At 41.5% G+C, this 109,454-nt stretch overlaps 2 protein-coding genes and 1 long non-coding RNA gene across 52 annotated transcripts; 1 reads left to right on the top strand and 2 right to left on the bottom strand.

Moving 5' to 3' along the window:
• Window positions 1–10,874: 10,874 nt before the first annotated feature.
• On the bottom strand, window positions 10,875–36,493 carry GET4 (guided entry of tail-anchored proteins factor 4). Its single transcript, XM_005289152.5, has 9 exons — window positions 36,159–36,493; window positions 24,192–24,270; window positions 23,502–23,583; window positions 22,341–22,490; window positions 20,039–20,177; window positions 17,766–17,906; window positions 17,608–17,683; window positions 15,102–15,174; window positions 10,875–12,242 (listed from the first exon to the last, which is right to left on the bottom strand). The coding sequence occupies exons 1-9, from the start codon at window positions 36,314–36,316 to the stop codon at window positions 12,154–12,156; spliced, it is 987 nt and encodes a 328-aa protein (XP_005289209.1). The 5' UTR covers window positions 36,317–36,493; the 3' UTR covers window positions 10,875–12,153.
• Window positions 36,494–43,656: 7,163 nt separating this feature from the next.
• SUN1 (Sad1 and UNC84 domain containing 1) lies at window positions 43,657–109,097 on the bottom strand. Of its 50 annotated transcripts, none has more exons than XM_065560000.1 (23): window positions 109,078–109,097; window positions 91,773–91,869; window positions 84,479–84,673; window positions 81,803–81,993; window positions 75,274–75,303; window positions 74,989–75,183; window positions 72,828–72,950; window positions 71,070–71,153; window positions 70,615–70,725; window positions 68,959–69,057; window positions 68,130–68,223; window positions 66,797–66,855; window positions 65,366–65,511; window positions 64,988–65,224; window positions 63,004–63,090; window positions 60,940–61,001; window positions 59,026–59,164; window positions 56,583–56,837; window positions 51,461–51,545; window positions 50,692–50,807; window positions 47,145–47,312; window positions 46,348–46,440; window positions 43,657–45,553 (listed from the first exon to the last, which is right to left on the bottom strand). In XM_065560000.1, the coding sequence occupies exons 2-23, from the start codon at window positions 91,847–91,849 to the stop codon at window positions 45,440–45,442; spliced, it is 2,760 nt and encodes a 919-aa protein (XP_065416072.1). In that variant the 5' UTR covers window positions 91,850–91,869; window positions 109,078–109,097; the 3' UTR covers window positions 43,657–45,439. The 50 variants fall into 50 exon arrangements, with proteins under 50 accessions (XP_065416072.1, XP_023958148.2, XP_065416073.1 ...); XM_024102380.3 differs by lacking the exon at window positions 109,078–109,097 and adding an exon at window positions 106,535–106,593; XM_065560001.1 differs by lacking the exon at window positions 109,078–109,097 and adding an exon at window positions 106,535–106,592 and having other exon boundaries at window positions 60,940–60,983.
• Window positions 96,807–98,822, top strand: LOC135974070 (uncharacterized). Its single transcript, XR_010591198.1, has 2 exons — window positions 96,807–97,157; window positions 97,827–98,822. It is a non-coding gene; the product is annotated as an uncharacterized LOC135974070 (long non-coding RNA).
• Window positions 109,098–109,454: the final 357 nt, after the last annotated feature.

Raw genomic sequence — 109,454 nt, 5'->3', positions numbered from 1 at the left:
TAGTTAAACTACAATGCAGCTGGAGCAACAAAGGCTCAGGTGCGGCTAACTGAGGGGGCTGGCCCATGGCAGAGTTTGCCAACCCACTCTGCTGACCTGCTGCATTCACGTGACCCAGGATCTATTCTGGGTTTGAAGCGGCTCCTCCAATGTGGGTCACGCTCAGTCAGTCCTGCCCCGCCCTCCCCCATTTCCTCTAGAGGCCCCAACTACGCCCAGCATCCAACTGTACCGGTACACGCACATCCTGTCCTGAGGTGGTTTCAGTCTAAAGCGGCAGGACAGATTTTTGGGGCGGGGGGAGGGGGATTTCAGGGGATTGGTGGCCTGTCTGCTGCCCTGTCTGGCACCTTTCCAAGCTCACAGTTAGCAGGTAGGCTCCAGCACAGCTGCAGAGCAGTGGCACGACACTCATGTCCTGAAGGGCAATGAGGCCTATTTGGCCACGTGCTACTGATGCTCGAGGGAGCTGCTCCAACCAAACCAACGCTCAGCCAGCGCCGGTCCCTTACCTGAGCCCAGCTTAGCGCCAGCAGCCTGGCTGGCTGCAAAAGGCAGAGGAGCAGCCCTGCCAAAGTGCCCGTCAGTATTGATAAATACGATAGACGCAGCCCACACATGTGAGCCGTCAGCAAGGCAGATGTGCAGCGCTGCTGTGCATGGGTTATGGGCCATTACAGTTCCGACAGCCTCGCCTGGCTGAGCCAGCACTACCGTTCAGCTCAACCTCAAGCCAGCACTTTGCCCCTTCTGGTAAGTGGGGTTGCCAACCTTCTGATTGCAGCCTTGCCCGGGCCCCCACCTTCCCCGAGGGCCTGTCCCTGCCCCGCCGCTTCTCTGAGGCGCTGTTCCCCACACACGCCATCCCCCATCGCTTGCTGTCCCTCACGCACTCAGTTTCACTGGGCTGGGGCAGGGGTTTGGGGTGCGGGCTCTGGAGTGGGGCTGTGGATGAGGGGTTCAGAGTACAGGATGGGGCATGGGCACTGGGCTGGGGGTGTAGGCTCTGGTGTGGGGCTAAGGGGCTTGGGGTGCAGGAGGAGGCTCTGGGCTGGGGCTGAGAAGTTCGGCGTGTGGGAGGGGGCACAGGGCTGGAGATTGGGGGTGTGGGCTCCGGGAGGGAGTTTGCATACAGAAGGGGATGCCGAGGTGGGGCTAAGCGGTTCGGAGTGCAAAAGGGGGCTCGGGGCTGGGGCAGGGGGTTGGGGCATGGCAGGGGGTGAGGGGTGCGGGCTTTGGGCAGCACTTATCTCAGGCAGTTCCCGGAAGCGGCTGGTATGTCCCTCTAGCTCAGGGGTCCCAGGGAGCTCTGTGCGCTGCCCCAGTCTGCAGGTGCCGCCTCCACAGCTCCCATTGGCCATGGTTCCCAACCAATGGGAGCTGTGGAGCCAGCACTCAGGGTAGGAGCAGCATGCAGAGCCGCCCTGGCTGCCCCCACACCTAGGAGCCAGAGGGCCATCGGCCACTTCCGAGAGCCACGCAGAGCCAGTCGCTGCGGCCACCCGGACTTTTAACAGCCTGATCAGCTGTGCTGACTGGAGCCACCAGGGTCCCTTTTCAGCTGGGCGTTCCGGTCGAAAACCTCCAAGTGCTGCAAGATTACGTGATTCCCATGGTGGCCCGAATAATAAGCAAAGCTGGGTGACAAGCAGTGAGACTGCAGCAGAGGCTGCCAGCAGCCTCTTGGCATTTCCCAACACAGCACGTTTCACAAGCCCCTCGCTGCAGAGACACATTTCCTCATTTCTTGGGGGGTGGGGGGGGGGGCGGAGAGAGCAACAAATGTTGGAAATAGCACGTGTGTCTCATTCAGAAGATGCCTGTCCTCCTGCCTTTGCTGGAAGGCAGATCAGCTTCAATCCCAGACAGGCTCCTCTGCAGTTGAACTGATGGAATATGGCTAATCCTCAAGTGTTTACAGGTACTCGCTCCTTCCGGGTTAATGTGCTGTGCTCTGCCCAGGTTTGGCAGCATCCCTACCTCTCTGCTAGCCTACTTCCCATTTGTTATTCTTCGTATTACGATTCAGGGCGTCGTTATTGGCGTAATGAGCTATGCACCTGTGGCCAAAGTGTAACGAAAAGAGCTAGACTCTTTGGCTAGCTGTCAGCGGCCGGTATAGCGTCCCTAGGACAGCTTACTATATGTAGCTGTTGATCCCCTGTGTCTATTCTTTCCCAGTTGAATGGCAGATTGCTACGTCACTTGATGGCTTGTCTGCTCTCTCTCTCCTTTAGCCCAGGGTCAGGCATGGTTTGTCATCGTATTTGGATGAGAAATCTTTTACGAGCCCTGATCATTTGAGACACTCTCTTTTCTCCTACTTCCTGGTGTGCGACTGGGCTCTCACCCACTCCTCTGGCACTTCAGCAGCATGGTCGCTCTTCACTGCAGTCGGACGATGCTTTGTACCACCCCATGACAGGAGCACGTGCAGGCCCCAGTGCAGATCAGGGCACCACTCTGCTAGCTGCTATACACACACAGACTGAGAGGCAGCCACTGACCCCAAAACGCTAACTAGACAAAGGGCAGAGCCGGGAACGGAGGTCCGAAGAGATGAAGGGATGCACCCATGATCCCCCAGCAGGTCAATGACAGAGACTGAAATAGAACCATGTCTCTTGCCCTGTGGCAATAGCCACTAGAGAACACTGTCTCCACTGAAACTGCCCAGGTCCATCAATATTACTGGGTTTAATCTCTCTCGCTACATATCAATTATTAAACCCAAGTGCCCATAGCACATTATTATTAATACATTAATGTCTAAGGTGTCCAGCACCACATCATCTAGGCATACTTTGTGCAGTGCCAGAATAAACACAGATTGCATTCTCCCCCCGGCCCTCAAATATTACGGCACCAATCTAGCTAACCTAGCAGTCCCATGCAGGTGGATGCAGCAGGCTAAAATCCAGGAGCGTCTAAAGCCCACTTAAGTGAAAGCCCCTACAAAGAGAGGAGCTTTAAACTGTGCGCTAACAGACACATAGCTAGGGGCACCAGCTCCTGAGGACACTTGCCCCTCTAGGAGATGGTGTGCCAGCCAAGCGTGGGTACCATGATGTGCACTGGGGCAGAGAGGGGCTCAGATACTTGGGCCTTAGGGACACCTGGGCCCTAGGGACAAGGGTCCAGATCCTCTAAGTATTTAGGTGCCTAATTCCCATTGAGGATCGGGACCAGCACCTGAAATTCCTCGCAGCAGTGAATAGGCAGCCACTGCAAATTACGTAGAAGAGATTAGATACTCTCTCTGTTTTGACCTACTTAAAAAGCACAGTTCGCCAGTACCAGATACTTCAAAGGACAGGTTAGGAAACCCCGCAGCAGGCAGTTATAGGATAATCGACTGGGGGGAGGGGCAGTTTCTCCCTAAGCCCTGGTGCATTGTGTTTGAGAAAATGTATTAATGTGGAGCATCTTGTTCTTATGTCCCTTGGTGTGAACACAGAAAGTGGTCCTTACCCTTTTTAAAAGTGTGAATGCCAAGCCTTCAGTATCAGCACCATCTACTGGCGAAATTCACTGGGAATAGCAACAGCAGCCCTTGGTTCTCATGCAGTTCTCTCACCGTCTTCAAAGCCGGGCTTAAATCTGGTTGGCTGTAGGCGTCTCTCCCACACGCAGTTAAAAAAATCCCCAACTGCTAAATGTCAGTAAGAAGTGGGAGTATAATTGTGAATTTTAATCAGGATCAGCCCCCTGCTAGAGGTGCTGGATTGCTATTCAGGCCGAGTACAAAGCGCACAAGATTCCCTGAGACTCTGACATTCCAGAATGTGCCCTACCAAACACCCATGGGTGGGGAATAACATGACAGCTTTGCAGAGCAGACTGTACAGTGTACATGTGACACTTTGCTACAGAAGAGCTCAACCATATTTGTAGATCGTGCACTGCACCACCACTCCAGGGACGTAGACAGCGTAACCAGCTTCCTGAGTATTCCCTAGCATAGGGTGGAGAACACTCGGTAGGGTGTAGAACAAGTGCAATACTTGGCAGCCTTCTTCCCCCCTCCACCCCCCAAGAAGCTGGTATAGGGGGTGGGGCTAGCTAGCCCCAGCTGTGAGAACAACACATAGGAGACAGGGCCAATTCTGGAGCATTCTTAAGGCTGCTCTGAATTACACTCACCCAGCCTGTCCCAGGATCAGGATTATGCAACAGTGACCTAAAGCCACCTTTATCCACCTACATCCTATGCTGAGAACAGCTCGGCCCAGTGACTTCATTCTGAGCACTAGAGACAACCACAGCAAATCTATATTAATGAGGCGTTAGGGTTTCGTGGCTAAAAATGAAAAGGAGTCAGGCACTGCACCAGTTAAAGCCCCAGGAACGAAACCGACTCTGTCACATTTCACAGCTGCCTGTTAGGTCTTTACAACATGGACAGTAAAATATATTAAACTCACATTGCAATAAAAAAGCCCACCTGAATAGATCGTTTGTAGAGCGAAGTAATGATGCTGAGGGAACATCACTACAGGAACTTTTGTATTTCCTGACTTGTGCAATTTTAACAGCTTCAACCATCATGCCACAGAAACACGGTGTTTTGTCCCAATTACCTAGATTTTTTTAAACAGTATGTATATAAAGAGAAATAGCCTTTGCTGACATGTTAGCACCTCCAAGGTTACGGGTAGGCTTCTGAAGATCACATGTGGTTTTGAGGTGAACTTCTCATTTGTGCCGCTGCTATTGTTTGGCTGGAGATTGTTTTGGGGAAAATTTTTACCAGATGTCAAACAACACGTTAAAATCTTAGTGTAGACAAGGCAAGTTGTAATTTTAACCAGCTAAAGTTACCTCAATCTACTAACGTGCTAAAATTACAACTTGCCTTCACTAGGATTTTAACTTAAGAATACACATTTTTTCCTAGTGTAGACGTGGCCTAAGAGTTTACACCTTCTGATAGCTGAATCGTTGCGAGAGTGAACGACGGTATCTTTTAATGAAAGCATACAATTTGCCAAATATTGCAGAATGCATCAAAAAGCCTTTACACGAATTACACATCTGTGATTTTTTTGGGGGCATGGGAGGGGGTAGGAGATAAAGGCTTCTTAATTGAAAATGAAGACTTGATTATTTCCAAAACAGATGAACTGAAGTGTTTTTAAACTGGGTTTTTTTCTTGCCACACTCAGCTTTGTAGATGATGCTTGTGGGGAGATTTTAATCAAGTAATGGACCTGCAGCTTCACAGCATTAGAGTGCCAATGTCATTCAAACCTCACTAGGAGACCGCATCACTGCTATTTTTGGTGCCTTGGACGATTTAGATATGTTGTAGCAAGAGTATCCTGTAAGAAAAGGTTATTTCTCCCCTATGCCTGGCATAACATGAATTATCCTGATCATAATTTGAATCAGTCTCTCCATCATTTTAATCAGATTTAGACAACAGGAAATGCTATTGTGATTTCAGTTCACGGTCCAAGTACCATGCAAGTCCACTAAATAGTGACTAACCCATTAGACTGAAAGCTAATTTACCTTTTTAACGAAAAGCAAACTGTAGGTCTACATTCCCCCAATCCGCGCTCTGCATTATCCTTAACGTGTCATTTCATTTACATGCTTTAGCTGCAGAGGGTTGGGGTTTTTTTTTTTAAATAGACACTGTTAGCTGTTGCTGTAAATATGGACACAGACAAAATACACAGTGAATAGCAAACAGCACAATGATGATTTTCCACACTCCCACCTCAAACTGAAACATTAGGAAACATGAGCGAAGAGAGCTGGTTTGCAAATTAAAATAAATTGAGGTCAACAATTTACACTGATTAAAACCTGTGATGATAAAATATTCCCAAACATGAGAAGGCTAAGGATACAAGGGTGTTTTAATAGATTCCAGCTAACAACCCCACCCAAAATATTACACTTGCTTTACAAAAATTCTACATCTTTACAAAGAAAAAGTAAAATCTGGAGAGACAGAATGAAAGGACCCAGTCAGATCCCTTTTACCATAAAATCCTTCATTACCCACTATAGTGCCTGACTCACACTGGACTCACTCCCGGGATTTTTTCATCCTTAATCATGTTCTTTTGTTTGTTAATTTCCCTGTATTTTTTAAATACCAAATCTTTAAGCTGGGTTGGCACATCAGCAGATAGGGAGCCTTCGCTGACATGTTATCAAAGCGGGCCTCCCCTCCCACCCACTAACAAGCCCACAGGAGGTACATGAGGCGCATGTTTAGGTTGGACATTGCAGGGAGGGAGGGCATAGATGGTGGGGCTTGGGATTTATTCTGGCAATTATAGTGGTATAATTATGGTAAATTTCTCAGCATAGGCAAGCCCTAAAACTCTGCTATTCTTTAGGCTTCTCCCACTGCACCTCTCTTTCTACATTTCCCAGTAGCCTGAACTCCATAATTGTGCTCCATGTCCCAGCAACCTCTGGCCCGCTCCAGACAAGCAATTTTCCCACTCTCCCCCCATTCCGAGATTCAGAAGCATGACTCCCTGGCCCTGTAAGGCCCCCTGCATCCCACCCCAAATCCATGTCTCTCACTGTCCCCTACCCCTACTCAGAACTGCTGCCCTTGGGAACGCCACCATTCATAGGCCTCCACCCCACATTGCTGGCTTGGTCCTGCAGCTCAGCCTGGAGTCAGGAGGCGCCTACGTATGTCTGTAAAGGGATTAAAGTAATTTTCAATGCTGCTCTGCACACACATGAAAGCAGCTCTGGCTTAGACCCTCAGGTAAGGGAAAAAACAAGCAGGATCATAAGGAGAGGGATAGCTCAGTGGTTTGAGCATTGGCCTGCTAAACCCAGGGTTGTGAGTTCAATTCTTGAGAGGGCCTCTTAGAGATCTGGGACAAAATCAGTACTTGGTCCTCCTAGTGAAGGCATGGGGCTGGACTTGATGACCTAACAGGTCCCTTCCAGCTCTATGAGATAGGTATGTCTCCATAAAAGTGACCCTGTCACTTTAAGGTACACACCCTTCTTTGTACAACATCTCCTGGCCCACGCAATAGGAGTCAGAACCCAGCTTTCTTCAGTCTGATCCAAAAGAGAAAACCACCAGACAAAGGGTAGCTGGCCGCAGCTAGGCAAAATGAAACACTACGTCCCTTGCAATCATGTTATGTGGGCAACCTGTGTAAGGCATGTGGACAATATTCCAGCTCCTCAGGTGCTCCTGACACTCTTTTCTCCTTGGGCTAGATGAGTTGCCTCTTCCTCCTTTTATAGAATCCCTACTCTAATGAGGCTCTAGTTCACTCGTTTCCTGCCTTTCTCAGCATTTCCTCATCAACTCTTTATGGGTATGTCTACACTTCAAGCTGGAAGTGTAACTTTCAGCTCAAGAGACATACCCATGAAAGCGCTGATCCAGCTAGCATGCCAGAGTATAGACACACCTGCACATGTGATGGTTGTGTCCAGGAATTAACCAGTATTGGAAGGAAATTATTAGAGAGATTCATCTTCTGACAAAGTGACAACTTCCTAGAGATCCCCTTACCGTCTTACTTAATGCTCCAGTAATGGAGCTACATTTTAAACAGGACAAATTGATGATTTTTTTTTTTTTATGGTTAGCCACAAGACTTATACTGCACATTCTGGAAAAATGTGACTTCTCTGGAAGTGTGATGTAGTAAAATATGGACTGTCCTTGTAATGGAAAAGCGTTCACACCAAGTATGTTCACAAGAGAAGTACCAAAAAGAGAAGTATTTAGAAATTTGGTCACCCTTTTTAGCACAAGAGGCTGGCTCCCTAGTCAGCAAGCCCAGAATGTTTATCCAGGTTCTTGGAATATTAACCTGATCCTGAAGGAGTCCTATACAATAAAATATTAACATACTATATTGTAACTGTGCCTTAATAAAAAGTTTTTTAAAAATAGTGACCACGTGAGGGGGTAGATGCTCAGGGTATGCACCTGGTGGCTTGGATGGGATTGTTCTCAGGGTGGCTAGCCCTTCCCACTGCCACAACTACACTACAATCAGACCAGATAGCAAGGGTGACCAGATAGCAAGTGTGAAAAATCGGGATGGGGTGGGGGTAATAGGTGCACCTATATAAGAAAAAGCCCCAAATATTGGGACTGTCCCTATAAAATTGGGACATCTGGTCACCCTAATCAGAGCTAGCGTGGATACGTCTCCTTGAGCTGGACTTTACACCTGCAGCTCAAAGTGTAGATATACCCTGTGTTCTGTAACTTCCCATTGCAAACCCACCCTCCCCACCCCCACCCCCAACTCCTCCCATATCTCCCTCCCTCCCCCCATACTAAGTATATTTCTCCACAGGAAGGCCAGAAAATACAGTTGAAGCTATTTGGAGACATGGCAAGACAAATCATTAGGAACATTTTCAAGACATCAAGAACAGAGATATTAGTAGTCACCATAACTCCACTCTTCTCCCCCTCCCCCCCCAAAAAAAACCTTCTTAGAAGTCTACCTTGGGAAGAAATCAGCCATGTGAATTACACCGGGGGGGGGGGGGAAGAGGAGAGAGAGAGACTTTCTTTTGGGGGAAGCTAGGTATAGTGGGTGGGGTTCTTTGGAAGTGGGTTTTTACTGTAAAGCTAGTTTTAACCTTTATATGGAGCGGGTGCTGCTGCTCTATAATACCCTTGCCATGTAGACAAAAACTGAAGCTTTGGGAGCATCTCGTGTACAATTGTGCATTGCTCCTGAACGGTGATTGTAGCTGATGTCCACCAGTTTATTTCAAATTCTGTCATTACCGAAATTGTTCATTCCAACAACCCAAGTAGTTAGATGCATCTATTCCGCCTGATGAAACAGCACTGGGAATGAGAACGCTAGATGTGGGTAAAGCACTACAAAGCAACAGCCAGAGAAAGGATCTCTGGGTTTCTTGTACCTGTTCTGCTCTGCTGGCCTGGAATGGGCAAAGCAGGAGGCAGAAAAATGAGCTTTGCGATTCAGAAGAGCAAACAGGAAAAGACCCTGCTCTATGACATCATCTCAGAGGCATTGGCCAGAAAGGGGCAAAGTACGCGGTCTTGGTTGGGGAGCAATGGGAGATGGCGGCTGCCCCGCAGAGCGCCTAAACCCCATACAAATGGAGCCTTGCATGAAATACCAAGTGGTAGTTGATTTCTCTCAGAAGTGTTAGATTTTTTTTTGCTCCTCATGTTGCGCCATGTTCCCCCTTTCCCTGCAAACCACTCTTCCTCCAACCCCCTCTTCCCAGAGAGCTACAGAGTCCAAAAAGACTTCCCTCCTAAGCCCTGCATGACTGGTATTCCTGTCACAATGCAAAATGATTTCATAACCACTTAACATTAGTGCAGCTCTGCTGCACAAGGAGTGTTGCTATATAATTTAGTCATTTATAGTACACGGGGGCCATAAAAATGATTCATTAAAGCACCAATCAATCCTACAAAGTGATGCACACAGGCCCATTAACCTCAGTTGGGCACTGCAGAAGCCCACCTCAACGAATCTCTTTGCAGGCTCAGAGCCTTTCAAACTTGTTTCTCAGGAATCTGGGGATCCTGGTTATACTATATTTGAAAGAGCTCCTACAGTTATTCCCTCTGCACGTGGCAGTCAATTCACTTAAACTAGGCACTTGCTTTAAATATCATTGATCTGCATGTAACAACATCCCAGCATTAAGAATCCCACCACCGTTTGGGTGGGATTTTCACAAGTGCCCAAGTGACTTAGGAGGAAGTCCGATTGTCCCGCGTTCCATGCACTGGGAAGTTATTCCGCCTTACTACTACTAGGGTCACTGCTGAGCTTGTGTGTTGGAGTGCAGATCCACCCCCTCTATTTTTGGTAAAGTTACCCAAGGTGTACTATCTAGAACTCTGGATTGTTCAGGATATGTTGAGGAGCTCCATCTCCAAGGCCTGGTCCACACTAACCCCCCACTTCGAACTAAAATACGCAACTTCAGCTACGTGAATAACTGAAGTCGAAGTACCTTAGTTCGAACTTACCGCGGGTCCAGACGCGGCAGGCAGGCTCCCCCGTCGACTCCGCGTACTCCTCTCGTGGAGCGGGAGTACCGGCGTCAACGGCGAGCACTTCTGGGATCGATCCAGGATCGATTTATCGCGTCTAGACAAGATGCGATAAATCGATCCCAGAAGATCGATTGCTTACCGCCGGACCCGGAGGTAAGTATAGACCTACCCCAAGAGGTGATGCACTCTCTGCAAAAGAGGGGTATAGAGTGGGCTTCAGAGATAGTCTGCAAAAGGAGGCTACACAACACATGTCCCTAGATCCGGCCACAGAGCCAACTATCTCGGACGGTCGTGGGCTGCATTTCTGAGCCAGCAAAAACTGGCACCTGAGAATATGGTTTGAAGCATTTTTCCCAGGTCACCCAGAATGCTTCTGTAAGGGAGACCTGTGTTATCATATAACTGTGGATCTTCTCCTGATCCATGTTGTTCAGAGAAATACATTTAAGCTTCCAGCAAACAGAAAGGATTAAACAAACAGAAGGGAAATTGCCATCTAAGACCACCAAACAGGCAGGGTTGCTTCCCATTGCACCAACTCTAATCAAGGTAGGAGGGGGAAAACAGTTAGAGAAGCAGAGCTCGACTGCTGGAAAGCATGTATATACAAACTTCCTATTGACTGCCTGACAGAGTTTGAGGAACTCTTGTCAGTCTGTACTTGTAGCAACCATATCCCAGAACTAGTTTTAACTAAGAGCTATTGACTTCTGGAGGTATGAAGCAAGTCAAAACTGCAGAAGTTATCCAAAGCCTAAGACGAGAACTGCATAATCAATGGTTATGTCAGGGGAAAATGCCTTAAAAATATGAGACTTCCAACTGTGAAACTGTCAAAAAGCAACAGTGCTGCAGATCCCAGTATAAAGTATTTATTTAATACTCAACAATTAACACAAAGTCCTCCTTTAAATTCTTATTTTTTTTTACAGTAAATAAAAATGTATTATTCCCCCCCATGCATGATCACCGTGTATTAATCTAAGCCTTTTATTTTAGATGTGAAAAAATAAAGTGTTTCCCCGATTTCATCTTTTAATCATACAGCTATCACGTGGTGCACTGCATTGAAAGGAGACAAGAATTATTATGCCGAATGCACAGTTTGTGGTTATTATTTTTTACATAAAGTGTTAAATGAATCAACCACCCAATAAAAATAAATATTGTATCTTAAAGAACTGATAGTTTTGCAGTATTCCTTTTCTGTAAATAGACCTGTGTTTCAAAGATTTCCATGTGCTGCATATAGCAAAAAAAATGTAGTGGTTTTGTTTGGTTACTAAAACAAAACCTTAAATTGTCACCTTTACACACTATTACAGACCTAAACCTAAAAGACTCCATTCTAAATGAAAAAAGCTATGTGTTGGAGGAGGTTTTTTAGCTGCTGAATATCTATGTATAAAACAAGGCTAAGAAATTCTGGTCTAATTAGCAGCCAATCATCTACATTCAAATGATCCATTCTTATCGGAGGAGAGGTGAGCAACTACTTATAAAGGAACATCTGTATAAGAGTGGTGTAATTTGGAGACTGATTTTAGATACACAGAATTGTTCTGGATTGTGCAAATTATACTAATTGCTGTGACAGGAATGAATTTCAGGGATGTGTGTGTGGTATTGAAGTTTCCTGAATGTGCACTTTTAATTACACCCTCTTTGGGTTGTCTTGAAATACTTTTGGCACTGGGTTTATAGATAAGCTATACAACTATTTACCCTGCCTTTCAAGACATTCCTTTGTGACAGCAAAGGTCAAGCATTTTTCATAATACACTAAAACAAAACTGATTTAAAAATTAAAGCAACAAACAAATGTTTATGCTTTATTTTGTATTATTGTGAAAAAGGGAATACTGCATTTGAAACTGTAGAAGACTATATATCTTAATCAAAGCCACCAGCCAGCACATTGGAAGTCTGATAACAATCATTCCAATCAGTTCTATTGGCTATTTCTTTTTACATAAATAATATAGACCAAACATCATAAAACATTTCAGCAACCTTCTTTAACAGAAAAGAGGAGCCCTTTTAGTTGTTGAGAAACAATTGCAGGACTCAAATTCTGAAACTGTCTTTTGAGTTATCAAATTGCCAAATTCATGCAGCTCCTAATGAAAAAAAATTCAATCAAGTTCAATAGGACTGCTATCTTCTTGACCATCTTCTGCATCATCATCTTCCCCAGCTCCCATCAGACTGTTTAAAAGATTTCCTATAATTAAATACAGGATAGTTAAATTTTAATTTTGGAAAACTGGTGGAGTAAACTATTTTATTTTGAAGTTCATTACTGTAATGGAGTGGATAATTAAAAATATAAATATAGAAGTTAAAAGGTATTCCTCAAAGCAGTTTCACAGTAGGGTACATTGCAGGCCCCCTCTGTGTTTCTTATGTCGCTTTAAGTTATTCAGATACTTACTGATATATGGAAAATTTTACTTCAGAATTAATAATTCTTTAAAAACAAGGCCAATTTTTAAAAACAGCACGTGAAAAACATTTTATCATCAATAAAAAGTGATTACAGAAGACCACAGTAATCATCTCAAAAACTGCATGCCAAAGCGAGCTAGAGCACTTTAAAATCGGAGCTAGAACGGACTAGAAAACTAGAGAGCTATAGTTGAATCAAACGTTGTTCTATAAAAAGACTGAGCACCTGAGTCTCCATTTACAAACAAAACAAATCAATATATTTTAAATAAAAAACCATATAAGCAGTGAAGTTATTTACATTAATTTTGAAAGCTACTTTTTCCAACTGAAACATTGACTAAATATTACTCCTGGGGGGATTCTGTGCCAAAAAATTCTGCGCCAAAATTTAAAAATTCTGCAAATTTTATTTGTCAAAATAATGCAATATAATCACACCAGTTTCATTTGTTTTGGTAAGTGATTTAAACTACAATATAGAAAAAAGTCACAATAACTGTTCAGCATTTCCTAAACACATGAAAGTTAAGTTAGAAATACTTGGTAACTAATACCCTGCATTCCAGTTACAATCCTGGATTTTCATTTAAATTGCATTACAGAACACCACACAGGGGGGAAAAATAAGTAGAATGTCATTTTAAATTGCTCAGACTTTCACACATGAAAGTCATACAGTTTTGTTCATCATTGTTCTGGACCTAGCTGCGTACTTTGGAAAGGGGTTTGGTTCTGATTGTCCTGACATTTTATTGACTGCTTGGTAAATGTTTTATTTGCCCTCAAAAGTCGTTTGTTTTTTTTAATGGGTAAGTAAAAAATCTAACCCCATTATGCCACTTTGGCACAGGAAAAAAGTGAGAAAGCGTGTAGATCTTTCTAGCTGATTCCCTTACTGTCTTTACATCAGTCTGGCAATGTAGGGGCCTTAAAACTTTTACAGGTTTTTAAGTTCCTGGGGGAATTGACTGAGAATGGGAACAGTTAACGAACAACAGAATAATTAACAACGTTACTATGCAGACAGGTTGCTACATTTCTGCTTCAGAGAATAAGATCAACAGAAACATTAACAATTTTTTTTACAAATTATTTTCTTTAACATAAAAACAAACAATTTTCAGTAACATGATACTAATATTTAATTAAGTGTTTTTTCAGTTCTCAAGAAGTTACATTTTACTAGGCAGGCAGGGTGCTACACTTCTGCCTCTCCTTCCTCCTGCATAACAAAAAGACCTACGCTCCTCCACCCCCCCTCAAGCGGCAGTATCAAGAGGGACAGTCTCTTTTGCTTGTTGCCCAGCCCCAGTAGGCACACACATCAAGCCCCTCTCCCCCTGCAGTAGTATGCATCTCTGAAGCTGCTCCAGGCACGCTGGAACAGAAGCGCTGCCTTGGCTGCAGAGGAAGAGATGCGTGTCCCCCCCACAGATTTCTTTTCCATTTTTCTGCATGAGGGGCATAGAAATATGAGGGCCATATGAATTCTGCACCCGCCCCCCCTGCGGGCACAGAACTCTGTCAGGAGTAAAATATGGAGAATTCTAACTTCAGTGGGATTTGAGGACAATCAGCACTTTAGTGACCAGCCCCTAAAAAGACATCTGAGAAATTAAAAGTTTTTAGATATATCAGCTTGATTATTGACATGCTTTTTAGGTTCCAACTTTTACTGAAGTTGACTCCATTAACCCTGGAAAAGTTGCTGAAAGCATTGAATGGCAGGACAGATGTACATTGTAACATCTGCCTTAAATACAGGAATGAGTCTTGGGAAACAAAATTGTGGTTTATAACATAGCATTCGCATGTCCTCCATCTCACTCTCAGATTCAAACTTCTGAAAGCCTGTTTACATACTGGCTCAATTACAATAGTGATATTTTTACTAAACTTTGGGTACCAGATAAAGGAATTAAACAGGTATTTATTATAAGCCAAAAAAGTTTCTGAGGAAGAACTTATTTCTTTATGGGAAAATATTGTAGTCAATGATTTTTTAAATATAATGTGACTCAATTTGTTCCGTTGTGATTTAAAAAACACAAAACAAAACGTGAATAGTACTTAGTAACTGATGTTTTGATTTCTTCTTCCAATAAGACTTTTGTAGAAAAAACAGTATTAATATTGATTCCTCCTGCAGAAATAAACATTTACTACACAAACACTACTTACTTTGAAAAATATTAGACTTCTAAGGACCCAGTTCCGCAAATACTTCCAGACGTACTCAACTTTAAGAAATGAATATTCCCATTGAAATTAACGGGAATACTCTTATGCTTCCAGTGAAGCCAATGCATAAATTTCAGCAGGAGGGTTTACTTTGCAATTTACTATTTAATCTCAGATTTAATATTTATAGGGATATTATACCATTTCTTCCCTTTTTTAGCCGAAGTGAGGATTTTACAAAATTCATATCCATTCCAAGGGTAATTGATTCATTTTATATTGGTGACTAATTTTATCTGTGTTTACTTGTATCATAAAGACACTATACATAAATTACAATTAATTTAATAAATTAGGCCAAATATAATGGGTGAGTAATAGTCCATAAACTGGTACTATTTCCAAAAAGATTAGAGGTTGTAGCCATAGACATTTCATTGTTATAAATTACCTAGTAATCCTCCGTAGGATGACGTCTGCTTGGGTGGAACTCCAAAGAAGAGCTGTCCTATTCTATCTAGGTACTGAAATAACACACAAAACAGATGTTAATTGTTTATACATGTCGAAGTATCTAAGACAAGAAAAACAGATGTTAATTGTTTATACATGTCAAAGTATCTAAGACAAGAAAAGTCAAACCCTATAATTTTCTAGCACAGGGGTGGGCAAACTTTTTGGCACATCTGGGTATGGAAATTGTATGGCGGGCCATGAATGCTCACGAAATTGGGGGTTGGGATGTAGGAGGGGTTGAGGGCTCCGGCTGGGGGGTGCGGGCTCTGTGGTGGGTCCAGAAATGAGAAGTTCAATGTGCGGGAGGGGGCTCCGGGCCTGGGAAGACAGTTCGGGTGGGGGCTCTGGCTAGAGGTGCAGGCTTGGGGGTAGGGCTGAGGATTAGGGGTGGGGGTGCAGGAGGGTGCTCCGAGCTGGGATCAAGGGGTTTGAAGGACAGGAGGGGGATATGTGCTGGGGTTTGGGGCGTGGGAGGAGGGCAGGGGTCCAGGCTCCGGGTGGTGCTTACCTCAAGCAGCTCCCAGAAACAGCAGCATGCCCCCCCCTCTGGCTCCTATGCGGAGGCGCAGCCAGGCAGCTCTGCACACTGCCCCGTCCGCAGATGCCGCCCCTGCAGTTCCCATTGGCTGTGGTTCCTGGCAAACAGGAGCTGCAGGGGCGGCACTTGGAGCAAGGGCAGTGTACCAAGCACCTTGGCTGCCCCTACGTATAGGAGCCAGAGGGGGGTCATGCCACTGCTTCTGGGAGCTGCGTGGAGCCATGGTACGCAAGGAGGGGGGCAAGCCCCTGACCCCGCTCCCCAACTGAAGCGTCGGAGCAGGGCAAGCCCCGGACCCTGCTCCCTAGCAGGAGCTCGAGGGCTGGATTAAAATGTCTGAAGCAGAGCCGTAACAAGGGCGACACGAGCGAGGCACTTGCCTCAGGCACACAAAGCTGGGGGGGGGGGAGGGGCGCCCTAGGAGCACATGCAGTGACAGTGGTGCGGGTGAGTGTGCTGCTGGGGGGGGCTGAAAAGGGGGGCTCCTTTTTTTTTTTTATTAATGGAGATATCCCATCTCCCAGAACTGGAAGGGACCTTGAAAGGTCATCGAGTCCAGCCCCCTGCCTTCACTAGCAGGACCAAGTGGTCCCCTCAAGGACTGAACTCACAACCTTGGGTTTAGCAGGCCAATGCTCAAACCACTGAGCTATCGCTCCCCTCCTCCCCCAGAGCTTGCTACTGCCAGCAGGGAAAGGGCTGGGGGGAGTCCTCCTCTCTGGCCCCTGTCCCGGAGCACCCTGCCTGCACCCCAAACTCATCCCCAGGCCTGCCCCACCCCAGAGCCCACACCCCCAGTCAGAGCTTTCACCCCCCCACTGCACCCTCAACCCTCTGCCCCAGCACTGAGCCCCTCCCACACCCCAAACCTCCCATTCCCAGCCCCAGACAGAGCCCTCACCCCTACTCTCGCCCTGAGCCCCTCCCACACTCCAAACCCCTCATCTGCAGCCACAACCCACAGCCCTCACCCCTGCACCCCATCCCTCTGCACCCCTCCCATCCCCAAACTCCCTCCCAGAGCCTGCACCCCAATCCCCTGCCCCAGCCTAGGGCCTGCACCCCAGACCTCCTCCCTCACCCAAACTCCCTCCCAGAGCCTTGGGCGGATGGGGGATGGAGTTTGGGCGGGGCGTGTTCTGGGCACCACCAAAATTTCTACAGACCTGCCACCCCTGATCCTGCCCTGCAAACCTGAACTCCCAGCATTCTCAGGACACTGCTGATCCCTAGTGGCCACTGCTGATATCCAGCACCTCCCTCCTCTCTTAACCTGTGAGTCCCTCTCTGGACTGGAACTGGACTGGAACCGAAGACCATCTTGAAAGCAACATTGCCAGCCCAAGCAGTCAAAAATCATGAGTTGACCCCCCAAAATCACAGGCTCTACCACCGCCCCTTCATTCATTCTTCAGCGGCAGGCCCTTCCCTCCGAGAGGGACTGAGGGACCCGCCGCCGAATTGCCGCTGAAGAGCCAGCCCTGGGGGAGGGCGCAATTTTATATTCTTGCCCCGGGTGCAAAAATACCTAGTTACGGCTCTGGTCTGAAGGGCCGGATGCGGCCCCCAGGCCTTAGTTTGCCCACCCCTGTTCTAGCAACACAACTTCTCTCTCCAATTTGCAGAGAAACAAATGTTTTTGAAAAAAATAATTAAGACAATGTGCTTTATATTAAAGAATTACCATAATTTGCCTTTTGAGAATGCATTGTCTAAACCTCAGATTGTTCCACTGACAAACACTTTGCACAGTATCAATCCCATTTGATAAAAACGTGACAAAGAGAGTCATCTGTTGCATTTTATTAGGCTACACAATATAGCCCGTGTGTATATTATGTTGAAAAGGCATTATTTAATCAATTCTACTGGGCTGTGTTACAACTAACTACTGATAACTCACCTCATTATACATAGGATCTCTTTTCAGTGAAGGTTGATACTGTTCACACAATACTGTAAATACTGTTAGTTTTCCTCTAGAAAGGAAACAAAGCACAAAATGTAATCTTAGCACAAAATGAAAAAGTTAATTAAAAACAAAGTAAGAAGAAGTCATACCCATCAACAGCCAGTAACAGAAACCAGATGAAATTTAGCAATGGTTGTACAAATGGAGGCCCCTTTTCTATTGAAGGATGTTTCTGTGTATATGTTGTAAAAACCACGGATGCACTGGTCTTATTTTTTAAGCAGAGAAATCTGAAAGAGGAAGCAGTAAAATAGATGTTAAAAAGGGTATTTGGGAGCTCCCAAGAATTTCTTTTAAACCAAGAAAAAAAAAAGTCTAATGTTCACGCTGATCTACAATAACTTTAACTTAAAAAGCCACATCAGGCTCAATAGATCAGTTAATAACAGAAGCTCTATTAACTGAAAATGAAGAGCTCTAGCAACTGCTTAAAACCAGCCAAGGAGAAAATTGTTAAACGACTTTAAAGAACACCAGAAGCATTTGCAAATTAATAAGAGTCATACTGTTAGCTTAGATAGTAATAGTCAATGAGAAAGTTAATCTAAAGGAAGGCACGATTCTATCCAACTTTATACAGGCTCTATCAGAAGCACGTGAAAAATTGTAATGCTGCTACTTTTTAATGCATAATTCAGGTTAACTGGAGCTGTCCTTACTGTGGCCAAAAGTTGATCCCGTGGAAATAAATTTTCATTTCAGCGCATACCTCATTTTTCCTGATATCCAAAATAATCACCCCCTTCTTTTGGTGTGCATCTGTTAATCTTGAATGACAAAACAAACTTCTCTTCTACTCTTGGTACTGATTCAGTGCTAGTACATCAAACGAATTCTGTCCATATTGAGTCTAAATGTCTGCAAGTCCTATCTTAAGTAAATACAGGCAGATTCTCAAACAGAATTTGTCACTAGGTAATGAACTTATTGATGACCAAGATCATCTGATTCTTGAATAATGGTAAGTTATTTCTAGTTATAGTTTTTGCAAGACCCACACACTTACTGGGAACTTTGTGCTCAGGTGGTAAATGCTAGTAAGTATTGAGAGGGCTGTAATGAGAGACTTCATTTTCAGTTCTGTATTAGCCTCTGTACCTGAACCATTAGACTTTGTGGGTTTTTATTATTATTATTATTATTATTGTTCACTGCTGAAGTTACAACATCAATTTTGCATAGGATTAGAGCTTGTGATAAATCCACATATGTTGTAAGATTTATGCTAGCTATACATCTAGGTCAGTAAAAGATTTAGTTGCGTAAATTCTGCTTGGCAGAATATCACTTTATAAATGCTTTTGAACACATGTAATTACCCTGCCTGTACTGGAAACCCATAAAGGAACTGCTCCAGTTTACAGGTTGGAGAATGTTACAGTAAAAGCAGAAAGACTAGGTTTGAGAAGTGTTTCAGCATGACAAAAGCAACTACTGTTCCAACCTGTCCAACCCGCCATATAAGAGGCTTATTATAATAAAAAAAAATTAGAGGCGACAGATGAAAGGGAAGCCATTTTTGCTGGCAGTTAGGCAGGCAGCCTGGGAACTGCTCATCTTCAGCGCGTGTTAGTTAAAACGGAGTTAAAATGAACACCGTACAGGCTAGTAAATCAAAATATTTGACTATCAGTTTGCAAACCTGCATGATTATATATATTCCATCCCCCTATAAAACAAATACTTTAATGATCTTAGGAAGCTGGCAGTAACTCCACTCATTGAAGTACCCTATACTGCCATTGAATGTGCTTGATGAAACAAAAGTAGTAGTTCTTAGATGGCCAGCTCCCAGGCAGGGATCACATCAGGCTTTTGTGTTTGCAGACAGCCCAATACAATGATCTGGGCCTCTTGGCACCACCATCACATGAATAATAATGACAAGGACATATTTCAACATCAGACTTTCAGGGGGTATTATGAAGAGAAGAAAGGGATCTTACAAATGATTACAAATTCATTTTTAACATAAGGGCACTAATATAACCTCTTAAAAGGAGAACTTTTACTTTAATGATGAGGATGCTACTCTCAGATTCAGATGGATTAGTTTAGTTCTCCCAGTAGTTAGTGTGCTTTCACACCTTCACGGTCAAATTTTTTTTCCACACACACAAATATACAAATTGTGGGAGTGGGTCACATACAATCTTTGAATCAATATACAAAGTTTTTCCATCTCACTAACTACACAAAAGACTAAAAAACTTTATTCACTTTTACAATTTCTTTTGCAAAAAAGATATTTAACTCATAGTTATCCTACTTAGCTTGAGGCCAGAACACCAGAATGTAAATAGTTTAATCCAACACTTTGCACAGCAAACACTTTTATAACAAATAAATGTTGAACACCTACTGTAAGACTGCCTGAGCTACAAACATGTCCACCTCACTGCGATATCCCCTGGATGATGAATATTCTACTAGCATATTAGCACATCCTTCGCCATCTGTGGAGTGCAAGAAGTGATACCGAGATTCACAATAGTTTTGCTCTACAGAAGAAAGACAAAAAGAAAACAGCTGTTAAGAAATCAGTTTGTTATGCTTAATTCAAGAACATTTGGTAGGTTTGTTCCTTTTCCAAACAGAAGTGTCATGGGGCTGTTATGTAAACATGGGTATATACAACAAATACAAGGAAATGGCCATTTGTCGTTTCAAATAAATTGTAAGTACATTTTGAATTAGTAATATTTAAAAACTGTTTGTATTCAGACATTGCTTCCCCTGTCTAAATCGGTCTTACTCCTCAAATAGTCAAGATTGTAATTTGGTGTATCAGCATATTAAATATATTATTACCAGTAGTGAGATGACGGGGCAAGAAGTTTCACCTTAAACTCCAATGCCATTACCTTGAATCGTGTGGAGAAGAGGTTTCACCTAATTTTAGTCTGACCCACTCCCACTATCAAACTTAAGTTATTTCTTACTGTAGCAAAAGTTAATAGGAAATAAAAAGATTTTACCAGAACTTCATTTCAGGCAAAGCTGCATTCTAGCCAATGGCCAGGGCACATCAAAGTCATGATATTAATTATATTTTGAACCTGAAAGTCCCATTTTAATAATCCAGCCTTCTTCAAAAATAGACACGAGAACGAATGGATATAAACTGGCCGTGGGGAAGTTTAGGCTTGAAATTAGACGAAGGTTTCTGACCGTCAGAGGGGTGAAATATTGGAACAGCCTTCCAAGGGAAACGATGGGGGCGAAGGACTTGTCTGGTTTTAAGATTAAGCTAGATAAGTTTATGGAGGGAATGGTTTAATGGAAAAACATGATTTTAGTCAAAGGAATACCGTGCCATGGCAGGTAAATAGTATAATGGCTAACAAGGGTCAGGCTGGAGACTCTTGCCTACATGCTCAGGGTTTTACTGATCGCCATATTTGGGGTCGGGAAGGAATTTTCCTCCAGGGTAGATTGGCAGAGGCCCTGGAGGTTTTTCGCCTTCCTCCGCAGCATGGGGCAGGTATCACTAGCAGGAGGATTCTCTGCCAATTGAAGTCTCTAAACCACAGGATTTGGGGACTTCAACAGCAGAGTCAAGGGAAAGGGTAGGGACGGCTTTGTGGCCTGCATCATGCAGGGGGTCAGACCAGATGATCATAATGGTCCCTTCTGACCTTAAAGTCTATGAGTCTATGAAATTAAAGTCTCAAAAGATAGGACCTAAGAGAACACCTGTGGATGGATAGCAAGTCATCTGCTCTAGTCTGAGCACACTCCATTTTAAGTACATGCTGTTTCCTTTGCCCATCATGTCCAAACTCCTGTTGAAGCTTCATTGAGAAACCAACACTAATGCTTCAGAAATATTCTCACTCAGCAGCTGACAACAGCAGTACCCATCAAATGCCAACCAATAACTCACACAATTACATCACTGAGAAACAGCACATCAAACAAAGGCAGTCTGAACTTTCGACCAAGGGGTAAAGTTTACTATTTTTGACTAACATCCAGACTTCAGAGCTGCAGAAGAGCAGGTCTGATTTTGTTTGGTTAGAAAGTTCACTTAGTATATTGGTATTGGTAGAGACCCAGGGGACATCAGAGAAAGTGACTTTTTGTTCAATTATTCTCAAACTAACGTTCATATGTACTGTATATAACACACCTTAAATTCATGCATCATCTATGAGTAAAGTAAGAGTTTTATGCACCTCTCTCTTATCACATTTTACATTTGATTTCACGCATAATGAAACCACAATAAATTCAAGAAAAGGGCTCTGAAATTGGTTATGTTAAGTAAGTCTGATGGTCAGAGCTCAATTTCATGTAGACACCAAGTCAAAAACCTAAAGACCACTGGGAAGTGTTGCCATGTGCTGAAACTGTCTGTGGCTAGTTTATCCAGGATTTAAAAAAAAAAAAGAAAAAAAGAAAAGCAGACACTGAAATAACTTATAATCGATGGTGTCTTAAACTCTATTGTGACTAGCCTGGGTTTACTAGAGCACTACGTGGAAGCCTCAGGTTTATCAAGCAAAATTTTAACTTGCACAATATGAAAAGAACAAACCCAATCTATACACATTTATATTTCATTTTTTCACCCTTAAGAAAATTTAGTTATTGATATAATTATCTTAAAAGATTGTAGAAATCTCAGTGTTACAAAAATGAGCAAAATCAATTGTTCCTACCTTTCCACAACGTGATGGCTAATAACTGATGTAGTTTCGGATGACCGAGTTTCCCTGATCCACCACTGGACCATTTCAGTGCTCTGGACACAAAAGCTACTCTTTCAGGAGAATTTGGATCCATCAAACTAAACACTTTAGCCAAGTTTTCTAGAAGCAATACAAATATGCAATTAACATTACCAGAAGCATAGCAAAGTTTCTCCCGTTATCAATAAACCTTTGTAAAAACATCTTGAAAGATTAGTTGTTCTTCTTAAATGAGTGACTGAACAATGTACTTCCATGTGTAAAAGTCAATCTTAGCTCTGTAAATCAGTAACTTCCAATTGACCTCTCCGCTGCAGTGCCAGAAACCATACCCTGCCTAGTAACTGGCACTAGGTAGGAACAGCTTCCCATGTCCCATGGCTTAGATGTTCCTTTGCTGTCAGGGAGTTCCAGTGAGGAGACAAGGCTTCAGTTAGGAAGGTGCACTCCAGTCATAAGAAGTGTCAGGGATGGGAGCCTGTAATTAGGAGCAGGGCTGTCGGAGGACCGTGGAGTGAAATGCCAGACTGGACCTATGGAAACCAAGTGCATTCCCTATCCCATTCTCCAGTTGGTCAGCAGGCCCCTAGAACAGCAGTTGATGTGGAAGGGACTCTTCATGTGATTTCCAGCTGGGCAGCTCAGAAGAAGAGCTTTATGAACTGCACGCTTACCGAATCAGACAGTCCGACAAGCAAAGATTCTTTGACAAAATGGCCGAACCACGGGCAATGCACACACCACCACACTGACTGGATAGGAAGCCACTGTCCATCAAAGCGGCGGAGAGGTCAATTACTGTGCAGACAATACTTGTCGCTCCTGTGCTGGGGAGAGGACAATGCCAAAAATCATGCTCCACCTACAAAACATAGTGATGTTTGCTCAAAGTATGTCCGTATGCTTAGAGCCACATCAATTACTGAGAATCCATTATTTTTCCAGCAATTTTGTCTGTGTGTCACGTCTGGAACTAAATTAACCCCTTAGCAAAACAGGAGCCCACAACTCATGGCACAATGAAAGGGATTGAACGTTTAGGAGAACATTACATTTCTGATAACACAAATTTCTCTGACGTGCAAATACACTTGAAACTCTGTCAAACTAAATACAATGAGATAATCTCACCTAGTAATTCATCTGTTACTTTTGCGTCCGATTTCTCTAAGGACTCTAAAACCAGCATGGACAGATCAGCAGCACTGTTTTGCTACAAAATGTGCACAAAAACAAGAAATGTATTGTTAGTGCTGAAGCTATCATTAGTTGCTAGAAAAAGATCAAGAAAATGCTTAAAGTGTTTTGTGAAAAGCAGACAATTTTTCAGATGGAACAGGGACAATTAACCCTGTTCCACCCCACAAAAAGTAGTAGTAATTTAATAAAGTAAACCAAAAATCTGCATGAAAATACAGCACAACTGGCTTAGGCTGCAAATGCAGTGTGGACACACATGAATGTCAAAGTCTTTACAAGTGATGCAATTCATCTCTACACAGAAAAGACACAGGACTCATGCACTGGGAAAAGACTACATAGCAACTTCCCACAATAAAGACTTGTCTACATGGGGACATTCAGGAAAGTTAAGACGAATTAACCAAATCCTTGAAGAAGGATTAAATGAACTAAGTAACATCACACAAGGGTTTAATGTGCTTTAACCTGTGTATTGCTTCATGATCTTAGTTGATTTGTCTTTTCTGATTGTCCGAGTGTAGACAAGCCCTAGACTACTTATTAGCCCAAAACTTCAAACACTAATGAGTCACCATTTAACCCTCAAACAATTTGGAAAAAAATAAAAGGATTTCTTACTTGGCTGTGACTAAAGAACAACAGTGCCCCTGAATACATCAGTTCTCTTGCTTCTACGTGTTTGCCTTGGGACATATACCTGCAAATAAAAACAAAGCAAAGCAAAAAATTCTTGAGACAAAGTATCATTAAGTGACAGGTTTGCATATACTCAAAAATCACTTGAATTTGAAAGTAATTTAATACTACTTGAAGCACAAGGTGACAGATTTATTTTCAAAAATGTATGTTTGTATTGAAAATCAATGTATAGACAAGTGAAAGCTACAATGAAGCTGGTTGTATAGAAAGCATATAGTATATGACTGGACCTTATTATGAATATTAAAAAAATAATTTCCCTTTCTTGGTTCTCATTCAAAAGTTAGTCCCAAAAGGAGAACTGATCAAAAGTTAAGCATATGAAAACAAGGAATTATACTAGAACTTTGGAACATCACGTTACCACTTTTGCCCTAACAACATTTTTAAATATAAAACTTAATATTCTTACTCTCTTGGAACAGTGGGACAGCATCCAAAAGTCTGGTATGATGCACAAGACACAAGTGAATAATAAATGCAAGTCTCCAGCCTGTCCTATTGCATCAGTTAATATATGGAAGTTTAAAGTGCTTTCAGTATAAATGCTATACAGCACTGTAACATACGGTTAAGCCATTTAGGTTGCATATCACAAACATCATATCATATCATATCATATCATAAGAACGGCCCTACTGGGTCAGACCAAAAGTCCATCTAGTCCAGTACAGGGAAACCCCGCTATAACGCGCCCCACGATAATGCGAATTCGGATATAGCGCGATCATAATGTGGCTCCCGCCGCCCCAAGTGCGCAAAAATAAATAAATAAATAAATAAATAAATAAATAAATAAAATCCACAACACACCGGCCGGAGCGCTGCCAAAGCACAAAAAAAAAAGAAAGGAACGTGCCTTCCCCACTGCCTCTTCCCCCTGCTTCTCCTTTTGGCAGGAAGAGCCATTCTCCTCCCCAGCTGTCCTCACTCTTCATCTGCCCCTTGCACATCTCCCCTGCTCTCTGCCCAAGAGAAATTGACCGGCTTGAAACTGACCGGCTTTAAATGGTAAACTTTTCATAACCCCACTATACCGCAACCCCGCATTTATCGCGATCGAATTTTTTGGACCCCAATCATCGCGTTATAGCAGGGTTTCACTGTATCTTGTCTTCCGACAGTGGCCAGTGCTAGGTGCCCCAGAGGGAATGAACAGAACAGGTAATCATCAAGTGATCCATCCCCTGTCGCTCATTCCCAGCTTCTGAGACATCTCCACTCAACTCTTTCCCAGTCTCTTCTCACTGTCGTCTAGTCTCCTGATTACCACTTTTGGCTGCTACACAAGAGGACATGGGAAGTGCAATCATCCTTTGTAGAGCCAAATTAGCTAAGCTTTGATAGTATCTACAAAGCTGACAGCAATCAGAAAGAGTTACCACACAATACACCTCTACCCCGATATAATGCGACCCGATATACACAAATTCGGATATAACGCAGTAAAGCAGCGCTCCGGGGGGCAGGGCTGTGCACTCCGGTGGATCAAAGCAAGTTTGATATAACGCAGTTTCACCTACAATGCGATAAGATTTTTTGGCTCCCGAGGACAGCGTTATATCGAGGTAGAGGTGTATTTCAAAGAATCTGAGCAGTCACTTTCACCCATTTACAAAGACAGCAAATACAGTCTTAGGCCTTGTTGACACTTGCAAGTTGGAGCGCATTAAATCAGCCCTGGGCGCCCTGACTCCTGAGGTGTCCACGCTGGCAAGGCACTTAGAGCACCTGGACCCCGCAGCTGGAGTGCTCCTGGTAATCCACCTCCACAAGCATAGAGCTTTCTGCCCCCGGGCTGACACGCTACGGTGTCAGTGTGGATGATGTGTTGCATTACTGCATTGTGATTAGCTTCCGGAAATGTCCCATAATCCCTTGAAGTGGCCACTCTGGTCATTGTTGAACTTGGCTGAAGGCATACAGATATCCCCTTTCAAAGCTCTGTTTCTGACAGCCCGCAGGCTTATCTGCTCCAGGACACAAAGCAAACCAGTACTGTGGAATGCTCCTGCTGGGGTGGTGTGGGGAGGAGGGGGGGGGGGGAAAGGGAGGAGAGAGAGAGAGAGACGGGGGCTGATGTCGGGTTTCCCCCATCCCCCGACCGCTGTCTGAACTTACAAGATAGCATGCTGACACACTGCCCCCCAAAACACACGCTCTCTCCCCACACATACACACAACACACTCCCTACCCCCTCATTTGAAAAGCAGCTGCCAATCTAGTAGGATGCCCATGGAACAATGGGATTGAGAACCCTGCATCATGTGATGCTGTGCCTGCCCCATTAGGCATTGCAAACCCTTTCCAAAGCACACTGCAGCCACTTGCACACTGGGATAGCTACCACAATGCACTGCTCTCTATGGCCTTGCAAGAGCTGCTAATGTGGACATGCTCTACAATCACAAGGAGCACAGTGTGAACACACAGCAGCACTTTCCCTGCTGCTGTCTTCAAGGGCTGGTTTAACTCCCGGTGCTCTACATCCGCAAGAGCAGACATAGCCTTAGAAACTTCACACTTCAAAACCCAATTGCTCAACAATTCAGCTTCTAGCTTCTTCATTTAAAAATGAATGTTAAAAACCTCAAAGTGAGGAAAAAAACAACCATCCTTCATTCCAAAATTGCCATTATAAGGCCATGTGATTATTACCACACTGCTGTCATTACAATCTCCTGGACATAACATCCACCACTCTCTATAGCTAAAGGTTTTGTATTGTCTCAATTCTAAATTAAAAATGCAGTATCTGATACAGGTGGTAAAAGGATCTTAGAGAAATGAGAAATTATTTTTGTCGTCTTCTAATTCCCAAGTCTGTTTTGCCTCATGCTAGATTAGAATACTTGTCAACTGTGCAATCACCATTGAAGACACTAAGGATATTAGCCATTGTTTTAAGTAGTCTTGGGTGCTCAAAAGAACATTTGAGACAAGATTATCTTTTCTACGGGTACGTCTGCAGCGCCGGCAGTTACAGCGCCGCTCAGAGAGCGCTGAAGGGAAACCGCTGTTGTGTGTTCACACCATCAGCTGCCTACGCAATAGCACGTTCATGCTTGCAGCGGTATTCTTGGCTGCTATCCCACAGAGTCTCTCTTCCTCTTCTGCTGCTAAGAGTTGTGGGAAGGCGGAGGGGGTCACAGGACATCCTGGGTCCTGTCCCAATGCCCCGTAATGCATTGCTTCGCATCCCAGCAATCCTTGTGCTTAGTCTGCATTTGGTGCCATCTTTCAACGATTTGCGTACTGCGCGCTCTGCCTCTTTGGTCTGCAGGAATGGATCCCATACTGTTGACCAATATGCTGCTCGCTCTCACTAACATGTCACGAGTGGCAGTGGAGTTATTCCTTAAACTACAAAGGCAAGAGGAGTTTGACATTGATCTTGCCACGCATAGCAGCTACGACATGAGATTGCTTGTGGCATTCACAGAGGTACTGACCACAGTGGAATGCCGCCTTTGGGCTCGGGAAACAAGCACTGAGTGATGGGATCACAATGTCATGCACGTCTGGGAGGACAAGCAGCAGCTGCAGAACTTTTGGATGAAGAAAGCCATATTCATGGGATTGTGTGATGAGCTCGCCCCAGCCCCACGCTGTAAGGACACGAGAATGAGAGCTGCCCTGTCGCTGGAGAAGCACGTGGCGATTGCACTCTGAAAGCTAGCTACTCAAGACTGCTACCGATCGGTTGCTAACCAGTTCAGAGTGGGAAAGTCGACCGTTGGACACGTGTTGATGGAAGCGTGCAGGGCCATTAATCGCATCCTGCTCCAAAAGACCGTGACTCTGGTAAACGTGTATGGCATTGTGGATGGCTTTGCACAATTGGGCTTCCCTGACTGCGGAGGGGTGATAGATGGCATGCATATTCCAATTCTGGCACAAGACCACCTAGCCACTGAGTGCATTAATCAGAAAGGGTATTTCTCTATGGTTCTCCAGGCGCTTGTGGATCACTGTGGGCTTTTCACAGACATTAACGCAGGCTGGTCTGGAAAGGTGCATGACGCACGCATCTTTCAGAACGCTGGCCTGTTCAGGAAGCTGCAAGCAGGAACTTTCTTCCCAGACCAGATCACTGTAGGGGAAGTCAAAATGCCCATTGTGATCCTGGGAGACCCTGCCTACCCCTTAATGCCGTGGCTTATGAAGCCATACACGGGGAACCTTGACAGCAGCAAGGAGCAGTTCAACAACAGGGTGAGCAAATACAGAATGACTGTTGAGTGTGCTTTTGGCTGTTTAAAAGCCTGCTGACACTGCCTAGATGGGAGGATGGACCTGGCCCATGACAATATTCCTATGCTTATAGCAGTGTGCTGTATGCTCCATAATATTTGTGAAGGGAAGGGTGAAAGCTTCACTCAGGGCTCAGCACCTGAAGGCTGAATTTGAACAGTCAGAGACTAGGTCTATTAGAGGGGCGCAACACAGGGCCATAAGGATCAGGGATGCCTTAAGGCAGCAATTTGAAGCTGAAATCCACTAATATTTGTTGCTATGCTCGGGAGTGCAATGCTTGTAATGCTAGGAGGCGACTGGTGCACATAATGCAAGGAGGGGCCTTAACATAATTGTATGTTGCTTTGCAGGGCTCTGTTGGCTTTCAATTAATGGAATAAAGATTGCTTTCAAACCAAAACAATTCTTTTATTAAAAAACAACAACTGGAGGAGTGAGAAACAAAGAAAACACATCAGCACTGTGGGGGATAGGGGAAGGGAGGGTCCCAGGACAGTTAAAGATTTGTGTATGTCCAGGTATCATATGCAACCTTGTCCTTTGGAGTGCAGTGGGTACCATACTTCGGCAGGGCTAACCTGCAGAGGGACAGGTGTTGAGTGCAGTGGGTACTGGGAGTCCGCAGGGCTCGACTGTGACGGGGCAGGAGTGGAATGCAGTGGAATGACTGGAGCCAGCAGGTGATAATCGTGTGTTGGCAGTGTCTGGGGGGGGGGGCGGGCGCATGGGAAAGAGTTTTGTGACAGCGGCTGCAAGGGAGGGCAGCAGAGCTGCTCGGTTTGCAGTGGTAGTAGCACCTGGAGCGTGTCTGCTTGGTGTTCCACGATGTTTAAGAGCCGCTCCGTGGCTTCATTCTGGCATGCTGCGTTCTCCTTTCAGTCCCTCTTCTCGCTGTCCTGTCTCTCCTTTAATTCTTGGTTTTTGGCCGCGGAGTGCATCATGGCATCCCGCAGAAAGTCCTCTTTAGTTCTTTGTGCCCTCTTCCTAATTCTGCACAGCTGTTCAGCTGGCATAAAGAGGGAGGCTGGGCTCCCAAGGTCATATCTGTGAAGCCAAAATGCAACATTTTACAGAAGCAGTATTGTTTGCAACACAGAGACCACTGATTCAGTGATTTAAAAAACTCAGCCACTATTCACATACCTGTCACTAACTGGCTGACCCCAGGCAAGCACACATGAGTCACGAGCCCCCCAAAATGGTGAGTAACAGCAGAGGAAAAATCAGTGTTCCAGGATCATACTGTACACTGGGCATGTGGCTCTTGGGGAGAGCCAGCACTGTAGGGGGGGCCTTATAATCATTACTGTCCCCACATTTTCCACAGGCTGTGTTCATTATGAAAGATATCTCGCTGCTGACGGTGAGCAGGGAATCAAGGGAGGGTCTTCTCTAAGACTGCGGCTTCCACCCTGGCCCTTATGTGGCTCGCCTGTGTACAGCAATGCCCCCCCAGTGAGGGCAGAGTAGCGCAGGAAGGTGACCCTTAATGGGGCAAGAAACAAAGCAGCTCTGCCAAAGAATCTGTGGCAGCGGATTGCCCAGTATCTCCATGAGAGTTTCCTGGAGATCTCTGAGGCAGATTCCCGTGAAGTGAGGGAGTCAGTCAACACCGTGTTCTGCCGCTCAGATTAGGCATGTGGTGGTATGCGCATCATGCGGATACAAGCCTGCTTTCTGCAACCCTCCTGCCCCTAACAACTCGTTTCAGCCATTCCCAAAAATCAAATCCACTTACCAGGGGCTTCCTCTCCTGTTTGCGGTTCGCCAAGCTCCGACAGCTGTGACTGGCTAGACTCCTCCGGGGTAGAGAAGAGCTCCTGGCTGCATGCATCTCTAACCTCCGAGTAGTCCTCTGCCTCTGGGTCCTCCCCCCCCCCCCCCCACATCCTTGTCCAAGATTTCCTCCTCCTGGCTTGGTCCACTCTCGACTGGCACACGAGCCACCAAAGTATCCACAGTGGCCTTCGCAGGGGAAGTTGGGTCGCATCCGAGTATTGCGTCCAGCTCTTTGTAGAACCGGCAGCTCGTGGGCGCAGCACCGGAGCAGCGGTTTGCCTCCCGCTCCTTGCGGTAGGCATTCCGCAGCTCTTTCACTTTGACCCTGCACTGCAGTGTGTCCTGGTCATGGTCCCTTTTTGTCATGCATTGTGAAATCTGTCCATAGGTATCATAATGCCTACGGCTGGCGCACAGCTGGGACTGGACAGCCTCCTCTCCCCAAATGCTGATGAGGTCCAGCAGCTCGGCATTGCTCCAAGTGGGGGATTGCCTGGTGCGTGGAGCAGGCATGGTCACCGGGAAAGATGTGCTGAGACCACTGCATGCGTCACCGAGCAAACAGGAAGGGGACTTTCAAAATTCCAAAGGAATTTAAGGGGTGGGGCTCACGGTTAGTCACCTGAGGGCAGGGCAGTGGAGTTGAAACCGATGACCAGAGGCGAAAACACGCATTGTGGGACACCTCCCGGAGGCCAATCACAACGCTGTAATCGACCAGGGTGTCTACACTGGCACCGCGGCAACGTAGCCCCAGTGCAAAAAGCTGTACGCCTCTCGTTGGGGAGGTTTTTTACAGCGCTGCAACTCCACAGTTTCTGTGCACTAAGGGCTTGGCTACACTTGCAAATTACAGTGCAATAAAGGAGCCCCAGGCACCCTAGCTCACTCCCCGTCCACACTGGCAAGGCACATAGAGCGCTCTGACGTCGCGGCTACAGCGCTGCTGGTACTCCACCTCGGCGAGAGGAATAACATTTGCTGCGCCTTGGCTACAACACCCGGGCGTCAGTGTGAATGAGGTGTTGCGTTACTGCGCTCTGATCGGCCTGTGGAAACGTCCCATAATCCCCTTAAGTCAAGTGGCCACTCTTGTCGTTGTTTTGAACTCCTGTAGGAATGCGGAAATGCCCTTTCAAAGCTCCGTTTCTGACAGCCGGCATGCAAGCCGTTACTGTGGAATGCTGTGTGTGAGAGAGAGAGAGAGAGAGAGAGGCAGGGGGAAAGAGGTCTGCTGCTGTCTGAACTTACAAGACAGCATACTGACATGCTCTCAGCCCCCCAAAAACCCACTCTCTCCCCCCCCCCATACACTCTGTCACATTCCACCCCACTCCTCCCATTTTAAAAGCACATTGCAGTCACTTGCATGCTGGGATAGCTGCCCATAATGCACCACTCCCAATGCCGCTGCAAGTGCCGCAAATGTGGCCACGCCAGCGTGCTTGAAGCTGTCAGTGTGGACAGATTGCAGCGCTTTCCCTACTGCGCTCTACGAAGGCTGGTTTAACTCAAAGCGCTCTACATCTGCAAGTGTAGCCATGCCCTAAGAGGCTTGGCAGTGTGTAACCTTCCAGAGTTACACTGCCGAAAGCTGCTTTACAGTGCAGAAACTTGCCCAATGTAGACAAGGCCAAAGTTGACCTTCCTGGATTCCCACTGATCTTTCAGCCAGACAGATAAATAAAAGATCAGAAATCGTACCTTTTTGAGCTAAGGTTTTTTTTTGCTCTCTCAGCTAAATTTCTGAGGCTGACACTGCTTAAATGTCAATACAATATATTAAAATTCTGGAAGTATGCTCCAGTGATTTCACTTTTATTTGATCATACTACGCGTTCCAAATTATTCTGGTCCTTGGCTTATTTGTGCGTTTTTGTTTATTTGTTGTTGTTTTTTTAAACTAAAAGATCACCTTTAATCTGACTGCCGCTGTACAGACTTTTTATGGACTCTACCGTATAGCAGGGATTGGTTTACCGAATGGATGAATAGGTTCATATGTGATGATTTTGCAATCCTGGCTATTTATATTTTGAATAATGGCTGTTTGTTACAAGAGGTTTAAGAAATAGCAATCTCTTTTTTTCCTTCTGATTTATTTATATAAAAGTAACAATGTTCCCTCTGGCCAGACAGGACAAAAATACCTGTTTCCAATAAGAGTATCTCTGTTCCTCCTCCTACAAGCAAACTGCCTTCTAACACTACCTTCCTGCTAAGTGAACTCTAGAGACCCATTAATATTGATAGTTCAACAATACAAGGTTCTTTCTCAGTTCCTTGCTCCTATTCCACTGCCCCCAAAGCATTGCTTTTCAAGGTCACCGCCTGGGGAGTAAAAGACCAAAAATCAGGAAAACACCTATGACTAGGTGTGGAAAATATAATCGCTTAAGTTTGTAGCAATTTTATTTATTTAAAGCAGCATCTTACAAGTCTATTTTAACTGCCATTAAAGCATACAACTATAAATGGAAGCTATTAGGAATCCTGTGTCTGCCAAAAGCTCAGTTAAATTCCTTCTTTTGAAGATAGGACACTAACAAAATAATGCCATTTTAAAATGAAAATTGTTTAAAAAAATAGTTGTGTTGACAGAACTAATATACTGCATTACGTTTATCAAGATATAAGCGGTGTGTATTTGCACAGTAATGTAGTGGAATTCTATGTGCAGGTTTATTCAGATATGAAATGAGCACATTACAAAAGCTAAGACAAATTTAGCCTTCAAATCTTTCAAAAACAGAATTGCTCACTTCATGATATTGTATAGTCACTCTCCAGATCATGACTGAAGTTATTAAGAAAGCAACATGGAAAATGAAGTAGCACGGTATCTGGCGTGTCAATTAATTAATTAAATTGATAATACTTCTTGTTCCTTATCTTTTTTAAGCTTCCCCATTGTTATAGATTGCAGTGGAGTGGGAGCAGGGAAATGTAGCAATGGATCGAAACATTTCTGTAAATGAGACCTTGATGGCTTACTCAGATTAAACCAAGTGTCCTTGAGCACTAATAAAATGTAAGCCAATTTGACTACCACCTTGAAGTTAAACCTGGAAGTCTGACTTGAAATTTCCGAAGTCAGAAATCTAGATGTGCTTGATGGTTCAGCACCTACAATAATAATGAGACCCAAGTACGTACATTCATAGGAACATAGGAATTGTCATACTGGATTAGACCTGAGCTCCATCTATCCTGTCTCCAGCAGTGGCAAGTATCAGATGCTTCAGAGGAAGATGTAAAAACCCTGAAGCAGGGAGAAATGGATAATTTGTCTACCCTCATTAGGTCTCATCCTAATCTCTATTAGGGAATGGTTTGAACCATAAAGTTTAGTATCTCTTCCAAAATGTATTAGCACTAACTATAACAACTCTAGATATTCTTGTTATTCCTAAGTGGTATCCCTTTCTGAATATTGATAAATTCTTGGCCTCAATGACTTCCTATGGCAAGGTCCACAGTTTAATTATGACTTGTTATGAGGAAGTATTTCCTTTTTATTATTTTTTAATTTACCACTTTATTTCACTGAATGCCTCCTTGTTCTTGCGTTATGCCTGATCTACCCATTTTAAATTAATTCAGTGGGTTCAAGCCAGGATGCAAGTTACTGCATTTTAAACTACTATGAAAGAAAAGAGTGCTTGTTACAAGTTGTGTAAGAAAGAAAAACATTGTCACAATCTAAACTTTTCTGCAACAAAATTAAAGAGAGATTTCTGCTGACAAACTGTTTCAAAAGAAGTATTTGGAGATGTATTGTTACCCTTAAACATCTGAGTACTATTTAGTCTCGGTCACTCGGACAAATATTAAATGCAAAAGAGTGTTTAATAATAAAGTCTTACACAGTAGATGACAATTCAAGATTACAGCAGACATGTACTCAAAGTAGTAATACCACAGTACAAATACTGTACCATGAAGCAGACCTGTTACATTGCTCATTAATAGGCAAGGCACAAATTGTGGAGTTGTGCAGTAATATCTGCCTTTTTTTTAAATTCCCATGTTGACTAAACATGGTGAGAAATCAATGTATTTTAAAGAGTCTTCAAATCAAGTTCTGCTTGATAATCCGTCAATGACACTAGAATCAGGACATCCAAAAACCAGAATTACATCTGATCTGCAATTAAAAGCCGACCTGCCAAGCAACCCATTTGGAGAGACACCCTCACTGGAGATTCATTTAAGACACATTTTAAATTATCTTAGTGTTAAAATGGGGGATTTCATTGTGTATTTTAATTAAACAATTGATCAAAGTTTGTTTTGTTTTTTTAAATTCAAATTGTAATTTTATGACAGGTTTGAAGAAATTTGCACACTGTACTTTTACACACGAATGACACTTATAATTAAAAGGAAAACATTTTGGAGTAATAAGAGTTTACAGGTGCTAAGGATATACCTATGTTACCACCAGATGCTAACTTTTACCCAGCATGAGGTTTACTGCAGAACTACTAATTCAGTCACACCAATAATATTAACACCCTGTACTACTATTCTATCTTCCATCTGGGGATCTCAAAGTCCTTTAGCAAATGTTAATTAAGTCCTTTGGCAGCTTGTTTTAATATAGTTAACCTTTACATAACTCTGAACAGAAACTGCTCCTCATGAACTCACATTCTTTAATCCTTCTTAAAATGTAACCTCATCCTTTTGTTTAAGTTTAAGCATCCCTAAAAAGGAATGAAAGCAGCTGAGAAGGTGGAAGGGGGATAATGTAACTAACCCATTTATGCATCTCAATAGAAAAGGTGCAAAACTACCTTGATCATTACCTTTCTTTCCATTGGTTAGAGAAAGGAGACCTCTACCAACAGGACTGGCCTTAGGATGCCAAGATGCTGGAGCAAATTGGCATAACGGGGGGAGGGGGGTAAGAAGAAATGAGTAAGGAATCTTTTTCTCCAATCCTGCTTGCTCCAAGGCAAGTCTATAAGCAGTGCCAAACAGCCAGAAAAGGAAAAGAGAATGAAAAACCAAGCTGCATCTGCTTTTGGGCCTAATTGTTGTTGAGATCACATGGGGCTCTCTAGACGAGTGTGATGACAGCCTAGCAAAGCAGTAGAGTACAAAAAGGAGAGAAGTTGAATAATGAGACCATTTATACAAGGGAGGCAAGGGGCCCACGATTAACAGGTCTGTGTGTGGACCTTCCACAAGAGGTCAAGCACCCATCAGCTGAGTGGTGGTGAAGAGCTAAGCCATGACCTGCCTCACCTCCCAGGCCAATCACTTCAGGGTGGAGAATGGCCCATGATCATTAACTACAAGACCCCACCATCAATGGGTGGCCCCAACCCTGAGTAGGTTAGAGATCGGGGGCCAGTCTCCAGATTTGCTGGCCAGGGAGTCTCGGGGCACTATAACGCCAGCTTCCACCCTATGAACATCTAGGTAGCTTGGGGCGCCCCCCAAGCCAGACTCCAGCCCCCACTTCACTCCCCTCTCCCCCCAAGCCAGACTCCAACCTCCTTTCACTCCCCCCTCCCCCGCCAGCCAAGAGCCCCTCTCCCCCCAAGCCAGACTCCAGCCCCCCCTTCCCTCCTCCCCGACCTCCCAAGGGGGAAGGACGAACTGGGGCGGTGGGTAGAGGGAAATATTCTAACCCCTCCCGCACCCACCTTCCCCTCAATTCCGCCTCCCCTATGCACTTCACGGTGAGCACCTCCCCCCTCTAGCCCAATCAGCTGGCGAGTAGGAGAGACGGGCAGGCCGTGCGTCCAACAGCCTGGGCGGGGCGGGGCGCGCGGGCAGCAGGTTAGTGTGCGGTCGGAAGGCTCTGGAACGGGCAGGGTTGCCGGGCCGGGCTGTACCTGAAGAAGAGGGTCCGATACATCTGGTGCGCCTCGTAGTATTCGCCCTTCTCCACGCTGGCGCGGAGCTTCCCCTCCACCCGCTGCACCCCACCCCGGTTCCGCCCGCCGCCCTTCGCGGCCTCCTGCTCCGCCGCTGCCATCATCGCCGCCGCCATTGATGCGGGGGGAGGGGGCGGAGAGAGAGACACGGGCCCGGCCCCGCAGCTGCCTGCTGCTCGCTACCCGGGCCGGCTTCCGTCAGCCCCGCCCACCAAGCAAGACGGCAGCCTGGGCGGGCCAGTGCCCGCAGCGCCGCTTCGCGGTGGCGACGCTACACCACGTGACTCAGCGATGGGCGGGGGAAGGAGGGAGGCTATGGGGGCGGGGCGGTAATCGTAGTGAAGGGGGTGGATAGAGAGCGTGGGCTGAAGGGTGGGTGGAGCGAGGAGGAGGGAGGGGAGGGGCAGATGGTTTTGGTGAGGTCCAGGCTGAGGTATCCCCGCTGGAGGGAGGATTGGGATCCTCTGACAGGATTGCTAGCTAAGGCTGCTGCAAAAGAGCCTATCCCAGCCCACTTCTGCTTGTTTGGGTGCCCTTTTCCTTCGCTATTAATTTAACCTGCTTTTTTTACCTTAGAAATATGAGGAACGTCAAGCCTGGTTTTGCTGGGGGGGGGGATCTGCAGAGGGTCTGAGCAGAGGTGTATTGTGAACTCACCTTATCTCAAGACATGCTGAATCTTTTACAAAACCAAACTTTCTCCAATATGTGTATTAGGCGTGAGTTAAATAGGGCCTCAGTGTGGAGAGAGTTTTGTTAATAAAATTATACATAATTCAGGGCACACGGGTGGTAAAAAAAATATTTCATACTATGGTCACCTTTTTGAAACAGGACTAGATCAAAGCCAACTCACAATACATGGCATCAGGGCCCATATACATGGCAAAATTCACAGGTTCTGTGACATTGGTGACCAAGCTGACATACTGGATTCTTAGGCCGCAGCAAAAACCAAGTGTCTGTCTAAAACTTCCTGTCCTTAGTTGCTCAGTTGTCGCTCTTTTGTGAGGTTAATTTTATTAGCCCTTCAGTCACCTGAGACTTCCAGGGTAAAGGAGATCTGAATTTCTAGTTCTCTCGTCAGTTTCCTGCTCATGCCCTTCCCTTTTAAAAAATAATAAAATGTTCATTCTTTATACCTCATTAGGAGCAAAAAACAATTTCTTCTTTGCAAGTTTACTTTAAATATTGCTGAAAAAACAATTAACACTTGGCAGTTACATGAGATTTCCAGTGTCAAGAACTGATTCTGGAGTCTAATGAACAGGCATCAATAGAGGAAAAACTAGCAGAGTATTGCAGTGTGCTAGGAACATCCCTTCTAGATTTGTGACTACAGCTTTGGAAAACTCACAGAAAAATCTGCCCCCACATCCCAGGTTTTATACTGAGCCCAGTTGTTTGGACAATGTTATGTGAATACTCAAGTACAGACTACCACACGATCAATAAAGCTCAATTATGTATTTCTCTACTGAGTCTTAAAAAGTTCCAGGCAGGAAAAACATGGGATGGATGACATTGCAAATACAAAGCTTCTTGATGCACATGACTTGTATTTTAATCTTTACAACTACTGATCTGAGTAGCTTAACATGGAATTGTGTTGTTTCTCTCAAAGGTTTCAACAAGTTTTATTCCACTAGAGGGCAACTGTTTTACACACTCAAATTTTGTGCAAGGAAAAAAAAATGAAACCTTGAGGACTTCTGTTCAAATGCAGTCCAATGGAGTTGCAACCAAATACCATTTTGTTGTCACAGAAAGGACAAGTTTAAATATATGTTTTTATCTGACTTAATCTGCAGCTTCCTTACTCAACATTACTGTTTAGTTGTGTCATTTTGGTGTGTTGCAACAGCATAGTACTTTAAGTAATGTCTGATTGAATTTTTTGGGGCAGGGATACATAAGAATGGCCATACTGGGTCAGACCAAAGGTCCATCTAACCCAATATCCAGTCTTCTGACAGTGGCCAATGCCAAGCACCCCAGAGGGAATGAACAGAACAGGTAATCATCAAGTGATCCATCCCTGTCGCCCATTCCCAGCTTCTAGCAAACAGAGGCTAGGGACACCATCCCCAGAGCCGCCGAGAGTGGGTTCGGGCCCCCCCAGCAAGTTCGGACCGGCTAAACAGAGCCGACGGGAGGAGGGGAAGCTGGGCCCCGGGGCCCCTTCCGGACCGCCGGGCCCCGGTAATTTGTGCTGGCTTCCCCCCCCCACCTCGTCAGCCCTGACCATCCTGGCTAATAGCCATTGATGGACCTATCCTCCATGAATTTATCTAGTTCTTTTTTGAACCCTGTTATAGTCTTGGCCTTCACATCCTCTGGCACGGAGTTCCACAGGCTGACAGTGCATTGTGTGAAAAAATACTTCCTTTTGTTTTCAACCTGCTGCCTATTAATTTCATTTGGTGGCCCCTAGTTCTTGTGTTATGAGAAGGAGTAAATAACACTTCCTTATTTATTTTCTCCACACAAGTCATGATTTTAAAGACCTCTATCATATCCCCCCTTAGTCATCTCTTTTCCAACTGAAAAGTCCCAATCTTATGAATCTCTCCTCATACAACAGCCATTCCATACCCCTAATAATTTTTGTTGCCGTTTTCTGAACCTTTTCCAATTCCAATATATCTTTTTTGAGATGGAGCAACCACATCTGCATGCAGTATTCAAGATGTGGGCGTACCATGGATTTATATAGAGGCAATATGATATTTTGTCTTACTCTCTATCCCTTTCTTAATGATTCCCAACATTCTGTTTGCTCTTTTTCTGCCGCTGCACATTGAGTGGATGTTTTCAGAGAACTAGCCACAATGACTCCAAGATCTCTTTGAGTGGTCACAGCTAATTTAGACCTCATTTTATATGTATAGTTGGGATTATGTTTTCCAGTGTGCAATACTTTGCATTTATCAACATTGAATTTCATCTGCCATTTTGTTGTCCAGTCACCCAGTTTTGAGAGATCCTTTTGTAGCTCTTCGCAGTCTGCCTGGGACTTACCTATCTTCTATAGTTTTGTATCATCTGCAAATTTTGCCACCTCATTGTTTACCCCTTTTTCCAGATCATTTATGAAGATGTTAAATAGGACTGGGCCCAGTGCAGACCCCTGGATGACACCACTGTTTACCTCTCTCCATTCTGAAAACTGACCATTTATTCCTACTCTTTGTTTCCTATCTTTTAACCAGTTACCAATCCATGAGAGAACCTTCCCTCTTATTCCACGACTATTACTTTGCTTAAAGGCCTTTGGTGAGGGACCTTGTCAAAGGCTTTCTGAAAATCTAAACACACTATATCCACTGGCTGTCCCTTGTCCATATGTTTGTTGACCCCCTCAAAGAATTCTAGTAGATTGGTGAGGCATGATTTCCCTTTACAAAAATCATGTTGACTGTTCCCTAACAAATTATCTCTGTGTCTGACAATTTTGTTTCAACCAGGTTGCCTGGTACTGAAATCAGGCTTACCAGCCTGTAATTGCTGGGGTCACCTCTGGAGCCCTTTTTAAAAATTGGCATTACATTAGCTATCCTCCAGTCATTTGGTTCAGAAGCTGATTTAAATGAGAGGTTACAGACGACAGTAGTCCTGCAATCTCACATTTGAGTTCCTTCAGAACTCTTGGGTGAATATTGTCTGGTCCTGGTGACTTATTACTGTTTAATTTATCAATTTGTTCCAAAACCTCCTCTAATGACACCTCAATCTGGGATAGTTCCTCAGATTTGTCACCTAAAAAGAATGGCTCAGGTTTGGGAATCTCCCTCACATCCTCAACTGTGAAGACCGATGCAAAGAATTAATTTAGTTTCTCCACAATGGCCTTATCATCCTTGAGTGCTCCTTTAGCATCTTGATTGTCCACTGGTTGTTTAGCAGGCTTCCTGCTTCTGATGTACTTACAATTTTTTTTGCTATTACTTTTTGAGTCTTTAGCTAGCTGTTCTTCAAATTCCTTTTTGGCCTTCCTAATTATATTTTTACACTTCATTTGCCAGAGTTTATGCTCTTTTCTATTTTACTCATTTAGGGATTTATCTTCCACTTTTTAAAGGATGGCCTTTTGCCTCTCACTGCTTCTTTTACTTTGTTGTTTAGCCACGGTGGCTCTTTTTTGGTTCTGTGTTTTTTAATTTGGGGTATACCTTTAAGTTGAGCCTCGATTATGGTGTCTTTAAAAAGTTTCTATGCAGCTTGCAGGGATTTTACTTTTGGTGCTGTACCTCTTAATTTCTGTTTAACTAACCTCTTCATTTTTGTGTAGTTCCCCTTTCTGAAATTAAATGCGACAATGTTGGGCTATTGTGTTTTCCCCACCACAGGGATGTTAAATTTAATTATATTATGGTCACTATTACCAAGCGATCCAGCTATATTCACCTCTTGGACCTGATCCTGTGCTCCACTTACGACTAAATCAAGAATTGCCTCTCCTCTTGTGGGTTCCAGGACTAGCTGCTCCAAGAAGCAGTCATTTAAGGTGTCAAGAAACTTTATCTCTGCATCCCTTCCTGAGGTGATATGTACCCAGTCAATATGGGGATAGGTGAAATCCTCCATTATTACTGAGTTTTTTATTTTAATAGCCTCTCTAATCTCCCTGAGCATTTCACAGTCACTATCATCATCCTGGTCAGGCGGTCTGTAATATAGCCCTACTGCTATATTCTTATTATTCAAGCATGGAATTACTATCCATAGAGATTCTATGGTACAGTTTGGTTCATTTAAGATTTTTACTTCATTTGATTTTACGCTTTATTTCACATATAGTGCCACTCCCCCACCAGCACAACCTGTTCTGTCCTTCAGAAATATTTTGTTACCCTGGTATTACTGTGTCCCATTGATTATCCTCATTCCATCAAGTTTCTGTTACGCCTATTATATCAATATCCTAATTTAATACAAGACACTCTAGTTCACCCATCTTATTATTTTGACTTCTAGCACTGGTATATAAGCACTTAAAAACTTGTCACTTTTTAGCTGTCTGCCATTACATGATGTAATTGAATGGGACTTTTTTTCTTTTGACTCTTTCTCATCAGATCCTACCTGTATTTTATCATCTTCCATCCTCTCCTCCTTATTAGGACATAGAGAATTTCCATTTATAGATCCTCCCCTAAGGGACGTGCTCCTCCGCACCCGTTGGCTTTCCCCCAGCCCTTAGTTTAAAAACGTCTCTATGCACCTTTTAATTTTAAGCGCCAGCAATCTGGTTGCCTTTTGGTTTAGGTGGAGCCCACCCTTCCTGTATAGGCTCCTCCTTCCCCCCAAATTTCCCCAATTCCTAATAAATCTAAACCGTTCCTCCCTACACCATCATCTCATCCACGCATTGAGACCGTGCAGTTCTACTTGTCTAACTAGCCGTGTGTGGGGAACTGGAAGCATTTCAGAGAATGCTACCCTAGAGGTCCTGGACTTCAATCTCTTACCTAGCAGCCTAAATTTGGCCTCCGGGACCTCTCTCCTATCCTTCCCTATGTCGTTGGTACCTTCATGTACCATGACCACCGGCTCCTCCCCAGCACTACACATAAGCCTATCTAGAGGTCTCGAGAGATGCGCAACCTTTGCACCAGGCAGGCAAGTCACCATGCGGTTCTCCCAGTCATCACATCGCATACCCTGTTTCTAATGATCGAATTGCCCATTACTAATACCGGTCTCTTCCTAATAACTGATACCCCAAAGAGGTATCCTCGGTATGAGAGGATACCACACCATCATCTGGAAGGAGGATCCCAACTATTGGATCATTTCCCTCTGCTCCTGTTGGATGCTCTCCTTCCCTGAGGCTTTCATCCTCAACAGTACAGAAGCTGTCAGACCAGGGGTAGGACCATTCTACTGTGTCCCAGCAAGTCTCATCTATGTACCACTGTCTCTTTTAGCTCCTCCAGCTTAGCCACCCTGGTCTCCAAAGCCCGTACACAGTCTCTGAGGGCCAGGAGCTCCTTGCACCGAATGCACACATGCGCCACCTGCCCATTGGGACACCACTCGTTGGGGCAGTCAGCTTGATGTTTTGGGTCAGCACTAAGTGCAACTTTTTACACTTCACAAATAACATTTGCACATCAGATGCTTGTTTTTATTTGCAATAGCGTGCTGCTAAAGACTCATGAGTTTACTTTGATACCCATCAGTCCACAACAGAAAGTGAATCTGGATGTTCCACCTGTAGTTGCAGAATACTTTAGAGTGCATTTGTCAGGACGATTTGCATTAACATCAGACAATGTAGAGATGTTACTTTATTCTCAAGGTTCATAACAACAGGAGTCTTCACTTAAATATATGAACAAAACCCATTAAATTTTGTAATTGGCTACCCATTAAAAGCATGGTGCCTTTCCACATATTTAAGTGCCCATAAGTAGTTATGAGGTTGGATGTGGCATATTTTGTGTTTTGCTCTTACGAATGAGTGAGGAATTATTTGGTTGTACAACACCTAGAGGGTGTTAGTTAAAATGCAAAGGATTCTGCACACTAAGGCTGGAATTGTGAATACACAAAAGGCCCTATCTACATTGCACTGTTTTAATACTGTAATTTGATAGTGTGTAGATGCAAGGCATTGCACAGGCACAATAGCCACTGGACTTGTTTTACAAGCATTGTTTGCAATACCTCAGACAATATCTTTATAGTAGCTAGGCCCGTCTGAACCAGGTAAGCCTAGAATCGCTTCTTCTAAGAGTGGGCAGAAAGCCACTAGTATTGCAGTTGCTGAGCTAGTCCTCAATTCCCACAATGTGGTGTCTCATGCTTGGGAGTTACTCTAAAGCTTTTGCTCTCAGGATCAGTTCTGGGTACTAGAACTAGTTTTGAAACAATTTTTGGTACATCCAGAGTACACCTTACAGCTCATGGAGGTGGAGTTATGTCAGTGTAATAAGGCACTTACATCAGCAGGAGGAAGGCTGTAGTGTAGACACTGACATAATTAGGTCGATATAAGTTGCCTTATGTCGACCTGTGTAGTGTAGACCAGGCATAAGGGACAGGAATTTATGTATCAACAAAGTCTGCCTCTCTTCTGCATGCATAAATCCCTTTTGACAGAAGACAATGAGAGTAAAAGGCAGAGCTTTCTGGAGAGCAGGGAGAGAGTGAAAAATAGAAGATTGCTCTCTAGCATTATCCCTCCTGCAGTTCCTGAAGGAATTTCCCACATATTAAATGTTTTTATTTATATATAGTACTGCTCTGCCCTGTGTCCATTTACCATCCTCCTTTCTCACCACAGCTATGGATGGGATATATCCTCACAATAAAGTTGGACTGAACTTCACCTCAGTTTTATGCTGAAATGTATTTGCTCATTAAAGATGTAGAAACATGGATTTATTCTAAAAGCGGTTACCCCACATTAGTTATTTTAGCCCGAATAGTCAAACAGATTCAGCATAAATACAGAAAAGAAACTTTATTACTTGTTTCAAATATTACATGCACTTTCAAAAATTAAAATTCTTTATTTAAACATCTCAATAGCATCTTATCCGTTTGGAGGCAGCAAAGAATACCAAGACAAATATTTTGAAAAGCATTTACAAAAATACATTGCACAAAGTCCTATCTTGCGTCTTTAAAAATAAGTTAGTGTTATTCAAAATATTCCCACCCCAGCTCCTAATTTCAATTTATACAGGATAATTCTGATTTATATATTTAACTTATATGAAACACCTGTACATGTTTTATCTAGCTCTTCTGCATAGGCCATTGGTTCTGTTTCTAGCTGAACTTAAACACTCTTTCTATGGAGATTTTTTTAAAACATTTGAGGACTATTGTGCAACATACAGAAATCTAATTCAGAAAACCAGTCAGCACCATCATTCATCTTTCTGAAAAATATAACATAGCACACCTGTAATTAAGTTGACCCAATAAAATGCATTACAACAGTAAGATAAATTTCTCCACATGAATGTCTTTCAGGAATCTTGTTTATAAAGGGTTTCCAGTAACAGTCAGAAATAAAATTACAAAATGAGCCTCTAAGTAGGGAGAGCTGTGCAAGCAGTCTGTTAGCAAAATGCAGTTTGTTAATACAATGCAAGTTCCAAGTAAATCCAGTAAGATAATGCTGTTAAGAGTCATTGCTCTAACCTTCTTCAATGGGTAATGAATCCTCCACTTTAAGGGTATATACATTGAAACATTGTCTAAAGAATGGTATCTAAATATAGTGGCATTGAGTGTGAATCTCTTTTGCAAGTTACTTCACTGCAGAATTGCTTTTTTAAATTAAAAGTTGAGTCTATGATGTGGAACCTATTTTCACTTAGCGCTTCCACAGTGCAGCACTTAAAGTGAGCCAGCCCAATTAATCCTGTGCTGAAGAGAGATTTCTGCACACCAAGATTTTGCCTCTGCAATTTGAGCTCTGAATTGGTCTTATCTGCAGACCATTAGCCAGACTCTCACCTTGGTATATGAGATAAGCCTACTAGATTGCTCAGTAAATGTTAGTACACTGAGTGAGTAGTCTAACAAGCTAAGTCAAAAGGAAACTAAACAGGAAGAAAACTTAAAATAATTGTAGTGGTTTAAAATCAACCCTGACTTTTACATTAATGCATGGTTCCATGAAAGAGGAAAGGTTTTTATGCCTCCGATGTTTAAAATATTTTCGGTTCCATTCACTTTCCTTGACAGTAACATGTATCATATTCTGCATCTACTCAGGAAGTCCTTTTGGGCCTAGCAACAAGTTCAAAAGTCATGGTCAACTAAAGCATACATTAGCCACTATTAGTGTTTAAAAGTGTTCATACGTTTTCACATAGGGAGCCAGGGTAATAGAAGTGTGCAGATGGGGCCTGTATTAAAAACGGATTTCTAGCTGCAGAAAGCATAGCTTATTTAAAAACTGTACATTCAAATGTAATAAAATAAGTATCACCTGTTTGCCAACTTGGCTTTTGAACCAGAGTAGTTTGCATGCAATATTTGTCTCAGAATGGACACATTAAAATATAAAGCTGACTGGCAATTGCAAACTGAGCATCAGAGCAGGTATGAGTTTGTATACAATTCTGCTGACAGTCTTCTGCATTTTACTGAAGAGGAGTATTGATCCTGCAGTACATGTCACATATCCTCATCCTTTAAAGATTCCAGTGTTCTAGGTTTTCCAATATATACAAACAGAAAATATACAACAAAAAAAGCTGTAGTGTAGTAGTTTATTCAGTAAGTTTTCCATGCACTCTGAACCGATACAGACAGGTGTACTCTGTATGGCCCCAATTAGAAAAAATTCTTAGCTCCACTATCTGGAATGCATTTTCATTTTTCTCCTAAAAAAACATGGAAAAAAAAGAATCAGACTTCACTCACCACTTTATTTTTCTCTGTAGACAACTGATGTTGATCACCTAAAGTTGTTTAAGAGTAGCAGCCAAATCACTACACTACATACATCATTAATTGCTTAAGTAGTTAAGTTATATACGCAAAAGGTAATCACAATTTATGGATAGTCTCTTGGAATCTACACAAGCTGTCAAATTTTCATTGTCTTTGCTTGACTTCCCATGCTCTGCTGGAGAGCTAGATGAAGTAAATCAATTCTTAATGCTTTTATTTAAAAGCTTGAAAGCAGGAATAAGAGTTTTATAGCAAAATAACCTTTAAAATAAGCCATAGTAACTTTCCAGGTCACAGAGAATTTCAGATGAACAGTGCTATAGTTTTACTGAGTGAAAGTACTGATCTAATCCCCTGTGGGGTGGGACCAGTTTAACTGTGGTCCAACTGACTTAATATGGATATTGCAAATTTCTGGTGCTGAAAGAGACATTCTTCATTATGCATGTTTTATGGAAGGCAAAAATAAAAATGTCAAAATGACTCTTCATTTGCAATGGCACAAGTCAGGAATAATTCCATTAAATTATTGCAGTTATCAGTGCAAGAGTTAAATCAGAATCACATTTCAGAATGCTAGCATTTTGCATACTAGCACACGGGTAGTGAAAGGCATCAGCAAATGTATCAAAGCAGTGTTAAAATTAGATTACTGCTATTACTGCAAGAGGCAAGTCAAGTGGCTTTGGCAACAGCTACATATTTTCTGTTAATGTGGGCTTACCGTCACTTGAAACATCTGTAGTGACTCTCCTCCTTGATCATAGACATACTGTCCTAGAAGGGTACCTTCTTCCTGATATTCATCTTCTAGACCCTATCATCAAGAGTTAAGCCTTGATTATTTTTTTTTCCAAATTTCAGATAATCAGAATGACAAAACTAAGTTTGGTTGCAGTTATAGGGTGTCATATTCTTAACAGGGGTGGGCAGTACAACCACTAGTTATCATTGTGTAGAAAATAAAGGTTGTCCAGGAATAACAAGAATGAAAGAAAGGTGAGACCAGGAAAGGGTGGGATTGAAGAAGACTGGGATGGGTATCAATGCTCATTATTTTACATATTTCATGTCAACTGGAAATAAAAACAAAGTTTCCAGAGGTCAAAATGGACCATGACTGTGCCATACAGCTGTAGACTACTGTTATGTGACAGTGCCTGAAAGGATTACCATCTATTCCTTTTATGAAGGCATAAAGTGCTTGGACTTAAAGATCCCTTTAGATAATCATCACACAAGTTTAGATTACTTTGCTTTAATGCACTTCTCTGTAAACTAGATGAGTAAAACACCAGAAGCATTAGAATTTTTAAAAACAAAACTTAGCTTTTATACATTATTTCTCATTCATAGATCTCAAAACTCTACAAAGGAGGTAAATTTAAGAGCAATAAATGTAAATATTAAAATAGAGGGCTGTTTTACACTAAACGATTTAAAATTGTGAACAGTTCTACTCAAATTATTCAAACAGAGCAAAAACATTTAGTACTTTAACTTTTCCAGAGAAAGACTTACATATACTGAGAAATCCTTAGGAGCACTTGTGATATTTCCTGTCGGTGAAAGACTTTTTGGTATATGTTCTAATGTAAAGGATGCTGGGTAGATCATCATAGAAAGTCTAACTACAAGGTATCCCTGTGATCCTTTGAATGCCCAGCAGTTTCCTGGATACATGTCAGGCTAAAGAGAGGGCAGGGGAGAAAATAAATATTCAACATATTGGTAAAACATTCTAATGAATTTTGAGTTATTAAAGTTTAGTTTGATTAGGTTATACCATAACATAAGAACGGCCGTACTGGGTCAGACCAAAGGTCCATCTAGCCCAGTATCCTGTCTACCGACAGTGGCCAATGCCAGCTGCCCCAGAGGGAGTGGACCTAACAGGCAATGATCAAGTGATCTCTCTCCTGCCATCCATCTCCATCCTCTGACAAACAGAGGCTAGGGACACCATTCCTTACCCATCCTGGCTAATAGCCATTAATGGACTTAACCACCATGAATTTATCCAGTTCTCTTTTAAATGCGGTTATAGTCCTAGCCTTCACAACCTCCTCAGGCAAGGAGTTCCACTGATTATACTTTGTACCCTGTTACATGAAAAACAATTATGTCTATTTCAGACAGTTTGGGTAAATTACCAGATCAAAAAACATTGTTTGCAAGAAGGAGGATATTTCTCCTCTGCAATATCAGCATTAATGTCAAAGTATCAATTCTCATTTTTCTACAATAGTTGAATGGACATTTTCTTGATTCAAAAATTTGAGAGACCATGCACTATAGGTATGATTTAAATTATTCACTGTACAGAAAGATAGAAAACATAACTACCAGATACGTATTTTCAGTAATGAAAGAATGTTTTATTCTCAAATGTTTTGCAGTGGCTAGTATTTGGTGTTCTGGTGCAAGAGGCTGACAATACAAGTTACTCCTCACCTTTATGGGGGGGCGGGGTGGAGAACCCCTAATATTATGTATTCAAAGTAGTCTGAAACAAGTTAGACGTTAGACATAAAGAACAGCACTGAATATGTGAATAAACCAACTTTGACAGTTAAATTATACCCCCAGATAGCATTATTGTCATACAATATGCCTGTAAGCATGCAAAAGTTAAGAGGAAGCCAAGAGCAATTTTTGTTGCTAGAATCATAGAAATGTAGGGCTGGAAGGGACCTCAAGAAGTCATCAAGTCCAGCCTGCTATACTGAGGCAGGAACAAGCAAATCTAGAGCATCCTTGACAGGAGGTTGTCCAACCTGTTCTTAAAAAAAATGAATTATGGGGATTCCACAATTTTCCAGGGAAGCCTCTTCTAGAGCTTAACTACCCTTCTAGTTCCTAATATCAAACCTAAATTTTTCATGCTGCAGATTAAGTCAATTATATCTTGTCCTACCATCACTGGACATAGAGAACAATTGACCATAGTCCTCTTTATATCAGCCCTTAACAGATTTGAAGACTCATTGGGTCCCCCATCAGTCTTCGTTTCTCAAAGCTAAACATGTCCAGGTTTTTTAACCTTTCCTCACAGGTCTGGTTTTCTAAACCTTTGATAATTTTTGTTGCTTTCCTCTGGACTCTTCAATTTGTCCACATCTTTCCTAAAGTGTGGCATCCAGAATAGGACACAGTACTCCAGCTGAGGCCTCACCAGTGCTAAGTAGAGCAAGACAATTACCTCCTGTGTCTTAAATATAACACTCCTGTTAATACACCCCAGGATGATATTGGCTTTTTTGGCAACTTCATCACATTGTAGGTTTATATTCAATTTGTGGTCTACTATAACCCCCAGATCCTTTTCAGCAATACCACCTAGCCAATTATTCCCCATTTTGTAGCTGTGCATGTGATTTTTCCTTCTTAAGTGAAGGTCTTTGCACTTATCTTTATTGAATTTCATCTTAATGAATTCAGATCAATTCTCCAATTTGTCAAGGTTCTTCTGAATTCTAGTTCTAGCCTCCAAAACACTTGCAACCCTCCCAAGCTTGGTGTCATCTGCAAAGTTTACAAGCATATTCTCCATCCCATTAGCCAAGTCATTAAAATGAAAACATTGAATAGTACTGGATTCAGGACTGACCCCTGTGGAACTCTTCAAGATACGCCCTCCCAATTTGACAGTGAACCATTGAGGATAACTCTGTCTTACAACCAGTTGTGCACCTTGCTTATGGTAAATTAATCTAAACCACATTTCCCTAGTTTGATTATCAGAATGTCCTGTGGGACAGCATCAAAAGCCTTACTAAAAATCAAGATACATCATGTCTAGTGCTTTCCCCCGCCCCACATCCACTAGGCCAGAAAACCTGTAGAAGAAAGAAATTAGGTTGGTTTGGTGTGATTGGTTCTTGACAAATCCATGCTAACTATTCCTTATAATCCTATTATCCTCTAGGTGCTTATAAATTGATTGTTTAGTAATTTGTTCCAGTATCTTTCTAGTTTTGAAGTTAGGCTGACTGATCTATAATTCCTAGGGTTCTCTTTGTTATCTTTTTTAAAGTCAGGTGCTATGTTTGCCCTTCTCCAGACTTCTGGGACCTCACCCGTCCTCTATGAGTTCTCCAAGATAACGAACAACAGTTTAAAGACTACCTAAGGAACTAGCTAAAGCAATCTAGCATGAATTTTTGAGTTGAGGTGCTTACTTGAATACATCTAACTTAAATATTCTTTAACCTGTTCTTTCCCTATTTTGGTCTGCATTCCTTTCCCCTTGTTAATACTGTGGTAAGTATCTGGTCACCTTTGACTTTTTTGTGAAGACAAACAAAATAGGTATTAAACACCTCAACCTTCTTGATGTTATCAGTTATTAGCTCTTTCCTCACTAAGTAGAGGATCTACACTTTTAGTCTTTCTACTGCTCCTAATGTATTTAAAAAACACCTCTTCTTATTGCCTTATGTCCCTTATTAGGTGTAACTAAATTTTGTGCCTTACCCTTTCTGACTTTGTCCCCACTATTCTTTTGTACTCCTCCCTAGCAGTTGGGGTTCTACATAAAAGTTAGAGCCAATATTGTCACAAGTGATTAGTGATCTTTGGTGCTGAAATTGATTCTTCCTAAAGAGGCGTAAATTTCATAGGATGTGTGCCCAGAAAATTTCTGAAAACCAGGCCTCCCTTCAGATGTTTTAAGCTAGACAACCAAAAAACGGAGGTGTCCAAAACCACTAAAGACAGGCGTTGGCCTGTGCTTATTTCTCTCATTTATAGGGTGAATTCTCCTGGGGCTGGTCCTCTGGACAAGGCCTATGCACCACTTTAGTCATATTTAAATCTTCCAAATAGGGCTTAAGTATGATTTAAATGGTGACTAGGCCTTGTGTAGGCTCTCTGCACTGGGCTCTATTCTCAGAAAAAATGAAGTTCCAGGTGCATCTTCCATGTCAAGAAAAATTCTGGTATCCAATGTTTCTTGACAGTGTAGCTTTAAAACACAACTTTCATAGCACAATGGGGTCCTGGTCCATGACTTGGTGCTACAGAAATACAAACAACAGGATTTTAGATATATTCTACTTTTAATTACCTGGATTACCACTCTGGGAGACTGAGAGAAATACCACAAAGGAATTCCAAAGAGACTAATTAGAGCTGTTTTGGTCTCGTAGGTCTCAGAACAGCGAGTACTCAGAATGCTGCCACCTCCAAAAGAAAAGTCAGGTTAAAACACAAATAATGAACTGTTTCATTTTTCATCAAGTAACTAGTCTTGCTTTCAGTAAAATATTTTTCCAAATTGAACATGCCAATGATTTTTTTCAAACAAGTATTCAAATCCTGTCAAATTCTAGTAACTTTCCTTTAAGCACTGTTATTTTAATGCAAGCGTACCCCTCTTTTCAAATAGTAGCATATTTCTCAGAAAATAAGTACTATTTTCAGTTTGAAATGAAAATGTATTTTTGAAAAAGAAGTTTAAAAAACTGAACAGGTATGTACTCTCTCAGTAAGTTCATGTTCATAATATGTATACCATACAAAATAGCTATTGTCACTCAATTATCCCTCAGTATTTTCTTTTAAAGTTTCTTCAAACTTGTGCCATACTGTCTTACTTCAAGTATATCAGTATGTTTCCACAGTGCAACCAGGAGTTCAGAGTTAAGTTTGTATGGATTTTTATGGTGTAAACTATTAACATATAAACATTCAACTCAACAAAATACAATATATAGTATTCCTATTGTTTGTCAAGCATTGGACACAATTCTTGTTTTACTGTAAAAATTGACAACTCAGATTACATTGCTGCAAATAGTAGACTGATCTATTTACAGCTTTTCTGCTATATTTACCTCCAGATTCTAAAGCAAAGTCCACCATACCCGTCTTGTCTTGAGAATAAAGTTTCAATGCATTATTTACAATAATGCGTGCTTGCTACAGATATAAGGGAAGAGAGACAGTATGGAAAAAGAAAACATGTTTGGTATTAGATATACATGCATTCAACAGTCTTTATTAACTAAGATAGCATAAACATTTTAAATAAAATTGTACTATATCACAATCTTTGGAATCAATATCTTTAAGATACATTAGCCAATTTTTGATGAGTGGTAATCAGACTACAATTATGACACTAGGTTACTCTGAATGGCGTTTCTGTAAGTCTCACTCTTCTCTCCATTAGGTTATATATATATTTTTCTTTATACTTTGGATATTCCTCAGCTTCCAAGATAGCATAGTTTGGCAGACTTTACAGATCATAAAGGGTAATGGAATTTACTTTGTTTCTTTATTGCATCCAATGTGGCTACTTGTTTTAGGACAGGAATAATAGGGTTTCTAAGTAACAAGACTAGAAAGTCTATTGTAACTACCTAATTAACAATCCACCAGAGGAAACTGCTGACTGAAGCATAAGACCACGTCTACACTACAAATTCTGGTTGATACAAATTACATCAGCATACAGCTGCCAATATTAGTACACTGCTCGTGCATACCTGGCTGCTTGTATCTGCGCTGCATGTACTCAGGAGTGCTTGCGTCAAAGCAGAGTGCAGTACACCACAGGTAGGCATCCCAGTGTGCCACAAACACTGCCACATGGCTAAAATCTTTTGGGGAAATTTTCGCAATGTGTTGTGGAGTAGAAATGAATGATGCAGGGACCTCTGGGAGCGAGAGGTCAAGTTCCTGCATGCAACTTTCTCCACCCCATAATGCCATCCATATCCCGTAATCTTCATGCTTTTTTTTTTTTTTTTTTTTTTAAGAATTCCACAAACCCACACAGCCCTTTTCCGCATCTGCCATCTGTGACAAAAGCATAGAGCTCATGCAGCTCTTCACTGTCCTTATGCATGTTGCAAAGACAGGATGCAAGATCTTCTGGTATCTGCAGACTCTGAGAAAGAACTGCAATACTTGGGGACATGACGATTTCTTCATAGTGAAAACCAATTCAAGGCTGTTTGTGGTGTTCACGGAGAAGCTGCAGAAAGTGGAGCGCCCCTTCTGGGCCTGAGAAACTAGCATTGACTGGTGAGATAGCATTGCAATGCAGGTTTAGGACGAGATGCAGTAGCTGCAGAACTTTCAAATGTAAAAGGTCACATACGCAGATCTGTGCGCCAACCCTGTCCCAGCCCTCCAGCGCAGGGACACCAGAATAAGAGCTGCACTGACAGTTTGCCATTCACTTCTAATCACACTTGGAAGCTTTCAATGCTTGATTACTACTGGTCAGTGGGAAATCATTTTGGAGTTAGAAAATCCACATTGGGGGCCGTTAATAGTGTCCAGCTATGCAGGACTGACTCTCAGCAATGTACAAGACACAGTGGATGGATTTGAAGCAGTAGGGTTCCCAAAACTGCAGTGGGGCAATAGTTGGCATGCATATCCCTATTTTGGGACCAGCCCACCTTGCCACATAGAGTACATCCATAGGAAAGGCTTACAAAGGATGCATCCGAAGAAGTGAGGTTTTTAACCCACGAAAGCTTATGCCCAAATAAATCTGTTAGTCTTTAAGGTGCCACCAGACTCCTTGTTGTTTTTGTAGATACAGACTAACACGGCTAGCCCCTGATACAGGACGGTTCAGAAAGCTGAAAACAGCCACCTTGACAGCACAGAGGAAAGATTTAACTACCAGCTCAGTACTTAGAGAAGGACAGTTGAATGTGCTTTGGTAGACTGAAGGAACATTGGTGTGTTTACTTCCAATTCTAAATTTCAGCAAAAAAAATCCCGATGGTTATAGTTGCTTGCTGTGCCTCAGAGATATTATACGAGGCACAAGGGAAAAGTTGCTGCCAGGGTGGAGGTGGAGTGGCTGTCTGCTGAGTTTGAACAGCAAGACTTAATATGAAACTATGCAGCTGTAAAAAGCTTTGAAAGAGCACTTTAATGGTCAGCCACATTAATGCATTGTGTTGAACTGTGCTGAGCCCCCAAACCAGTAGGGCCAGGGGTACATTTATAAATATTACACTGTCTTTTAGTGAACCTATGAATTACATGCCGCTTGCTGTATATTTACACATACGACTAAGTGTTTTGTTGAACCTATGAGTTCTGCGATGCCATAAACTTACAAGTACTGAGTGCTTGAGTACCACTATGCATTCTGTAGTGGGAGTGGTGAACTGAATTTATTTTTAAAAATATATAGAGAGAAATTTATTGAGTGACAGTGCAAAATAACCAATGTGCATATAACCAAGGACCAATACAATAGAAACTTCTTACATATATTAACGAAACAGAATTTTAAAATTAGAAAGGCAGCAAACATTTCTGTCCATTTCAGTGCACAGGTGTAGTCTATTCTGGCTACACATAAAGCAACTATGGCTCTCACAGGACAGTGTATGTGAAGCTGTAGTTTTCCTTACTATCCACCAGCATGGAGCGGTAGGGATAGGGCCCAGGATGCCAGGTGGAATGTTGGGGCACATGGGAAGCTGCCACCATGGAGTTCTCCAGGGACTGCAAAGGGTGAGGAGTTGGTGATTACTGGACTTGTAGGTCAACCAGAGTCTGCAGTATTTGTTTGCGCTGCCTGAGAAGCTCGCTCCTTTTCCTGCTGGGATTCCTGGGTCTTTCTCCATTTTCTCCTGTCCTCTCTGTCCCTCTCCATGCCGTCTGCTACGTTGGCCACACAGGCCTTTTGTTTGCAGTCTCTGATTCATCACTGGCTTGCAGGATCTCAATGGCCCTCTTCTTTCTTCTCCTCAGGGTTCCAGTGGTGTGGAGGAGACCACAATGGCAGCAGCTACAGATGAAACACAGATATGTATCATTGGATTTACAGTTGTAACAGAAAGGGAAAGATACAAGTTTCAAAATCCCCTGCCTTCATTCCCATACATTTTTTTTTAAGAGATGCTTATGGACACTTTAGCTTTGGAGTACCTCCGCACAGCACAGCTCTCCAGTCTCAGCCATGGTGCGTATGGCTCAGCAGGGGCAAAGAAGGGATGTGGGGGAGGCAGGCACTACGATTTTTGGTTGCAAGGAACAAAATTTCAATCCCTTTCTCCATGAATACGAATATAGGACAACAGTGCTAAAGATTGGCACTATTTTCAACAGGCGGTGGTGATTTTAGATTATCTCACTTCTGAGAGTAACAAAGGCAGAGAGAGCACAGCTGCTGCTGGCATCCCAAAGCCACCTGGGTTCATATGCCACTAGCCTGTTTACTGCAACTGTGCCAGCAGAACTCCTTACGGAGGTGTGTGGGTAAGTGTCCCGCCATGCAGGAATAAAATTAAAAAAAAAAAAAAAAAAAAAAGTCAGCCACCCCTAGAAACCTTTGGGGGATAACTGCAGAGTATATCCATGTAAGTGTCATCGAGATCTCTCAGGAGGATACAAGGGACACCTCTATGTACACAAACTGCTCGCTCTCTCCTCCCACCCGCACCTAACCAAACAGGGGAATGAAATGCAGATACCAACTCTACCTCTGTTTGTTGTACTGCTACCTCTTCTCATAAGAGTCAAAACAATGAAAATAATAGATGCCTATGCCTTGTTTACTTGGGGATGGGCTGGTCTCCATCTTTAAGTTTAAACACCGTAAGGGGAAATGCATGCACACACTTACTCAAGGTTCCTTTCCCTTCACCAGGTTCATCCATGCTTGGCTGATGGGACTGGCCAGACTGAAGTGGAGTCTCGAACAGGTCCTGGCTCATGGCATAGCTGGACCCCCATCCTGCCATGTCTCCCGACTTCTCCTCATTGTTCAGACTGGGTCTCTGTCTCAGGCTCCTCCGAGGTATCTATGGTGGTCTGCGAGGTGCTGGTGGGAACTCTGCCAAGCATGGCATGCAGCTTGTTGTAAAAGTAGGCCTGTGGCTCAGCACCAGATCAAATGTTGGCCTTCCTGGTCTTGTTGTATGCCTGCTGCAGTTCTTTCACTTCCATGTGGCACTGCTGCTGATCTCTGTCATACGCCATTGCCTGCATCCCCCATGCAATTTTTTCACATTTCTGTGGCTGGTCCATAGCTGCGTTTGAACAGCCTCTTCTCCCCACAGGCCCAGGAGATCGAATACCTCTTGTCTACTCCTGACATGAGCATGTCTAGTGCGCGGAGCTGACACAGTTGTTAGGGCAGTTACACACAACAAGGGAGAACTGCTAGATGTGCTTGCCAAGCTGGGCAATCAGGAAAAGGCATTTCAAAAATAAAGTGGGGTATTGTAAGTGGGAAGGTAGATTCCAGTCTCTGTAACCCCTGGGCACTGGAGTTCACTGTGGGTCCAAGGCAGTCACTATTAGGCATTGTGGGACAGCTACTGGAGTACTGTCAGGATTGACATATCACGCAGCGTCTACACTCACACTGCATCTATCTCAGTAGGTCAACTGTGGCTCAATGCCATTCATGGAGGTGGATTTATGGCGTCACTTTAACAGGGCATTTATGTCATCTGGAGACAAATTTGAGTATAGACATGTGCAAATTGGTTGATGCAAAGTGACTTGCATCACCCTAATTTTGTAGTGTAGACCAGGCCTAAGTTGTATCACTACAAAAAAAAAAATATATATATATATATATATATATATATATATAGATGGATGGATGGATGGATGTTATTTTGGGGCAACACATGCACCCAAATAGTGCTGTCCACAATCAATAAATAAGAGGTTATATCTTAACTCCTTCTGAAACAGTGGAAAACCAAAGTGAAATCTTTGACAGCTCTTTAGGTATTATATGAAGCACAATTTCAATGCATTTTAGATGATTTTTCTTAACTGCCATTAAATTTCTAATCTCCCTCAAACTTCCTATTTGAAACAATTTTCATTACCTTGTTATATTTAGACATGACAAACTATGTACTGCAATAAAATCCTTTAAAAACAACTTTTACCCTACTTAACAATAGCTATAAAGTTCTGAGCCAAATTTTTCAACATTTATTTTAGAATACTTACCGCTTCTGTGATGCCAGAAATCACTGCATTATTTACTGCACTTGTTACTACTTCAGAGGTTAGCTTTTGGTTTGTAACAGACATGTGGAGAGTAATATTCTTGAGGATTTGAAGCTCTAGATCTCGTAACAAAACCTGCAGATCGCTCTTGCTCACAAATTTAGATGTTAGCCATTGGAGTAGTGATTCAGAAAAGTCTTCTTGTTGGTCACCAAAAAACATAAGTTTGACAGATTCTTTGACCTGGGCATCTACCTAGTAAAATCCATCAATAGGTAACAGTTACTATTTGGATACTCTTTCAAAAATAATTTAATCCTCAAATCATTTGAAGTAATAAAATGAACAGTTGTGTAACCGGTATGCTTAAAATCCTTAAATTTTTCAGAGCTGCAAATAAATGTAACTTTCATGTATCTTCATCTTTGTAAAGCACTTCAGTAAAAACTCCTCCATTGGCATAGCATGCCTTCGGGGAGTATGTGGGAGAGGAATCTTGTAACACAGGACATGAACTCTGGAACAACTGGTGGGGTGGGGACAGAAGAACCTAAAAGAGTCTAATACACACCCTGACTTACCAAACTACTGCCAAAAAGTTATTAGTTATGTTAAACTTTTCTGGTTCTATCAATTTCAGTTTCTTATGTGTGCCTCACCATTATTCAGTACTGGAAGCACATATGACATGGTGGTCTCAGTTAAGATTAAGTTGACAAAAGAATACTTCAAAACATCACTACATTTGTCACCTTATTTTAATCCCAACAAGTAGATTGAGTTACTGAGGACCTCAAGAAACTATTCAGAGGCTGTGTAAATACGTAGCCAGATATGAAAGGTGTTCCTTTTCACAAAAGAAGTCAGCAGACAAATTAAGCTACACACAGCATGGCCTATCAAAATTACCTAAAATGACAAACAACAAAAAGAATATACTAAACCCCTTTTCTACATGCAGAACCATAAATGAGATCAAACAGGTATGAGAGAATACTGCCACCTAATCAGTCCTCTCTACTCCACAAATATTATCATCTTCCTGTACTCCCACTGAAAACACCACCACCACTACCCCCACACCCCTCTGGAATTACAGTGTAAAATACAAATGTAAAAAGGTCCTTAATCTGAACAAATAGATTAATAGTTTAGTAAATGGTCTGAAGACTGAAGTAAAAATATCGAGAACAAAAAAACCCTGTAACACTGAATTAGACAAACTAAATATGGAAGTCTGTGAATAAAGAATTCCCATCTTCCCTTTTAAAATCATAAGTAGAGACAGTCAGGCTAAGTTACCACAAGCAACTATTTCAAGAACTGTGCATTAAACCATGAGACAAGTTATGTATTGTAGGTTGTATTTTGTTGCTAAAGCTGTTTGATCATCTTGAGAGAAAAAACTCTACACATCTATATGAAATCCAGATTGCTCAACAACTCAAAAAGCTAAGGAGATCCAAATTGGTCACTTGATCTGGCAGTGAAATAAATGTCTTACAAATTGCTAGCAAACTATGTGCAATTTACATCTTCAGGGCTCAGACACACTTTATAATCTTTTATGCTGGCCACTAGGATTCCTTAAAGGAGGCACCATGAAGGCCAACGAAAAAAAAGTGCTAAGTGCATGCAGCCAAGCTGAAAATGTTTTTTCTCAAATGCAGGGTTTGACTTCAACAATAGTATATATGAAAATTGATGAATATTTCACAGGTATGGATTCACAGCTGCATTAACTACATATTCTTCAATTTCATCTCTCATAGGTAGCCAGATGAGTTTTTAACACTTCCAATTTATATCAATTATTTTGAGCTGAACTACACTGTCAATGGACTAGGAGCCTAGATTCTGATGTGGGAGGTCATGTGCTTGAGAGCGACTAAATGAGTAAGTATTTAATGGCCTTTTAATAACTATGGAATAGACATCACAAACCCACATTACCCCCCCTTATGTCAGTTCTCTCATGCTGTTCCAATTTACAATTACAGATTTAATGCTGCAAATGAAGAAAGAGGTGCTATATTTGTACATTACTTAAACCAATTCAGTTGAACTACAGCTTTACAACCATATTTTATTGCATTTCTATATTTGTACAAATTAGCTGGACACAGATAAACATATGCCAATTACTACACTAGAGTATATACTATGAACAAAACCAGTGTAATGGATTTACTCTCTGTGCTGTTAGTTCCATTTAAGACTTATACATAACAAAAGATAAACCTAAGTGTCTAGTAAGATTAGTATTTGCTTCTTCAACAATCAGCATTACTGTTAAAATTAGCATACTGTTGTCTTTTGAAAGTATTTGTTTCAGTGTAATCAAACAAATGTGAGTGGAGTGTATTTCCTGTGGAGACTCCACTGAAAATTGCATAAGTGGACAAAGGCAAGAGTTTTATAGTGAGGCAACTGTAGAACTTACCTTTTCATGACTTGTATCTCCTTTCTCACAGCAGGTCTTCAAGCCTTGCGGAGTTAACAGTTCTGACTTCATGTGAGCCAATTCTAGTTCTAATTGTTTAACCTTGGATAAAAGGTGCTGGTTTTGCTCATCACTTCCACTGGTAAACCCGAAAAGTCATAATTTAAGAGCAAGAGGTCAGAACAAATCAAAATTAAATCAAATATTTGATAGAATAAGACATTTGTCTAATACAGAGAGTGAACAACTTCACGGTAAAACCAAAAATAGACTTCGTGACCCTACTAATGCATGATCTTTCAAATTAATATTATTTATTTAAAGATAGTCATATTAAATATCTGTTTTAAATTAATATATTCTAAAGTGTCGATCCAATCTAGAATTAAGTATCTATGGGATTTTACTTAGTTGGTAATGCAATATTAGGACATAGGTAGGTTTGTGGGATTCTGTAAGGTTTCTATAGAACCAGAGTTGATGTCTTTTTACATGAATTTGCCATACTAGTTTAATGGAGCATACAGTATTTTAAACTAGTTAATGGAGATCAAACTCAGGGTTTAAATTATAGCATGGCTAAGTGAGGCCTCCAAGAATTATTTCAAAACAATACAAATGTGACAAAACTAGGTCAATGGGGGGAGAGATAGCTCAGTGGTTTGAGCATTGGTCTGCTAAACCCAGGGTTGAGAGTTCAATCCTTGAGGGCGCCATTTAGGGATCTGGGGCAAAATCAATACTTGGTCCTGCTAGTGAAGGCAGGGGGCTAGACTCGATAATAAGGGAAACTAGATCAACTTTATCATTCTAAAACTATTTTATTAGTTGAATTCTTATTTAAAATGATGTGTACTCAGTTCTAGCATACCATTTCTTTTCAAAATAGTTGTGTCTTGGAGAAAAATGCTGCTCTGTCCTAGTAGCATGTGATCCAAAAATAGAAATTAAGATGATTGACAAACAATGTAGATGAAATTGAGAAGGTACACAAATTGAATTTCCATGAGTCCCTTGGAATCAGAACTGGTCTCTTAACACATTTTATTTAAGTATACTGTTTACCACTTAGTAAGTGGTCTCTGAGAAAATTCCAAAAATCCTCACTCTTGGGAGCTGTCAGGAATTTTTTGTTAAGATGTTTGTCGAAAAATGCCAGTTACACAAAACCGAAGCTTTTTGTGGAAACGTGTTAATTTTGACAAAATTTTTGTCAGGAAAAACTTCTCAGATCTAGGATGGAAATTCTAGCCAAAAAACAAGAGACACCCACCCCACATTAATCAGTACCCCAGTGGTTTTGGCACTCATCTAGGATGTTGGATCCTCAGCTTCAAGTTCTTATTCTTCCTGATTCAGAACAGGAACTTGTATATGGGTTTCCCACATCACAGGTTAGTGTCCAAACCACCGCTTTACAGTCAGTCTCTCTTTGCCTCAATATTATTCATACAGAGTGGAAAAGCGCCAACAGAGGAGATTTTGGTCAGGGTCTCTTTTTTCTAAAGGCCTAGGTTTCATCCCAATGCAGAATGAAGCTGAATGCCAAAACCTCGGACTTTTTCTGCCAAATACAATTCTTTTTTTCTGGCGACCCACTTAGAGTGGTAGTGAATTTATGCTCGTACTGTTCTAGAGAAATAAGGTGCTTAAATAATGGTCAGATATTGGGGGTAGGATATGGGACTGTTCAGAGATGGTCTTCTTGCACTGATGTCTAGAATCTCCACCAACCTATTATAAAAAGGTAACACATGCTGACAAACACTTCAACAAAACTTTAAAAACCACTCAACTGACATACAACAGGCATTAGGAAAGGATAGTTACCATTGTAGTTCAGTGAACGATTCCTACCACCAATTAGTATCAGGATTCAAAATGCAACATATTAGACATAGACAGTAGTCATACCTCACTGTTCTTGTTTGGGTTAGTTCAAGTTCCTTCTGGATGTCCTGATAGACATGAAAAATCTGTTTTAAGAAGTGCATTCTTTAACTTCAAGATTGCAAATAAGGATAATTGCCACATGAAGAGGACATGCTTGGGCAGCACCCATATAAGATTACGTTCCTAAATAATTTAGTTTAATGTTTCTGTACATGCATTTGTATAAACCATACTATGCCAAATTACCCACTCTATTGATCAGAATCTGATGAAGAGTGATATGTAGCTTTAAATAAAAATAATAATAATAAAAAAACCCAACATCCCACCAAAAACAGACAGCTAGTAGAGATCAACAGGACTATTGAAAATGCAGTAGCCCAGTTCATTGGCACAATCTGCCATGCAAGAGGTCAGAGATAGGTTCCTGGGTTTGGATCTCTAGTTGACAGGGGCCTAAATGTTTTCTTCCTTGTATGAGGGAATGGGAGTACAAGTCACCAGGTACTACTCTGCAGAGATCCCACATAGCTTATCTAAGATGTTGGGCTCTCCTTTGTTACAGGACAGTTACCACAAAGTGTGGCTTTGGAAGGGGAAGGGTGTAAATGAGGTGAAAGATCTCCAGAGCTATCTGCTCCCATCCCTGTACAGCATTCCAAGGGAGATCTACATTTAGGGAAACCAGTACTGATCCTAGGTATGAAACGTTCAGGAACATGCAAGAGAGATCTCAGAACTCTGGTTCATACAGCACAGAAAACAAAGCACCAGACACTGGGACCTCAAACAGGTTTTTGCACTAGTCCAGGCTGTGCCAATACAAAGAGACCTGTACTTATAAGTAAGGCTAAGATTAGGTGTCAGAAGTCATGGAATCTGTGACATTGTCCACTTCAGCCTTGGAGCGGCAGGGCTGGAGCTCCCAGGCTCCATGGGAGGAGGGAGCTGGAGAGACCCTGGAGCCACAGCAGCAGTGGGTGCTGGACCCTCCTCCGTCCCCATTTTGTCACAGTTGTTTTTAGTAAAAGTCAGGGACAGGTCATGGGCTTCCATGAATTTTTGTTTATTGCCCGTAACCAGTTTGTGACTTTTACAAAAAATAACTGACAAAAATCTTAGCTTTACCTATAAGGAAATTTGTTGTATTGAGCCAGAGACTTGTTTTTCATGTGAAAAATAAAAGTCTTCACAAAATGTAAACAAAATTCAATAACATTAGCTTTTATTTAAGCATTTGTCTGCAGTTGTGGAAGTTAAATGTATTATGCTAATGAAAGAATTAGGCTAGGTCTTCACAGCACAGTTAGCTTGGGTTATAACTCAAGTGTTACCCCTAACAACTCCTGTCCACATACAAAAATCTTTAATTTGAGTTAAATAGTGCTTTAAGCAAGCTAGCTGGCCTGTTGGGAGTGGGTTGACGTTTGAGCGATGCTGATGCTCAAGCCAGTAACACAGTGGGAATGCAACCATCTTAAATTACAACAACTCCTCAGCAGTTAATCCAATCACTCTGCTAATCCAGTCATTCTGTGCTGATAATCAAATCACCCGGTGTAATTCCAGAGGGTTTTTCCTGGAGAGAGGTTGCCCTCACTGGAGTGTACTCAAGCTAACTACTGCAGCGAAGACAAGCTCCTTAGAGTGGTGCTGACCATTCAAGTTTCATTTTCCAGGGCAAGTGAAAGGCAGTAGGACTAAACAGTTTTTCTTGTAAACCTGCTTCATTAACGTGAATACCAGTTTTAAAAATCTGAATTCAGTTATTTAAGAGGGTTTTTTTTTTAAAATGTTTTTACGTTGACAGTCGCTTCAGATGTGCAAATACGAAACATCTTCAGCTTCCTGCACCTGCAGACAGAAACTTGTCTTGTCTTCAGCCTCTCCAAAACAAGAAGAGGCAATTTTAAAGAACGTTTGGGAAGTGCAAACAAACTAGATAACTGTAGTGGAGCAAGATAGATGTTGGGAAAAGTTTACTAAGCAACATTTCTATAGTTGACTGAAGTTTACTCCATTTATTTTGTAAAGAGGCTACGCTTTGGACTCACTATATGTAGGAAGGAAAGAGCCTTTCAGTACCTCAGATTTTGCAGAAAGTTTTCCAATGAGGCCTTCCAGTGTCAAAATGCGCAATTCATGTTCTTGGTGTAAAGCCAGAAGATCAGTCTTAAAAACAGGAAAAAATGTTTTACTTATTGAGAACAAAATAGTCAAATTGCTCTTAATATTTTCAGTAAAATCATTACTTTCATGTTGTGATCATGCCAGATACTTTGTGCATAAAAAACAAAGATTAAATATTTTTGAAAAATGCTTAAATCATTTAAGTCCAATTGATTTTCGATGTCAAGCCATGCTACATTAGACTAGTTCTGTGAGATCAAGAACACAAGAAGGGGGCAGGCAGTACTGCTGACAAAACTACACGACATTACTGCTTGCCAGTTGGTGGGGCAATATCAGCAGAAATCTTGAGTTACATATGCTAGCATCAAAGCTAGAGCCTAATACCAAATTGGGCAGCCAATTAATTAAAGGGAATATGGGCTAGTAAAAGCACTTTTTGTGGAAAAACACAGTTTGTCAGATTAAGATTTGAACTCTTATATAGAATATTACTTAGTAGCCTATCCAACTTGTTTCCTGTAATGTTTCTGGTTTTGTACTGAAAGATATCTGTGACATGAAACGTTAGATGAGATTTTTCTAAAGATTTAGGACAGTGATTCTCAACCAGCTGGCCACTTGCAGCCCAATCAGCACACAGCTGCGACCCACGTGACAGCCTCACAGCCATACAGGTTTTTTGAGAGAATGTGGCCCACATAATACAGAGAGCATATGCGGTTCACAATGGTAAATGGGTTGAGAACCACCAATTTAGGAGCTCAAATCCCACTGAAAGTCAATTAAATTAATGCTCCTAAATGACTTGGGCATTATAGGAAATTCAATCCATCACCTTCTAATGTTAGCAGCGGGTCAGAGTGGAAGACTGAGTTGAAGGAAAGAAGTTTATTAGTAGTAGGCTATTATAAATACTGTGTATAAACCTTTTGATGCTAGGGACATTTATATTCAGAATGAAAAGTACAAAACGTGTTTACAAATACAGCCTACTCTAAGCATTTGACTTTTCATAAGTGACAAACTCTTTCATACAATTGTGGCCTTCTTTCTTATTTCCGGTGCCATAATTTTACACTTATGTTAGGATTATTATTTTTGTTACAAAAGTTAGGCAGTGCAAGTTAAACAGAGCTCTGTCTCTTCCCCCTTCCTCACATCCTAAAGACATCCAGCGTCTGTTTTAGTGCCTCTTGCCTAAAGACCAAGATTCAGGAGTGGCTGAAATCCTTAGCTCTGGTACATGGCAGGTCATCATGTTGGACTACCATCCACAGCCTTTTGTTGGTTAAAAAAGAAAAGCTGGGAGTTAGTTTCAAACGCTTCAAGGACTGGGAGGCGAGTACTCCCTGTTTTAGGAATGATTTATTCAAGCATCAACTCAAATAAGTGCATTGATTACAAGTGGGTATACATTAGACTGGAGAAGGGGATAGCTGAAAAAGCAAATACACCTCTACCTCGATATAACGCTGTCCTCGGGAGCCAAAAAAATCTTACTGCATTATAGGTGAAACCGCGTTATAGCGAACTTGCTTTGATCCACCAGAGTGCGCAGCCCCGCTCCGCCCAAAGCACTGCTTTACTGCATTATATCCGAATTTGTGTTATATCGGGTCGCGTTATATCGGGGTAGAGGTGTATTCTGATTTACAACCCAACACAAGAAGCATGTTAACTTTTAATTAAAGTTGCTAGACTATTGCACTGATGTATGCCTTAAAAAACAAAGAAAGGAAATAAGCAGTTAAGTAATTTCACACTCCAGCTACACTCAAATTTCCATTCTCAGCTTCAACTACTTCTATTAATTCTAACATAGGCTCTTAAATACAAAGTAAAAAAATCTTACACATCATTTTGATGATAAATGCACACTAGGGTTAGTACACTAATCAATGTATGAAACCATCAGAAACACTCATTTTATCTTTACCGTTGAATGTGCCATTTCCTCAGATTGCATTTCCTTAAAATGTTGGCCCATTACATTTTTTATTAGCATCAACATCTCACTTTTGTCATTCATCTGGGCAACCTGATCCTGAAGCTTCTCAAGCTGTAGCATAACTTTGCCATATTCTTCATCATTGTGATGACATCTGTCAGACATGAAGGCCATTTGCTTTTCCAGTTCACTCATACGACTAGAATCAAATAACTGTATGGTACCCTAAAATGTGAAGATTTATATATAAAAGAATTAAAGTAACAAATTTAAGTAATTTACTCCCCCATTATTCTTGAATTACAGTTCAGCTATTGGAAATATCCAGTAGCCAAGAGTTAAGAAGATGCCTTTTAAGTATTTTACCTCTGGAGGCTGGACATAGCGAGAAGAATCAGGATGTGGTTTAAGAATCTGCACAGGTTCGTCTATTCTTTGTGTTTGACGTATGCTTGTCCAATTGAATGCAGGCAGTAATGAAAGGAAGCCTTCAAAGCCCCAGTACCATATACCTTAGGCAAGAAGATCAAAGAAAAATGAAAGCAAAAATTGTTTTTAATATGAGGTTCAATCTCGGATTTTATGATAATTTGGATTAATACTTTAAAGCAGTTACTTCAGGACAGTGGCTGTGTTGTGTGTTTGGAAAGTGCACTTCACATTGTGGGCATTACCAAAGTCTAAACAAAACTAGATTTAAAAAAACCAAACAAGCTATGTTTAAGAGTGTTAAGGTTGCAAACTAAGCACTCAAAGGTTAGGAAATGCCAGAGTTAAGGTTGCTTGTGCAACCTGAATTCAGACTTCTTATATTTATGCATTATGATACAATCCTCACATGATCACATACCTTCCCATGGCTCAGTAAGTGCACAAGATGCATTGCACTCACTGAATGGCACACTTCAATATTTCTTTTTTATCCTCATTGTTCTATGTGTGGCCCTATATCTTACTTGTTGCACACCATCCAAATCCTGTACTGAATACAGAATTACTAATTTCCTTATGAGTTTTTCTATGGGGTTTTCATGGTAGTATCTTCGTGCTTTACAAACATTAATGCACTTATCTTCACAATACCCATGAGGTTAGGCAGTATTATCCCATCACTAAAGCAATCCCTCTGGCAAAATACAAGTCCCTGCTCCAAAGAATTGAGACACTAGAGCTTCTCAACAAAAGAGCTGCAAGATTTTTAACATGGTGAGGAGCAATTTTCCTTAGCCTCATTCTCAGAAATGACTGAACCATTTTAGGTGACACTTCATAAAAAAATTCACCCATGGGTAGACATCTGGCATGGAATATTCAGCCCAAAATGTTTAAGTTAGAGAGAGTTACAACAACCAAAAAGTGTTTTATAATGGAAAACGTTGGGCCACTGTAACTGTCGACTATAAGCACTGCCAATAATAATGCAATTAGACTTATTTAACAAATCATCAACAGGTAATCTATGTGAAGTGTCTTAATGGGCTCATTCCAGTTCCTGGTTGTCAACTGGTTGTCCTGTAGTCCCCTTCAGAGGTGGTCTACGTATTGAAGGGGTACAGAAACTGACCTGCCTTCTCACAACGAGGGATATTCTTTCCATGTCAGAAGGGGAGCACACTAGCAGGGCAGTGTTGGGGAATACCTGAATTGCTGCTCTCAGCATACAGAACTTCAATCTCCTGTGCTGTTAGCTGGACATCTTTCATAAACATCAAGTTCACCTCAAAATGCTAGTTTGATACATTTGTAATATCTATTCACCAGCTTCCACTAGCAACAATAGACAAACACTTTACATACCTAGCAAAAACAGCAGTGGGATGAGAAACAGTAACAACTTGTAAAGCTTTGGAAGGCATCTAGAAACAGAGAAGTAAATTTAACTTTATTAGACATAGAATGGGTCTATCATTTTTAACTGTGTTCTATAATTGGTCGAGGCATTAGCATGAAATAAACCTAAACATGAGATTCAATTTTAAACATTTAGAGTTCAATTCTGTGGATTGTATCACAAGAAATGCTGATATTTTATGAAATCAGCAATAGTATCTTGCCCAAATAGTAACTTTTTTCCCCAAAAATATGCTGGAAAAAAGAAAAACAAACAACTTATATTTAACCGAGTGATACTTCGTTTAGTAGTTTTGTTTTGTACCTAAATATTGAACCTGACATGACCATATCTATATAGCATCTTAGAATGAGAGAGTCAGGCTTACAAAGCTGTACCCATTAACACACACATTTCGGTACGTGGGTTTCTATTTTCTTCATTGTAAATACATATTTATGTCCACAGGTGTTAGCGGAATGGAAGTTACTCATCCACAGGAAAAAGCAGACTCCAACTCATGAAGTATAATAGACAGCATACGAATATAAATAATGGTACCTCATGACAGAGGTTAGTTCAGTTTACATTACAGTGAAGTGTCTTCACATTGTTTAGAATTCAACAGCATATGGAAACACTGCCCTGTTCACATCTTGGATTGATCTAGCTTAAGTTTTGGCTACATAGAAATACCATGCTTTTTCCTGTAGTACACATTACACACACACACACACACACACACACTATGCATCTGAAAAGTACCGAAGTATACTTCTTTAACAAATTCATTATGCTTATTCCTTAATCTGTGGCCAATAGACCTGTGTAACCGGTCTAACAATTTTTACTATTTGCTATGTAGCAGTTTAATCACTTCACCCAGTACCTCATATTTAAAATGAAAATATATGCTCTGTACAGAAAGATGTGCAGCAACTTTGATTTAGAAAGGTATATTACATATACTGACATACATGTGTGTTCCCCCATTAGAATATTAATGAATATTGTCAGATCAGCTTTTTGCCGAAGTGTGTATGATTCTAAAGCTATAAATAGATTCTTTCCTCAGCAATTCTCTTTCTAAATAGTAAAGCTTTTCCTCTCCCTCCCTTGTTCACATACACACACACACACACACAGGCTGTTTGCTTTCTCCTTTTGTCACAGACATTATACCTTGTATTCTTCAACTAGGATAATTTCAACCATTTTAATCACAACTGTTACAGCACAAATCTAACAAGTCTGTAATTTAGGGAAGAAAATTCTGTTTAAAAAAATAAATCCACAAACCTTGTAAGAAGAAACACATTGAACAAAGAAATCAGAGTAATAAGTTGATACCATCCAGTTCCAAGCCACCAGAATACCCCAGAAGCTGCCTTCCCTATAAGAGAAAGGACGTATTTGATGAACTAAAAATGTAATTGTTACAGAATATACTAAGAGAGACCAAGCAGAAGTACATGCAAATATGGCAGAATATGTTTTGAGCAACAAACAGATTGTTGGGGTGGATGGATATAGGTGAAAGGAAACACATGCAACTTGTTTTCATCTAAATTTATATCCCAACTATGTATTGCAATGCAATATCAACTACTCAGCACAAAAAACAGCCATGCAAGAAGATGAAATTTGTTTAGGAAAGCAATAACTAACTTTCATGAGGTTAAAACACAACACCCCTTCAGCTATGTTTAATCGTGCTTTGCACTTGGACAACCCCTTTCAACTAAAGGCCTCTATGAGCTTCAAAAAGGCATTATATTCATTTTGATTATAGGGATACCATGGCACTACAAGATTAAGCAAGTTTCCTAAAGCCATGGGGAATCAATGGGAGAATCAAACAGAGCCCAGTTTTTCCCATTCCCCCGTTGTCTGCTCTAATCATTAGACATGTTGCCTTTCATATGAAGCAGCCTTGTTAATCTCCCATTGAATTTGTGAACACAGATATATCCTGTCACTAAATAGTTTAGCCTTTACAAACAGTAAAGTACCATCCAAAGCACAGTTGAGTCAGCATCAGCGAGGCAATCACATAGTGTAGACGCCTAGTTTGCCAGCAGAGGCAGATAACATGCAAAAGCAAAAAAACAGAGTTCAAGATAGTAACCTGGAGAAACAATGGCCAGCCAAAGTAGTGATAACATCTTCTGAGACATAAACCATCCCGTTGCTCCCACTGTTCGCAACACTTGTAGCACAAAGTAACCTGGTGTATAACAAATTAACTATGTATGTGTAATGTATATACAGACAACCTGATCCATTGTTTGCAATAAAAGCAGTAGAGCAGAAATTCTTTAGCTTCTGAAGTTATGAGAATTACATACAATGTAATTTTAGTGCATATCCTCCAGTAGTTTTTAAACCATTGTACACAAAATTAGTATTACTGCTAATAAGACAAAATATGGACATAAGTGGCGCTAACACCATTAAAAGGAAAAATACAATATGCTAGTACACAGACGGTTCAACTTCCAGATTTTATCATCTGGGTAATTAAAATACCATCTTTTCAGAATATAAAGAGCCTATGTTTTGTGGCACAATATTCTGTCAGAAAAATGTCCTAATTAATACTCTTCAACCATTCACTGTTTAGTATAAACACAAGTGCATACTTTAGTCAGGCAACCCTTTCAAAGTTTCTTGGTTTTGTCTTCAAGTATGCACTGCAAGTTTCTGGTATCTGGGTTGGCAAGATAAACGTGGGCATAGAAAAAGGAACATTTAAAACGTCAAGAATCAATTCTTCAAAAAAATATTAACCATAATATCTCACGAACATGAGGCAATATTGAGAAGCATAAGAATAAGACAAGAATATGCCTTATTGAAAGTAAAATTACGAGTAATGAGATAAATGATTGTTCATTTTTATAATTAAATCCAGCTGTGTTTTATGGTATGACAGCGTCAGTTGGTTTTTCAAAGGCCTGACCCAAAGCCCACTGAAGTCAATGGAAAGATGAATGGCCTTTGCATCCGACACTAAGTGTAGATTTGTTGTTGCTGTTCTATTTCTATAGATACGTTTAGGGGAATTCTAAACTTTAGATTAGCAGAGATGTGATGCCCAGTCTCTGAGAGGCACCAAATGTTACAGCCCAGTATTTTATAAAACCAGTTAGCTGACTGAAGAAATGTCTCTCACTATTCTTCTTTGCTGCATGAAAATAGATTGACAGCAAATAGCTCTAAAGAATCTTGATGCCTGTGCCTATTCAAGCATTAGTAGACCCATTTCATAGGATAAATAGTATACTAACTACATGAGAGTCCTGCAATAACTGGCTACCACAAAATAAAACCAGGATACAAAAATAATAAAATACCCTGTATAGGAGTATCTTAATGTCCCTTTTCTCTTTAAATCCTGTTTTCCATCCTTCCAGAAGTATACACTTACCTAAGGTATAGCTTAAAAAAAAACCCTAAAAACTTTTGCTTTGTATTTAATACTTTAAAATACACATCAAATGGTAATAAATTACTGTAACTTCCTTTCATAGCGATTGTGCCATATGTAAACAATTACATCTGCCAAGCTCCTTCCTAATCTAGTGAGTCTAATATTGTAGCAAGTAACACATGGAGTAGAAGAGATGCCATGTAACTATTCTTCCAGAACATTTTTAGTTAATTCAGCCTAATCTACTTTGAAAATTACAGTTAAATTAAAAACACAAAGCAGTATGAGTGATTAACATTTGTGAGGTTGTGATGTAAAATAAAAGCAAATGAAAAAAAGGTGCAAGTCAACCTGCATAAGAAAAGGTGTGCCAAATGGTCCTTGCTACCCTTTTAGACCTTGATGATTGCATGTGGACTGTTGTGTATGTTTCAAGATGTTTCTTCCCCTTACAGTCATCACCTGTTGGTTATGGTAACAATCAATTAATGGTGACAAGTTAACCAATAAAGCTACTAACAAGACAGACATGTTCCAGTTATGTCACAGTATCATTTTCCAAAACCAAGAACTAAGGTAGGTAAGAAAGATTAACAAGACAAAATCCCACAGATATTTGCTCCTATAGAAAATGTTGCAGCAATACACTTGTGTATTAATATTTAGTGTCTAAAAAACACAAAACTACTGTTCAGGTATACAACTTCTATAGAGTTATTTCATATAATCTAGATGTCACTGTGATATCCAGGACTCCAACCCAAAGCTAAAAGACAAAAAACACACAACAACCCAACCATACTTACACAATGATTCCCCATTTATACCAAGATGGCCATCCTCTTTGAGAAAGTCTTTTACATTCATACTTCCACAGTAATTCGAGTGAGCTGCAATACATGCAGAAAGAGGGTATAGAATTTAACTCTCTGGAGTCCAAAACTTCAGATAGCTAGCTTAACAAGCAAACTGATCTGATTTATTTAGTTATAAAGCCAAGCCACCTACTGGAGACCTTAAAAAGGTATTTGATGTGTAAGGTGACTTGCAAAGAGCATGCATGTGTGCATTTTTTGCAACTTTATGATGCCTAGAGGAGGACTCCCTACCTTGTGGGTCAAACCTTTTTCCTTCTTGTTTTTTACCTTACAAATATTAATTAAGTCTAGTCTATTCTTTCCTGGTTTTGCTGCGGTCTTCTTAGAAGTCGATTGGGTACTTGCCCCCTAACTGAAGGCTGCATCCAAAACAGTGCAATTGTTAAACACCTATTTAACTCACATACTACCCCCCCACCCACCCACACAATTAATTAATTATTTGGGGAAGCAGTTTTTAATTGAATGCTTAATATTGAGTTCTACTTGCTTGGTGCCTGGGAAGTCAAACTTACCAGTTCTCCGTTTGTCTGTAGCACCTTCCAGGAAAGCTTGATTAGATAAGATCTGAATTTCTAATGCAAAATCTCAAATTCAGATCTAGTAATCTACAGTTTTTCATGGAACACCCTACTGGCAATGGAGAATTAGTTCAAGCCTCACCAGGTAGCCACTGAAACATGGATTACGCGAGGATGTGACAGGAGGAGCAGCTATTTTTAATCAGTGTTCAAAACTGCTTAACACCTATTTAGTTCAAATACTCTACTCAAAAAAACAACATTGTTGAACACCCCCATCCTTTCAGTTGCAGACCAAGTGCTACCCACTTCCCTGGTTTTAGTGGAGGATCCAGGAGAGACCAAACATTCCCAATATCAGAAAGGCAGAAAAAGCATTACTGAAGGAGTGGGAGGAAGATGAGGAATCCCTTTCAGCTGAGCATGAAGGGTACAGTTATTTTCTGTCAACTTTACCATAACAGTTAGAAGATTTACTCTGAGGGTATAACTACACAGCAACTCGACACCCACGTTTGGCCCGTGCCAGCCAACTTGGGCTTGTGGGACTATTTCATTGCTGTGTAGACTTCTGGGCTTGGGCTGGAGCCTCGTCTCTCCCACCACACAGGGAGCCGGAGCCCGAGCCGGCTGGCATGGGCCTGATACCAGTGTCTAGTTGTTATGTAGACATACCCCGAGGGACAGGCAATAAGCACCACATGACCGAAGTTAACCCACACAGACAGACAGCCTGCAGATAAAGTGTTAATGAGGAGACTTAACCTTGCAGAACTAAAACAAACAGATTTAGGAACATGAAGCTGAAGTCTAGAGGAAGCAAGAAAACTGCATTTTGAAAACACTGAAAAAAATTACGGTTTGGCAGCATCAACCCCCTTCCCACCTCCCCCTGCCCATGCAATTTCCTGGGAAGAAAAAAAAAAAGACCAAAACAGAAAAACCACAGTTACCATATATACCTGTATATGAACACTTCCAAAGGAAAAAAAAGGTGCATGGACAGCAAGTGAGCATAAGAGAAACCAGCCAAATTACTATGGAAGACACCATGGTGCAGAAGGTGAAATGGAAGAAAAGCCACACAAGAAAAAAAGCACAGGGCTTTTTATTGAGGTAGTGGCTTTGGAGGAGACAAAGGAAGGGAAGACCACTAAAAAGGTACCTTTAAATTCACAACCCAGGTTCAGCAATACCATTTGAAATAGTTGCACTAACAGTGATGCAAAAGATGTTGCAGTATATTTGATCAATCGTAGAATCTTATTCATGTAGAAAGGGGTGTTTCCTATTAAAAAAGTGTGAATACAAAATTATTTCCCTACACAATTTAATTCTCCATTAATAAACTACTTGCATTTCCACCTGTTGATACCAAGCTAAAAATGGCTAAAATTTTAAGTTGCTTATCCAGAGATACACTTCCACAAATTTTCTAACAACTATGAGTGGTGCTGGCTTGACAGACCTTACTGCTGAACTTCCCCATTTATCTATGGCTAAGTATACCTAAAGCAACAACAGTGAAAGTTCCCGGAATGCTGGCATGCCTAAACCATGGTCTGGAGTGACTATTTTCCCAGAGCAAAGCTCAAGCTACAAGCCTTTCCTGGTTAAATGGGATTGAAAACTTGAAGACAGCTAGTCACTTTTGCCAACACTTAAATTGTAATTAATTTCTTATCTTCAGAACTCAGGTTTTCTCCATGCCGAACCCATGAACAGTTAGTTAGCATCTCAAAATCCCAACCTGGAACAAAAAGGGGCTTAAGTTGAATTCTTGTTGAAATAGGGGGCAGGGAGGAAGAGAGCGTTTTCTCCTCCTCCCCCTTCATACTTCCAAGTGGAAGGAAGCCAAATACAAAGCTTTTCTAGTACTCAAGGCAGTTACTACTAGACTTTTTCCTCTGTATCTTCTCCTCCACTTTGGAAGACACACACACACAAAAAATAATTAGCACAATCATCCCTGTACTCCTGCTTTCTTAAAAGCTTTGGTATTTTGTAGCCAAATGCTGGTTGGCTATCTTTGTTTCAACTGCTGAAGTATCCTCACAAATAGGGACTCTCGCAAGATTCTCCCAAGAGTTTTGTGTAGAAGAGACATGGTATTAAAAAAGAAAGATTTCTAGACTCCACTGTCCCATTTAAATACTGAAAGTTTATTAAACTTATTAAGATCAGGGTCCTATTGTAGAAACATATAGCAGGAGGCACTTACAATCTAAATAATTTCCCTTGCAACCTCCTAAATTTCCCTAAGAGAGTCAAGAAACTGACTTCTTACCATTCAGGATATGCTACAACAAGGGTCACACCTTGGCCCGGAAGGGATAGCAACTGAAACAACCCACAATTCTGAAAATGAGGGCAACAAAAGAGCATGCCTTCCTCCTAAACTGATCTTCGAGGAGACTACCAACAACCAAAGAATACAGATGAGGCGTTGGGATGGTAAAGGATGTCAAACTTTCTGCCTTCCAAAGGAAGGCTCTTAACAAGAGCAATATCCAAAGGGAGTAGATTAGCCTGGAAAAGCAGAACTCCATGTAGGTAGCCAACAGCCAAACTTAAGAAAAAGTTCCAGAAATTGTACACTGAGAAGGAAGACTGCTGAAGCCACAGCCTTTCCATTTTGGGTCCTCCCTCACAAAAAATTACAGTCCTGTTAGATCTAAGGACTGAGAAGAGGGCCTAACTTATAGAACACAATAAAAATTAGAGTCTATAGAAGGAAAGAAAACAATAAAAGGGATTTAAAAAAAATAGATCTTTCTATAGAGCAGATGATATTAACAAACAAACAAAACTTGCTGATTATGTTTGGTTGTTTAACTCTTTTGATCTCCTATTACTGGTGAGTTATAATGGAAAAAAGAGTTTTAAAGCGGAATTTGAGTAACAAAATGGTAACCTGACCCTCATTGTTATAATGAAGTGTAAAGGAAAATTATCTACTGCTAAGAACCAATACTGTCTACAACACCATGTTAGGAGCCTAATCAATTTGGAAGTATGAACTATTTTCTGCCAGATTCCGTATCATTTTATTTTGATGTGGCACATTTATATTCCTGTAACTGTGTGGAAAATTCATATGGTCAGCTTTTGGTGCACAGCAGACATCAACTCCATAAAGTGTAGCTTGATACAAACAAAAATTCATCATAGGATGTATGCTAATTGGTATTTAGAATTCAATTAGTCTTGTTAAATTCAACAGGGAAAAAAAAATCTTTATACCCTCCAAATACATGTAGCTTTATACATCAAATAAACAAGACATTTACAATACCACAAAAATCAAAAGGAAGAAAATCACTTACTAGACTTATATTTTTGGCTTCTATCCCTAGAGTAAATTCTTGAAGATGGCATGTGAGAAGCAGAGTACGCTGTGAGGACCTCTTTCCGTTCAGAAAGCATACTGCAGTCACTGCAAGTATACCCATTGATCATGGTAGTCTGTGTTTCAGCTGTTGCTATATCACCATTTCCCTGAATCACTGTTGTGTCCCCACCTGATGTATCAAAAAAGAACAATTAATCCATTCATTTAAACCTATTCATGGGGTGGGTGGGGGGGAAGAGAGTTGAAGGACTGCAGTTACCTTTAATATCGCATTCATCATCATCAAGCCCTAAAAAACAGAAGATTTTCCTACTGAGTACAATTACATGGAAGTCTCCAGATTGCAAACTAATATAGCTAAATTGTACTCAAAACAAAAATTTCTGGTTATTTCTAGAACCCACAAAGGAAAAGCATTTTAAGATTAGAATATTACATTTATTCATTAACTGTTGTGGGGGACTTCAATACATACAGACATTTTTGAGGTGACAATTTACAGTTACATTATCTACAAAGAGGAAGGTTGTGGCCAGAAGAAAATTGAAGCACCAATATACGTCATTTCTCAGCTCCCATGTGATTATTGAGAAGGCTAGATAATTAGAAACAGATGCTGTTTCTGTTGCTTAGTAACCATTTTTTACTACAACCACAGTTCAATACATAAACTGGAAGACCTAGCTAAACCAGCCATTCTCAAATTTAGAACATAATATTAGACTAAAGTTACAGTACAATTTCTTCCAATTCAAATCAGAAACAAGCAGCCTGTAACTGGACAGCATCGTAAAGTCCAGCCCTGTTTTTTCTCAGAAAGATGAAGAGTGGAAAGAAGGAAGGTTTTTGTTTTTTTTTTTTTTGAGAGGGGGTGGGGGGAGGGAGAGAAATAATCTGGCTGGAAAACTAGTCTCTTGTTTTTTCTTTTTGGGAAAATTTAAAGTGTCAGTAACTTGAAACCTCTAGAGTAACTGAAGTCTAGTTTATTTACACACAAATTTGTACAGTAAGCTACATTTCCACAGATTAAACTGAAATAAGATGTTGGCATTGTGAAATTGATTAACAATGTCAATTATTGTATATTTGGGATATAGACTGATAGCACCTTGTATTTAGTAGAGTCCTAATTTTTTTTTTTTTATTATTTAAAAAGGTCTTTACAAGGATATCTGCATTTCAGCTACCCTCACCCTCCAAGAAAGGAGGAAGTAAAGGACATGTCTTTACTAGCAACATGAAAGCTCTGCCGCAGCACCAGTGCTGGGAGAGAGCGCTCACAGCACTATAAAATAACCCACCTGCACAAGGGGAATAGCTACCGGCGCTGGGAGCACGGCTACCAACGTCGGTTCCCTGTCTACACTGGCACTTTCCAGCACTGAAACTTGCAGCGCTTCGAGGGGTGGGGGGTTTCCACACCCCATAGCAAGAAAGTTGCAGCGCTGTAGAGTGACGCTGTATACAAGCCCAAAGACTGAATTTCCTTTAGAGCATCAAAGCCATTCCTAAATCAGAGGAACTGCTGCAGAAGATAGGAGCTCCCTTTTCTCATCCCTCCCCAGAGCTACTGCATACAGCTTCTATGGTACATCCCATCCATGTAACAAACAAAACACATAGACCCAGTAATCCAGTGGTTCCCAAACTGGGGTTTGTGAATCCCTGGGGTTTGCAGAACGTTACAGGAGGTTCGCAAGAAAAAAAAAATCATTAATGGCAGCCAGAGGACCCCGGCATTGGAGGCAGCAGGTGGGACCCGGTTGCAGGGCAGACAACTGGGGCCCCAGGGAGAGCAGGGCCATGCAGTTGGGACTTGCAGCCCGAGCCCTGTCCCTCATCAACGGGGCAGCCGGCAGCCTGAACCCCAGCGCTCCAGCGGGGCCGGCAGCCCCGAGCCCCAGGGAGAGCGGGGCTGGGCAGTTGGGGCCGTCAGCCCGAGCCCTGCCCCCATCAGTGGGGAAGCCGGCAGCCCCGAGCCCCAGGGAGAGCAGGGCCATGCAGTTGGGGCCGACAGCCCGAGCCCTGCCCCCGGCAGCCCCGAGCCCCAATGAGAGCGGGGCCGGGCAGTTGGGGCCAGCAGCCCGAGGCCTACCCCCCATCTGCGGGGGAGCCAGCAGCCCCGAGCCCCAGGGAGAGCGGGGCCGGGCAGCCCGAGCCCTGCCCCCCCGTCAGCGGGGGAGCCGGCAGCCCCGACCCCAAGGAGAGCGGGGCCAGGCAGTTGGGGCTGGCAGCCCGAGCCCTGCCCCTGTCAGCAGGGGAGCCCGCAACCAGAACACCAGCGCTCCAGCGGGGCTGGCAGCCCCAAGCTTCAGGGAGAGTGGGGACGGGCAGTTGGGGCTAGCAGCCCGAGCCCCAGAGGTCAGCGGGACCTGCAGCACAAACCCAGTGGAGCTCAGTTGACCGGAGCGGTCAATGGGGTCCAGCAGCAGGAGCCCCAGGGAATGTGGATCTGGCAGCCCAGGCCCTGGCACGGGGCCAGTAGCCTGAGTCCTGTGGTGGGCAGGGTGGCAGCTGAGAGCCCGAGACCTGCAGGTGGCAGCTCGGACTCCTGTCCTTGTCAGACAGGGGAAGTTAGCATGGAGGGCAGAGTGAGCAGGAGCAGTGCTGTACGTGGGGGGTGGTCCAAGCTAATTTGTCCCTCGCAGGACACCCTCCTAGAAAGAAACCTCGTGGTGGAAGAAAAGGTGTTTGGGAGCCAAACCAGCCGGAAGCACGTTGTAGCCAGTGTAGCAGTGTTAAGGTTCCTCCGTAATTGTCTCTCTCTCTGGAGTGCTGTTTTGCTTCAGTGAGACTTGAGTGAATATTCTCATTTTCTAGTTTGTTGGTTGTTAGCAGTCTCTCTGTGTTGTTTTTATTACAACTTTTGTACACAAGTTCAATGGATACATGGCTGAAAAAGGAAAGTGTAAAGACGCAAGAATCAGCTAGTGTTTCCCCAAGTTCACACTGTGGAAAATCTACGTCTAATGATCATGATGGTCCTGGAAAGTCACTTACAAAGAAAAGAAAATATTATGATTATATAAAATATGGCTTTACATGCATTGGTGATCAAGAATGTCCAAAACCACTGTGTGAGATTTGTGTTGATGTTCTAGCAAACAGCAGCCTCAAACCTTCTCTACTTCGGCGCCATTTAGAAATTAAGCATCCTGCAGAACTCGACAAGCCTGTTGTTTTTTTCAAGCGAAAATTAGCTGAGAGGAAAGGTGACCTTACCATTTTTATATCCAAAGCAAGTACTGATAATGAAAATGCACTTGAAGCATCATATCGCGTGAGCTACCGAGTAGCAAAAGCATCAGAAGCCCATACCATAGCAGAGAGCTTGATTGGTCCACGTATAAAAGACATAGTTCATTGCATGCTCGGAGAAAAGGCTGCAAAAAAGGATCGACATGGTACCTTTGTTCAATAATACGTTGTCACGAAGAATTAATGACATGTCAAATAACGTAGAGACCATAATTGTACAGAGAGTGAAAAATAGTCCATATTATGCTATACAGTTGGATGAATCAACTGATGTAGCTAATCTAACTATTTTGCTACTGTTTGTACGTTATGTGAATGAAGGTCTGGTTGAAGAAGACTTGTTGTTTTGCCGACCACTGGAAGAACGTACAACTGGAGAAGATATCTTCAATCTGACTAATGCATATTTTCAAGAAAAGGAAATAGATTGGTCTTGTTGCCTAGGCATTTGCACTGATGGGGCCACATCAATGACAGGGAAGTATACTGGATTTGTATCTCGAACAAAGAAGGTTGCATCAAAAGTCTCTTGGACTCATTGCAGCATCCATAGACAAGCCCTCACAACAAAATGCATGCCTGAAGGAAATGCTTGACAATGCAGTGAAAATGGTGAATTTCATAAAATCACGGCCAACAAATTCCAGAATATTTCATGTACTTTGTGAAGAAATAGGTAGTATACACGATTGTCTGTTGACCCATACTGAAGTTAGATGGCTCTCACGGGGCAAAATCCCGGTGTGCTTGTTTGAGCTTAGAACAGAAATCCTAGTTTTTTTTTCAAACAGCCACCCTTTCCACCTTGCCAGCTGTATGGAAAATAATGTCAGGCTCCAGAGCCTAGCTTATTTAGCAGATATTTTCTCAAGAATTAATTACCTAAATTTATCTCTTCAAGGTCTCAGTATAACAGTTTTCAATGCGCAAGACCAAGTTGAATCCATGATAAAGAAGTTGCAGTTCTGGGAAAGTTGTTTGGAAAACAATCAAACTGAGTGTTTCAGTAATCTTCATGACTTCCTGGCAGAACATAAACTTCAGTTGGATCAGTGCACTAAAAGCAATATAACTGCACACCTAAAAGGACTTTGCACAACTTTCAGGGATTACTTTCCAGCTATATCAGGCGATGATGACTGGATTTGCAACCCTTTTGATGATACCACTTTCTCAACACAGATATTGAACACTGAGGAAAAAGCGAAATTGATTGAGATCTCCTGTGATTACGAACTGAAAAGGAGTTTCAGAAATCTGTCATTGATCAACTTTTGGCTGAGTTTAAGAAACAAGTACCCCCTTCTGGCAGAAAAAGCTGCTGCAGTTTTGTTACCATTTTCAACATACTTATGCGAGAAAGCGTTTTCCTCGTATGCACATCTGAAAACGAAATACAGAAACAGACTTGATACTTTATCTTTCTCCAAAGGTTCTGGACTTCAAAGAGCTATGCAGAGCAAAGCAAGCACATCCATCACACTGAGGAAATTTAAATTTAAAACCCTGGAAATATTCATTTTTAGGAGGGGGTTCACAAGATTTCACAATTTAGAGAAAGGGGTTCGCAGGCTGTTAAAGTTTGGGAACCACTGCAGTAATCTAACCTGGATCTCTACTGAAACACAAAGTATCACCTGGAGCACCAGCCTAGCAATAACCAGATCAACCAGGTTCTTGTCCACAGTAAGTCATTTTGAGGAAAAAGCTCTCCCTAGAAGGGCCCAAAGAGGTATTACACCAATACTACTAATAGAGCCCCTTTCTTATAGGCAGAGCAGGACCAACATCTTCAACAACAATGCTGCTCTTTTTCTGCCAAGTCTGGCACCCCTTATTCCAGACTAAATGGGATTTTTGCATGAGCAAGGAGTAGAGGATCAGACCTTTGTTCAGAAAGGATTACCATCTGAGCAGTCGGAGACTGAAGCCTTATTTATACTTAAACATTTTGCCAACATAGCTATGTCAGAAGTGTGGTATAATGGCAAGAGTTCTTTTGCTGGTATAAGCTGCACCTCCACTAGAAAGGGTTGCTGGAATAGCAAATCTTTTTTTAGCGTAGTCAAGGCCTTAGTAATATGGATTTTTCTCTCTCTGTTCAAGAGTCACTAAATTGCTCCAAACTAATCTTTCATGACCAATAAATGCACATTCTAGATAACCAGTCTAAACTTTCTGGTGGAAGCAACATAAGTGAATGCTTTATCTATACTCCTTTTCCAGTTACTACCTTTCCACTCATCACTCCAATCTACTCTTGATGTTAAAGTGACAAAGCTGCATCTTAGTTAGAAAGTAGAAATCATTCTACAGTTCTTGCAATCAGGCAGGCCTCCCTTTTTAGGCAGCTCGATGTATACAGATTTACACCAGTCTTTTCTCGTCTCTCTCTACCTTCAATTTCTCATACAACTGATAACTTTTAAGAAGTGATTAATTGCAGGTTCACTAGCCTCAGAGTACTATAAATGAATAGCCATGTGACTTCATGATGCACACAACTACTCTGTAGTTTGTTTGATCACAATTTATATAAAACCTCTTTTTAAAATCTGCATTTAGTGTACTGTTGCCAGGAAAACATGTTAGCGTCCCAAATGCAACTGTGTCTAGCTTGAAACAAAAACCTATTAATTACACAAGCATAAAAGAAGTGTCTGTCAAAAGGTGGTGTAGTGTGAATCACATAATCCAAATATTGGACTAGCCACACAGGTGCCTAGTCTCCATAATCTTTATTTCTGCTATCCACTGAAAATTTCATTGTATTTAAAAATCTACAACTTCACTAACCTATGAACACACATACAATAACTTCCTGCTTTTCTGTTGTGACTGAACATGTTTCACACATGCTTATTTGCAAAAAGAAGAACAGGAGTACTTGTGGCACCTTAGAGACTAACAAATTTATTAGAGCATAAGCTTTCGTGGACTACAGCCCACTTCTTGCACCCGAAGAAGTGGGCTGTAATCCACGAAAGCTTATGCTCTAATAAATTTGTTAGTCTCTAAGGTGCCACAAGTACTCCTGTTCTTCTTTTTGCGGATACAGACTAACACGGCTGCTACTCTGAAACATGCTTATTTGTTCATGATAAAAGTCACATGTTGTAACTTACTTATCTTTTTAACTAAACTTGTTATCTAGGATTTTTCTTTATGATGCTTTCAGTATGAGACTCCAGCTGAGCTTCAGAAATGACAATAGTAGAAGAACATTAAATCCACAGAGAACATCTTTCTAGTGAGCATCTTTGCTATGTTGAGGCAGTACATTTTGGGGTTGGCATATCAGTCTCACTGTGCAGCAAGAATATGTTAAACATTTTATTCAAAGGTAATGTGTCCTCTGCCAAAACTGTAGTTAGAATTTAGACAAACATGGCAATAAGTATGTTGCTATCAGTGTTCTTTAGGCAAGGAAGCTTCTACCAAAAAAAAAAAAAAAAATTGAACCTCAAAATAGCTTTCACATCACAGGCTGGCACAAATATTCAAATGTGTAGTAGCAATGTAATACTTACCCCAAAAATGGTCAACTTCTGTTTGCTCCTGAATCAAAGATTCATCCAATACAGTAGATACTACAGATGTATCACTGGCATGGCTATTGAAACTACTTTGGCTAAAAATAGAAGAGCTGGATACATTTTTTCTTGGAGTATTTTTCATAGTGACAGACTGCTTGCTCATACATTTGCGCTGCTTTGCTGTTCTAAAGAAAAAAAGGCAAACATGAAGAGAAACCATAATATTAAACACAAAAGAACATACTCAAAAGGTAGTTATCGATGGTTTGTGTCAAACTGGGAGGGTGTATCAGTGGGATCCAGCAAGGGTCAGTCCTGAGACTGGTGCTGCTCAATGTTTTCATTAATGACTTGGATAATGGAATGGAAAGTATGCTTATAAAATTTCAGATGACACTGAGTTGGGAGGGGTTGCAAGCACTTTGAAGGACAGAATTAGAATTCAAAATGACCTTGACAACTTGGAGAATTGGTCTGAATTCAACAAGATGACATTCAGTAAACACAAGTGCAAAGTACTACACTTGGGAATGAAAAAAATCACATGCACAACTACAAAAACGGGGAACAACTTGGCTAGGCGATAGGACTGTTGAAAAGGATATGGGAGTTATAGTGTACCACACAATTCAATGAGTCAACAATGTGATACAGTTGTGAAAAAGTCTAATATTCTGGGGTGTCTTAAACAGGGGTGTCTTATGTAAGAGACGGGAAGCAATTGTCCTAATCTACTCAGTACTGGCGAGGCCTCAGCTGGAGTACTGTGTCCAGTTGCAGGCACCACACTTTAGTAAAGATGTGGAAAAATTGGAGAGAGTGCAGAGAAGAGCAATCAAAATAAAAAAAGGTTTTTTACAAAAGTGATCTATGGGGAAAGGTTAAAAAAACAAAAGGGGGCACGTTTAGTCTTCTTGAGAGAAGACGACCGAGGACGGACCTGATGAGTCTTCAAATATGTTAAGGGCTATTGGAAAGAGCCCAGTGATCAATTGTTGTCCACATCCAGTGGAGGTAGGACAAGAAGTAATGGGCTTAATCTGCAGCAAGGTCGATTCAGGTTAGATATTAGGAAAAACTTTCTAACTAGAAGGGTAATTAAGCTCTTCAATAGGTTTCCAAGGGAGGTTGTGGAATCCCCCTTGCGAGATTTTTAAGAATGGTTTGGACCAGGGATCCCTTGGCCCACGCTGCTTCCTGCAGCTCCCATTGGCCTGGTGTGGCAAACTGCGGCCAGTGGGAGCTGCGATCGGCCGAACCTGCGGACGCGGCAGGTAAACAAACCGGTTTACCCTAGCAGGCTGCGTGCCAAAGGTTGCCGATCCCTGGTTTGGACAAACACCTGTCAGGGATGGTATAGGTTTAGTTGGTCCTGCCTCAGTGCAGGGGACTGGACTTGACCTTTCAAGGTCCCTTCTAGACATAAATGTCTATGATTCTATAAGTAAGCTCTAAGCTCCACATTTAGTGCGTAAGAGTTTAATTTTTGTATGATTAATTTTAGTCTGATTTAAGTATTCCATATAGTTGGGGATACAAACTGCACCGAAAAGGCTTTTTAGGTCAACCAGTTTCACTGGTAACCAAAGCTACATACAAGATGAACATATGGTTTGTCTCTCCTTGCTCTCAGCATATATGCAACTGCAAACATTTCAGGCATTTTACTCTAGACTACATATTGAATATTAATTGTATACTTAAATTTTTGTATAGCAGAGTTTGGCATGTCTAGGGGGTTAGACTATATGACCCTTGCGCTCCCTTCTAACCCTATGATTCATATACCAAATGTTATATGTTAGAATATCAGATGAGTAACTATGAACAGTGTACAGTTTCATTTAAGGGCTGTAGAGAGTTCTTATGAAGAACAGCCAGCTTTGTATGTTTTGTCATCTGAATTGTCATGATTTAGGTCGCAATCCTGGAAAGACTGATTTACCTGTTACTTGCAGTGTGTAAAGTTGTCTCATTGACTTCAATGGGACGAACCTTAACCAGGTGAGTGAGCAGTCCCATTGATGTTACAGGGACAACTTACAATGCAGACAGTTGAACAAGTTTGAGAGAGTTAGGATCATAAATTTGCTTATATTACAGTCACTCTCATTTAATATGTATTTAATTTCACAGTCAAAATTGTGTCCTAAAATGTTTAACAGAACAAAAAATGTTTGTTTCACTGGCAAAAAAATTAAAAGGCAAGTATTCTGAAGACTAGATTTAAAAAAAAAAAAAAAAAAACTAAGGCCACTGGCACTATTGAATTGGTGCACAGCACATTGGCCACAGAGTTCTCATCTCAGCCATATGCAACAAAGCTGAAATTTAGTCCTCATTCTACTGCTGAAAATTATGTTTAATACCAAGGAGGAGAGGAAACCATCTTTTTCCTTTCAGCTGTTTTTTCTAAGATTCAGACAAAATTCCCTTTGCACAAGACTAAGAAACATGCAATCTAAGCTCTTTAGTTATAGTTTATTTCAATTTTTACTACAGTAAGAAATCGAAGAGTCCCTTTTGCATTGCCACATTCCACCATTAAGTCTGAGTTCTGGATCAGCCACGAATTATCTGTCTGAAACATGATTAAATGGGCAAACCTATAATCTGCCAATAGGTAACTTTCATTAAATTATTTTTTATATATAAATAAAGTCTGCTTACCTGGATGATTGATCTGACAAAGACATGTTTCCAATATAGGAATTGCTATGAACGTTGTCATTTTGGGCATCATCTGTTGCATTATATCCTGCAGTGACCAAGCGTAAACTGCGTCTTGACATTCTTGGAGAATCAAACACTGGATCCAATTTGTGTTCAGTCTCAAAATCCAGAGCAGTTGAAGAATAACTTGAACTAAAATAAAAATAAAGCTGTACACTAACAGTTTTTAAGATACATTTCAATGTATCAGAATTTCCCCCCCTAAAGAAAGTCTATGTTTTTTATAGATTCAACTTATCCCCACTATGGTCCTGATTCTGCCCAGAGAACCACACAAGCAGTTCCCAGCATCCACACAGAACCCTACTGACTTCAGCAAAGGTCAGTGTGGGTGTAGGGGTCTACGTAAGCAGTTCTCACTGCAGGATCAGGGCCTAGGAAACACTGTTAAACATCCAACAAAAGTTACTAGCAAAGTAATTGCATGCTTCTGTACGTACGATTTAGATAAGCAGATTCACATATATCAACAAGCAAATAAAAACAGCACGTTACAGAGAACCCCTTTGTAATGGTATCAAAATAATTATTCATAGGATGTGATAGTAAGTCCAAAATTTTCTAAATAGTTACTGGGGAAGTATTCTCTGAACTAAAGCTGAAGCAAGTATTCTATTCCAAGTGGGCTGATTTGTGTCATGCTTTATGTTCAAGCCAAAAGGTGATTTTTCTACCCTGACTGTTAAAATTCATCATGAAATTTGAGTTAAGACACAGTGGAAAAATATTTACACATTTCAATTCTAAGCCAAGGTTCCAAACATTTTGGCCCAGCTCAAATAATTGCTGATATCTAAACAGTTGTATGCTAGGAAAGTTTATAATTCTAAACTATTCTTAAGAAATGAGGACTTAGGCTGAACATTTGTATAGGCACATATATCCAGAGTTGCACCAGTTGCACCAAATTGTTTTTTAAACCAATTTAGTTAACAGGTGCAAGAGGTGTGGACAGTTCTTAGTTGGTTTAAAGTGGTGCAAGTTTCAAGGCAGAGAGGCTCTGAATTGTTTTCTCAAAACTATACTCTTAGCATTGAAGCAGACTGAAATAATTCACAAACAGAATTCTATATTTGATGATTCTCTTACACAAACAGCACAAACAGAGATAACTATAACTAGGAGAAGCATGCTCTAGGCAGTTTTGAGTCTCGAGACTAGCTGGGAAAAAAGTGAGTAACAGTATACCCTACTCTAAACCAGGAGACAGATTTGGTGCAAAGCACTAAGATTTGTATTTATACAAGAAGGAAATTTTCGTTATTCAGACTCTTGAACAGAATAGATAGCTAGAAAATGTTTTGGAATAAGAAACCAGGCTCTAATGCCACTAGATGTTGGAGAAACTGTGATTGTATGCATGTAATACAGATGTCCTGCAGTTAAAATTTTCTGGGTATCTGTTCATTCCAAGACCAAACTGTTACAGGGGAACATCCCACTGAAATCTAATCTCTGCTGGGCCACTGGCCAGATACAAAGTTGATTCCAGAAAAAGAGAACAGTGGCAAATTACGTCAGGCCTGGTGTATACTTAAAACTTCAGTCTACCAAACTACATCAGTCGGGTGTGAAAAATTCACACCCCTGAGAGATGTGGTTAAGTCAACCTAAGCCGTGATGTAGACACCAGCATGTCAACGGCCTCTCCCCTTCTGTTGCTGTCTCTACACTACAGTGCATAGTCTATTTCTGAGCAGTTCAATGAGATATACCAGAAATGGTCAGTTTCTCTGCAACTGCTCAGAACACTTCAGGTAGCAACAAGCATGAGACTACTTACACCTATTGTTCTACCTATACTCTTGTAACCAAATGGTTTGCTCAGTTTATTAACAGTGTCTTATCCAGATGCCACTGCACATAATACAATAAATACAAATTTAAATTGCCAACTCAAAAAAAAAAAAAAGTTAAACACAAGTTACAAGATACAAGATTAACTCTTTCCTAATGTCAGTAAATACCTTTAAAATCACCCTAATATGTACAAAAATAAGAAAAAAATTAGGAGTACATTATTTCATTTACGTCAGAAGTAGCCCCTCTTTCATATACATTTTTCTTATTTTTATGGCTGACCAGGCAAATGCCTTTCAAGAGACAATACAACCTTCATCTACTGCAGTCACTTTTCTGTACAAACAAATCAAGAGTAGAATCTGTAATGATTCTGGACATCTGAATCCAGGTGTAAAACAGAAGCCCGAGCTCATCTCAAGAGAACACATCACACAGTTTGTTTGCACACACTTATATTGCACCAGATACTTAGATCAGACACCCAACATCAAATTTCCCCTCTGAATTTCATTATAGCAGGGCAGAGGATGCTTGTGAGAGATAAGATTTGGGCCCCAGTGTTTGGTTTACATTCTTCCTTGTCAAAATTTGTGATACTTATAGGACTTTCAAGAGTAGTTAAAGTTAGTTGAGCATAAGCTACACAAAGACATCTAAAGAGGGAAGAAAAATTACCTAGGAAACAAACTATTTCCTGTTACTCATTCCTTCATCATGGAAGATTAGAAAGATCTCAATAGTTTATTATTAATTTGAGGACTTCCCTGAACAAATGTTTCTTGCGATTTGATTTGCTATTTGCACTTGCCACTATGCATCTGTTTTTACTCATCTTCAGCCAGTGATACTACAGATACCTAATTCACATGAAGAACACAAAAGTACACAGAACAAATGACAGCTGTAACTAGCTTTAGTTTGTTTTCATTACCAAACGCTTGTACTTATTTCAGATCTTAATATCATGGGATTGTTTTGTACTGATTCAATTTTAAGGTCTGAATTCACACTAAGTAAATAATTTAAAACTTCATGGAGTCATTAAAAAAAACACACTTGCACTTTGGCTCTACTCTAGTATTAAGAGAGCTACTACACTTCTTAAACAAACCAAAGTCATCTTGGACTTCAGTGACACAATCGACAATACCTCGAAGTCTAGTCTCCCATTTCCAGATACAACTTCCATATTTTGGATGAGGGTTTGTTTTTCTTGTTAGGGAGACCACTGAAAGCTTTCCTTACATATGACAGAACAGTTTATTGTGTTCAAGTTATTTTTCACAGAATGTATATCATTGCCTGAAAAATTTGCTAGATATCGACTGCCTAAAGAAATAAATCTACTAGGAAGAAGCAACTATGAATGCTGGATTATACTTGGGTGTGATGGAATTCAAAGAAGACATTGCAGCCTCTTGCCCCTATGTATGCTTTCTCAGTTGCTCATAGATTTCCCCACTATTATACAGGTAGTCTTACTTTTTCTTCTGTTACCTTTGCACTTCCCCCACTCCGCCCACCCTTTATGATCGTTTTTAATCTATTTTAAAAGATCCCAGGAATGCCAGTGTCATTCTGAAGGCTATTATGTCTGTACAGTCAGTGTGAAGAGATGGAAGCTGCAGCAAGCAGGGTCCAAAGCTCTTTCTGTTCAGGATATCACCAGGCTGAATCATTACTGGGTGGGTTTTGAGGTCTGTTACCTTTCAATTTTTAAGTTCTCAGCCATTTTCAGCCTTCCCCCCCGCCCATTATGAATTACACCCTGTGACAACATGGGCTTTCATCTATTAGTGGTGGCATAAAATTACTAAGCTCAATGGAGTTAACTACCAAGTTACACGGATTTAAGCAGAATCAGAAATTGGTCTACTGAATTTACCATAAATTTAGCTTTGTGTACAGGGCAGTGCAAGTGAGTCATTTTTCAAGTGTTCTTTGGGATAGTTTCTTATTTTATAGAAGTTGCAATAAAGTAGGTAAAGCAGCTCCAGTCCACAAACAATAAATTGGAGAACAACTCCAGTGGATACAAGTGAGCTAAGGACTAACCATATACTTCTGAGTTTCCAAGCAAGGAGATTACCAGCATATCACTGCTCACCTATGTCTTTCTTCTGGTTAGGACATGCATCAGCATGGATAAACACCTGTAGTGACAAGTTTGCCCTAGAACAAACTTGCCCTATTCCAGACAACTTAAGCAGACTATTCTCAATCAATGTACTGCTTCTAATTATTGATATTTTTAGGTTCGTGTTAATTTACTGAAGTATGGATTGAATGTATTTGGATTAATCTTTTAGCTCAGAGAGTACAAGACTCTTGTCTACAGGTTAGACATGCATGTATTTTATTTATTCTCAAGACCCAGTGAACATGTACTTTAAACCAAAACCTTTCTCTACCATTTGTACCATTTTCCATATGGAGGGTGAAACACACCTGAACTGTCAGAACCACAAATCCTTTGAGAAACAAAACGGGGCTAAATTTGGAGGTCAGTCTAATTAAAGTCTGTAAATTACACATTAACAAGGGGGTGAGAATCTGAGGTTCAATTTATGTGCTGGGAAGGCTGAAAGGTGTAAGACACGTCAGCCTAAATGTTTCTGTGATTGTGGCCCAAGATATAGAATACTAATTAGTACATCACCATTTTCTCAGTACAGGTGCCAACATTTAGGATTACATAGTAATTCCTGTTAGTATTAATGGAGGCTCTCATTAATAAATCATAACTGAGGCTATTGACAGATTTGTAGTATTTGGATTTTCCCTACTTTTTACTGAACATTACTGGCTGTTTTCAACTTGCACAGAATATACAAATCAACTCCTCTGCCTCAGTTTCCCCCAGGAGTGAAATGAGTATGCTATAAAAGCTAGTTTAGTGTTTGGAAAGCCCCTTGAGACCATTAAACGGGGGAAAGGGGAGGGAAGAGGAGGGAGAGGCATTAAAAAAAAACCACAACATGAATACAAATACCATGTAAAATAAACTAAAGCTAAAAATTAACACTCATAAGGAAGCAGTTTTGTACACCCTCCCTTCTGTAGGGTTTTCCAAGTATCACTTAATCCAAGGATGGTAGACTTGTGCGAAGAAATCTTTATATACTATAAAAACACCTCAGCATGCAAAGACTGAGATGGTGAAGTCCTGCTCAATCATCGTGCCTTGAAATGGCTAATAGGCTTTGAAGTTTATACTCAGGACCTTGAATGCAGAACTCAGTATGCCAACTTCCTCTCCTATTTTAATATTTCAAGTGTTGCCAAAGCTTCAGATGGTATTTTATTATAAATTACAATTAGACAGAGCATTTGCAGATACTTTCCTGTGATAGGCTCTGAAATAAGATTCTATATTACGAAAGTTGCTATATCTTAAATCAAAGCTGCCTGATGCCTCCAAGAATAGATTAATTGCCAAACTTCAGCTGATCAGCTTTTATCCCTCCCTCAGACAGTTGTTTACCTACACTATGTAATGTGACTGAAAGCAGCCAAGTGGGATGCTGTGCAGCCACAGCAAGTTTCACTTGCCCCCTTATCCCCTCCAAAGACAGAGCTAATCTCATCCTCACAAGATCTTCACCTATATAGAAAATGCAAAATGCCCAATTTACCTATAGCATCTCATTACCCTCTCATATTCACAGTTGTCCTACCATTCCTTTCATTAGGGCCTGATCAATCTTGTGGTCCTTCCTCAAGCAAGACTCCCCATCTATTTCACTGAGAGTCTTGCTGAAGTAAGCACTGTAAATCAGGACCTGTCACGGGGTGGGGGAGGGAAAGGTCATCAAACACCTCCAAGAGGTAAACAGGGTCATGACTAAAAGTTTATCAAGCCATTGAGCTTTTCTTTAGAAGAAAAAAATAAATTACTGCCTCTCTGCCAAGACACTTGGGCCTGTACAACATAAACTTAAAACCAGTCTCAGTTTCCTGGAATAAACACCAAGAGCTACTTATTCCTCCTCATCCCAGTTACAATTCTATTTTCAAAAGCAGCTGGCTATATGGAGAGGATACAAAGGTATAAAAAGACTTTTGGCTTAAGGTGATTATTAAGAATAGAATGTTTCATGTTCTCTGTGTGTATATACACATCTTCCTACTGTATTTTCCACTACATGCATCCAATGAAGTAGGCTGTAGCCCACGAAAGCTTATGCTCAAATACATTTGTTAGTCTCTAAGGTTCCACAAGTACTCCTGTTCTTTTTGCGGATACAGACTAACACGGCTGCTACTCTGAAACCGGTATTAAGAACACAGTATCTCAAATCAGGAGGAAAAAAAAAAAGATTCTAATTTCATGCATGTATTTTTCAATATAACTAGAAAATGTATACGATTACAGAATTGTTTGAAAGTAAATTCTTTCAACAATAAGTCTGCCAGCTCTTCATTCATCATGTGAATTTCCCAGTACCCGTCCCTAACAGCAAGTTTTAAAATCCCCATCCGACCCCCCGAAAGTGATAATCCTGCTGTTTATAATGCACGTGTAAAGATATCCTTCACTAACTTTCATTAAGTAAAAATATTTCTTGATAGGAAAAAAAGATATGTAACTTTACTACAGGTTTAAGACTGATATGTCCTTTCATCACCTTTACATATCCTTCAGATACTTTCCTGAATTTAGAAAGCAGATCTGCTTAAACTCAATCTTGAATGCTTATCTAAAAGGTGGGTTTTTGATTAGGAAGATTCAAGTTTCTCCTTTCAGTTGGATAATATGGAGCAGAAACTATACTATCAAAGTAACTTTGCTAATGTGAAGTGATTTAGTGAATGAAAAATGGACTATAGAGTGGTCAGTTTAATATCCCTACCAACAACTAGCTCACCAAATTCAGAGAGTTATAGCTACAGTAATAGTCTTGCCAAAATTTAATGAACAGTTTACTCTGGGTGGAATTTCACACTCAGTCATCTACTGGAGTCAGCAACAATTGCATATTATAACTAATGGGAGAATCTGGCCTTAAATATTTGTTCTGTGAGTGACATGCTTATCCTAATACGGTTTACAAATAAGTTATTCTGATTAACTACAATGAAGCCATACAAACAGAGATCCATGTATGAATTTTTTAAAGACATTATAAACAAGACAACAATGGTATCTAGGTGCAGGGTTAGGCCAGTGTATTCATAGAAATAATGAGTCATTATCTTAGTCACCATCCTGTTGGTTCAGAACTTACAATTTTCCAAATTAATGTGTACATTTATCTCCAGAGAGGAAACAAGATTAGACATTGGTATATATGACATACCCTTTAAAAAAATATATACATCTACGGTGTATTTAAAAAGTAATTACTTACCATGACAGCCAAGGCTTCTAGGATTAACAGCATTTTGGAGTTTTTATAATTTATCCATAAGAAATAAAAATTCTCACCTGAGTGCATATGTATAGCCAGTGTTCTCTGGCACACATTGGGGTGGGGTGTACGTGTGTAGACGTGAAAAATCCATGGTGATTGTTTCAAATCATACTGCAAAAAGGTGAAAATAAAGTGATGCAATGGTTTAAAAGTATTTAAATTCAAGGTCAGAGAGCCCTTGCTTTGTTCAGCCTGTGTTATGGAATGTTGCAAATACTGCAGTAGAAAAAAAAATTTCTTGCATCAAAGAACTGCATTCCAACATACAAAGTTGACTTTTTTTTTTTTTTTATATAAAAACTTTGCTGCTGTTGCTAGATAGCCTTATCAAAGCTGCATGAACCTAATCGGTTTCCTCTTGAGGACAGTTTTCCTTCTGAGTAGACCTAGATAGTCTATTTTTCGGTATTTTACTGAGTTCTGTGGAATGCCATCATAAAATATGTCAAGCTGCTATCACTCTAATTATACCACACCACTTTCCAAGTGATTGACCGATCCCATATTATGCTAACTATTAAAAAAAAAAAAAAAAATATTTTACAATACCTGAAGTAATACCTTTAAAATATCCTCAGTAGCTCAACGACCAGCCCTCCAATTACACACTATTTCCTAAGTGCTTTTATTAGATGCTTTGCCACCTAATCCTATTGTAAGTTACGTATTTTATATACAGGAAAATGGTTTTCTTTAAAAGTCTTTTGAATATCATTCACTAAACAGTGGAGAGTACTTCTGAGTTCACTTTCTAAAAAAACCCAAACGAATAAAATGAGGGGCAGTTCAGTATTTTGTAATTGGTGCTAAACTAATCTCCTGAGTAAAAACACTCATGTACACACCCAGGCAGACGAGCCAACAGCAATCTGAGTCACACAGCTAGTGTTAGGCACATTTTCCTGAGCTTCTTTCAGTTCAGGTTTCTGAAGGGACTACTTTTAAAGATCTGATTCAAATCTGTATGCGTCTTGAAGTAAGAGAAGGGAAATAATGTTTTAATTCATGCTAAATACCAAAACACTAGTAAATAAGGCATCCAGGAAGATTTGATGTTACAACACGAGGAGATCTGTAGAGCAGCACAAATAACTATGGGCATGAGGGAAGAAAGATGATGCAAGCCATGCTTTATAAGGATAAAATCTGATGCAAAAAAAGTTGAATTAGCAACATGATTAAGATCATTCTTATTAGAAAGACTCCCTAGCAAGACAGAATAGATTCTATTTTTGAATTATGTTGGGCAATCGTTACAGCAATGGTGCTGTTCATGTCAATATAGTTAAGTCTGCCAAAATTTCCATTACAATGCCCTATTTCTGAGACTTGCCAAACTTGCCATAATTTATCTGTGGACAAAAAAAAAATGAATGAATATAAGCTATAAAATTATTCTCTTGCTTATGACAATAATTTTAAGATACACTTTTGCTCTCCTTCAAGCACTACAGTTCAGTAAGTTGACTAGATGTATTCATGAGCCTGAAATAATGTATTAGAGCATAACCAGAATAAAAGAATAGAATCAAGCACTGAGCACATTTTAACTCTTAGACCCAAAATTTCAGACAGGTCTCCCCTTTTGCAGGTGCAATTTGTGCCTGCAAATAAATGGGGACACATTAGTAGTTGGATAACTACCTATTTGTTCCAACAAACAATTGTAGGTGCAAAGACACAGGTACAATTTTTGCAAGAATTAAAGAGGAGACTAGGCTTTTGAAATATAGTCCTGGACATTGCAATGGTGGTGGTAACAGATACCAGAAGCCATCCCAGCCATGTATACACTGCAGTTCCATCACTGCAGCTCAACCAGCAGTTGCACTGGCAGGAATTTTTTTTGCTAGAATTCCTTGATGTAGATATGGTCTCTAGTTCCTAGAGCAAACATCTCCCTACAGATTGTCCCGGCAGTCCAAATCAGCTGCCACACTTCTATGGTAGTCTGTATTGGCCTTTGGAGACCAAAGATAGAGCATTTTCAGATAAGAGGTCTCCTCAAAACTTGTTAGATCTCCTGATCCAGAGCACATCTGTTTTCTCAAGCTTTTTACCTGACTGGGTTGGTTTTTGTTTTTTGAATAGGAACATTTTTTGACTGAGCACTACTGGCTTTTTAATAAGATGGCCCATACGTTTTTGGTTAGGATAGCCACCATATAGAATGCAATTGTTTTGTTTTCAGTAAAAGGTGGCCAGAGGCTATGCAATGGGTGGATTTAAAAAACACAGATTTTTTTAATTAAAAAAAAAAAAAAAAAAAAATCAGATTTTATTTAAATGTTTCTCTTTTAAAAAAATAAACCTCTTTAAAATGGAATCTGAATTTAATACAAAATACATTAAAGCCTAAACATTTTAAGAGATAATAAATTTAAATAAAAAAATAAATATGCTGAATCCATGAGCATCTATCAATAAATCTGAGTTAAAGTGTTGTGCTACTGGGTGCAAGAGACTGGCAAACTCATCCCAGACATTAGGACCCAGTCTCTGACTCCAGGAGACACCATCACGTATCTCATCAGAATCATCCATGAGCCCACCTTGATGGCCTCTTACTCCTGTTTTGTTTCTGACTGCCTGAGCTCTGACTGGCTCAGTTCTCAAGCTATGAATATTTATGACTCCACCCTGCAAGAAAAATTTATTCTCCAGCTCCTGGAGAAACACTGATCTGCCCTCTAACTACCTGCCCTTGCTTCTGGATGGCTTATGGGCACTTCAAGTAAATGCCTTGCTCTGTGTACGCAGACAGAGATACAAAACAAACTAATCCATTAGTTTCTCAACTGCCTCTCTCTATCCCTAAATAAAAAAAAAATACTGCAGGTGCAAAAGGCATGTGGGTTATATGAGCAGAAGTCTTGGACTGTTAGTTCTCGTTTTTTCTTTTGTTATGTAACAAGGGAGAAGGAGCTGAGTGTGCAGCCAGAAGGAACAACACTGATGTCAAAGAAGGGCAGTGTAAGAAGAAGGAACACTATTCTTCCAAGTACAAACTCTAGTGCTTATTTCAACACCTGGAAACTGGAGGGGGGAAAACCTGCCATGGCTGAGGTCATAAAAAAAGACCCTATTTGGGAATTTATTTTCAAGAAATTCCTGTACCTCTGGGTAAAAAAAAAAAAAAAGAAGAAGAAGAAGATATGCTAATTGCAAATAGTGCAACCAAGATGCAAGGTGGGACTGTCAGAATGAAACATTATGAAAAATGCTCCTCAGAAGGCAATGACTGAAGATGATGTGGCCACATCTGAACACACTGAATCAACCAGTTAGTAAACTTATTTTTGCACCATTCTTATGGACTGCTTACCATTTTTTACTATGCTAGTATATGATAAAGCAGTCAACATCGGACTAAAGAGAAAAGCAGAAGATAAGCTGAGTATACTAAAACCTATTTCCATAGCCTTGGACAAACTGCAGAAAAGATTGTTACTGTGTTGCTGATGGTTAAATTTGAGAAGAATTTCAAGAGACATTGAAGAGAGAAATACCCAACAACAAAGTTAAATTGCAGGCAATAAAGAAGATGGATCCACCTCATTTTCTTGCCAATATTCTAACACTGAAATACCAGGGAAGATGCCTAACAGCAGCAGCATCTTCTTTAGCAATGACATGGACGTCTAATCACCCATCAATCATGCCAACCATAATAAATTTCCGGGCTGGAGATAAACTATTCCTGAAGTCACACCACTGAACTGACAGAAGTCACTAGCTAAGCAGCTTTTGACAGCAGCAGCCTCTTCTGCAGGCACAGAAAGAATATTTTCTTCATTTCATTCGAAGTTGAGAAATGAAATCAGTTGGAAAAAAACAGGAAAACTTGTCTCCCTTTTCTAGTCTATGAATAAAAAATGATGAGATGGGTTGAGATCTAGTTTTAAAAGTTTGCAGGACAGCCTAAGCAACTTAGGAGACTGTTGCCTAAGTCTCTGGAAAATGAGACGAGTACGAACTTAAGCTCCAATCACTTTCACTTAGGCATATTTGAAAATTTCCCCAGGCTGATAAAATAATCAGTTTAATTCATTGATTTGTTAATCCCTCTGTTCCTTTATTAAAATCACTTAGATGTAAATGTGAAACGTGTTTCGATAACAGAAATATATGTATGTATCCAAAACATGTAAAGGTTGTTTTAATAAAAATAAATTTTATATGCTATGTGTTTAAATTTATTACCATCTTAATGTAGCTTGACAAGTCATAAGCAAAAAGAAAATATCTAGTAAATAAGCAATAGATCATTCACCATTTTCTAACGTACTCAAATATAAAATTAATAAGAATCTGAATATTAAGCTATGTAATTGCTCAAATAAATGTATATTATTAAAGTGTACCCTCCTAGGTAGCAAAAAGATGTACTAAATCTAGCGTAAAGGCTCTATTTAATAGTCGTATCAATCAATGAGAATTCACCTTTTTTTTTTTAGAAAGTAACAAATACAAACAGAAAAGTTGTTTAAAATCAGTAATTTAAATGGAAGCTTTCCACTTGGTGATTTAAATCAGGATTTAAAAATCAATCCACCCTGACCTATTTTATAAATAAAAAAGCGTACCACTGTACATTACATTTAGTGTACAGAGTGAGGAAAGCTCAGATTTAGATCTGGACTCATTCTTTCAATTCACAAGCCGGCAAGAAACTAGAAACTGTAACAATATTGAGTCTCCAGAGTTAAGAGTGCAGCCTTGTAACTCAACAACAAGCATTGCAGGAAGTATTATGTATGCTAGTAGCTGTAGTTAGAAGAAAACTCTTTCCCCATCCCCTACTGATACTGCTAGACGAAGGACTATGCAGTATTGTTATAGCCATGTTGGCCCCAGGATATCAGAAAGACAAGGTGGGCAAGCTAATATCTTTTATTGGACCAGCTTTTGGAAGAACAAGGAAATGAAAGAAGGGGCAGGGCAGAGAACCACTCATCTTCTATTGTTGTTACGCTGCCAGCTATAGTCAGGTTTCAAATAACAAACAGAGCCCGTTTTAGAAAACTGGAGGCAGGCGGTCTTAGGCTCCCTTCATGCAGAACAAGAGAGCCTAGTTAGCTTCAAATTTACTCCTTCAAGATATGGGTAAATAGTAGCTTCAGATACTATATTGGCCCTTGAGTTCCTCTGCCAATTTTTCAGTTTTAGAATAGTATTTTGCTTATTTTAAAAAGTGGTTTGCCCCGGTGGTTTTCAACCAGGGGTGTGCATACCCTTGGGGATATGCAGCAGTCTTCCAAGGGGTACATCAACTCATCTAGATTTTTGCTTAATTTTACAACAGACTACATAAAAAGCACTAGCGAAGTCAGTACAAACTAAAACTTCATACAGACAATGGCTTGTTTTACACTGCTCTATATACTATACACTGAAATGTAAGTACAGTATTTATATTCCAATCTATTTTATAATTATATGGTAAAAATTAGAAAGTAAGCAATTGTTCAGTAATAGTGTGGCTGACACACCTTTGGATTTTTATGTCTGATTTTGTAAGCAAGTAGTTTTTAAGCGAGGTGAAACTTGGGTACAGAAGACAAATCAGACTCTTGAAAGGGGTACAGTAGTCTAGAAAGATTGAGAACCAGTGAAGAACCTAGTGAAACGGCAGAGGAGATTGACTTTATACAAAGTTTCATCAAATGCAAACAGTCTCAACCTTAATAGTTTTATTAACTATATGATATAAAAAATAGACAAGTGATTAAGTTGGTTCTGTCCCTTTACTAAGGGAAGCTATTTTGGCTGAAGCAAATTAGGACATTTTAATCCACCCTGTGCAGATACATCAAACCATGTTACAACCATGAGATGTACTTCTGCTCAGGTGTTTCTACTCATCCAAAACAAAGTAAGGGACTGCCTAAGGGTTAAATTCTATACAGTCCCCCCAGCTAGATCTTTGAAGTTAATACCTGCAATGTTGGGTGTTGGAGTGTTCCTTATTTACTATTTATATTATTTAGCTGGAGATAAATCTCTGTCCAGAAAACTTTTTTAAAATTGGAGTTGTGCTCTCCTTTGCTTCTTTTTTATGTATAAAGAATGCCTGAAGCAGTTCCCTCCCCCCCCCCAAAAGCATGTACCTAAGAAGCATCAAGAATATCAAGTCTACTCATCCCTGATTTTTGCTGAAGAACGGATGTCTCAGAGCAGGTGTACTGTTGTTCTCACACTCTAATTGAAGCATAGGTATTGAATCTTTACCCCGACATTCTCTTCAACATTTAGTAAATCACTGGAATTAAACTGCTATTACAAGGTCACCCCACACAGACTGACTAGGAATCCGTTCCTCTGCCAACTGCTCAGCTTTCAGTCTTCGTGATATCATTTCAGGAACTCTCTAATCAGTCTTCCAAAACAGACAAAACCTGAATTTCCAATGCAAGAAGATTCAAGGTCTGAAAGACTTTTTTTGAGAAAGTAGCAACAAAGCACAATCCCATTTTTCCTCCTTTTTTCCACAGGTCATCTTTAACAAGGCAGCCACATTCTACTTACACTGTAAGGGTACTGTACTGAATCAACAACAAGAGCTACAGAGAGACCTTAAAACTATGGACCAACTGACTTGTCTGTCTGCAATTTGCCACTGGGGCTGAATGTGGACCAAAAGGTACAAATACTTTGCAAGGAGCATTTCATCAACAAATCACATTTCAACCTGGCAGCTCAGCTGATTTAATGCGTCTGACACCCACAAGTGTCCCTCCACCTAGAATGCTAGACTACAAGGGACAGATTTTAAAAGGCACAAATAGGACATGAGTGGCAAGCTCCCTTCTTGCACCTTTAAAAGGCCCCCTCCCCCATCTTTCACCCATAGTAACATCTATTAGATTTCCTTTCTCCTGCACCTCCACCCACACTGTTTCCCCTTTTCAGGTTTTTAAACAAAATTAAATTAAATAGCTAGAATTTAGATAATTTCTGATCCCTTTAAAAAAAGTTCTGTGAGAAGAAAGACACTTTGGGAAAGATCATCACTACTGAACTGTATTGCTTTATATTTCTGCTAATTAAAAAAAGTGAATGCATGTATACTAGGATCATCTGGCCTTTGGTTCTCATGTTACCACAGGGCAATCGAATCACTAGCACAACCTCCAATCACAAATTCACCACCTAACTGCCTGGTAACAGCAGAAAAAAGAAGTATCCACTTAGCTTAGTTTGTTGAGTTCAAAATGAAGTTTAGAATGTTAGTCCAACAACAAGGGAATTCAGAAATGAGGTATGCCTCTTTATCTGTAATATTTTCAAAAATTAGCAGCAAGTATGAAGCAGTTCTAATGGCTGACTATATTAAACAGAGCTTTAAGAGGATTCTTTTGTTTACAAGCAATAGTATAAAAGTCAAAGCTATGGTTTTCAAAAGTGAGTACCTAAAGTTAGAAACGTAACTGATTTAGGTACCAAAATATGGAGTGATTTAATTTTCAGGAGTGCCAAGCACACAGCAACAATTTTGAAAAAAAAAAGCAGGTAATTACTTTAGGAGCCTAATGTTAGACAACAATTTTTGAAAATATTGGCCCAAGCCTCTGAAGATGTTTTACCCACTATTGTTAGGAGCAGCACTTAGAACTACTGTAACTAAAAGATTAGGGGGAAATGTTCTGTTTTTCCAGTTTCTTCACTTTATATAGTAGAGTGCTGTCAAATACACAGTCAATTCCCTGTGTTCAGGTGAATCTTTCACAAAGTAACAGGAGCAAAAAAGAAGCATTTTAATAAAGGAGGCTCCAAAAACTGACAAAGGAACCTACTTTTAACTGTTTATTCTGACTAGACTTCAAGTTGATGTGTCATGAGGGAATACAGCAGACACGAAGTATAAGCTTTTCACAATACTTGCTGCTTAGATGAATATTGTCAAGTTTAGTAGGCCCAAGATCCGACTTTCACTGCCTCTATTTCCCTCCTTCTCTCTTGAAAAGTCTGTTAGAATGATGGGAAGGGATGGAGAAGAGTGAATGAACATAGGGCCATACTGGGTCAGACCAATGATCCATCTAGCCCAGTATCCTGTCTTCTGACAGTGGCCAAGACCAGATGCTTCAGAGGGAATGAATAGAACAATTATCCAGTGATCCAACCCGTCATCCAGTCACAGCTTCTAGCAGTCAGAAGCTTGGGGAAAACCAAAGCATGGGGTTGCATCCCTGATCATCTTGGCTAACAGCCACTGATGGACCTATCCTCCATGAACTTATCTAAATGAACACAGTTATAGTTTTTGCCTTCATAACATCCCCTGGCAATGAGTTCCACAGGTTATAAGAACAAACAAGTTATTTACAAAAAGTCCAAAAAGACCCAAACTAGGTTTGTGAGGTAACTTAAGAGTACAGGAAAGTAAGAGACCAAAGTATAAATTTCAGCCAAATAGGGTGCAGGCAAACATTGCATAGCTTCCACACATCACCTCTGTTATTACACTTCAATCTCATAGTGCAACACCCGAGCTCCTCTAGGAAATGGTTGGTTTTGAGGGAGAGGAGATAATCTTCTGAAGTGGCATCAACCCATGGCAAACCAACAGAGTTGGTGGTGTAATGAACCCTGAGGGTGCTATGCTAACAGGTGATAACACAACCCTTGAGTTAGCTATGCTACAAGGGAGGAGATGGAGTTCTGGAAGCACTGCAAAGGGACCTCACCTCTGTACAGATGGCCGCAGATGTGGGCAAATCCAAAGCTGTCAGGTCGGCAGCATGACTAAAGAATCATGCTCCTCCCCACTGCCTTGTGCTAAGAGGCTTCTCTTCCCAAAGGGGAACTATAACTCTCATTTTCCATAGCTTCAAAACCAGAGACATAGTCAATGAACTGTTCCCAATGAAGCCATAAGATTTTTGCCATTGACTTTAGCAGGCCCAGGATTTCACCCTTTGACTTTTTTACCCCCTCCTTTAATAAAGATGACAAGGCCCATGGGTACTGGCTTTTTAGCACAAACCTGTCATGACAAGCGCATGGCACCTTGCATTCACAGTGCACTTGCAGGGACTAGGATGAGCCCAAACTTACAGTCATTTGTGACTTATGTGATTCACGTACCTATGTGGCCTCCATCACAATAACGTCTGAGTGCTTAAATCTTTTCTTAGTGTTTTATCCTCACAAACACCCCATTTTACAGATGCGGAGCTGAGGCACAGAAACTAAGCAAGTTTCTCAAGGTCACACAAGAAGTCTGCGTTGAAGCAGGGGACTGAACTCATGTCTCCCAATTCCCAGGCTACTGTCTTAACCATCGGACCATCCTTCCTCTCTAACATTCAGGAGTGGGGGAAAAACAACATCGTCATTGGAAAAAGACACTGGACAAATGCTAGCAGCAAAATACAAGGCTGACAGCCTTGTAAGAGCAAACCCTTATTGATGCATTACAAATGGGAAATTAGATTTGGTAAGAAAACGGGTCTCACTTTTGAGATTACCAAGCGTACATAGAATAAGATTTGACAGCATTATTGTAAACAGAATCTGCTATTTTAACTCTACACTTGAAGGCAGACAAACTCATTTAAATTATTCATATAGAAAACATGCTACTACCATAAACTCCAAATAAGCTTTGCTAGACCATGGGCTCTCATTTCATTACTATAAATATTAAATGATGTAACAATTCCTAGTAACCAACTGTTTCGACTTATAATTTCAAACTTGAAACTCTGCTATTGTTCACAATAAGCATTTAATACTAATATTGTCCTATTTAGTGAGTAGGAATCTAGCCATCTGAAATTCCTATATAAGTGATCAAATTAACTTTGTATTTACACTCCATGGAGTGTATCTTTAATTTTTGCAATGTCTTCCCCACATATCCCCAAAACTACCAATTTAAAACAGGCTGAAAAGCAAAGAGCTTCAAGCAAATATTAAACACACTTAATACAAAATATTTGTTCATAAGGATATGAAGAACTTTTTAAGAAGGATGTTTATATATTGTTTCTTTTAAAAAAGGCTCAGAGAACACTAAGAACATTAACATCTTAAATTAGACTTTATCTTGTAAATGTAAATATTTGTGCTATAATGCAGTCGATAATTGCCAAACTGTAACACTACTACTAAAACCCAGGTCTGTTAAATGGATAAAAATGCTGTATATATAAAAAGGAGCTGAACAGAAAATAGCTACAAATTCAGTTGTACTGAGGCCACAAACATGTCTTCTCATTGTTTATACACACACAGAGAATCTAAAACATGTCATAGCTAAAGTGCATTGAGTCATTTTACAGACTGGGAACCTTCAGATTAGACAGTGATTTAAAAACTCAAGCAGAATTTGCTGCACATGAATCTAACCAGGCCTTTTCATTTAAAGAGGCACAGTGATCTACTGAAGGCTCACTAGAATTAGATATTTAAGCAGTTTCAAACAAGTAGTTTCAAAACAAAACTCTAATTTACAGTTTGCCTAGCTAAAGCTCCAAGATCTATCAATTTATATTACATTTTAACAAAAAACAGCAGCAAATGCATGGCATCAAACCTATATATCCAAAATCCTGAGTCATCCGTTTCACATATTTAGAATGATTATATGCTTCAGCATTCTGTTCCAAGGTCCAGCAATCCCAGTCAAAATAATTCAAGGCAAGTTTGCAAGTTGACAGCACATTATTTTCTATTCCACACCGCAGAATCCCAAAATGGCTTCCCAGTCTCAACAAAGCAGGAAGGATCAGACTAATCTGATCCAGCCTCTCAAAGCTCCAATTGTCAGTCAGAGGCAGAGTTTGAATTTATTGGGCACTGCTACTTTAGCCAGCCCACACGTTTAACCCATTAGCTTCTCTCCATAAAAAGGGATTGACAGGCTCACATTTAAAGACCTTATCCAGTATTTTATTTACAGTTACATACTAACTTTGATTTAATAACCATTTTTCAATAAACTTTATACCAACGAAAACACACAGCATTTGATTTCTAAAATGCATGTTTCAGGTGTCTGGCTAAACAATTTGCAAGACCTAAATTTTCACCACTTACCTTTAATTTGTAAAATGAAGAGATAAGCCTGATCCAATTTTCTGCTTTTTATAATACAGCTAAACTCCACCCCCCCCCAACATACCAATTGTAGCCCTATTTAAATTAGCTCTTAATCCCATGTCAATGAAGTAGTAAAAGCAGAAGAACATGACAGGTCACAGAATGATTTGTTAGTGTACAGATGCAAATAGAATGAAAGATGTACTGATTACAAGGTTAGTTAACAAGGCTCTCCTTAAGCAGATCATTTGCAAAGGCAATGTTTCTACCTGGCATTTTTTCTTTATTAAAATCAGCAGAGTTTCATTTTTTACAAGAGTAAATAGTGTCCCTGTACATTAGAGAAGGAACTGAAATGTAAGATTATTTTTTAATTATTTTCCTAATCACTGAAACATTAACCACCTTTGAAACTAAGTTTCAAAGAAGTAAAACATATATGCTTACATAGAGTATTTTATATTCCAAATGTGTGCTTTGAGAAGGTATCAAATTTACTGTTTAACCTCAATCCTGCTATTGACTGTGCACAGCACCCCATTATCTGTACAGAGCCCCACTGAATTCAGTGAGGCTCCCTACAGGGGTGCTCCCACATGCAGTCAATTATAAAATCAAGACCTTAATTCTGAAACATGTTTCAAAGTATGCTTTTAGTGCAAATATTTTACTTGCACCTTCTCTGGCTAATGGTAGAAGTGAGAAAAAGTCTAGGAAAAATTTCATTTCCTCTTCCCGAAATGTTAGTTTTAAAATACTAATGTCTCTTCAACAGATGCCAAACATTGTTTTTCACTTGTTTATACATATTTGACAAAACAAAATTCATTGTTTTTTGCTCTCTTACTAAAACAGATATTAATCATGGCACACATTTAGTGTATTTATGATGCATTTAAGTGAAATTGCAAGACTGGCATAGGAAATGTAGCTTCAGGGGATGGTTTAGGTAAACAGAATGTAGTTGTCCATATTGGAATTTGGCTAGAACACCAGCTTTAATATCCCTATGCCTGGTCTTCACCACTAAAAAAAAAAAAAAAAAGTGGGTTTTTACCTCAGGTTAAGTAATGCATGTGAATGGTCCGAAGGTAAAAACATAGTGAAGACAGGGCACTTTAATCTCCACCCATGGTTGACCTTTTGGTAAAATTGTAGTGCTTACCTTGCCTACCTTAACTCACAGTAAAACTTCGCTGCTTTGTCTTTCCTGTGTTTTTACCTCAAGACTGCTCACAAGCTTAATTTATCCCAATGTAAAAACCACACCTTTTCTTATCATCATGTCATCTGATCAAAAATGGTAATGTTGGTTGAACTGTGTATTAAAAATAGTAAAGTGAAGCAAAGCAACTCTAGCAAGCAGTGCAGCGCAGCACTAACACCATGCTGAGGTACTGGGTCAGGTTAGGGTACACAGCAGCAGGCTATCGCTGTTACTGTGGCTATGTCTACACTACAAGATAGGGGTGTGATTCCCAACTCTTGTAGACATACACACCATCGAGCGAGCATCCAGTAGCACTGGCAGTGGTAACCCAGGCTAGCCGAGCCAAGTACAAACCTGCTGGAACCCTGGCGGTATGGACTGAGCATGGTTATCCTCTGTTGCTGCTGGCCATGCTACTACAGCTACATTACTCTTTTTAGTGCAACCAGCTCGAAGAGAGCTGGTGCACATATGTCTCTGAGAGCTTGGAATCACACCCCAAGCTCCTAGTTTAGCTGTTACTTGTGTGACACAAATACAAGACTTTAGTTTCCAAGAAAATATGGCTTTTCACGTGTAAAAAGTTCCTACAACAATACACCAGATTCTGATTTTTTTCACTTCAGTTTTATAGTGGTCTAACTTCTGTGTCTTCAGGAACAATCAGAATCTGACCAAATAAGCCAATTTCCCTAAAGTCTTCCTGTAAGGTTTATATTTCCTGTTTCTTAATCTCATGCTAGCACCAACATGTTATATTCTGCCCTGCTAATAACTGTGCCTCTCTGGCTCTGCCCACGATACCGCCATGCCTAAAATAATCTGATCACAGTTTACACCTACACACATGTAAAGTACAAGCTGTAATAGATAAAAGTATTATAATAGTTTTCAGAAGCTCCTGTTAAGACTCCATCTGGGAATGTTAGACTCTAGAGCTATTTAACACTAGCCATTTTTTTTGCCCCTGGAAAAAATCCCATTATTGCCAACAGCTCCATCTGTGGCAGGAACAAAAAGGCAGCACTAGTGCAGACAACACATTAGCAGCAGGGCACGCACCTGCAAAGCAGTATGGGCTAACTGGAGCGGGATGGGGACAAGTGCATGCCTCTCACGTGGTAGTGCAGGGCCCCAGTGGCATCTACTCTGCACTGGTGAGGCCTCAGCTGGAGTACTGTGTCCAATTCTGGGTGCCACACGTCCGGAAAAAAATGGACACACTGGAGAGCAAGTCCAGAGGAGAACAACGAAAATGATAAGAGTTTAAAAAAAAAAACTCACCTATGGGGAAAGGTTAAAAAAAACTGGGCATATTTAATCTTGAGAAAAGACAACTGAGTGAGAGAGGAACCTACTAACTGTCTTCAAAACACATTACTGGCTGTTAGAAAGAGCCCAGCAACCAATTGTTTCCCATGTCTTTTGGGGGCAGGCCAAAAAGTAATGAGCTTAATTTGCAGCAAGGGAGATAGAGGTTAGCACAGGGGTAGGCAACCTATGGCACGCGTACCGAAGGCGGCACGCGAGCTGATTTTCATTGGCACTCATACTGCCCAGGTCCTGCTCACCTGTCTAGGGGGGCTCTGCATTTTAATGTAAACTTCTTAAACATTTTGAAACCTTATTTACTTTACATACAACAATAGTTTCGTTATATATTATAGACTTATAGAAAGAACCCTTCTAAAAACGTTAAAATGTATTACTGGCACGCAAAACCTTAAATCAGAGTGAATAAATGAAGACTCGGCACACCACTTCTGAAAGGTTGCCGACCCCTGGGTTAGCGATTAGAAAAATCTTTGTGGCTAGAAAGATAGGTAAGATCGGGACCAGGCTTCTAAGGGAGGTTGTGGAATCCCCTTCAGAGGGGGGATTTTAAGAAGAGGCTGGACGAGCACTTGGCCTGCCTCAGCGCAGGGGCTGACCTAGGTGGCCCCCCGAGCTCCCTGCCAGCCCCACACTGCTGTCGGTCTGATCACATCTAACCCCACCCCCACCCGCCAATGCCCGGTGCACACCGGCACCACCCGCGGAGACGCTGCAGCCGCCTTGGTGCGCAGCCTTGTTTTCCTGCGCTGCCAGGGCTAGGCGGGGGCCTCCCCAGAGGGCCGAGGAGGCAAAGGCAGCCGCCGCCCCTGCTGGAGCTTATCGCCGTCCGCCCGCCGGGGGCCTGACGCCTCCTTCCAGGAGCGGCAGTGGCAGGCGGCGGGGCTAGCAGCAGGTGGCCGGCAGGGGGCGGTATGGGCTAACCGGCGCGGGCTGAGGTAGGGGGCAGTGCGTGCCCCTCGCTCACGAGGGGTCAGGGGCCTCCCCTCACAGGGTCGTGCGAGAGCCCCACCGCTGAGGGGCGGCCGCGTGTACCGGACTCAGCGCCCCACCCCCGGGCTAGGTAACACCAGGGACCCCACAGCCCCTCACCGGGGCTCGGGGAGGTTCCCCGCCCTGAGAGCAGCAGGACCCGGGGGAGGGGTTGGGTCTCGCAAAGCGGGCGCGTCCCCAGGGAGACGTTACCTGCGCGGGGAGGCGGGACCGAGCGGCGGCGACACTCACCGGGCCCCGCCCCCACCCCCCTTTACGGGCCGCCGGGAGCCACCGCCCCCAGATCCCGACGCCCCGCCCCAGGCGCCGCGCGGCGAGGCACAGCGACCCCTGGCGGAGCGGAGCGCACCCGCTGCTCCCGCCTACGGCCGCAGCCCGCAGCCTGACACTTCCCACCCCGGCACCAGAGCACGGTGTGACACCCCCCGTCAGACACGGTGTGACACCCCTGGCACCAGAGCATGGTGTGACACCCGCCGTCAGACACGGTGTGACACCCCCCCGTCAGACACGGTGTGACACCCCCCGTCAGACACGGTGTGACACCCCTGGCACCAGAGCACGGTGTGACACCCCCCGTCAGACACGGTGTGACACCTCTGGCACCAGAGCACGGTGTGACACCCCCCGTCAGACACGGTGTGACACCCCTGGCACCAGAGCACGGTGTGACCCCCTCCCCCATCAGACACGGTGTGACACCTCTGGCACCAGAGCACGGTGTGACACCCCCCGTCAGACACGGTGTGACACCTCTGGCACCAGAGCATGGTGTGACACCCCCCGTCAGACACGGTGTGACACCCCTGGCACCAGAGCACGGTGTGACCCCCCCCCCCGTCAGTCACGGTGTGACACCCCCGGCACCAGAGCACTGTGTGACACCCCCCGTCAGTCACGGTGTGACACCCCTGGCACCAGAGCATGGTGTGACACCCCTTGTCACAGTGTGAGACCTCCACCCCTGGTCCCAGAGCACAGTGTGACATCCTCATCTCCTAACTCTCCTGTGTGGGCCAGGGCTATTAGATTTTGTGGGGCCCGTGTACAAGTCTTTTTCCTAATTTAAAACAAAATGATCACAATTATGGAATCGAGGTTATTAATGCTATACTAAACTTGCCTTTTCATTAACATAAAGCAGTTCTGTGGTTACATTTTAGTCTTAAAACATGTAGAATATAGTTAAGTTAATTCAAAATAGCCTACTTCTTACCTTAGAACAGCTGTTATATGAGTTTCTTTCTGTGAGGGAGTTTGGGTGCAGGAGGGGGCTCCAGGCTGGGGCAGCGTTGGGGTGCAGGAGAGGGTGAGGGCTCTGGGAGGGAGTTTTGTGCAGGAGGGGATTCTGACCTGGGGCAGGGGATTGGGATGCGGGAGAGGGTGCGGGGTCTGGGAGGGAGTTTAGGTGCAGGAGGGGATTCTGACATGGGGCAGGGGGTTGGGGTGCAGGAGGGGTGTGAGGTGTAGGCGCTGGCTGGGAGGCGCTTACCACAGGTGGCTCCCAGCCAACGGTGCAGCCAGGCTCAGGCAGGCTGCCTGCCTGCCTATAGCCCCACGCCACTCCCCAAAGTGGCCAGCTGCTGGCACGTCTCTGCGCGCCCCTGGGGGGAGGGGTCAGCATGTCTCCGTGTGCTCCCGGCCAGTGGGAGCTGCGGGGACAGTGCTGGGGGCGGGGATGGTGCTGAGGGCGGGGGCAGTGTGCGGAGCCGCCTCCCCCCTCGCCAGGGTCTGCAGAGACATGCCAGCAGCTGACCACTTCTGGGAGCAGGGTGGGCCCACGGCATGCAGGCAGTCTGCCTGAGCCCAACTGCACCGGGGCCCCCCTTAGCTGCAGCCCCTAAAGCCCCTGCATTAATCTGGCCCTGAGTGTGACACCTCCCCACCCCTAGCACCAGAGCACGGTGTGACACCCCGCATCCCAGCACCAGAGCACAATGTGACACCTCCCCACCCCTAGCACCAAAGCACGGTGTGACACACACCCCCGTCAGTCACCGTGTGACACCCCTACCCCTGGCACCAGAACACAGTGTGACACCCCTGGTCACAGTGTGATTCACCCCACTTCTGGCATCAGAGCACGATGGGACACCCCCTGCCCATGGCACCAGAGCACGGTGTGACACCCTCTGTCACAATGTGATATACACCCAACCTTGGCGTCAGAGCAGCACAGTGTGACACCTCCCCACCCCTGGCATCAAAGCGCAACGTGACACCCCCAGGCAGCAACACCCAATGTGACTCACCTTGCCTTCCCCACCAGAGTGCCAGGTTCAGTGTGACACTTCCCTTAGAGTACCAGTACACAGCCTGATACCTACAGCAGGACACTCTGACTCCTCCAGGAGATGAGTGCACAGCTTGCTAACCCCTCCCCAGGGCACCAACACACACATGCCATCTAGCCCCACACCATAGACACTGGACTAGGTGGAGTGTTTCACTCCGAGTGTTGGTGCCCTGGTGAGGAGTTATACAAGGGAGCAGAATTAAGGTTGCCGGAGCAACTGTAAATGTGGCATTACCTAATCTTTGCTCTACATTGTAATGTTAATATTCTTAATTTAGGGGTTTTGCATGTAATTAATAAACATGTTTAAGTGTGTAGGCCCCAACATCAACAGATCACTACTAACTATTATGTCCTCTCCATTCAGAGGAAAGGCCACTTGCTATGACTTTGTTTCCTTTTACCAATTTTTCATCCAAAAAAAAAAAAAAGACATTACCCTTTAGATTTTCCTTAATAAAGCTTTTCCTTTTGTGCATCCATTGTTGGATTGCTGGGTGACGTTGGACAAGTCACTTCACCTTCCTGGGACTCAGTTTACACATCTGTAAAATGGGGATAATGACCTTTGTAGTAAAGCACGTAGAGACCTATAAGTGAAAAGCAAGAACAAGGTTTTATTTTTCTCTTCCTCTGTTGTCTCCATCTCTATTCACTATCTTTTCCACCTAGGGCTATACCACCTTCTTTCCTTTACATTAATCTCTCATCCCTTTTCTCTCATTTGCCTTTTCCTTTAAGTGCTACTAACCATTGCACAGCACACCAAACTGTCCACTGGGATTTAAGGCTCAATGCTGCTTAAAGGTTCAGTGC

This window comes from Chrysemys picta, chromosome 10, assembly GCF_011386835.1.
Source record: "Chrysemys picta bellii isolate R12L10 chromosome 10, ASM1138683v2, whole genome shotgun sequence".
In the NCBI taxonomy this organism is placed as follows: domain Eukaryota; kingdom Metazoa; phylum Chordata; order Testudines; family Emydidae; genus Chrysemys; species Chrysemys picta.
The sequence above is the reverse complement of the archived record's forward strand: the minus strand, read 5'-3'. Positions and strand labels throughout refer to the sequence as shown.

Excerpts from the sequence above, each read along its gene's own strand:
- GET4 (XM_005289152.5), bottom strand. The coding sequence starts at position 36,316 with ATGGCGGCGGCGATGATGGCAGCGGCGGAGCAGGAGGCCGCGAAGGGC. Across the intron at positions 20,178-22,340 it reads AGCCATCACGTTGTGGAAAG|AGCAAAACTATTGTGAATCT; the intron begins GTAGGAACAATT and ends TTTCTTCTGTAG. Across the intron at positions 17,684-17,765 it reads CTGTTACTGGCTGTTGATGG|AGGAAAACTAACAGTATTTA; the intron begins GTATGACTTCTT and ends TTTCCTTTCTAG.
- SUN1 (XM_065560000.1), bottom strand. The coding sequence starts at position 91,849 with ATGGATTTTTCACGTCTACACACGTACACCCCACCCCAATGTGTGCCA. Across the intron at positions 61,002-63,003 it reads AACTTTCTGCAAAATCTGAG|ATTTTTCATGTCTATCAGGA; the intron begins GTACTGAAAGGC and ends TTCTTAAAACAG. Across the intron at positions 56,838-59,025 it reads GAGATACAAGTCATGAAAAG|GTAGATGCCCAGGTCAAAGA; the intron begins GTAAGTTCTACA and ends GGATTTTACTAG.